Here is a 144179-nt window from a genome sequence, read left to right as displayed (position 1 = left end):
CTCAAAACACATTTTACCCTCCACACTCTCCTTCAAATCATGGCCTCTAATTCATGTATAAACATATATATAATAAATATAATATATATATATAATATATATAAGGCTAAGTTCATATAATATTACTTGTAAGTATGTTTTCAGAGATGACTGTTTGATACTGGACAACAAATTGGTGTGCTCTTCATGGAGCTTACCTCCTCCAGGAAGGATATTTCTTCTTTGGATCATTTATATGGAAGGCTTGCCATAATAATGGATCATATGAGATCAAAAGGCCCACTCTAAATCTGAGTCACACCTCCCTGTGGAAGCCTGTGTAAAAAGATCCTGGAAGAAGGAAGTCCTGCCTTTTGCCTGATACCTTCCCCCTCTCTCTGGTAAGTTCATCTATCCTGCTATTGAGGCATTCTTCCACTGCTATTACAGGCAGGGTCTTTGGAATTCCAAAATATCCTGAAGACCACGATAGACATCCAGACCTATGGACTGGACAACTATTGGATTCTTGAACTTTCCAGTGGGAAACAGCCATTGTTGTAATAGTCAGACCACAGCCTATAAGTCAACTCATAAATCCCCTTTTCATATTTATTCAGTCATCAGTTCTGTTCCTTTAGAAATATATCATATATATTTCTGTTTGTAATGTGATGGTAGGGGTTAAACCTTAGGCTTTGTGTATGCGCAGTAATACTCTGTAATTTCTGAAATGCATCCTCCATTCTCATATCCTTTATGTTTTAGGAGGCAGGGACTTTTGTATCCAAGTGTGTCTGTAAATGTCCTGTGCTGCTTAGGATGACTTTGAACTTTTGATTCTCCTGCCTCTACCTCCAGAGTGCTAGAATTGGAGACACGTACTATCACACACAGTTGTGTGTAGTGCTGGGAATCAAAGCCAGGTGTTCTTAAATGCCAGGGCAAGCACTCCACAAACTGAGATAGACTCCCCACCCTCCACCCATCCATACTGACTTTTTGAGAGAGTCTCATTGTATAGAACAAAATGCCCAAGAAATGCAAATCCTCCTGTGTCCACTTTTCAAGTGCTAGGATCGCAGGCATGTAGCGCCACACACAGCCTTCTTAACTACATTTTATGGGGATGATATGTTACACTGAAAACTGAAGAGCAAAAGAAATGACAAGGGCTCTGAGATGTTCAATATCAGTTTAGCTGAGGTACCTTCACGTGAAGACTCAGAGAGCAGCAACTAAGCTGCAGTAGAAAGTGCTCTGGGTGTGGGGACAGAGGTTTGTGCTGCATCACTTCTCTGTCACTTCTTTGACCTCCTGCTTTGAATGCACACAGTCCAATCCATAGACTGCCCAAACCCTACACCATTCAACCTGTTTGCATACACACATACACACACACACACACACACACACACACACACACACACACACACACACACAGCTAGAGAAAGAAAGAACAGAGGGTGACATAGCACAGAATTCTGTTTCTAGAGTATGGAGTGCTTTGGGAAGGCAGCTGTGATGGCTATTCTTGGTTGTTAACTTGACTGCATCTGGAATTACCCAAAACCCAGAAATGGAGAGGCATACCTGTAAGGGATTTTTGCTTGATTTGAAGAAGGAAGATCTACTTCTAAACCAGGTCTTTGAGGTGGGAAAACGCACCTGTAATCTGGGCCATGTCTTCTGTTGGAAGCCTATATATTCTGTAGTATACAAGGACATGGAAGAAGGAACACTGCACTTTGCATGCTCTTCTTGTCACCACAGCAAATCCATTCCTTCACTCGCATTACAGCTGACTCCTTGGAATTTTGGCATATACAGAAGACCAGCTGAGACATCTAGTCCTGTGGACTGAACAACTATTGGTTTCTTGTACCATCCTTTCATAGACAGTCATTGTTGGACTATATAGTCTACAGCCTGTAAGCCATTCTAATAAACCTTTTATCAAAATATATACTTTCTGTTATTCTAAAGAACCCTGACTAATATAGTAGCCTAGGGGATCCTGGTTCAATCAGAGGCAGAGACAGAGGTCAAAGCCTGACCTGGCAGGAGAACATTTCCTATGAGGTACCAGGGGACATCAGACACCCACAGTCTCCTTCACTGGGGAGCCCTCTTCAAATTTATTTATTTATTTATTTATTTATTTATTTATTTATTTATTTATTTTGGTTTTTCAAGACAGGGTTTCTCTGTGTAGCTTTGCGCCTTTCCTGGAACTCACTTGGTAGCCCAGGCTGGCCTCGAACTCACAGAGGTCCGCCTGGCTCTGCCTCCCGAGTGCTGGGATTAAAGGCGTGCGCCACCACCACCCGGCCAAAGATTTATTTATTTATTGTGTATACAGTGTTCTGACTGCACATATTCCTGCAGGCCAGAAGAGAGCGCCAGATCTCATTACAGATGGTTGTGAGCCACCATGTGGTTGCTGGGAATTGAACTCAGGACCTTTGGAAGAGCAGCCAGTGCTCTTAACCCCTGAGCCATCTCTCCAGCCCTCAAGTTTATTTAGTGTTGCTGGTTTGTGTAGTGGAGCAGCACTGAGCCACAGTAAGCAGTCTTCAGGAAGATAGATGTATTTCCCCCAAAAGAGCATAGCTAGAAGTTGTAGAATAGTGTTCCAGAGGAGTTTAGGCAAACAAAGCAAGCAATGGTGAATGGGGTGTGCATTGGGGCCACCAATAAAGCTCTTTGGCCAAAATTGTCCTATAATGGTATCTACAGTCCTTTCATGGGACAGTCTCTTTGAGCAGGGCCTAGCCAAATTTGGAAGGAAATTGAGACTGTGTGTGTGAATATGGGTGTGCACCCTGAGCAGAAGCGATTATGATTATACAGCAGTGTGTGTGTGTGTGTGTGTGTGTGTGTGTGTGTGTGTGTGTGTTTCTATAGATTTGCAAGCAAATGTCAAAAGATGACATCAGGTGTTTCCCTTAATTGTCTCCACCTGCTTACCTCAAGTCAAGCATGCCATTTTGGCTAGGCTCACTGTGCAGCCAGCTCTTCAGATGCACCTGTCTCTCTCCAATATGTGTATTATGTTCATGTTCAGCCATGCCTGACTTTTTACATGGTTGCTGGGGAATCAAACTCACATCCTCAAACTTACAGAACAAGTTTTCTTGACTACTGAGCCAGCCTTCAAGACCTCATATTATTGTTAGTTTCTTTCCCAAAACAAGAGCAACAAAGAAGGATGAGCACAGGGCAGCAGAAAGATCTGAGTTGTGAAGTGCTTCCATTGCAAGCACAAGGACCCCATTCTGTGCCCCAACACCATCATAAAAATCAAAGAGAATAATACAAAGAATCAATGAAACAAAGAGTTGCTTCTTAGAGAAAGTCAACAAGACAGATAAACCCTTATGCAAACTATAAAAGGTAGAGAGAGACTATCCAAATGATCAAAATCAGAAACTAAGAGAGAGACATAATAACAGACTCTGAGGAAATCTAGAGAATCATTAGGTTGTATTTCAAAAACCTGTACTCCACAAAATGGGAAATCCTAAAAGAAACTGACAAATTTGTTGATAGATACCGCTTACCAAGGTTAGATAAACATCAGATAAACAATTTAAACAGACCTATAACCACTAAGGAAGTAGAAGCAGCCATTAAAAATTCCCAATCAAAAAGGAGCCCAGGGTGAAACAGTTTTAATGCAGAATTATACCGGACTTTCAAAGAAGAGCTAATTCTAATACTCCTCAAATGATTGCACAAAGCAGAAACAGAAGGAACATTGCCAAATTTTTTTCTACGAGACTACAGTCACCCTGATAAACAAACCACACAAAGACTCAACATAAGGAAGAAATTACATACCAATTTCTCTCATGAACATTGATGCAAGAATACTCAATAAAATCCTAGCACATCGAATCTAAGAATAAATCAAAAAGATCATCCACTATAATCAAGTAGGCTTCATCCCCAGAGATGCAGGGATGGTTTAACATTTGAAAATCTGTCAATGTAATCTACCATATAAACAAACTTAAAGAAAAAAATCCAATATGATCATCTCATTAAATGCTGAAAAATCTTTTGAATGAAATCCAACACCTATTCATGATAAAAGTCTTGAAGAGGACAAAGAAGCTAAAAGTGAACAATGGAAAAAAGAAAGCATCTTCAACAAATGGTGCTGGCATAACTAGATGTTGGCATGTAGAAGATTGCAAATACATCCATATCTGTCACCATGCACAAAATTCAAGTTCAAGTGGATCAAAAACCTCAACATAAGTCCAGTTACTCTGAACTTGATAGAAGAAAAGTAGGAAGTACTCTTGAGCGCATTGGCACCGGAGACCACCTCCTAAATATAACACCAGTAGCACAGACACTGAGAGCAACAATTAATAAATGGGACCTCTTGAAACTCAGAAGCATTTGTAGGGCAAAGGACATGGCCAATAAGACAAAATGACAGCCTATAGAATGGGAAAAGATCTCACCAACCCCACATCTGACAGAGGGCTGATATCAGAATATATAAAGAACTCAAGAAACTAGACATCAAAATACCTAACAGTCCAATTAAAAAATGGGCTACAGAGCTAAGCAGAGAATTCTCAACAGAAGAATCTCAAATGGCTGAAAGATGTTTAAGGAATTGCTCAATATCCTTAGTCATCAGGGAAACGCAAATCAAAATGACTCTGAGATACCATCTTACACTTGTCAGAAGGGCTAAGATCAAAAACACTGAAGACAGCTTATGTTGGAGAGGATGTTGAGCAAGGGGAACACCCCTCCACTGTTGGTGGGAATGCAAACTTGTACAGCCAATTTGGAAATCAGTATGGTGGTTTCTCAGAAAATTGGGAATCAATCTTCCTCAAGACCCAGCTATACTACTCTTGGGCATATACCCAAAGAATACTCAATCATACCACAAAGACACATACTCAACTATGTTCATAGAAGCATTATTTGTAATAGCCAGAACCTGGAAACAACCTAGATGCCCCTCAATTGAAGAATGGATAAAGAAAATGTGGTACATATACACAATGGAGTACTACTCAGCAGAGAAAAACAATGACATCATGAAGTTTGCAGGCAAATGGATGGAACTAGAAATATCATCCTGAGTGAGGTAAACCCAAACTCAGAAGGACAAACATGGTATGTACTCACTCATAAGCAGATACTAGATATAAAGCAAAGAATAACCAGAGTGCAACCTACAGCTCCAGGGAGGCTAGCTAGTAAGGAGGACCCGAGGAAGGATGCATGGATTGCCCAGCAATGGAGAAATGGATGAGATCTACATGAGCAAACTGGGGGTGAAGGGGGTAATGGAGGGCAAGGGATGGGGGATGAGAGCTTAGGGGAGTGGGAGGTTCAAACTGGAATAGGAACAGAGTGGGAGAGCAAGGAAAGAGATACCATGATAAATGAAGACACCATGTAATAGGGAGAAGCAGAGTGCTAGGGAGGTTCCCATGAATCCACAAGGATGACTCCACCATAGACTACTGGCAATACTTGAAAGGGTGCCTGAGCTGGCCTCCTCTGGTGATCAGATGACTGAATACCCTAACTATTATCATAGAACCCTCATCCAGTGACTAATGGAAGCAGATGCAGAGCTCCATGGCCGGGTCCCAGATAGAGCTCCAGGAGTCCAATCAATGAGAGAGAGGAGGGATTCTATGAGCAAGGGATATCGAGACCATGACTGGAAAAAGTACAGAGATAACTAGCCAAACTAGTGGAAATGCATGAACTGTGGACCAATAGCTGTGGAGCCCCCATGGTATTGGACTAGGCCCTCTGAATAAGCAAGAAAGTTGTTTAGCTTGAACTGTATAGGGGGCCCCCAGGCAGTGGGATCGGGACCTGTCCCTAGTGCATGAGCTGGCTTTTTGGAACCTAGTGCCTATGGTGAGACACTTTGTGCAGCCTTGGTGCAGGAAGGGGGGGCTTGGACCTGCCTCAACTGAATGTACCAGGCTCTGCTGACTCCCCATGGGAGATCTTGCCTTGGAGGAGGTGGGAATGGGGGTGTGTTGGGGTAGAAGGCTGGGGGCAGGAGGAGGGAGGACAGGGGAATCTGTGGTTGGTATGTAAAATGAATCTCTTAATAAAAAATATTTATTTTTTAAATAAAAAAAATTATTTAAAAAAGTCTTGAAGGAATCAGGGAAACAAAGGACATCCCTAAACATAATTAAAAGCAATGTATCACAAGTCTGTTGCCAACATCAAATTAAAAGGATAGAAACACAAAGCAGTTCCACCAAAATCAGGAACAAGACAAGGTTATCCAATTTGCCATAACCAATATAGAACTTGAAGCTCTAGCTAGAGCAATAAGACAACTGAAGGAGATCAAGGCGATACAAATCTGAAAGGAAGACGTTAAAATATTGCTATTTGCAGATAATATGAGGTTATACATAAGCAACTCAAAAATTCTACTAGGGAACTCCTACACCTGATAAACACCTTTAGTGAAGTAACTGGATACAAGATTTAAAAAAAAAACTCAAAAGCCATCTTACATACAAATGATAAATTGGCTGAGAATGAAATCAGGGAACCACCACCTTTCATGATATTGTCAAATTATATAAAATGTCTTGGTGTAACTCTAACAAAGCAAGTGAAAGACCTGTACAACAATAAATTCAAGTCTTTGAGGAAAGAAATTATTAGAGAAGATATTAGAAGATGGAAAGATCTCCCATGCTCATGGATTGGTAGAATTGACATAGTAAAAAATGGCCATCTTACCAAAATCAATCTACAGATTCAATGCAATCCCCATTAGAAGCCCAACAAATTTATTTCCAGACCTTAAACAATACTCAACCTCATGTGGAAAAACAAAAAACCCAGGATAGCTAAAAAAAAAAACTTGACAATAAAAGAACTTCCAGAGGTATCACCACCCCTGATTTCAAGCTCGATGACAGACCTATAGTAAAAACCACATGGAATTGGCATAAAAACAGGACCAATGAAATCAAATCGAACAGACCCAGATGTAAATCCACACACCCATGGTTACCTGATTTTCAACAAAGAAGCAAAAATTATGCAATGGAAAAAAGAAAGCATCTTCAACAAATGATGTTGGTATAACTGGATGTGAGATGTCAGCATGTAGAAGAATATGAATAGATGCATATCTATCATCTTGCACAAAATTCAAGTCCAATTGGATAAAAGATCTCAACATAACACCAGATACACTGAACCTTGTAGAAGAGAAAATAGGAGATAGCCTTGAATGCATTGGCACAGGACACAACTTCCTAAAAAGGATGTAAATAGTGCAGACACTAAGAGCAACAATTAATAAATGGGACCTCATGAACCTGAAAGTTTCTATAAGGCAAAGGACACTGTCAATAGGACAAAATGGCAGCCTATAGAATGGGAAATGGGCTTGACCAATCCCATATCTGACAGAGAGCCTATTTCCCAAATACATAAAGAACTCAAGAAACTAGACATCAACAATTAAAAAATAAGGTACACATCTAAACAGAGACTTCCCAACAGAGAAATCTCAAATGGCTAAGAAACCCTTTCAGAAATGTTCAACATCCTTAGCCATCAGGAAAACGCAAATCAAAACAATTCTGAGATTCCATCTTACACCTGTCAAAATGGCTAAGGTCAAAACCACAAGTGACAGCTCATGCTAGAGAAGATGTGGAGCAAGGGTAACAAACACTTCTCCATTGCTGATGGGAGTGTAAACTTGTACAACCACTCTGGAACTCAATATGGCAGGTTCTCAGAAAACTGGGAATCAATCTACCATAAGGCCCAGATTTACCACTCTTGGGCATATACCCAAAGGACACTCTACCATACCACAAGGACATTTACTCAACTATATTCATAGCAGTTTTATTTGTAATAACCAGAACCTGGAAACAACCTAGATGTCCTTCAACCAAAAACCAGATAAAGAAAATATGATACATTTACACAATGGAGTGTTATTCAGCTATTAAAAACAGTGACATCAGGAAAGTTTCAGGCAAATGAATAGAACTAGAAAAAAAAATCATCCCAAGTGAGGTAACTGAGACCCAGAAAGACAAGCATGTTATATATTCATTCATAAGTGGATATTAGCTGCAAAATAAAGTATAACCATGCTACAACCCACAGATCCAGGGAAACTAGGTTTTAAGAATGGTTTGGGGAGGGGGGAATGTGCTCGGATCTCCCTAGAAAAGAGAAATAGAAGAGATTTCTTGAGTAGACTTAGGACAGGTCATGATGTGAACATGAGGGATCAGGTTGCCAGTCAGGGTGGGACATAGGGAGAGACTATTGAAAGAGACTACTGGAAAATGGTGAGGGGGCATTTCAGGGTCAAGTAAAAACCTGGTGCAAGAGAATCTCCCAGGAATCTACAATAATACCTCAGCTAAGACTCCTAGCAATAGTGGATGTGTTGCCTGAATTGACCACCTCCTGTGACCAGGAAGACTTCAAGTGGAGGGAGTGGGACACAAATCCAGCCACATAACCTTCCACCTACAGTCTGTCCTGCCTATAGGATGTGCTAGGGTATGGGTGGCCTAAAGACTGGGGGAGTGGCTTACCAAAGACTTACTGGCCTAGCCTAAAACCCATGCAAAGAGAGTAAGCCCACCCCTAATACCGCCTGGAGCACCAGGACACACAGGCTGGTTGGCCCAGAAACCTAGGATAGAACCAAACATGACTGAAGGAAAAATGTCAATGTAATGATGTCTAACAATATTCTGCTATACTCATAGATTGGTTCCTAAATCAACTGTCATCAGAGAGGTTTCATCCAGCAATTGGTAGAAACAGATACAGACCCACAGTCAAATATTTCATGGATCTCAGGAAATCCTGCAGAAGAGGGGAAGAAAGGATTGTGTAATGGACCAGCTGCCACTTTTATGACCCAGGGTACTCTTGAGTAGGGAGAAGTGAGAAATATTAGCTAGAAAGAGATACTTAGATGATGAGAGGAAAGACAGAATCACAGGATCACTTTGGGAGGGCCTGGGTCTGAACCCACCAGCCCTGAACTTTATTCCAAAGGGCTTTTTATGACAATGCCAAGGGGAGAAGCAAAAGACCTCCCCCTTGATATATACAGCAAAGTGTAGACTCTTCCAAACACACAGTACTCAGGCCCATGGTCCAGTCATCCTCTTTATGCAGACGTGCTGGATAAAGCCCCTAGGAAACCCAAATGGGCTCCAACAGGTCCCCTCTTCTTAATATTTTTTAAAAAAAAAAACTCCTCATTAAGATCTCACAACAAATTCCATAGCTGTCACACTTCCCAGTAAAGGAGTAGAAGATGATATAGATGGAATGCCCTTTTTGGAACTGGTCTAAGATGACTGGAACAGTCTTAGCTGCATCAAGCACTTTTTAAATAAAAAACTCGTGATGCAGCAACATCAAACAAATCAATTAAACTCTTGATGCAACTGCATCAAACTTAAAGACTCTCTTAACTTCATCATTAACACTAATAGGTTAACATAATTCTAACATAAATAGTGCAATACATAATTACAATTCTCTCAAACTTATATCCAAAAGCAAACTCTTAATAAAACCATTAACACTTTAAAAACTTTAACAAAAATACAAAAGCAACTTCTTAATAAAATTCTTTACACTCTAAAGCAATCTCTTAATATAACCATTTTCATTTTTTACTAACACAACATAGGATAAACTTCTAATGCATCTGCATCAAACTTAAATATTCCCTTAATTTCACCAAAACATGGTATATCAATATCAATAGGTTAACATAATAGCTCTTTCATAAATATTACCATACACAATTACACTCCCTACAAACCTTCATTCAAAAGCAGTTTCTTAACAGAACTATGTAAACAGAACATTAATCTACTCAAGTAACAAGAAAATATTTTTAAATTAAATAGACTGAGGAATATTAACTACCCCTTTACTTTATAACTTTTTAAACTAAATCTCGAACCTAGTTAGAAGAAAACTCAGACTTCTCCATTTAGGATAACATAATAACTAACATAAATATTATTATATACAATTATAATTCCTACAAACCTACATTCAAAAGCAATAGTCTTGATTATAACTATTAACACTTTAAAAACTTTAGAAAAACATACAAAAGCAATTTCTTAATAAAACTCTTTACACTTTAAAGTAATCTCTTATTATAACCATTTGCATTTCTTACTAACAAAACATAACATTAATCTACTCAAATAACAAGAAAATATTTTTAAATTAAATAGACTAAGAAATATTAACTATCCCATTTCTTTATAATTTTTTAACTAAACCTTGAGACTAGTTAAAAAATAATCCCAAACTTCTCTATTTAAACAGTCCATTTGTAATACAAAACCAATTCCATAAGCAGTTCCATTTTTATATAAAGAGTTCCATAAAACAGTTCTATTTTTTAACCCAAATCAATTCATGAATCACCACAGTTAATAAAGCATCTTGAGCCTAGGTAGAAAAAGTAAATTTCTCCATTTAAACAGTTCCATTTTTAACACAAACAATTCTGTACAACAGTTCCTAAGTGATCAGTGTTGATAAAGTCTATATGCATAAGTAAATTAAAAATTGTCCCATTGCAATGAAATCACTCCTGTCAAATTCATTTCTTAAGTCCCAAAATTAAAATAATAAATTCTGGTACCAGCCTTCCAAATATGGAGAATCCCATAACCAAAACCTTTTTGTAGTTTCTTCTCATTTTTTTTTTAGTTCAAAAAGTTCAAGAAAAGAATAAATCCTGGTACTAGACTTACATTTCCAAATATGAAGAACTGTTTCTCACAACCAAAAACTTTTTGTAATTAACAATTTTAGTTCAAAAAAGCATCTCTGCAACTTTCATTCTCAGACAGGGGTAGTTTCAATTACAATCAGCATTTTATGGCAGTTTTCCCCTTAGGGCAAAAGCTATTATCTCCACAAGAGTTGGTTGATGCAAAGCCTCTCAAAAGAGACTTTCTTTTAACCAGCAAACAGAAACTGCAACCTTGCTGCTGGGAGCTCAGGCTGCATCTCAGCAGTTCCAGTCTGGCTGTCAGCCTGGAACACAATTCTCACCTCCACAGCTCGTTGGGCTCCAGCTCTCCAGCTGCACGCTTTGCTCTTGGCCTCTCCCATGGCACCGCTGCTGAGCCATCTGCTTGACTCTCTGCCTTTCCCATGGCATCTTGGACTCTGGCTGCCAGAGACAGGTCTGTGCCAGCAGCTGGGGTCTGAAGTCTTTGCTGCACTCCAAGTCCCTGCCTGCTATCTCTGGATGGCTGACTTACATTCTACTACCATGGCTCTTTCTTGGCAGAAAGCACACAGAACCTTGCTGCTAGTGCTGGCTCTGCTTTTGCTGGCCCTTGGCATCTCCACTCCACTCGTCACTGCAGCTTCCTTTTGACAGAAAGCTTGCAGGCCCTCGGGTATCTGCAACTTGAGAAGTCATGACACCCCATGGGTCTCAGCTGCCCAACACTTGGCTGCTACCACAATCTTGTGGTGGCTCTGGAGTTCGTTGTTCTTAGCAGCTTCTGGATCTTCCAAAACTGCTAAGATTGTCAGCTTGTAGTCTGCTAGGGACACTACCTTCTGCTACCCAGGTTGGGAAAACCTACTCTACTACTTTTTTGTTAAACCTTCACCATATAATCCCTCTATTAAACCTTCACTGTATCCCTATACCTAAAGCTTATTCTACCTTAGTATCTCAAACTAAACTTAGGACTTACTTTACTAGAAAGAGAGAAACATAAACAGAGTAACATATACACAAACATTTGCTGCAGCATTTAGGCAACCTTTCAGCCCCTTTCACTCCCAAGAATAGAATAGAATACCCCCACATACACAACATAATTGGGCATGTCCTAACTTCCTGCAGGGTCCTCTACCCTACCAAATCCCTGGAGTCCCTATTCAGGCAACATCTGTGGCAGACCAGACACCAGTTTAGGGAACCAGGGTACTCTTGAGTAAGGAGAAGTAAGAAATATTAGACATAAAGAGATACCTAAATGATGAGAGGAAAGACAGGAACAAGGATAGCCTCAGGAGGGCCTGGGTCCTTATACACCAGTCCAGAACTTTATTCCAAAGGGCTTTTTATGACAACAACAAGAGGAGAAGCAAAGACCTCTCCATTCCTAGATACAGACAATTGTAGACTCTTCCAAACACCTGGTACTCAGGCCTGTGGCTCAATCAACCTCTTTATGCAGACCAGCTGGATAAAGTCACTAGGAAACCTCAATGGGCTCCAACAGGATTGTAGGAGCCAGAGGGGTCAAGGACACTACAAGAAAACTCACAGAATCAACTAACCTGGGCTAATAGGGGCTCACAGAGACTGAACTGACATCCAGGGAGCCTGCCTGGGACTGACCTAGGCCCTCTGCATATATGTTACAGTTGTGTAGCTTGGTCCTCTAATGGGACTCCTCACAGTGGTAACAGGGGCTATCTCCAACTCATCTACTGGGTTTTGGGACTCTGCTCTTCATACTGGGTCACCTTGCCTAGCCTTCAAACATGGACAAATGCTTAGTCCTACTGCAACTTGATATGCCATGTTTTGTTAATATTCATGGGAGACCTCCCCTTTCCTGAACAAAAAATGAAAAGGAGTGGACTGAGGAAAGGGGTTTGGGGAAAGGGACTGGGAAGAGAGGAGGGAGGAGAAAGTATGGATAGGATGTTAAATTAATTAATTAATTATTTTTAAAAAGAAAGAAAAAAGGTGGAAACTTTCTGAGGCACAACACCTGAGGGTTCTCAAGCCTGTACATAAACAAAAATATTTGCATGCACACTCATGAATAGGCATGCACACACACACAAACATGTAAAGAGTGACCCTTGGTGTCATTTATACTGACATATAACAGTGTACTATGGATATAATATGGATATGGATATAACTATGTACTAGGATCTCCACAAACTTCACTTCCTGAATCCTTACCACAGTCCTCAGAGTTCAATGCTATCATCACACCCATATAAAATGTAGATAGAGAGGTACAAAGGATGACAAGCCTTTTCTACAAACGCATGGCTACTAAGGAACAAAACCAGATTTAGTACCAGAGCCCAAATCTAATCAGTACCTACTGTATGGACAGTTATATATTTCTGGGTATGGAATGGAATGGACAACCGTGTACTAATGTTTTGAGAAGTTAGTTCCAGTCCCCTTTTATTTTTAATAAATTATATTTAGGGCTGGTGAGACAGTTCATATATAAAGGTGCTTGCCACCTGCCACCAAGCCTACAGAACTTCTATCCCCAGGACCTACATTTGGAAGAAGAGAAGTGTCTTCCCCAAACTTCCATCTAAAAACCACAGCTCTAAATGAATGCTGTGTAACATACACACATGTGTGCAAAAAAATGTAATGCAATTTTAAAAAGAAATTGTATTTGACAGTTTTTGAATGTTTCTATGGAAAAGTTGAAGGGAAGTGGCCTTTTCCTTCAGTGCTATCAAATCAAGGAATTGGGGACTGATAGAGTAGCATAGTGGCAAAAAGAGAGAGAAAGGAGAGTGAGGATGGAGAGAATTTGGTTGTGATTAGATGTGACTATTAACGTCAGTCTTCTCTGAAGAGAGCATAGCATGAGTCATAAGATCTCCCTTCTCAAACCTCAAAGTTTTCCCTTTTCAAATGAATGGCCCCTGTAATTACCATAGCCCAGGGACAATTATAGGACAGGCCCTCTCCCATCTGCTCCCAGAGACTCCACAGGTGGAGTCAGTCCTCAGCATTTCTGGACCATTCTGGATAGGCAGAGGGCAAGAGCAGATCACATAGTAGACTCTGTTCTTGGAACATTTGCTATAGGATGCAAGTCAAAGCTGAAACATTTTGTCTAGTGTGCCCTTGGGGGATTACATTACTCTATGATTGTAAAGAGAAAAAAAAAGCAACCTCAAACTGTCCCCATTTTCATATGTCATGTGGTGCCATGAACAGGAGAGATGTCCCCTCACCCATCAAGACCTGAGGCAGGTGGGAGAGCAGGCCCTAAGGTCATAAGAACAGGAGAGCTGGCCCTGCCCCTCATCTGCTGCAGCACTCTGGAGAGTGACCCCTACACCTCTCCTGGACAACATAGTAGAGCTGACCCTGGGGGTGTGGGTGTGGGAGATAAGACCCTGAGGACAGGAAAGCAGGAGAACTGGCCCTGCCCCTTGCTCATCACTGGAAGGGGTGAACTTGCCAGGACAAAGCAGGAGAGCTCCCCCTGGTGGTGAGGGCAAGGGAGAGGTGGCAGGATGAAAAACCCTCCAACTACCCAGGCCCAGAACCAGGGTTGTGTTGGCCCACCTCAACATCTACCCCATCTAGGATCTGTCATAACACAGTAAAGGACCCTGCAGGATTACAACACAAGGCAACACAGGATAACCAAGAGGAGTGTAACAGATACCAGAGGCCTGAAACCAAACCAATGACTCTCTACAATGAACACTTGCAGATAAAGATATGTGGATAAAAGGGTTTGTTCCATGACTCACTGTGTCACACCAAGCTTCCATGATGAGATTGATTTTTTCCTTCTCTTTTTTTAAATTTGTTTTTTCTCTTAAATTTTACATTATTTTATTTTGTGGGGGAGGTTGCAAAGGCAGAAGGTGGATATGAAGGGACAGGGAAATTAATGGGATGAACATGCATGTTATGAAAGACACAAAGAATAAATAAAAAGAAGGAGGGAGAAAAAGAACTTGCTCTCTTGATGGTTATTGATCTGATGTTTACTGACAGGATTAAGTTGGATGTTCTGGTTGAGAAAAACCTATGGAGCATTAATCTCTTTCTGTTTCATCCTGGACTAATGAATAACAACAGGACAAGCAGGATATGGCCTTCCACTTACCTAGGAGATTAGTGGCCAATTGTCTTTCTCCTCTGGGTAACTGCTGTTTATTTTAATCATTTTTTTCAATTGATTTTATTATCAGTTTGACACCATGAGAATTCCAAGTACTGTTAGTCAAGCCACTCCTGATATTGCCTATTTGTGAATGGCCTTTCCCCCTTCTCTCTTGTGAATTCCTCTCAGTGTGGGCTTGCCTGTGTGTGTGTGTGTGTGTGTGTGTGTGTGTGCATGCGCACATACATTGGCATGAACATGTGAGTGTATATGTAAGTGAATGACATTCTCTTCAGTAGCTTTTGTTCTTCAACCACTAGGGTGTAAATTCTTTGTTCTGTGTATATAAGGAAGGCACTGTATCACTAAGTCACACCCCAGTACTAAAGTTGGACACACTCTTGAGAGTTAATGATCCTAGAGATTGAATATGACATTTGCATGTAAAACACACACTATCATTAAAGTAGAACTCCTGCCTATCTAGATTTTATTTTTAGTACATTTTGAAATGTTCTTTAATATCACATTTCCAATATGGAGTTGTCCCAAGATCATTTATTAATTTTTAAAAACTGGTCTCCAAATTACAGAATCCAGAAAGAATGATTTAAAAATGCATTGCTTCCTAAAGATTTGCAATATCTCTGTGTCACTTAAGATTTCATATATTATACCTTTTCTCAGATTTTTCCCGAGGAAGAGGAAGGGGGAGTATGGTGACTCTGCATTGGCCCTTAAATTCTGCCTAGATGAACTTACACTGCCTGAGCCAGATTTTTGCCAAAATAAACCAAAGTTAGATCCATCTATAGGGAGAAATGAACCTAATTCTCTGTCCAGCAGAAGGGAAAGGAGATGTGTTTAAATGGTGCCAAGGATCTAACACTCTCTCTTCTAGAATTTGCATTTCAGAATAATGTAGTAAATCTACTGTTTTTCCCAATAGTATCTCATTTCCTGAAGACAAAAGCTACACTTGCACCCCCTTGAGTTCTAACTGACTTTGGGTTTGCTTCAAACTTTTGAACAGGCACAGTCCAATAGGAATTTAAGGGATGGAAGTAAGAATTAAGATCATTAACCTGGATGTTGGTGGGTGGGGAGTCCACTCACTATGGAATGTTGTCATGAAGCATCAAACTGCTTACAACTGGCTCTAGAACCTGGAAGCTCATATCCAGGGCAAGAGTGAGGCAGACACAGAGTTGCCTCCAAAGCATTGATGGTGCTGCCAAGGTCTCGAGTCTTGGGGCAACTGGCTATGAAGGTCAGTGTGATTACCTCAATTTCAGGGTCTACAGAGGCCTATTGCCCTCTGGAGCCCCACTTCTCCCACAGCACAGAGGCAGTGCCTGAATCCCACACTGATTTCTAGAGTGGGACTGATGAACTGCCTCCTAACAACAAGAATTGAATGAGGGGTTCACACCGAGTTCAAAGTACACTGTGATCCTGTCACATCTATCTGGCTTCAATTTTCTCTTGACCCCATCACCAAAGGCAACCTCCACTGCTAAACAGGACAACTGAGATCTTTACACTGTGGTTTCTGAACTTGAGCAATATGCCTAGCATCCATAAGACATCTGCTATTGGACTGACTGATATTGCAGACATGAATAGAACAATAACCCAGAAGGATCCACCAACAGTCAGGCCAAACTGCACTTCAACATGGAAATCAGAAGGCTGTACAGAAAGTCTGCTCCTGACCAAAGGTAAGCCAAGAATAACTTGTACGTGGCTATCTGACCAACAGCTTGATACCGTGGTTCCTGCACGTCCAAGGAAATGTAGAAAGAGAAAAGGCCAGATGGAGGCAGGAACTGATGTGCAGTTTGAGGAGCCAGCTGAGTCTCCAAAGAGGATAAAACAAGAAAAGGATATATAGAGCTTGGTTTTCAAGAGCCCGGAAAAGATAAGATATCACCCTGGAAAAGGGTCCATTAGAGCAAAAGACACAAGACTGGGCCAAAGGCCCTCAAGAAGAGGATGTGATTGAAGTGAAATTTGTGGGTGGTGGTAAGGCTCGAAAGCGCACTTCCAGTAACATGCAGAACCAACCCAATGTAAAGTACAGAAAGTTGTTGGAACATCATCAACCCACTGATCACGTGGAATCTGGCCCTCCCAGCACCCACACAAGCCCTGCACACACCTTGAAGATCAAAGGCTGCATGGAAGGCGATATCCATGGATGTGAAACAACTCAGCTCCAGCCAAATCGAGCTACCTCTCCTGTCAAAAGGCATCATTTACTGGGCTACAATGAAAAGAGGTATTCACCAGAGACACATATTGGAACACAGAAGGAAGCTGGAATGAACCTCAAAATGAGAGAAAGGGACAATGCCCCCAGCCTGACATTCTGGGAGCAGCTCAGGCCCAAATCTCTAGAGATGGAGTCACCAATGTCATCCTGAACAACAGCATGTTAATGCCTGAGGCTGAGGAGGAGTCTTTTGAGAATCAAAAAGATGGTAGAGGCCAAGACCAGGGCCCTGAATGAACAGCTGACATGGAGGAAGAAATCAGGAGGGCACTAGGCTGAGGGCCAAAGGAGGAGCTCCTGAGTTGTAAATTCAAACTCAACATTACTGGAGGAGACATGCAGACTCTATAGGAGAGCCATGAGCTGAATGATGAAATCATTAATTTTCACATGAATCATCTGATGGAAAGAAATAAATCCCCAGGCTATCCAGCACTTCACACCTTTAAACTTTATTTTTTACCAAATTAAATTGTGGAGGCTATAGGTCTGTTAAGAGATGGACCCATACAATCAACATCTTTATGAAGGAAATAGTCATTGTGCCAGTACATCTGGATGTACACTGGACCCTGGTGGCCATAGACCTACGAAAGAGGACCATTGTCTACTGGGATTCAATGGGACTGAAACGACCAGATACCCTGGGGATGATTTTCCAGTACCTGCAGGATGAGAGCAAAACAAGAAGGAACATAGATCTGAATCCTTTGGAGTGGAAGCAGCACAGCCTCACAGCAGAGGAGATTCCTCTGCAGCTGAATGGGAGCGACTGTGGAATGTTTACCTGTAAATATGCAGATTATATTTTGAGAGGCCAACCCATAACCTTCTCTCAGCACCATATGCCTCTGTTTAGGGAGAAGATGGTATGGGAAATCCTGCATAAGTGCTTACTGTAGCAGCACCCACTGGCTGCCCAGGCTGCTCTGCAAACTTTCATGGATGCTGCCAAGGACTTCAGGCAGGGTGGGTTGAAGAGCCTTGGAATAGGTTCTAGACTGTAAAAAGTGGGTGATGCCCCAACACTGTTCTATGTACTGCTAACTTGGAGCAAGGAAGAGCTGCACTTGAAGCAATCTATAAGATGGATGTGTCCACTATGTTAGAAACTGTTCCACCCACACAACATAACATGCTTGTAAGCATGTTGCTTTAAAGATTTTATTAGTGACTGATGCTACTGTTGAATTCTTCTATCAATTGTTTGCTTAATTTGTTTTTAAGTTTCCTGTTTTTGTTCATAAGTTTTTAATTGATTCCCACTGATTCCCCTTGCTATTTAATGTTTTATTCACAAAGGCTTATTTGAACCATTTATTTCTAAAGTGAATGCCAATCTAAGTGCCAGTCTCTATTGTAAATCAGGATAGTTGTCCTAATGTGGGGCACATTAGGGGTTTCACAGTATTGTTGATCTCTGTCCATGTGACCCGGGACTCAGCCCAGCTAGGAGTATTAGTAAAAGGGTCACACACACACACACACACACACACACACACACACATACTTCCTGTATACATCTCTTCCTCCTGGACCACTTCAAGGTCAAGAGTCAGGAATTGCACTCCCAGGCCAGGATGTCCTGAGCCCTAAGAAGTCTATGGGCCTAAATGAGTATTTCTTCCCTTAACTTGTAAGCTAATACTCTTGTTTGTTGTACAGTGTTCATTCGGGTTTGTCTTTTTCTTTCCTACCTAACACAGTTAGAGTCATCTGTGAAGAGGGAACCTCTTCCATTGAGGATTTACCTCCACCATATTAGCTGTAGTCAAGTCTGTGGGGTCATTTCCTTGATTGATGTGAGAAAGCTCAGCCCTGTTTGTAAGACCAATCCATGGTGGTTTGGTCCTGGGTTGTGGAAGAGGGCTAAATGAAAACCTTCTGGCAATTAAGGACTGCTTAGGAGAATTAGTTTTCCCTAGAAATGAACTTCTTAAATGGTTGTCCAGTATCCAATGGATAGAGTTATCTTTAAAAACATATAAAACAATCACTGCCTACAGCTTCAAAGGACTCTCAAACCTCCACCCTAAAAGGGAAACAAATCAAAGGCACCTGTTCCGTCATCTCTGGCGGTTAAGTCTGGTTAAGGCACCTTCTGTTTGGACATATAGGAGAGGTCAGATGCATCCACTAATCTGGTGTCTGGGGACTGTGAGATGTCACCATGTCTCTTCAGGTGTATAGATGTGTGGTGGCCACCCCTGGTTGTCTTTACTGTGTCTATGTCTCTGTGTGTATTTCTATGAGTTTCTGCCAGTTTTTTTTTTAACCTGTATTGAGACATGGCTTTCTCTGGTGTGAGAAACTAGCTTAAGACCTGGGCCCACTCCTGTTGGGGACCTAAATCCTTTAGGCTGTGACATACTGCCAAGAGAACCTCCCCCTCCCCCCAAAAAAACCCTCTGCCTGTCCCACTCCTGGAACACTGACTGTTTCCTTGTGAGACTCTGGCTCATAGTCCAGGTCATTCCCTGTGTGAAGGAGGGGCCAGGCTTCTCATCCAGGGCCTTCTGTCAAGTAAGTAGAATACACACAAGGAGGGAAAATAGTTCCCTGAGGTGCTCATTCATTGCTCCAGGCAGGTGCCAGGAAGAGTTCATCAAGTCATGTCCAGGAGGAGAGAAGTTTTATTCCCTCCTTTATGATTTATTTATTTTTTCCAAACAATTATCCCTATAATTGGAGCATTCAAAATCCATCATTCTCTGAACAAAGTAGAAAAACTGCTCCCAGGCTGGGTAAGGAGAGTACTGCTGGAGAATTGAAGCCTAGACAGAATGAATGTTCTTTCCTGTCCAAAACTGACCCAGAAGAGATTAAACAGTTTTTACTAGGTCCTTTTCAGTAGGATTAAAGGCAACAGCTAAATAGATTTCTGTTGTCACCCAGGCAGCCTCAGATAGTAGGAAAAAGTTAGAAGAGTTAGAAAAATTTAAAGGCATAAATAGATCCCAGTTCCTGGAGGTAAGCAAAAGGTGTTTGACAACAGAGAACTGACTAGGATAAGACCTTTTGCATAAACTGAAAGGCGTCACCACTGTCTCTGATGATAGACACAGATTTACAGATACCTGTGAAGATCTGGCATTATGCCATGAATCCACCACATGCAACGAAGAAAGCAAAAGCCCCAGACACTGCTGCCGAATGGACTGATACCCAGACTACAGACCCATGCTGGATAGTTTTATGTCAAATTGACACAGGCTACAGTCCTCAGAGAGGAGGGCTCAATCAAAACTTGCCTCCATAAGATCGGGCTGTAGGCTTTTTCTTAACTAGTGATTGATGGCAAAGAGCCAGCCCATTGTGCATGGTGCTATCCTTGAGCTGGTGGTCCTGGGTTCTATAAGAAATCAGTGTGAAGAAGCCATAATTAGCAAGCCAGTAAGCAGCTCCCCTCCATGGTCTCTGCATCAGCTCCTGCCTCCAGGTTCTTTCCCTGCTTGAATTCCTGCCCTGACTTTCTTGGATGACGAACTGTTAGGCAGAAGCATAAGCCAAATAAACCTTTTCCTCCCCAACTTGCTTTGGTTATGGTGTTTCATCACAGCAAAAGTAACTCTTACTAGGACATTACCCATTAAAATTAAGGTTTCATAGGGCATTTTTTTTAAAGAATAGTTCAACTGCATCAAGAAGTAGTCCATCCTGGGCCAGCTGACAGGGTACGTTCAAAGTAGGAGCAACTTCCTCATGGCTTATACAAACTAAAAGCAATTTTGTTTTTACAAGCCCAGCACAGTAACTTTACCCTCTGAACATAATGTTCGCCATCACATATATACACTGAGCTCTGTCATGTACTCTTGGGGAATCGACCTTCCCTTTGTTCTATATTACCCCTCCTCCCACCAATATTCATTGACCAAGTATTTATACAGCCACCAAAATGTCAGAGTGTCTGTGTGGGGTATCTTTTCGTTCTCTTTTAGCCTATCAATTTCCTTGTGTTTACGATTTGTTAAAAGCTCTAAGCAAAGATCCACAAGTGGCGTCAGGGAGCCAGCACAGGCGGGTAGGCTGATGTCCTCTGTGGTAGGAATGGCAACCTCATGAGGAGGTAAGAAGAGCAATAAAGCCAGAATTAGCTAGAATGAGCACAAAGACAGAGTCCACAGGCCTAAAGAGCTATGGCAAGTAGATGCAGTTCAGGAGCTTGAGGCCCCAGTGAAGACCAGTGCTTTAGAGAGTGCTTTATGTGTGTATCTGGTATTTCCATAAGCCTGAAAGGGGGAAGAAGTATCCAGAAGGTTCTGGGCATCCTATTGGTCCCTTATTAACCATCAGGATGATTTTACTTTAGGGGAATGAGCAATGGTCCTTGCCAAGCTTCCCAGAGGCCTCTTCAGTAGTTGAAGTTCCTCCACTGTAAGCTGAAGCCTAGATGAAGTTTGAATGTACACATGACTCAAAAACAAGCTGAAAACTCACCCTGAGGATAGTAGAAACTTTCTCATCTCATATACCCATTTTTGCTGGAGCTCAAAGGCATGGATGGCATGAGATAAAAAGCAATACAATGGACCAATGGGCAGGAAATCCACAGGTTGGCAATCTGAGCTGAAAAGGGGCCTGTGTGCTTCTTTTGGGGCCACCATTTTGTACAAGTGGCAGACCCCTTGCATACTGGAATAAATGCTTTTTGCTTTTACATACTCTTGGGGTCTGGGATATTTTTTCAGCAATTCTCTGACACTTACATTTTGGGAGCTCATCTGAGACTACTGATAGAGCCCCCCAACTCGATAGTGGGGCATTTTGGGGGGAGCAGTTGGTTCTTCACCAATCGGTGAGTTGAGGCAACCCTCCGTGTTGTCTGGGTCTGGTGTCTGTCATACTCTGTTTATTGTTTCCCTGGTAAATCTGGTGTTCCAAACACAACCTGGAGGCCTACAGAGGTAGGGTGAATGTGCCTTTGACTCCCTCCTGGTGGTGTGGTGTGGGTGTGGTCCGAGGACACTCCAGACTCCCTTCTGTTTGAGCCACAAAGCTCCAGTCTGACTTTGGTCTTTGGTTTTGGTGAATACAGAGAGGTCGCCCCCATGTGGTGGAACCCAACACGTTACAGGATAGGCTGCCATCTGCATCTCTTTCTCTCTCTCTCTCTCTCTCTCTCTCTCTCTCTCTCTCTCTCTCTCTCTTTCTTATTCAAACTCCAGAGGGTTTGTCTTTGTGTGTGTGCATTGTGTGCCTGTGTGTACTATTCATCCTCTTATGTTTTCTTGAAAGATATCACCATGGGGCAGGCAGCGAGTTCCACCCCACTGGACCTAGTCTGGTCACATTTCAAGGACTTCAAGCAACAGACAAAGAATCTGGGATTAACTGTATGCTTGGGGAAGCTCAATGTCTTTTGCAGAATGAGTGGCTGACTTTCAATATAGGATGACCAGCAGAGGGCACCTTCTGCCTCCCTACCATTTATCTAGTTAAAGATACCACGTATGGGAAACCTGGGCACCCTAACCAGATCCCATAAATGATCGCTTGTCTGGTAGAGAGCCCCGCTTCTTGGCTGAAGCTCTTCCTGCCACCGGTTCTGGAAATCTTGCAGGTGAAGAAGCAGAGCTGCAGAAAGACCATAAGCCAGAGGTCCTACTCCATTCTGTGCCAGAGGAGGAGCTTTACCTGCCTCCCTGTGTTCCAGCACGGATCTCCACATCAGTCCCTCCCCATCAGATAGATGGTGCTGAGCCTAGCCCAGGGAAGGGGGCAGAAATATGGCAAGCCCTCCCTCCTCACACCCAGGCCTAGACCACACAGCAGGCAGCTCAAGCAGCACAGGCGGATTCCACAACAGTCGCCCTGCCCCTACAGGTGGCCCCTCCCCCGCCCCTGCAACAAGGACAGCAGGCAATACATGACTCATATCACTTTTGCCACTAGTGACTTGTACAACTGGAAAATGCAAAACACCAAGTTTTCAGAGAAACCCTCTGCCCTGCTAGACTTATTAGACTCTGTAATGATCACTCACCAGCTCACTTGGGATGATCATAAACAGTTCTTACAGATACAAGAATGGATCCTAGCCACCTCTTGGAAATTATTCTAAGACCGAGTGACCAGCCCATGGCTATTCAAGCTGATATTAATGATGCATTTCCCTTAGCCCGCCTGGAATGGGGACACAGTGACCCTGTAGGTAGGGAGCAGCTGAAAGTCTACTGCCAGATTCTAATGCTCTCCCTGAGGCTGCAAGAAGGCCCACAAATTTATCCAAGGTAGTTCAAGGTAAGGATGATACAGAACTTTCACTCCTTTTGATCCAGAAGCAAGAGAAAAATCACTCAGTTGTTAATGTGTCTTTTGTGAACCAAGCAGCACCAGATATCTGACAAAAGTTACAATGGCTGGATGGGTTTGTGGGTTAGCAACTGGCTGAGCTTGTGGCAATAGCAGAAAAGTTTGTAACAATAGAGAAACTCCTGAAGAGAAACAGACTGAGGGGCTTGCCAGAGTATTGCTGGCAGCCACAGGGAAAGAAAGGCCAAATACAAAACATAGCATACAGGAAGAGGGAATAGAGACAGGACCCTCCCCAAGAGGAGACGTGGCCATGCCCCCTCCTCCAGAAAGACCAATGTGCCTATTGCAAGGAAATGGGGCACTAGATAAACAAGTGCCTAGATAAACAAGGAGAAAAGGGACCAAAGGTCTTGGAGACAGAGGAGCTCAGTGACTGAGGATGTCAGGGCTCACATCCCCTCCACAAGCCCTGAGTAACCTGAAAGGTGGAGGGGAAGCCAGTAGACTTTCTAGTGGACACAGGGGCATGGCACTCCACTTTAAAACAGCCCATGGGATCCTTGTCTAAAAGACCTGAGTGCAAGGGGCCACAGGGACTGACTGATACTCATGGGCTACCCAAAGAAAAGTGGAGTTGGGAGTGGGATGAGTAACCCACTCATTTATTGTCATCCCCAGATGCCCATACCCACTCTTGGGCCATGATCTCCCGACAAAAGTTGGAGCACAGATCCACTTTGGCCCTGAGGGAGTGCAGGTCCTAAGTAAAGACAGCCCCATACATGTGTTAACTGTGGCACTAGAGGAAGAATATAAGCTCTATGTCATATCCCCTCTGGACACTGACAAAGATCCATTTCTAGAGAGGCTATGGGATGAGATTCCAGGGGTATGAGCAAAGAAAAACCAGATGGGACTGGCTAAACACTGGTCTCCAATTATGGTACAGTTAAAGGCCAATGCCAGTCCAGCCAGAGTCTGTCAATACCCCATGCACCATGAGGTCAAAATGGGAATAACACCACACAAAAGTTGACTCTGGGGACAAGGGATACTGGTCTCCTGCCACTCGGTCTGGAACACTCCCCTCCTTCCAGTGAGAAAGCCCCATTCCAATGACTGTAGACCTGTGCAGGACCTGTGAGAAGCTAACAAAAGAGCGGAGGATTTATATCCCACAATGCTCATCCATACACCTCATTAAGTGGCCTTCCACCTGAATGGGTCATTTATACTGTGCTGGATCTCAAAGATACCTTCTTTAGTCTGCCACTGGCCCCAGCCAGCCAGCCCATGTTTGCTTTTGAATGGAGCTACAACCCAGACTGTGGCTTTAATGGACAGCTGATGTGAAACAGACTGCCACAAGGATTTAAGAATTCACCCATTTTTGATGAGGCCTTCCACGGGCATTTGGGTGAGTACAGATGATCTCACCTCCAAATAAATGTCTTGTAATATGTAGATGACCTCGTTATAATGGCTCCAGATGAGGAAACTTGTCGTGCAATGACCACTGACCTGCTCCAGGAAGTAGACCAGAGCAGATACCATGTGTCAGTCAAGAAAGCACAGATTTGCAAGAGAGAGGTGATGTATCTTCATACATACTCAGGGGCAACCAACATCTGTTATCCCAAGATTGGGAAGAGACAATTCTTAGCATTGCGACTTCCAAGACTCGGAGACAGATTCAGGAATTCTTGGGGTTGGTGGGATTCTGTAGGCTCTGGGTGCCAGGATTTACAGAAATTGCTAAGCCCTTCTATGAGGCCACAAGGGGGCAAGAAAATTCCTTGAACTGGACTCCTAAAATGGATGAGGTCTTCCATAAGCTAAAGGAGGCCCCCCTGAAGGCCCCGGCCACCTTGGGAGGACATTCCCACCTCTTCATATATTCTATGTTCTTTGCCTACTACTCTGCTTGAGGAAGTGTTTATAATTCTATTTTCTCTGCATCAGCTTATTTTGCCAATGTTTTTTAAGATACTCAGGACACAAGGTCAACAGCCAAATTTAGCTTTCCTATATATCAATAGTGAACTCTAAGAAAGAAGTGAGAGAAGCAACACCATTCACAATAACCTCACAAAATAAAATAAAATATCTAGCAATAAGTCTAAGGAGGTAGAAGGCCTTTAACAACTGAAATTATGAAGCATGGGGAAAGAAGTTAAAGAAAATGCTAGAAGATCCAAAGACCTCCCATGCTCACGGAAGAAGAGAGCTGGGAGTGTTAAAATGGCCATTCCACAGAAAGGGAGCTCCAGTTGCAATGTCATCCCCATCAAAATGCTGTTGTCTTTCTTCATACAACTGGGGAAATATCCGAAAATTCACATGATTCAAAAGAGTCGCTGAATAACCAATTGGAACAGATAAAATTTCCTGAGGAGTAGCACTCATAGCAAAAGTAAAACCATTCTGGACTACCCTACAGACGGGGAAAACCTTTGTCAGTCATTCATCAGGCAGGGGACTGCTACCCAGGCCTGTGACAGTTACTGCTGATAGTCAGCGTGGTTGGCTGAAGAAGAGCTAGGGGATGGTAAAGCCCACCTCTGTGTGTCTTTAAGAACATCCCAGAGAGACTCACCTAGGATGGAAGGTCTATCCTGAGTCTATCCCATAGACTGGAAGCCCAGAAGGAATAAAGGGAAAAAAGCAGAGAATCGCCTGGCACAGGCATCTTCTCCCCCTGCCCTGCTCCACCATGGTATCGATGTTCAGCTCCACCATGCTTTTCCCATCATGATGAAATGACACGGAGACAAAACAAATCCTTCACCCTTCTCATTCTTTCTCTGGGATGCTTGTCATAGTGACAGGAAGTCTGACTAAAACAGGTCCTGGGCTCTGGGGCTGTTGCTGTGACTATTCTTAACTATGGGGTCCAGAAATCTCTGGAACCAGTTTGCAGCAAGAATTTGGAAAAGATGTAGCTATAGGCTTTGTTTTGAGACTAAGTTTAAAGATGATAGAATAGTTAACTTAGCAGAAGCAGGTTCAAGGCAGTAGAGTATTTGGACACTGTTGTTGCCAGCTGTTTTTAGACAGGTTTGCGATGAAAACTGGGAGCAAAGAGTTTTTCAGAAGGTCAGAAAAGCCTATGTGATATTGGGACCAATGAAGTGTTCCTGCTGAAGAAATTAAAGGCCATTAAAAGAAGCCAAGCAGGCTGAACAGATGGCTCAGGAGTTAAGAGCACTTGCTGCTCTTCCAGAAGATTGCAGCTGTTTCCAGTACCCACAACTGGCAGCTCATAAACACCTGTAACTCCACCTCCAGGGGATCTGATGCCCTCTTCTGGCCTCCACAGACATCAACACTCCTACACACGGAAATAAGAATAAATCTTCTAAAATAAAACAGACCAAGTAATTTGCATGGGGACAATAAGAAAGATGACCTTGGTGTATCTAAGGCAATGTCTGGATACCACCCAGCATAGGCTTAAGGTTGTGAAGGGTGGAAACATTTTAACGAATTTGAAACACTTTATTTTGAGAAGAGAACTGAGTGGTACCCTGTTCACACAGGGTCACCTATGGATTCGTTTTTCCACATTCATCCAGCAAGGCACACAGAGGAACCTGTGGCCAAGGGGACCCATTAGTGATCAAGCTGGCAAAAAACTCAGTCATTATCAATAATATGCTCATTTTCTAGATGTGTCTTAAGCAAGAGTTATGACTTGCACATTTTCCTACTTATATAGGAGAGAAAATCTTTACTGGTCGCTCTGAGTATATCATATCCAGCTTTGATCTTATTATCTCTTCAAATAATGTAGTAGCATCCATTACCTATTATTTTTTTTAAAAATTTCAAAAAGTATAAAGTATTAGCTCTTATCTTTGATGATATCTCTGTCCTTTATTTTGCCAGCTGTTTTCACCCCTCCAGAGTGAGTTGTTCCCCTGCTTTCCCTACCCAGCCAGTTTCTAGTACTTGACAGTTCATGTCTACTGATTCAGTAGTAGCACCCAGAAGTGATTTCTCTAGTTCTGGTCTGGTCTTAATTTTAGGGGGACCCCGTGTCCCTCAGTCTTAGAGATGGAGCCTTCTCAATGATCCTGTGTCTATTCATCTGCTCTGGTTGGTTTTGTTTTGTTTTATTCTTTTTTGTTTGTTTGTCAGCTTGACACAAACTAGACATACCTGGGAAGAGGGAATCTTACCTGAGAAAATGCCTTCATAAGATTGGCCCGTAGACAGGTCTGTTGAATATTGGTTAATTAGTAATTGGTGTGGGAGGACTCATGCCATGTAGTTGGTGCCACCCCTAGGAAGGTGGTCCTGGGGTATATAAGAAAGCAGGCTGAGCAAGCCATGAGGAGCAAGCCAGTAAGCAGCACTCCTCCATGGACTCTGCATCAGCTCCTGCATCCAAATTCCCACCCCTTTTGAGTTCCTGTCCTGACTGCCATCAGTGATGGACTGTGATGTGGAACTATAAGATAAAATAAGCCCTTTCCTTCCCAAGTTGCTTTTGATCATGGTGTTTAATCACAGCAGTAGAAGCCCTAAGATACCAACACTAAAAGATCTATAGTGATCTTGATTCATGACAGTTTCCTGTTCCCCACTAAGAGTGTTAATTGTCATGATTTTCCTTTTTGTGTCCTTAATAGGTCTTCACCAGGACCAAAAGGGAGATCAGCTTGCTTTTTTCCCTCCAATTACTATGGGATTTTGTTCCTATGTGGTCTGCAGTGTTTGGGTGTTTCCTTGTTGTATGTGTTTGAGAGTTTGGCCTACATGTATGTCTGTGTACCGTGCACATGCCTGGTGTTCACAGGGGTCAGGAGAAGGCATTGGATCACTGAAACTGAAATTATAGATGGTTGTGAACTACTATATGGGTTCTGGAAATTGAACCCAGGTCCTCTGGAAGAGCAACAAGTGCTTCTAACTGCTGGGCCATCTCTCCAATCCCTTTGAACCTGAACCCCTAGGGACAAGCTTTATCCAGTCATTCTACTGTCCCCAATCTTGATCATGGACACCTGTTAGTCACTCGTGGAGAAGAGTCTGTGATGGATGTAATTTCCTCCCTGGGTCTGTGGTTCCTAGGAATTTTGTACCCTTGATGTAGTCCATGTCCAGCTTTTAGCACTTTTATAAACTCTAGTCATTCTCCTAACGTGCAATAAAACATTTTCATCTGGAAAGGGAAGGTGAGCTAGTTAATATTCACACCTCCTTCCTCCAAAGTGCCTATTCACCTTTATACATTTCAGGGCTACTATTCCTCCAGCCACCCTTGTGGTGTTGCCTTCCTGTGGTGGTTTACATCCTTTTCCCATTTTACTCTGTTCATTCTCCTCTGCCAGAGAAGGGTGTGTTCATTTGGAGCCAAAGACATAACACAGACACTGGTGTGGTCTCTAAAAGAACTCAAGTTTTCTGCAAATTAGGCCATGAGGTAAACATCCCATCTTTCTTACCTTCCCACACCCCATCACACACAGTTCTGAAGTCCCCACGGTAAGAAGCCTTTTCATCTACAAACACTGCCTTTGCTGCATTGTCCCCCAAAAGCTAGCTGGGCTTCCCACTCAGAGTTCAGTTTTTTTTTTTTTTCCTGGAGGAGCTTCTCTGCTGCCTCCTTGGTCCAGACTTTAGTCCAAAATGCCACTTCCTTATCTTTCAGGCCTTGGGCTGCCTGAGTGGTTGCACCAATCTTCAGGTATCCCTCCTTCTGATTGTATTCCGGCCATGCAGGCAATGTCTTCCCATTAGGGTTCCTAGAATCAAAATCAGAGTTTCTCAGATCTGCTATGTGGTTCCCATGTTTCTCTGAAAATTGGATGAATCCTGGGTATACTGTTGCCATGGGCCATATGGCTCTGGAGAGCAGGAGCACTCCGTCTATTTGGACAGCCTGACCACTGTTAGAGAGTTCTCATTGTCAAAGTACTGTGGTCGTATGCTTAAGCCTTCGTCCATTAAAACTGTAAAGTCCACCGCTTCCCCATGGGTATCCCTGTCACATCCTACCTCTCCCGTGAACCCTGCCCAGCATCGCCACCAGTCTCACCCATTCCAAGCAAAATTGCCCCAGAACTTCATCACCATCTTGCTGATGTTGATCTCTTCACCTGAGGCACCCCCTGTGAGGGAGAGGACAAAGCCCTCGGTTGCTCATACTGGTCCAAAAGTCAGCTGCACTGCTTCCAGACCAGCCTTTGACACTGTGGATTCTCTACCCTCATTCCACATCAACTGAGTCAAAATCTGCATTTGAATAAACTACTGACCGATTTCACACTTTCAGCAACATGCAGGTAGCCCATCAGTAAGCGAGTAACTTTTGTTTTCCATACCACATCTCCAGCTTTTCCCATAGGATTGCTATTGGCACATGGGTCTTCCTTTAACTCTCTCTCTCTCTCTCTCTCTCTCTCTCTCTCTCTCTCTCTCTCTCTCTCTCACACACACACACACACACACACACACACACACACACACACACACACACCAAAAAAAAAAAAACCTTTTATAGTCTGAAATATACTAGAAATGTGAACATCCTAATGAATAATCCAGCTTAGAGATACTGGTATGCCATGAGAGAGGTCATGAATCACATGCAACTGAAGACATTTGTGAAAATATTCAAATAGTGCATTTTAGCTATGTCATAGCTAAAATATGTGAGTTTCAAATATATATAGACATATTGATAAATACTTTATACTCAATTCAAGGTTAATGCCAATTCCAACCTTCTCCAACCCCTGTGAGTGAGAAACTACTGGCCCTCTCATCCTCAGACAATGCCCTGCACGTGAGGTTACACATCTGGACTCTAAGAGACTATGGTGGGGACACAAACACTGTCCTCTTTCATGCCCATTAGAGCAGGAAAGGCTAGCGACTGCTCAAGCTAGCTTGGCTCTATTTTGATGAACCATGAACCTAAGAGCAAAGAGGAGAAACTCTCTCAAGGACACCCAAAGAAGACCAGAGTCCAAGCCTCCTATCTTAAGGCACAAAACTAACAAGGAGCCATTACCTTTTGTAAATGGGGCACCAAATACTGAGAAGAGCTCATCCCCATGGTCTCCCATCACCATCCCAGGTTTCAGGTCTGATGAGAAGCTGGGATGATACTGAAATTCATACATGTAGACGGGGGCTCCAGCATCTGAGAAGACACAGATGTACACACATGTACAATTCATGTTGAGGAACAAATCTGGATGGTATCAAGGTCCCCAGCATCAAAAGGAACTCATGACTGTTCTCTCAAACTCTCCAGCTTCCACCATCTATGTTAAACATGTGTTTAGCAGTGAGTCAACATGAGCTTCCTCAATCTTCCTGTGTCACTGTCTCATCTCCTTACTGCTGCTTTCTAGAACCACCTCCTAAATTAACTGCACGCAGTTGGGTCCTTTCCTTAGCATGGTCTACTTACTAGCAGATAATACAACAGGACAATACCCACCCCCGACCATGCAGAACCAAGACTTAGGGCCTAACTCTCAACAGTGTCCGTGTCTGTCCATGCTAGGAGATAAATGGGTCAGAAACTAATACTGATGTCAGTGACCCTCTGCAATCCAACCCCTGGGTCTCACCTCTGTGATGACAAGCCACAATCACAGATGGCACAGCAAATAGCACATCTCCAATCAGGTCTACAAAGAGGTCTTTGTTTTTGACGGGGTCTTCTGCCCCTCCTAAGTACTCCTTAATGGCTGCTGGAACCACATCCGCAGGAACGTTCTGAAATGGATCAAGGAAGGAACCCCGGCCTTAAATGGTGAGTAATGTGGCTTCTTTGGCCAGTTTAGAAGTCTTTGTTGATCATGAACCTTTTTAACCCTTTTTAAAGGCATGAAAATGAGACAGAACCCCAAGTCTACATATATTTGTGATATTGGATTTTCTGTGCCATTGGATGAGCCCTCAGCCCCTCTGTGCTTCTCAATCAATTCTCATCATCCCCATAAGCCTCTTACTAGATAGGGGCTAGACTTCCTCAGAAGAGATGTGGCTGTTGTCTGGTCCAGTTTGCCTGCAGAGAGTGGATATCCCATAATCTGTTGAAAAAAAATTATCAAGTTCTTGTGAGTCTTCAAGAATTAACAGAAAGAACACAATAGGAAAACCAATCAAATCAATTAAAAGCATGAAATTTCTTCGTTGGGTCTCAATGAGCATAGATCTCCCAAGGATTAGAAAAATATCAATGAAACAAAAGATCTTACATCTAGAAATTCAAGAAATACTAAGGTAGGTAGGTAGGTGTGTGTGTGTGTGTGTGTGTGTGTGCGTGTGTGTGTGTGTGTGTGTGTGTGTGTGTGTGTGTGTGTGTGTGTGTTTTGACATGTCAGTCTATGGGGTGTACTTGTCCTCCAGTCAATTAAAGAAAATTTAAACAATGGTAGTGTATGCAGAAGCAAAGAACTCAGGGACAGAGGACAGAGAACACACACCCTTCAGACTCAGGCTGAAAGCAGAAACCAGTATCAATCATAATGCTTATGTTCTTGGTGACTCTAAAATCTTCCTGCAGTGAGAACTGCAGAACTCTCAGCATGTGCTGGTCGTATCCAAACCTCTGCACTCAGAGACAGGACTGTAACATGGATAAGTAGCACAGCAGCCTAAGGTGTACCCTAGGATAAGCAGGACCCGCTACAATGCCTGCCTAAGACAGCTTGATGCTCTCGGGTGCAGTTCCTCTAGAAAGCTTCAATTACCAACTGTTTCCCTGCTTGGGATATGAATCTCCTACTCAAAATCATTTCCTCAAAGACCTGAGAGCAATCTCTAAAAGCTAAAAACAATTCAAAATGTCTTTGAATAGCAATATTTGGGGAGATAAGTCTTGGCTAAGATACCAGTCTCTGCAGAAAGATGTTTGAATTCCATGAGCACCTTCCTTCCCAACTCTGATTTCTATCATGAAGAGGGGTTTGACAGTTCTCCTGAGGGTAATCATTGATTAACAAAGCCTGAATGTAGCCACTTGGACTCACAACTGCAGTGTCTTCTTTGCACTCAGCCCATTCTGGAGTCATCTGTATCTTTTAGTGTCAGAGCTTTGGGTTCCAGTCATGCTGAATTGTTTAACATACTACAGTCATATTACTGCATAAAGCCTATCCTATTGCGTTAACTAGCATCTGGCTTAACTGTCCACTGAGGCACCTGAGACCATGTGTGGAGATCCACAGGATCTGGATCTCTATATGCAAACCAGAAGCAGTTATGCCAGGCCCAGCTCTCCCAAACCTCCAGCTCCTTCTCTTTGTCTGGACATCCTTCTGAGAAAGACACAGTTATTATCTCTACAGGTCCATCCAGGATTCTTTAATAGGAAGCAGAGTAATTATGAGATACATGACAAGGGCTCCTAGGGCTGAACCCTCCAGGAGACACTGAGACCTCCTGGAGAAGATTTTAGTGGCAATGTCTCCTCACGACAATGAATTCAGCTCTTCTGGACTCAGAAGCCTTGAATGACTTAGGGTGGGGTGTGTCTGTGTGATGTCTGTACTTTCTTACCAGTGGAAGAAGCCAGCCAAACTCTTGCTTGTTGATCCCCACCATGTAGGGGACAGTGTTGAAATTCTTCTCGGCCAGAATCTCTTCTGGGGCCTTGGGCAGCAGCATTCCATCAATTGCCGTAGGCAGGAAAGGGCAGTTCTAGGGGAGAGAACAATGCAATGTCTGTGATTACTTCTTCCCAGAGAATGCTTATGTCGCACCCTGCTTATGTCGCACTGGTTTTGTGAATGCAAAACCAGTTCCCAGACTCCAGTGGCTATGAGCAATAGCCACAGTGACTTCGAGTCCTAACAAGGGGACTGAGATATGAGGGCAGAACTCCAACCAGGGCGCTAGCACTGATGATGCAGAGGAGTGCACAGGACATCTTGACTTAAAATATACTTGATATGTGAATAATTGAGGTTTATTTACACATAAATACGTATGTATCCGTATAGATACTACACACAGGTGGAGTTCTTGCTCTTTGTAGAAGCGATGTCTTTGAAGTTGCAGTAAATATAAAATTAGCAAATATTGAGTCACTGCTCCAAGGAGAATTCCAGAATTAGAATGCTAGAACCCTAGGAGCCTCTGATCACAAAGTTTTCATCAGCCCTTATTTGTGTGGGGGTTCCTGTTTATAAACACATTATGCTGTTTAGGTTGATTATTACATGTAAATTTTATAAAATATGATGGCTAGAAATGGCTTAACATTTTCCTGACCTGAGTAACTTAACTGTAAATTCCTTTGGGCTTCAGTCTCACAAGCATGTTTTCCATTATGCTTTTGTAAAAAATTCATCATCACGAGCAGGGCATAGTGGCCCATGCCTGAAATTCTAACACTCGGGAGCCTGGTTTGGAGTGAGCCTGAGCTACATGCTGAATTCCAGGTTAGCCTGGTCTGGAGACTGAGACCTTATCTCCAAAAAGAAGTAAAGAAGTAAGGGAGGGGGAAAGAAAGAAAAGCCAAGCATTTAAAACAAAAGAAAATGGCAATTGGTTCCACGTTTGCAGACTTAGCCGACTTCCTATCCTGCTACAGCTTTATCCCACACTGCAGATGAGCAGTTCTTTCCTGCAGCAAGACAAGCAGATACACCTCCTTCCTCAATCTTTTGGATGTTCTGTGCTGTTAATTAATGCTCTCATCATCTGCCAATTTCATTTTTATCTTAAATCTGAACACACAACATCTTTTTTTTCCTGCACACACATCCCAACACTGATATGGAAGGTGCCATAGACAGTGGAAGGCTCTAATGTAGACTCCCTCCCCCCACCAACAGGGCCATTTTGGAAGAAGAAAATGTAAATGAGAATGGGGATTCTAGCAGGGGATGTAGAGTTATTGACAGAGAGCACTGGAGTAGGAGCCAGGCAGGGCTTAACTCTGGTCCTCATGTCTTGTTACCCTGACAAATGAGTTTCCCTCTTAGGGCATCAGCAGTATACACACAAGGAATCCACAGAGGAAAATTTTCCATTCGTAGTTCAACATAGAATAACACTAAAAATTGATAATTCAGAGGACAAAGGTCCTTACCTCTCTGAGGTCTTCAAGTAAATTGATCTTAAAAAGTTTCTGTGAAGACAGAAGCAGAGATTTTGGTGAGAAGGTCTCCACATGTAAAAGCTGATTCTTTAACCGTCATCCCTAAGGTATCAGGTCCTCCCTCCTGGCTCCTGCTTATGTAGGCCCAGGGTAAGAGGACCCGACATAGAACTCTCTGAATATTGGCATGGGCTAGGATGAGAGAAGGTAGCATCAAGGGGGTAGATTCTCAGACTCAGAGCCAGGATTGCTGGAGCTCTGGGGAAGACACCCACTACCTATGCCGAGGCTATTCTTATCTTTTCTGTCTACCCGTTTCCCCTTGTAACAACACCTCAATTCTCCTTTAAGAAAAAAAAGGAAGAATAAAATGACTTTGGTAGCACGGATATAATGGCTTCAAGGTGAGATAGAGCAGGAGGTAGAATGGTAGATTCTCAAAAGAGAATCATTTTGTCCCTCCCTCACCCTTTCCTACTCTCACTTTGTAAGTTCAGACATCTGTGTGTGAGTTGAGTCACCATGTCCCTGAACCTAGAGACTAGTCCAAAGATGGATTCATACCACTGTCAATGCAACAGAATTCAAATCAAATGCTGGACTAGACAGTTTCTAAGGACAAAAGATAGAAGTGTAGAGTACTCTGTCTTTAACCTCCCAAGAAGATAAATGTGCTTCAGAAAGATGCCAATAAAGAACTATGGAAAGCCGTGGTGTAGGTTCTCAATAACATCCCAGGACATGAGTCACTTGAAGATTCTGCTGCTCTTTCCTTTCTCTGTGTAAGGCCTCTTGTCCTGAGTGTTCTCTTACAATAATAAACCCTGACCCTAATATTTATGAAATAATTATTAGTGAAAAAAAGAGGCCACAAATTTGAAGGAGAGTGGGGAAGGTTTTATGAGAGCATTTGGAAGGAGGAAAAAGAAAGGAGAGATTTTGTAGTTATATTATAACCTTCAAAATAAAATAAAATAGCTATGGATGGATGGATGGATGGATGGATGGATGGATGGATGGATGGATAACAGATAAAGAAATAGTAGGGGGAAGCCTAGCATGGTGACACATACATTTAATCCCAGACTTGGGAGGCAGAGGCAGGCAGGCAGATCTCTGTGAGTTCAAGGCCAGCCTGGTCTACAGAGTGAGTTCTGGGACAGCCAGGACTACACAGAGTAACCCTGTCCAGAAAAACCAAAAAAGGAAAGAAAGGAAGAAAATAAGGAAGGAAGGAAGGAAGGAAGGAAGGAAGAAAGGGAGGGAGGGAGGGAGGGAGGAAGGAAGGAAGGAAGGAAGAAAAGGGGGTCTATTCCCAAAATTGGGACAGAATCTCATAAAATCTAAATAATTGAAACACTATTAGATTATGACTTAGAAAACATTTTAAGCAACAAAGATAAATTGTGACACCATTCTTTAAAAAATTGTGCTTAATAACCTCGTTCTAAAATCCATAATAGTAATTATTTGTGGAATGAGGCAATTTAAATATCTTAAAATAGATATGAAACATTAATAGGATGACTAGTATTGCTTTAGGTTAGATTATAGATTGTTATATAGTTAGAGTATTTTGTTTTGTTGAAGAGCTGAGGTCTTTGCCCTTGTTGTTCCAGTGCTGTGACATGGGTCCCATCCCCAGCCCTATCACACAATCTTCATCCTGCTGCTTTTGGACTTCCTTATATTCGTGATATTTCATAATAACATAGAATAGTGGAATTCCGAGTTTGAATCAAAAGGCTTCTAATAGGTGAGAACTTTCCTATCCAGACCACCCAAAGCAAGGTACAGCTAAATAGAGACAATAAGTATGGTGATATTTTATTTGTACTGAAATGTGATTTTATTTGTGTGTTAATAAATAAAGTTGCCTGGGGGTCAGAGCTAATAGCAAGCCATAGCAGAAGCTGGGCAGTGGTGGTGCACACCTTTAATCCCAGCTCTTGGGAGGCAGACCTAGGTGGACCTCTGTGTGTTCAAGGATATAGCCAGCATGGAGACACACGCCTGTAATCTCAATACCAACCATAGAAGACCTGGAGGTCTGTACAGACAGGCAGTGACGAGGCGGTCATGTGGTTGGGTTTACAACCAATGAGAAGGCAGAACAGAAACACTATAAAAAGACAGACACACAGGAAGTAGGTCTCTTTTTGGAGAGGTAGGACAACAGCGACCGTGAAGGGTAAGGTTTTTAGCTCTTAGCTATTGCTCTGACCTCTTGGCTTTCATCTCTGTATTGGCTCTGTGTTTCTTATTGAATAAGACAGTTACTTCTACAGATAAGACCTGAGACAAGGACACAAGGTGGGGCTACTCAGATGAGCATACCTACCAACTTCCGAGTGGTCTCCAAAAGCTCATCCTCCGTCTTCTGGCGAAGGCAGTGAACCATGACAGCTGAGGTGGTGGTTTTGCACCCAGCTGCAATAGCAACTTGCTATGCGAAATCAAAAGTAACAGCAAAGGTAAAGACCAACGTCCCTTCCTTCCATCAGTATAAACGGAAATGTTTGATACCATCCTCGATTTCTGAAGAAGGCAGAGAGTACTCGAAAATTCTCTAGACCAACAGGCATGTGACAGAGGTTTGCTTCTGTTTTTAATTGAAATGATGGCATTATATCTCTATCTATGTTACCTGAACTTTAAAAATGGGCACATTGTCAAAGCGGCAGACTTAAGGCAAGCTGTGTTCCGGGCAATGAAGAGCAAAGAATCTTAAATTTTACTGTCGGCTTCACAACAGCCTCCTCCCCTCTGGCCATTCGCTTTCAATTTTTCTACCAATAGATGAAGGTGATTATTGCACCTGTCACATAAGGAGAGCTAGTGCCTGCGATATAGTAAAGGGAGATTTCGTATCTCTATACATCATAACTTAAAGGAAGCTTAGACAGCACAAATTACAGGAAGATACATCTAAAGTTAGAGAATATGTTTAGGTCCAGTCCCACAGGCTTTCCTGCTCAGATGTTCTCACTTCTGGGATTCCTTGAGTACTTTTTTTTTCATACAATGTATTTGATTCCAATTCTGATTTCCCCTCCCCCAACTCCTCCCAGATCCTCCTACCTCCGCACCCATCCAAATCCACACTCTTTCTTGCTTTCTCTCATTATAATATATAACAACATATCTCATAGTAATAAAAATAATTAATAATAATAATTATAACAAATAGGAAAAAAACTCAAAGAAAAAGCACAAGAAACAGACATACAGATACAAGGACACACATATTCACAAACAGAAATCCCATAGAAACACAAAACGGGAAACCAGACACCCAGACCAAGCATTATAAGACACACACACAAATAAACAAACAAACAAACAAATAAACAAATAAATAAATAAATAAAAATAAACCTCCAAAAATGTCACTGGTTCATTTCCTGTTGGCCATCTATGGGGCCTGCCCTCAATAGTAGTTTGCATATTCAGTGAGATTCCATCAGAGAACACTGTTTTTCCTTTGTGAGCAGTGCCTTTTGGGGCTTGTGTCCACTTCCTCTGTCTGCACTGGGACCCCATCTGGTTTAGACCTGACTCTCTAGGCAAGAAAGACTTCAAGGACTCCAGAAGAGCAGAAGAAAGGACATGAGAGCTGTCCAAGGTAGGTCTTACCTCAGCCACAGGTTTGACATCTTTCTGGACCAAACCCGGGGTGAGGGCCACACCACTCTCAGAAATGGCCCTGTGGAAGAGGTTCTTGGCCAGAGGAGACAACACCTGACAGGAAGAAATAGAGATTATATTCACAGGAGTGGTCAGTGGCTCACTTGCCCTTTAAGTCTCTCTCTATCTGCATCTTGGCCCTGGCTGTTCAGCTAGGGACCTTGGTACTCTATAGACACAATCATGTATCCCAGCATGCATCTCAGGCTCCCTGCAGAGCCAAATTTCCTAAGAGAGGCTCACTGGTGTAGAACCAGAGTTTGGAGTAAGAAACGGAATAGGAAGTATGTGTTAAGTACTCGATCATAACACCAAAACTATTGGAAAGAGAGTTAGCAATCCCTGACCTCAAATTCCATTTCAGCACTTCTATTACTTGGAATTAACTCTATGAAAAGGTATTTTGAACCAAAAAAATCAGAACTAAAGTTGTAGCTCATACACCTTAAGTTCTGGGTTTGAACCAAAGTAGAGAAAGGGAAAAAAAAGAAAAAAAATATGATAATGAAGCAGCAAAAGAAACATCTAAGACTCCTTGTGATATCTACAACATGAAATTTGCTTTTTTGGTTCTTTAAGAATTTCATACAATGAGTTTTGATCATATTCACTTCCCCTCCCCCAATTCCTCACTAGCCCACCCCTTTTCCCCACCTGCCCAACTTTGTTTCCTTGTTTTTTTTAAACCCATAAAGTCTATATAATCTTAAGGGTTTAGCCATCCACTGGAGCTTATTCTGCCTACCAGAAAATAGCCCCTTAAAGCAGTGGTTTAATGCTGCAGCCCTTTAATACAGTTCCTCGTGTTGTAGTGATCCCCAACCATAAAATTATTTTAGTTGCTACTTCATAACTGTCATCCTGTTACTGTTATGAAACACAATGCAAATATCTGTGTTTTCTGATGGTCTTAGGCAATCCCTATGAAAGGATCATTCAACCCTCAAAGGGGTCACAACCCACAGGTTGAGAACTGCTACCTTAAGGAAACCCTTAACCCTTCTCGTCACCACAACTGACAGCTGTCACCATCAATTGCCAGTAGCTCCTCGGATAGGGGTGAAACTCCATGCTATCCTCCCCTCTGCATGCTGAGCTTTGTCTGCCTCGAGCTTTCACAGGCCTGGCGCACGTTGTCACAGCTACTGTGAGTTAATGTGTGCAACTGCCCTGGTGTGCCAGCCCTGTTACAGCCACCCCTGTGTTGTGGTCATCCGCCACCTCTGGCTCATACAATCCTCCCACCTCTTCTTCTGCAATGATCAGTGAGTCTCGGGAGGAGGATGTGATATAGACCGCCCATTTAGGGCAGCTGCGCATTCTGCAGTCTCTTATTCTCTGCACCTTGACAAGTTGCAAGTCCCTGCATTAACCACCATCTACTGAAAAAAAAAAGATGCTTCTCTGATGAGGTTTGAGAGATACACTAACCTCTAGATATAATAATAAGTTCTTACAGGTTGCTTAAGTATTATGTTCATTTAGTAAGATAACAGTAGTACACTCACCCCTAAGACCTATGACTTATCCAGCTGAAGATTCTTGCTACAAAATGGTGCCAGGATAACTCAGTATTTCAACAATAGGGATTGGGTATGTAGAATAATTTCATCCCAACCATGGAATACCATTCAATTATAAAAGGTGAGAAATATTTACACTGTATTATAATATTAAAAGGAAGTGGTTAAAATTATAGATAGATGACAAAGAAAGCCTACATGGGGAGGTAAAGATAGACACAGGTAGAGCTAGACATGATGGCACTCACTGTTAATCCCAGCATGCAGGAAGCAGAGGCAGGAAGCTCTCTGTGAGTTCGGGACCAGCCTGACCTACATAGCAAGTTCCAGGCCAGCTGGGACTATATAGTGAGGATTTGTCTCAAAAGATACAAGGTAAGAGAGAGATAGGTGGAGACAGAGAGGAGGTAAGAGGCATAAAATTTGGAAAAACTAAAAATTATTTGTCAGAACTTCCACACTGACAATGCATGGGTGATGAGACACTGGATGACTTTACTTTTTTAGGCTTATCTGAAATTTAACATTTACTATACTTTAAAAAACACATTAAAGCCGGGCGGTGGTGGCGCACGCCTTTAATCCCAGCACTCGGGAGGCAGAGCCAGGCGGATCTCTGTGAGTTCGAGGCCAGCCTGGGCTACCAAGTGAGTCCCAGGAAAGGCGCAAAGCTACACAGAGAAACCCTGTCTCGAAAAACCAAAAAAAAAAAAAAAAAAAAAAAAACACATTAAAATATTTTTGTAATTGTCAAACCATGGGAAAAAATATGTGTTTGAATGATGAGGTAGTAGGAATAATCCTCTGCTCGTCCCTGGGGCAGCCGAAGAGTTCCTTGCAGCTCCAAACACCTTCTGTGTCCTCAGTGTCCACAACAGCACATCACTGTCTCCCTGGACTGTGTCTGTGTCCCACATTCTCTGCTCTGCTCTCCACTTCTCACTTCTCTCATTCTTCCTCTCTTTGGCCTTTTTCAACCCCTCATTCCTCTCCTTCAGCTGTTCTTCCTCTTAAGGATAGAAAATCCTTCACACAACCGCAGAAGAAACCTGTGCCTGTTACCAAGTCCCCCAACATGTAGATCTGTCTTGTAGCCATTGAATAACATCTTTCTATCTCATGTTTTTGCTTCTTCATCTTTGTAGTCTATCTACCCTTAGTTCCCAAGAATGGTAAAGTGAGTCCTAATGCTAAGTTATTAGCAAGGAAGAAAAGACTTTATATGAAAAGATATGTATGTCACTAGCACAGACAGAATTGGATATTACTGTGGCTCCAGTACATAAAGCTGAGTTCTGAGCTTTCTGAGAGCAAAGAAAATCTGATCCTTTGTTCAACACTATCTGATATTGTACAATAAGCAAATTGAACTCTGAGGGCAAAGTGCTGTGGCGGAACTGACTAGCCTCCAAGAGATCCTATTAGTGGCCACATAAAGCCTGGGCATGAGGCCTGGTGCTGGGGACACTTACAAGAACAGAGACACTTTCACCTCCTGCTGACTGTCCAAAGATGGTCACAGAGCCTGGATCGCCTCCAAAGTTAACAATATTGTCCTGGACCCAGCGTAGTGCAGCCACCTGGTCCAAATGACCCCAGTTCCCCGGACTGTGTTCATCTCCTGTGCTGCAAGATAATAGGGTACAAGTATGGACAGATATGACACAGCAGGTTCTAAGGACCACAGACTGACTGATGTGAGCTTTCTGGAAAAGGCTGGCTCTGCATCCCTGATACAGGGACCTTCATCAGCCCCTCATCCTTCATAGCATTGTTCTAGGCGAGGCTTTCTTCTCTCAGGAAGTGTGTGCTGAGACATCATCATGTATGCAAGAGTAGCCTAAGACCTAGAGCACAACTGAGACCTAAACAAAAATTCTCAGCCAGTCAGCTCACTCTGAAAATCAGAATCAGATGAAAAGGGAGCATAATGCCATCTAGTGGGAACATGAAAATGAGCAGAGAAGGAGCTAGAAGGAGGCCTAGAGGGCAGAATTTAAGATTTCATGACCGTGGAGGGATCCTTTGAGGCACTGGCATTTAATAGAGACTTGAATAGAATGAACATACCTATCTCGGAAATTATCAAAGGAAGGAAATAGAGCTAAGTGCAAGGCCTCAGGGCCATGGAAACAAAGCTGTGTATGAAGCTAGTGTGTAATGTGGGAAGAGTGTCAACTGTGAGCCTTGGCTAGGACTTGTATGTCCTTGTACACCTAGACCAAGTGGGGGCCTTCTCCAGTGACGAGACATAACTCACTCTGACACATGTGTAATCTAAGCATGATATTATCAATGTCATAATAAATAATTGTTAAGATAATTATCCAGGTCAAAGACATAGGGCAGAGTTGAGCAAAGGGCTCCATGAGAGATTATATCACTAGAGCTCGGCCCTAAAATCTTTGAATTGGCAGCTATTATGGCTTAGATGTGGTTTGTGTCACCAAGGCTTACTGCTCCCCAATGTGGCAAGAATATACAGTGACAGATCCTGTAAAATACTAGGCCCAATGGAAGGTGATTAGGTCATCAGGTGCCACACTTGGAAGGTATCTGTGAGAAAGCTCTTATAGTAAGAACAAGGCTCCTCTTTTTGGTTTCCTATATCACCATGAGATGTAGCTAGGTGTGTAGGCTGAAGACTCCATGTTGATGTATTGGCAATGTGGCAGTGCTGATAAAGGGTCTCACCAGATGTCACCATGAGTCCACTTGATCTTGGACTTCAACTCTCCAGAAAAAGAGCTAAATTCACTTTTTGTTATTTTGTACAATCAATACACAACTGACTATTATGGGAGCTAATGTGCACTCTCCGGTGACCTACCTGAAGAATCCCCAGATGCCCAGGCGGTACTGAATGGCCACCACTATCACGTTTCCATGGGCAGAGAGGGCCAGTCCATTGTAAGTTGATGCCCCACCCACCACCAGAGAACCTCCATGGATCCACACCATCACCTGCAGGACACAGCAGTAAGGGCCATAAGAAGCAGAACTGTGAAGAACATTAGAAACTACAGGTTTGGGTTGTCTTTTCCTCACCCTGACTCAAGCAGACCAATGCCCAAAGTCTATCAGTACCCAGCAAGGGTACAAAAGGCATCTTCTTCCATCTCCCCTCACCAGTCCTCAGCCCACCATCCAACTTTGTGTCTCCTGGAAGAACATGCCTTTCATTCTCACCCTGAGATGCTCTTTACATTGATAACTTAGCTGCAGGCACAGGAAGGACCAATGATGTGCTGTTTTCCCCAATACTCATTCCTGGACTCTTCATCTACCTGAATTTATGTTCCATATCAGTTAACTCTGTAGTGATGGGTTAAACTTTCTTTTGTATGGTGACTACCTCAAGACCTATGCATTCCCTCTAGGACAGCTTGAATGAGGATGGTTCCCATAGGCTCATATATTTGAATGTTTGGTCCCTGGTTGGTGGAACTGCTTTGGAAGGATTAGGAGGTGTGGCCTTGTTGGAGTGCATGGGCTTTGAGGTTTCAAAGATCCATACCAGGCCCAGTAGCTCACTCTTACTCCCTGCTGCCATGAGAGTGTTTAAATAATATTATAAAATTTCCAATAAAGAATGACTTACAATTTGTGCCATATACCAAGAACTGGCCTCCAAGCATTAGAAATAACTTTTTTATACATTCTCAGTGTCATTCACTCCCAGGACTCTTCAACCTGAGAACATTGTAACCCTACTTTATGTTATAATTGTCTTGATTATTCTTTTCTTTTAATATTGTTGTTGGCATTCAATGGTAATAAACTCACACTATCTTCCTTTTAATACATTCAACCTTTAGTTTATATTTCAAAATGTTCTTTTGTGTCCTGTCATATTCTCAATATATAACCATCAAGACATTTGTTCCTCTTGTTTCAACAATGCTCTAAAGAGTAAACTACATAACAGAAATCACATCAATAACTCAGGGCAGTTGTGCCGTGGTTTCAATGGCTCTTACCCTTTCTGGGACCGCTTGTTGGTGTAATCATGTTACTTGTATAGGCTTGGTATTTTTAACCATGCAAAATTTGTGTCTTCTAGGATATGACAATTTTAAATTATATCCCTAATGATTCAGGGATTCTAGCCAACTTCTACTACAGGAAATTCAAAGTCTCCACTCCAATGGGTAAAGTAGAGAAAGAGCTTGTGATCTGTCTTAGGTGGGAACTATACCTCTCAAAGGCATGGGAAAGGTTTTACAAGCCAGATCATCATCTTTAAGTCCTCCCAAAAAGTGTTTTAGGGGCCACAGCTGTCAGGGAGAATTGAAATGGGAGAATAGGATAGAGAGGGGAACTCCAGAGGCATCAAGATTGATAAATGAGAGAGATCAATGACAAAGAAAAACTGGAAACCTCTTTGATCACAAGCTACATAGAACAAACCAGCACGTATGGAAGACAAGCCCAGTGATCTAGTGATCTTCAAATGCTGACAAAGCCAGGCTGTGAATAACTGTGTAAGTGACTTATGAAAGAGAGACTCTGGTGACCCCTTCCAGCTCTCCAACTCACTTCATTCTCAGCAGCACTTTTCTTTCTTAATAAACTGTCTCTATTTCCATCACAATTCATGTGTCCCTGATCCATTCCTTTCTTCCAGAAAATAAGAACCTACATGTCTTGGTAAGAGCACTCTGGACTCTAATCCACACCTATAATACTAGAAGGCAAGGCTGTATGAGAATGACCCATGATCTTCCTCTTTGTGACCCCAAATCTGGCGTGTATGGGTACCCTGGGTGCACAATAGAAGATGAACGCATGGATGAGTGAGCTTTGTCCTCATTTGCTTGTGGTTTCAACGCACATGCAGATCAAAACAGGAATTCTAAGATCACAACCTCTCCCTTCACTTCTCAGCTAAAAGCCAGGGCAACTCAAGGAGGTCATGATACCCCGACCTCTTCCACCCATGAGTCATTTTCTGTTCTAGCAGCCTCTTCACCTTCAGCCTCCAACTAATAGCCAGCCCCATTTCTGGCCCTTCATTTATTTGGAAAATTCTAACTCACTGGGTCACCAGCCTGTGATGAGATGAGGAGGGAAATGAGCTACAATTAAGACCCAAATGCTTGGCCACTGTACTGCTAACACTGCCTCACTCTGCATCCTCCACACCGCCATAGGACAGTAAAAGGTTTTAGATGTGATAGCTGTGTGTTGTGGAACAGCCTCATGTAATTTGTAGCTCATGACCAAGACACTGGTTTGAAGATCAGAAAACCCAATCCTTTATCACTAATGGTTGACATCCTTTTCCTCAGTCACTGCCCCAGTTTCTCTGTAAAATAAAAAGTTCATCGTGTTTCTCTAAGATTCTTTGCAGCTTTAATTTGCTGCAAATTGTACCTTGACTGTGCTGGGGATCATATTCTCTCTCTAGTACTAAGACCAGACACTGTTCTTCTGTTTGCATGAGAACTTGGAAGAGCAAGGTGTGCACCCCAGATGCACTGCAATCTCTACCACAGTCTGGCTGACATCACTGGGATAGCATGAGGGAAGGAATGCTTGCATCCCCAGTAGTTACAGAATGCTCCGAATCTCCAAACTAGTCCTGGCCCATGGAGCCCCCATCCCTCGTTTCCTTCATCCTCCTCCAGTTGCACAGAAAAGCCAAATGCTGGAAATCACAGGTCCAGACCAGTGGTGCCCATGCTTACCGGCAGCCTCGAACTCTTTGTCAAGTCGGCAGGGGTGTAAATGTTCAGGTAGAGGCAGTCTTCAGAAAACGTGAGGGGAATGCTCTCCTTTCTGTTGGTGAAGAGGTCAGAGAGCATTTTCCCTAGCATAGCATCTTGGGAGCACCTGAGAGGGAGAGAGAACATCTGAGGTTCCACCAGACAGGTACTAGGCATATCACCTGGAGCTCAGCTTTGCCCCGTGAAGCTTGAGCCTGGAAATGAGATTGATATGAAAGAGTAAGAGGGTCTTTGTGGCTCCTGAGGAACCACTGGTTCTGTAGAGTCTCCTAAATCTGCAGAGGGTGAAGACCTGGCACCATTACTCCTCCCGGAGTGTTTGGGCTGCCTTAGTCAACGAAAAGAGATGCTCATGTACTGACTTGTCCTGGGAGATGGCACTCCCTGCCCTATCCAACAGCTTTTCTTCTGCTAGGTTTTTTATAGGCTAGAGGGTGGCCTACTTCTCTACCACACAAGCATGATCTAGTTCTTGAGAGACTTCATCAACCAGGAGGACTACCTCCAATGACTGACATCCCATGGTAGGTCAGGGGTCCTATCTCTGTTAGATAAAGAGTTGCATTCTAGTCCTGCCTCAGAGACTAATGTGCTAGGTGACAATGGGTGAATTTCTTTCCTGATCTGGTCCCTAATCTTCCAGGTGCAGGTGAGAAGAGTGTTGTCTCTAGGGGTCTTGCAGCCCTGTCCTGCTAAGGTTCTTATTATCCACCTGCCCCAGTCATCACTGGTGACTTCCCTGATGAGAGGTCTTGGCGATTATTCCCAGATGTAACTATTAATGAGAACTGAGTTCTCCTAGTGGGATTAAATTGGTATTGGTTTAAATTCCCTTATGCCGTAACTCATTTAAGCCCCAGATTAGCCACAAGTGTGTTCTTTTATATCCTCAGTTTATAAATGAGAAAAGTAGGGCATAGGTTGATTAGAGAAACTGCCCAAGGTACCGTGAGCAGGAGGACAACGTATCGTTTACATCTCAGGTGCAGTATAATCAACGTCCCCTGATCCCAGTGGATGCTAAGGGAAGCATGCGCTCCTTAGTATAAAAGGAGAAACTGAGGCTCTCTGACACCAGAATCAAGTGTTTATCTCTGATACACAGATGTCAAGTGGCAGAATCTGAGATACTAGAGAGGAATTTCTGGTTTCCATCTTAGAGAATGTGCCCTATGTCAACAATAGCAAGGGGAATAATATTCATAACAGATTTTAATTTTCAAATATCAAAGAGGAAAGGAGTTAAACATCACCAATAATTTAAACAAACATAACCCAAAGATCTGATGCTATAAATTATTACTGTGATTTTATACTAGTATTTTCCTTATTCAGTAAACCACAAAACAAGCATTCCTTGATTAAGTCCAAGCATTGACAAGCATCTGCTAAATAAGGACTTTTTCATATACCAATGAAAGAAGTATGTATATTTAGAATATTTATGAAGGGAAATTAAGCCAAACACGTATATTATTTGACTCAGTAATGTCATTTCTGGGACTAAAATATTCATGAAAGTGTGTAATTATGTAGCTAAAACATACCCACAATATTCTTATTCATTTTGTCAAGAATATAAAAAACAACTCAATGACACCCAAAAAGGAATTGAGTAAATAAACTGTATTTCAATAGCAAAATTAAGGCAGCTTCTTAACATCAGGCTGTGATAATTATGGGATGGAATGATGAGGATACTGATGATAATCTTATAAATGAGTGAAGATTCAGGCACAGTGCCTCTGTCTATGATCAGGGAGAAAGTACACACAGATACAGGACGAGAAAGCACAGCTGAAAAGTTCCCGCAGTTCTGTCTGGGTGACGACAGGGTGTGGGATTTGAGTTTTCCTGTCTCCACTTCCTGGCTTGCCCAACAATGTTTTGCAAACTGTTTGCTTTATACTTACAATCAGGAAATGAAAAGAATAAGTGTTGCTTTAAAAGGAAAGAAAGGTTAGAAGACCAAAAGAAGTGGGGTTCTGGAAACCTTCAAAGGACCTGAGAAGATGGATGGTGTCTGATCTGACTTTGGCAGGTGCCCAGGCTTCCTGGGATATCCAGCTTTCTTCACTCAAGGGCCACAGTGACTAAGAAACACCAAGCACCAGTCAGCTTGTGACTAAGTAGCGAGACTGAATTTACAGTGACCCCCCATTATCCCTCGCCCACATATATTCTAACCAACCCACACCCCCACCAACATTTAAGACACAACAGGTGGAATCTTGCTTTTCAACTTCTTTATCTCCTCAAAGCACTTAGCATTTTCTCTAACTCATTTCTTAGTTTACTCATTGTCTCTTGGGAGAGCAAGCATCTTGAAGATCATTGTTTACTTTGCTCATGGATTCATACTCCCAGGGCATGCCCGACTCACAAGACAGGCTGAACAAATGCATGGTGAACAAGGCTCTAAAAAGCTGTGACAATTCTGGACTGTTTTAATTTCTGCAGTGTTCTTAAGGACTCCAGACAAGACCTAGTTGACCACAGAACTGCCTGCCTCCTTTCTGCATCACTAGACAGATGTCCCTGTGGAACGAGACCCAGGCCCACCCCAGCGACTTACATAGGAGGATAGGAGGTGGTGTTCTTCACGAAGCTCCAGGGCTCTGCAGGCTGTGGAGGAGCAAACCTCAGGGATCCAAGAGGAGGCTTGGCAAAGGGGACTCCCAGGAAGACGGCCACAGGCTGTGCGAATCCTTCTAAGCTGACATACTTCCCCAGGACTTTGCCATGAACAGTGTTCACCACGGGTGGTGAGGATGGGTGCCCTGGCAGACATGGAGAAGAAAAAGAACACATCAGAATGGCAAGACCAGACCTGGGTTCCAGAAGTTATCCCATTATCTATGCACGTGACCTTGAACAAGTCACCTCAACTCTCTAGGCCATGGTTTCTTCTCACATAAAAAATGAAGAAAATAATTCTTCATAACTCATAAGAATGATGGAATGAATAAATTGGAGTTGGAGGTGTAAAAGTATCCAAGCGAAGAGGTTGTAAACAGAGAACTTCTAATGAACGTGACCTTCAGTTTCTCTCTCAAAAGCCACTGGAAGCATTTACCTGTCATGGTCCCGGTGGGGGCTGGGTGAGAGGGTGAACAGGAAGTATGTCCCCTTGTCTCGAATGGAGGAATGGCCCAGTAGAAGGAGGGCCACAGACACACTTGACCTGACTCTGGAGTGAAAGAGGTTTCGTCCTGGGAGAGGACAGGAAGGGCTATAGGAGTCTGACGGAGTGAGACTTTCTAACTGGTGTGATCATGGAAGAACTGGATTTACAGATGGGGAGGGGGGAATAAGGCAAGATGGGAAGAGAGTATATGAAACAGAGAAAAGAGACTGTGAGAAGACCCAGGGAGGCCAGAGCACAAGGCCCAGCTGGGAATAGCAAGTGACAACCAAGTGGAGTCCATGAGGAGAGGAAGATGGCCCTGGGTAAGCGGGTAGAATCTAACATGAGGATTGAGGTTATTTTGTGGACAATAAACTGTAGTAAGTGTGCTGGAGGACAAAATAGATAATCCTGGAACTTTACTCTGCTGGCTCTGAGCTGGGCCATGCAGAGAGTAGAGGCTGGCTTCTGTGTACTCATCAACTAGATTCTCTAAGAGAAAACAATGTTTCTCCACTACCATGCTTCTACCTGCAGGGACATTGACTCAACCCGTCCTCTTTCAAGACTCCATTATGGTCACTCCCGACTGGTCCTTGTCTGGCTTCAGTAATCTGTGTATCAGGGTATCCTTCACAGGGAGTGATACCCTGAGTCCTGCCCTCCCAGTTGCTGTAGAGACAGGTAGATTGTCAACATCTCTCCCGAAATGTGTAGCCAGAGATGAAAACAACAATGTAGATTTGACCAAAGAGAATAGCCCAAGTATTAGAAATGCTTTATGGGAAAAGTTTTAAAAATAACATCTGAACTTCAAATTCTCTTGTTCACTCTGGGCTTTTCTTGAGTAATTACTTTATAATTAGTAATAATTTATAGTAATGAACTACATTCTTGATGAAGAAAGTATTATGTAATGTATGAACTGGTGGCAGATGTTGAATAAATGGTTTGCTATAAATTGAGAGTGAAAAAATAAATAAAATAAATATAAATAAAACAAAATAAAAACAGTATCCAAGTCTCATTGTGCCAATGTCCAGTTTCATGCTGTGGACACTCAGGTTGTCTTTTATGGTGGCTGCTAATTATTACAAATATCACTGTTATGAACTTTCAGGAAGACATGTCCAGATATTCCCCAATTTATGGTGTTCTGACTTACAATGTTTTTAATCGAAGACAGAGAACATAGCCCCACCATAAGTCTAAGAACATAATCATTAATACTAGAAACTCTAAAAGTGAAGTGACAGACCCATACGCCTGCTCCCTGGTTGTCACCCACAGCACTGGATGTCTATGGTCAGCAGCCTTGCAGGTTGCCTTTGCTCCTGGTGAATTCCATGGGGAATAAATTCCATGAGGAGGGGCAAAGAAAAGGGCATGACAGTTGCCACTTATATAATAAGGAATGTACACAGGTTCACATTTCAGGAACTTTCTGGGTGCCCGATGTGTATTCCAGCCCCTTAGATAGTTCCTCACATAGGATGTGTACAGATGCCTTGCTGGGTGCCCGCTAATATGCCCACTTAGCTGTTAAACCAGTGGGATTTGAAAGCAGCCTGTAGGGAGGCTCCTAAAGATGAAAACAGGTTGGCATTGCCAGAGTAACATCCCATTCCGAATTTGGGTCCTTCCTAGCTGTGCCTTGCACTCAACTTGCAGCCTCTCATGGTGCCATGTGTCCAGAAAGAAGATAAAATCCAGAAGAGGCTTGAGCTGCCGAGCCTCCGATAACTCACCACTGGGCTGAAGTCTGGAATCAGAGATGTGCCTGAATGTGATTTTCAGGTGACCTTAGGCAAGTGCACGTCCCCAGGAGCCTTGGCTTCTCCCTCTATGTAAGGGCATGGCCCCTCATCACACACCTCTGCTGACCATGGATTCTGTTTTCCTCTCTCCTGCTGTAGCTTGAAGGAACCGCATTCCCTGTGTTCAGCAGTTACAGAGTCCATACTCCAGACAACAGCTTTATTTGGGTCTCATAGCCTGGACCATCCCTAAGCTGTCTTGATCACCCAAAATTTGACACCAGAAAATTGGGGAAAGCCCATGTGCCCCCAAAGTCTTCTGAGATAACTTCACATAGCCCTCCCAACACACCAGTTTCCTCTGCCTTTCCCCTTCCTTTCAGGAGGAAAACAATAAAGGCCATTGTCCAGAGTCGCATCACCCCATACCTCCTGGATGACCTGATACCGACATGTCCTGTGTGCATATCCTCCTCCAGCCTGTCCTAAGTGTTCCTAATAAGCACGAGCTTTCTCCTCACGATAGCCTGATAAGTATTATCACTATCCCTATTTTAGAGACAGGGTCTCCCAGACACAGAAAAATAAATGCCTGACTAAAGGATACACAGCTAAAAGCCTGAGCTGGATATAGACTCACATTCCAGCTACTGGTTGATACTTTAATATCTTGCTAAAAAATTTGATATCTATTTTAGATAGTTCATGATCCACCTAGAAATAGTCTAAGAATCAAGGGGGAAATAATCTGATCTCTTTTAATCCCCCTGTGTGAAGCCTGCTGTCAGCACACTGGCTTCCTGAATCTGATGCCTGCTGCAGGGTCTCAGGGACTTTATGATCTTCTGTATTATCTTTCATGGCCAAGGCTCGTTGGACACGACTGCCCCAAATTCAAGTCCAAGTTTGGAGGATAAACAGTGCTACAGAACCAACCCATCATCCCTTGCAGTTCTGCATACCTCTTCCCTGCAACAGGGCTTCTGCGTATTCGTATTTCAGGGCACTCACCATAAGCCATGCAAAGAGGAAAAAAGGCCAAGACCAGAGCGTAGAACCACATCGTGGAATGGCAACAGTTCTTCCGGCTCTGACTTCTTTACGCTCCTCTTAAAGGATGCGCTGTCCCCGCCCCAAACCTCAATCTCCACCCTGCACAGGCAGAACAGCTACATCATCTAATGGAGCAGAAACACCTCCCTCTGCCAAAGAGTTTCCCAGAAGTCCTTTAGGACCACCCAGCCATGTCTACCATCTTTCATTTGAGCAGTCTGACAAGTAGCAGATGAACATAAACATATCTAACTTTTTATATAAGACTTTCCCCATTGTAGAACTCCAGCCTCAGAGCCAGATAGCATCAGGTAAACTGGGTTCTAAAAAGAAGGTGCCACATTGTGGAGCAACTTGAAGCCCCAAAGTTGCTCAACTAGGGTATTAGGACACCCTTAGCTTCTGTGGTCTGGTATTTCCGACGGTTCTAAGCTTTCAAGTTTGAATGCGATCAGACACTTTCCTCAGGCCTCTGCTGTTAGGATTTCACCATGACCTGTCTACCTAAATCTTTTCGTGTATTGAATCCTTGGCCCCAGGTCATGGGGCTACTGATGTGAGTGAATCATGAGGGCACTAAGTTCTGCAATTTAATGATCCTTTGATGAGTCCACAGCCGAATGACTGAGCTGTCAGGAGGAGGAACTTAGGGAGAGGAAGTGACTTGCCAGGGCATGCTTTTCAGGGGGGTAGTTTTTCCCTGGACTCAAGCCTCTCCTCCACTCCCTCCCTTTTCTGTTTTATATTTGGAGGTTTACATCATATTAGCACACCATCTATGTCATTGGAATTTCTTTAAATGCATTAGTTATTTTTTTACTTTCAGACATTCATTATTATAAATGGAAGACCAGTATTACACATGATAAATTAAAGGTAAGGGTGGAAGACATAGCAATTTACTTAAAAATTAAATGATGATAAGATAAAAAAATAGTAAATGAGGAAATACAAACAACAACATAACATATTTATAAAACAATCTATACCTGAAAGCAAGTTACTTAATGCAAAAAATGAACCATTGATAGTTACTTAGTTACATACAGATGATAGCTGTCTTGACCACCATCACCAGCTAGGTGACAGGCGTTAGATTGGTCAAGGGTCATAGTCTTTGGTCATCTGGAGCTTCAGGGAATGTCTGCCGCCAGAGCCATGGACAGATGCTATATTCTTTGTACACCTTCCATGTTCTAGAGTCCACGCTGTTCACTATGGAGCATCTCTTGCTTCGATAAACACCATGACCAAAAGCAACTTGGGGAGGCAAGGGTTTCTTTTGGCTTATAGCCCCCATGTCACAGTCTATCGCTGAGAGAAGTCAGGTCAGGAACTCAAGGCACAAATCTGGAGGCCGAAACTGGAGCAGAGGACATGGAGGAACACTGCTCAGAATAACCATCAAGAATAGATTATCACAGCTTGCACAAAGCAAAGCAAGGCCCCTCTCTGGAACTCCTTCCCCTTAGGGACGGCATATTGGACAAGGGTGTTCTACTCTCCAGTTCTTTCAGCAGCGGTGTTTGCCAGATGTTGAGGGACAGACCGATTACTGCTGTTGTTTGTGGGTGAGCCCAGCTCCTCCAGGTGCTCTCTTCTGAACAAGCCCCACTATTACGGTGTCATCTGTCCTGAAGTCCTCACCAAAGCCAAGCAAATGCCAGCACTATGCTTTTGAACCCCAGGACTGTGGATTCAATAAGTTTTTTTTTTTTTTTAATCTTTGTGAGCCTTTCAACCTCTAGAGTGTTGATAGAGCAATGAAGATGGACTCTTATGACTCTCTGGTTTGGGGGTTGTTGTTTTTAGTGTTTGTTTGTTTGTTTGTTTTTTATTTCCTGCAGATCAGGCCATGAAAGCTCTCCCCATAGGTCCTCACATGAGCTGCGCAACTTTCCCACCCTAAGCACACTCTCTCCCTCTCTCCCGGTAAGCCCCTTCACCAGCCTGCACATTTGCTGCCATGCTTCCACAACGCCTTTCCTGGCAGGTCCCTTCACACTTGAGCTCCAACCCATTCAAGCCAGCACTCATTAGTAGGTGTGCCCTGTATTTTAACACACTCAAATAGCAAAGTAGGTTGATTTTCCTGGTTTTTGTTTGTTTGCTTGTTGTTTTTCCTGCCCTTTCCTTCCCAGGGAACAAATGAGGCACACTAACTAGCTAAGGCCAAAGTTTATAAGCAACTGGCCTCCCCCTCGGCCGTGGGAAAGATGTCCGTGGAAGTACCAGGTCAGGTGTCTTCCCTGTGTAAGGCTGAGCACAGTCCCTACTCTCCCCCCACCTCTGAGAAAGGTGAAAGGTGACATGGGTCTCAGACCAGAGGCCAAAAGAGGAGAATTTGGTTTCTGACTTGAGCAAACAATCCACAGCCTGAAAGCCTTTCGGAGAACAGAAGAAAAGGTCGGCCTGGAAGAAAGGTCTGCCTCACTTGAGCCTCTGTCTTTAAGAACTTTGCGGGAAAGTACAAAAACAGAGAGACTTTAGACCTTGTTCAACCTCTCTTCGGCCTGAGAGTCTAGCCTTTCCGGTCATAGATTACACCGCTTCCCATACTAAACGTTACAGAGAAAACGAAAGGCATTAATGTTGCTCTTTCTAGTTATCCGTTCAGTATACTTGTGTTCCATCCCAGGTCTGCAGACTTGCAGCCACTGCCAGGACCCGCCCCGGGGAGAAGCACCTTTTCCTTGTTGTCATGCTGCCATCTGCTGGACATGACGAAACTCACAGGCAAAGACGGGTGTTTCCTTCCTAAATGGGATGTTGGTTTGATTCAGTGAAAGGGGTCCAAGATGGGGCGTGAAGGAGGTAAAAACACTTCCTAGTAGAAAGAAAACAAATCACTTATTTTAAAATAAGAAAGTTAGGACATATTTGGGATTTTTACGATAACGGAAAAACATAGATAACGGATATATGCTACATACTTGTATTGCAGATGACAAGGAAGTGATGTGGCTCTTGAGGACAATGATTTTATAAGACCAACCTGCTGCCTACTGCGCTAAGAAGGCACTAGGACAGTGGTTTTATATATCTCATGAATAGTAAGCTTAAAGAGTCTGGCCTTACACCAGCCCATGTTCTTAAGAATCTTGATTCCATAAATAATATTTCAAAATACAAATACTCATTCCCAAAATAGCTCAAGAAGTTACGTCTCTAAAGTTATTAGAGGCCTGTATCTATAATCCCAGCACTTGGTAAGTAGAGGCAGGAGGATTAGGAATCCAAGGTCATTCTCAGTTACGTACTGTGTTCAAGGCCAGACTAGGCTACACAAAACGTGTCTCAAAAAAACAAAAAAATTAAAATGGAACTATATTCATTCATGTTCAGGATATTAAAACAGACTTCTAGAGAGATGTTAGCAACTGAGAAAGCTATACATAGACTGAGCATAGACTCGGCTGTTCTTAATCAAAGTGAGCATCAGATATCTGTGAACTGAAAATGCAGACATCGGCTCATGTAAGAAGCTTTTACTTCGTGTGACTGAAGACTGGTTGGCCATTGGAGACTGATTGGAATATTCATCCAAATGATTCCTCTACATTCCCGAGAGGGGAGCCACAGTCAAATAGGAAAGAAAGAGAGATCAACTCTCACTTGTATGTCAGCTTTCACTCCATAACATGTAAGACTGCATATGAACATGAAGGGATAGGGCTCTGTATCTGGGTGACTTGAAAATGTCACTAGCAAGACCCCCTGTAGCTAGAGTTTTCCTGCCTAGCCCACAGTCAGGACAAATCTCTGTCACCCGCCAGTCCCACAGCCGCTCAGACCCAACTAAGTAAACACAGAGACTTATATTGCTTACAAACTGTATGGCGTGACAGGCTTCTTGCTAACTGTTCTTATATCTTAAATTAATCCATTTCTATAAATCTATACCTTGCCACTTGGCTCGTGGCTTACCGGCGTCTTCACATGCTGCTTGTCATGGCAGTGGCTGGCAGTGTCTCCCCTCCACTTCCCAGAATTCTCCTCTCTCCTTGTCCTGCCTACTTCCTGCCTGGCCACTGGCCAATCAGTGTTTTATTTATACAGAACGATATCCACAGCAACCCCCTACCAAAATTAGATCCCTATTTGAGGATGTCAGACATGGGCCATGTAAATGAGGCATGCATATCATCTAATGCAATAGTTTAATGCATGTGTGTTGCACATGCGCGTTCACATGTGTACAGGGCACATGTGTACAAAACAAAGAACGGTGTCAGGTGTCATCCTCAGGAATGGAGCCCACCTCCTTTAAGACAGGGTCTCTCACTGGCCTGAAGCTCACCAATGAGGCTGGATCGGTTGGCCCGTGAGCCAGGGATTCACCGGTCTCCAGCTCCTCAGCACTGGGATAGGGGTACTTACCACCACATCCAGCACTTGTATGCAGGCTTTGTTGCTAATACTTGGAAGCCAGGCACTCAATGGTCTTAACCACTCCCCCAAACTTGTAACATTTTTGTTTTAAGTAAGTGCTTTCAAACTGATAGTTTTCCCCCAAATATCAACACAGAAAGAGCTCTCTACAGCTTCAGAGGCCACGGAATTTTCCAACTCCCTTGCAAAGGGTGTGACCTCTAGAACCAGAAAGTGACCCAGGTGTATCTTTTCCAAAACCATCTGAGCTAGAGATAGCCCACAATGTTGGATGTTATGTTCAGAGAATATGCACCTCAGCAGAAAGGGCCTTGCTGTGGAGAAGACTGGTAGTCTCCTGGAAGACGTCTCCAGACAGTCTTGAGGAAGGCATACCTTTCAGCATTCACCAAAGGGGTCCATAAATTCCCAGCATATGAGAACAGAACTCTGCTGATCTCTGAGTTTGTTTTTATTTTCTAGGGAAGTTGGGAATATGACTTTTGATATGAAGTTCCTCTAATGAAATTCACCCACTACTAATTGCAAACTATTTCTTTTTTGTGTGGGCTGAAGAAGACATTTCTGGGTCATCAGAGTCAGTCTGTCAGTTGGAGATGTCTGAGCCAGGTAAACTCGGAGTTACTGGCATCTCAGAAACCCACTCACTCTTTGTGCCTCGTGTGTGACCTTGAAACAGTCACAACAACAACTTCAGCAAATTATACAGGTACAGTGTGGATATAAAAAGTAAGACTGTCACCTCAGTTTTGTCAGTATTGGTAAGTAGAACACACCCACCCAACCTATCAGGTGGCTAAGTCGATTCCATCCTTTCTAGTGTAAATATGAGTTCTCCAGAGAAGGCCTACAGCTTCAATCTAAATCAAGATCCCCCTCTGCTAAATCTTAAAACAGCTTGCCCCTCCTGAGTAGCACTCAGCAAACTTACACCATAGGGTATCAGAGGTGTAGATCTTTCCCAGTACCTGCTTACATACCATTTGCTTACTACGCTACCCCTTGGGGACATGTCTGCTATATACAATACACTCAGCGTAGTTTTGTAAATTGTGGAATCATCATTACCCCATCAGAAAAGCCTCGTTTCTCCTCATTCCTAGCCTGACCTTTGCTCTCTGGTTTTAGACCTTTACTTCCCTGGACCTTAGATGACATCAGAGAACACTTTCCAGCATGTCCCCTTCCCCACATGTCTCACTAAGACTCAGCTCAAACCAAGAGGTTCCCAGGACTTGGCTCCCACTAAAAGCTCTACTGCTCTGAGGTTATGGGACTTGCATTTTATTCAATATCTGAACTCAATACATGATCAGGGGGAAGGTATCTGTGCTGGTGTGTGTGTGGGGAGGGGATTTATCAACACAAATTAAATTCTGTTATATATTTTGCATATATTTTGCATTCTGATTTTATTTCATATGAGTAACAGGATCATTACATGACAAGTAATGGGCCAGCCCTCCTCCAGACTCATTGAGAAAATCTCATTACCTTCCAAGACAAATTGAATTTTTTGATGTTGAAAAGAATTTCATAAGGTTCATCCCTAAGCCCATAAAACACCAGCTAAAGCAGATTAGTGGACAGAAATCCCCACAGAAAGCAGCTCAATGGAGAAAGAGGGTAATGGTTGAGGGAGAAACTTAAAAGCAGGAAATTCAGAACCACACAATGATGACTTCTAAAGGGCAACAGAGAAAAGGAAAGGCAGAGGTAGAGAAAAGAGGATTAAGGAGGAAGCAGGTCTGAGCAGTGCTTCTGAAGCAGACATGATCAGGGGGAGAGTATCTGTCCAAAATTCCACTCTCTGATCTTTCAGTCTCTGTCCGACACTAATGTTCAAATCCAGCATCAGGTACTGCTCATTCTGATCGTAGACTGGCCACAGAGGCAGGCCATCCCCATTAGGATCCCTGAAAGTGAAAGCAGACTCTGGTGAGGTAGTCATCCTCAAACACCCCACTGCGAGCAGGCCAGTTGATTCACTCACCCGGTCCTGGCAAAGTTAGCCCAGTACTTCATCATCTTCCTGCTTAGTAACTTCTCTTCCTCAGTGGCTTCCTCTGCAGATGAACAGAAATCCAGCTGCTTACCTGCTTCACCCGGGCCTGAGGCTCCTCCCACTCACTGAGGCTGTCATACCTTGGCCCCTCACTGAATCCTTACAGATAAGTCCTAGCTCCCACATGTAGCGTATGCACCACCCAAGGAATCCTGGCTTCCAAAACAATGCAAGCTGAACATACCTTCCTCATTGGCCCTCTCTCTAGCCATTCTCATTTGACTACAGGATTCTTGGGATTCTCTCTCTCTCTCTCTCTCTCTCTCTCTCTCTCTCTCTCTCTCTCTCTCTCTCTCATTAACTACAGCCAACCACTGCTATCTGCTAAAGATTGATTCCAAGATGCCCCTAACAACAACCAATCCCAAAGATGCTATGGTCCATCTATGAAACAATGCCATTTGCTTATAGCCTCTGCAAACCCCCAAATCACTTCTGCCTCACTTGCAATACCTAGCACAGGACAGGACAGGTAAATCTCATCACTTCCCTGTAGGTACTTAACTGCCAGCTCAAAAGCAAGCATTGTTTCTAAGGTCTTGGATATGTTCAGGAAATAGGCTCCACCTGCGCCGTGTGCAGGCCAACCCCTCTCCACACATTTGCTCATGCGTGGGCACGTGTTCTGCATCCTAATCTTTCTATAGAGGTTGTGTCTGGAAATCGTATCTATAAGTTCTACATGCTCAGCTGTAAATATGCCAACTGTTGTTCTATAAAATCATAATATATGTATTCAAACATATGTACATGCAATTGCATTTAAGTTGTGTTTAGCATAGTATGAGTATCCAATATTCTAGTGATGGATATTTACACAAAATAGTTTTTTTTGAAAAGGCAATGTTTTCATGCACACAGTTTTTGCACATGTGGATATAATTACTCAAAACTGCACACAGAAGAGTCAGACTAAGGACTGTACACACTGTAAATACTTATGGCCTTCTTCTAATATATGAAATTGTCTGTTTCCCACACCTGCTGTTATACACCAGTTAAAATGTGCTGTTCTTCCAAACATGCATTGATTTAAGAAAGAATGATTCACCAGCCAGGGATAGTCTGTTGTTCTCCTACTTTAGCTGAAACTGAGAGTTAAAATCACATGCATTAAAAGCCACCTACCCGTCTACTTTTCTATAAGTTGTTCAAGTGTTTATTAGCTTGCTCTTTTCCTATAGAATTCAAAGATTCTAGATTTCAAGGCATTTACCTCCCTAACACTAAGGCTGTTCACTGCTTCCAGTTTGGAGAGGCCTTTCTTCACCCAGAGTGTGAGCTCTCTGCTGAGTAAAAGCATGTCTTAAGCACTCATGGTTTGCTTTATGGCAACTGTTTAGTTTCATCCTCATAAAAACCTTAGCAGCATCTACCTCATTATCTCTATGACAAGGATGGATAGATAAATAAAACGGCTAAACCACAGTCCACAAACACTCTCAATAACAGCTCTAGCTTCTGTCAAAGGCCATGCTGAATTAGTTAAGAACCTCCATTTCATAGTATTTTAAACCAAATGTTTTAGTTGTATTTCCTATGTGTGATTTGCTTGTAACTTTTCAGTGTGTGTGTGTGTGTGTGTGTGTGTGTGTGTGTGTGTGTGTGTGTGCTTGTAAACTACTTCAGGTGATTAAATCTCTTGTATAGTGATGGGCTGAGCAGAGCCTTTATGTAAGCAGTGGGGAACTGACTCTTCTCACCCCATCCCACATTCCATGTTCCTGCAGAAGGAGCCCACAGCTAGCTACTTACGAAACATGGCAACATCACCCTTTAAAAAAGGGCCTCCAAAGACAAAGCGGATTTCATCCGTGTGGTCAGCCTTCACAAAGGCTGGCCTCGTGTTTTCAAAGCACTGGGGTCGGTGCTGAAACTCATAAAAATAGACAGGTACACCAGCATCTAAGAAAAAAAAAAAAAACAGAAAACATGTATGCACATAAGGTGTGGCCCTGCATCCCTACCTTGCAAGTTAAAATTTACAGACCCTGAGGTGTATACTCAGAGGCCACATAAACCAGCCTGACTGCCTGCCTTTCCTCCTTCCCTTCCTTCCTTCCTTCCTTCCTTCCTTCCTTCCTTCCTTCCTCCCTCCCTCCCTCCCTCCCTCCCTTCCTTCCTTCCTTCCTTCCTTCCTTCCTTCCTTCCTTGAGGCTGGAATTCCTCTCTATGGCAGTCTTCTTATCCCTAGTGACAAAGATGTTACAACCCTGTGCACACCCTGAGAAGGAAAGAATTCTACTGACTAAAAGAAAAGCCCTTTCATGCTGAGCCCAGATACACTTGTAACTTCCTCCCATTGATCCTGGTTCAGATGTCTGGAGGCACACAGAGTAATTCCCCACTTCCAAAAGAATCCACACACATGCAACCAAAACCTTCTTCTCTTCTACACAGGTCCTTTCTCTGTAACAATGCACACACATACATAGCACACACACAAACACACATATTCTTGGTCTCAGTTTTTCCTTCAATTATTGGCTCATTTCTCAGCATTTCTTGCAACAAGACACCACAATATATCTGCTTTCTGCTTATTCCATTCCTTCTCTTTCTATTATCTTTCTATAGATAATAAAAAGTACCTTTTCAAGTGTAGAATTTGAAGAGCTTTTGCAAATCTATGCACAATCATGAACTCTCCACACAGAGCATGTCCATCAACCCAACACACACACTTTAAAAACAACAAAAATAAACCTTTTTTCCCCCACTGTATTTGTTTGGAAATGGTATCTAAGGTACAACACAAAACACACAATTAACAAAGATAATGTAAGTGAAACAATATGCATGAAGACTTAGAATTGGCATTCAATTGTTGAACGTTATCAACAGAGCAAGACACCAACCCACAGAATGCTTTGCAAATACTTGCAAATTATGTCCAAAAAATGAATTAATTTGTGTAATATATGAAGAATCCTTGAGACAAAATAAGTAACTCTCAGTTTAAAGAAAAAAGAGCAAAGGGTTTGTACAGACATTTTTGCTACGAGATGTGAAAATGTTTGGAAAGTATTTCACATTTTCTCTTACATGTGGTATTTATACGTATTTATATATACATGTATGTGTATACATATATACACATATATATGTGGAGGGAGACCAAAAGAGAGAAAGGAAAAGGAGATAGAGAGGGCAGAAGAAAAGTTGCTTAAGGGAAGGAAGGGGACAAGCAACAGATGGGGTAGGGATGGGAGATGGGTATGTGGGAGGGAGAATCGATGATATATATGTATGAAATCTCATCATATGATCCATTATTTTATATTAGTTTTAAAGTTAATTTTGAAATGTCTGAAAAGAACCTGGAAACACTCCTAACTTGTCTAATCATTAGAGAAACACAAATCAACACCATCATTGGATGACACTTCACCCATTTATACAAGTATGTGATAGTTATCCCTTCTGCAACTGCAGGAAGCACGTGCTGATGCAGCAGGGGACTGCAGTTCTTGTGTGTCAGGGAGAGAAGGAAAAATGGCATGGCTGCTATAGAAAGCAATATGCAGGTCTTCAAAAATTAGAATGATTGTGTGGTCCAGGAACCCAGCCTCGGATATACATCTAAAAGAAGGGCTATCCATATACTCACATTCAAACAGCATTATTCACCACAGTAATAAATAAACATGGTATAGACAGGCAAAGAATATTCCTCATCCTGAGAAAGAAATTCTGATATATAGTAGTAAATAGATGAACCTTCAGGCATTACGCTAATAAGCTAGACCAGAAAAGGACAAATACTATATTATTTTATTTACAGAAGATACATAAAAATGGTTAAAGTACTAAATGTTTTGTCATACACATTTTGCCGTAATATTATAAGTGTAAAAATTATGTTGTTTAATTTTTACATTGTTGAGTTTTCCTATTTCCTCTTGTTGACTTCTGATTGACTCCTCTGGGGTCATACTCCACTCTTTTAGATACATTAAGGTTTGCTCTGTGGGCAACTATGTGGTTTATTCTGGAGGATATTAAATGTACAAAAGAAAAATGAGGACTCTGGTGGTTGTTGGATGTAATGTTCTTCATGCATTGTTAGGTCTGTTTGATTTATAGTATTGTTCTCATCTTCTATTTCCCTCTTCATATTTTGCATAATTGTTCTGTCATTGAAAATGCATGTTAAGGTCTCAAACTCTTATAATAAAACCACCCCTTCAAGCTTTCTCTGTTACCTTTATTTCATACATTTTGTGGCTCTATTGTAAGGTGCATATGGGTTTTCAATTCTGATGCTTTTCTGGTGCAGATGCCCTTTTATAATGTCCTTCCTTGTGTCTTGTCATGCTTTCTGTCTCCAGATTTATTTTGTCTGACTTATGCAGCAGGCCCAGGTCTCTTCTGCTGGTTGCTTGCACTGACTATCTTTTCCACTATTTCCCTTTCAGCCAATGTCCATCCTTGGTTCTCCAGTGAATCTCTTCTAAACAGCATGTGTCATAGTTTCTTTAATCCCTCTACGTCTGCCTACTGAGAGATTAGTCCATTTACATTTAATACAATGACTGAGCACGAAGGACTGACTTCCACCATTCTGCTGCTTGTTTTCTATGTCTCTTTCATCAGTTTTGTGTCTTCTCAAAGCTCCACCACTGCCTTCTTTTGTATTGGAATGTTCTAGTGTATCATTTTGATCCACCTCTTACTCCTTTTACCACATATTTTTAGTTATTTTCTAAGCTAATGTTTAATATTTGGAATTCACATCTTAACTTACAATAAAGTTCAGATTAATTTTAATTTACTTGCTTTTTACAGCATAAAACTTTATGCTGTTAAGACTAAAATTTATATCTCCATACATTGTATCTTACTAACAGATTTACAATTGTCTTTAAAAACCATTTAGGAAAGGGGGTGTTATAAACAAAAATGAATTAATAATGACTTCCATATTGACTTACACGATTAGTTTTACTATGTTGTTTACCTGTTCATGTAGATTTGAAATGCTTTCTGTATCCTTTTGTTTCAGCCTAAAATCTTTAAAGGACTCTTTTTCCTTCTCTGGCAAGTTTGTTAGCTATGGGCTGAAGTCCTGTGTACTAGAAAATGTCATAATTTCTCCTTCTTTTATGAAGGACAGTTTTACCAGATACCTAATTCTTGGTTAGCAGACTTGGCTACTTCATCTTATGGCACTCTGAATATGTCATCTCCATGCTTTCTGATCACCATTATTTTTTTAGGCAGATCCTATGATAATCTCATTTCTAGACAACAAGTCTCAGCTCTCTTACAGAGTCCATGAAGCTCTTTTCTTTCTCTTTGGCTTTAGATATGATGTGTCTTGTTGTGAAATCTGAGTTTTTCCTATATGGGGACTGTTGAAATTCTTAGATGCCCGACTTTCAACAGCTTCGGGACATTTTGTCCATTTCTTATTCTTCCTTCCTCTTTTTTCTCTCCTGTCTTTCTTGGGATCCTATTATACATAAGTTTGGTTGATCAAACTGTCCCACAAGATTCCTATGCTCTGTTCATCTTCCGTTATTCTTTTCTCTTTCAGACTGAGTGTCTCAAATGGTATAACTAAGTTCTTTGCTCTGTCTTTCATGTGCTCAGATCTGTAATGGATCCCTTGAGTAATTCGTTCATTTCACATGTCTTTCCACTCTGCTCAATTTTTTTTCACATTTTTTTAAATAAATCCTCTCTTTACAGCCACTACTTAGTGATAATTTATTCTCATGGCTTCCTTTCAACATTTGAACATATTTAAAACAGTAGATTTTCACTGAGGCAGTGGTGATACAGTTGCTGGCATTCCTGCCATTCCATATTTAAAAGAATTGATTTCAAATTTTTGCTCAGTAGTCCCAATGTTTAGAGTTCCTCAAAATCAGTTTCTGTTCATTTCTTTTTCCTGTATGTGAGCAACACATTCTTGTTTCTTTGTCTAACATAATTTTTTAAAAAACACAAAACAGAAACAACAACAACAACAACAGAAGTCCTGGTGTGGAAGTGACGGACTCTAATCCTACCAGTGCCTAGGTTTTGTGTCTCACTGATTCTTTGGGTGCTGTTGATCTTTCTTAACTGGTGTTCTATACTACCTTTATAAAGTTTATATTATTTGTCCTAAGTTACCATTGAAGCCTGTTTTCTGGTACCTTAGTGATCAGTTTGTGATGTAATAAGTTATTGATATTTCCATAAACCTTTGGAACCACCAATCACACAAACAAAGCAAAAAAAAGAAAAACAAAGGAATTCACAGTCTTTCAGTTCAACTCTGTGTGTATTTGAGAGCTCACATGTGGGGTGTGTGTGTGTGCTCACACACCTGCATGCCAGAGCACTTGTGTGCAAATCAGAAGACAATTTATCAGTACTTTTTTTTCTCTCCTTTCACTCTGTGGACTCTGAGAATTGAACTCAGGTCCTCAGGCTTGGCAGCAAGCACCTTAACCCACTGAGTCATCTCATTGGCCTCCAGCTCCACTTCTTAGTAGTAGAAGAGTGGATCTACATATTCTGGACTCTCTACTATGCTCTGCTATTCAGCTTGTCTACCCTCCAGCCAACACACAGCTTTATTTATTTATTTACTTACTTACTTACTATCTATCTATCTATCTATCTATCTATCTATCTATCTACTTATTTATTCATTCATTTTGTGTGCTTGTCTTTCAGACAGTGTTTCTCTGTGCAGCCCTGACTGTCCTGGGACTGTCTCTGTAGACCAGACTAGCCTCAAACTCAGAGATCTACCTGCCTCTCCCTCTGGAGTGCTAGAATTAAAGGAGTATGCTTTCCTTTATAAGTTTTTCTTTATTTTGTGGAATTTTATAGATATATATAATGAAATATGACTGTATCTACCCCACTTCTCCTCTTCCCTTCCCCAACTTCATGTCTTTTAATTTTCTAACCTCCTAAAACCACTTAGTGCTACACACGTGTGCATGGGTGAGGTGACCCCTTAAAACACTGGCAACATCCACAAAAAGCGATTCTCTACCCCTGTGATCATCCCCTGCCAGTAGCTCCTCAGTGAGTGGCCTGCTCAGTTATCACAGCTCAATGATAAGTCTTAAAACCAAGTGAATTTTATCTCCTCTAATTTTGTTATACTTTCTCAAGATTGATTTGGCCATCCTTGTACGTTCATGTCAATTTCAGAATTAGTTTGTTAATTTCCACAAAACTGTTACAAAAGATTTGAAGTTGTTCTGTGTTGAGTCTACAGATCAATTTCCTCCATTTTCTTTGAACCATTTAAATTAAGCTTCCACTATCTTATCATTCCATTAAAATCGCTGTCAAGGTCACCAGTGACCTCTGTGTTGCCAATTTCAAGAGTCTCATCTTGCCTGTCATTAACAGAACTAATGTCGCGATAATCTCCCACGGCAACCTGGCCCATAGCCTCTGTCCTTCTTTTATGCCGCTGCACTTATCCCCATCAAACACAGTCTGTATTAATTCATTTGCTTCTTTTTTCTAGTCTTTCTCACCAGAACAATGGCAGGGTGTCTCTTCTACTCGCTGCCAAATTTCCAGGAAATAGAAGAGAGTCGAGCATAAAGGAGCACATTGCTAAGTATTTGTTGCAAGAAAAGCAAAGGAAGGGGAAATGAGAGGAGGGGGAGGGGAGGGGATAGAGGAAGGGAGGGAGGGAGGGGAGAGAGGGAAGGAAAGAGGGAGGGAGAGAGGGAGGGGAGGAGGGAGAGAAGGAGGGAAGGAGGGAGGGAGGGAGAGAGGGAGGGGAGGAGGGAGGGAGGGAGGGATGAAAGGAGTAGATTAGCTTTCCATCCCTTCCTCCTCGATGTTTTCTTCTCTCCCATTCCCCCCTTACTCCTACAGCTAAGATGTTTTGAAAACCAACCAACTCCAGAGAAAAAAATGAAGAAAGTGAAGGAATAAAAAAAGTAGTCCAGGGCTGGAGGGATGACTCAGTGGTTAAGAGCACCGGCTGCTTTTCCCAGAGGACCTGGGTTCAATTCTCAGCACCCACATGACAACTCACAGCTGTCTGTAACTCCAGTTCCAGAGGCTCTGATACCCTCACATAGACATGCATGCAGGCAAAAATACCAATGCACATAAATAAAAATAAATAAATCGTTTTTTTTTTTTAAAAAAAAGTAGTCCGTGTTCTGGAACTGCAAAGACAGATATAGCATTCTTCCATTGTGGACACACCTGAAAGAGTCTCACAGTGAAGGAACCCAGGGGTGGCTCCCCCGTGCACAACATGAACCCCCATGGCCTCCTACCTCACTGTCTATAACCTTGAAAGGAGTTCATGAGAGACTCACCTCTGTGATATCGAGCTGTCACCAGCCCAGGAACCACAAAGAACACATCTCCAAACAAGTCCAGTAAAGTGTCTCGAATGTCAGTCAGGGAGTGCTTGCCATGGAAGTATTCTTTAGCTACAACGTGTAAATACTGGGTGGGAATATGCTGTGAAAAGAAAAAAAAGGGGGGCAGGAAGAGAAAGAGAGAGGGAGGGAGAAAGGGAGGGATGGAGGAAGGGAGGGAAGAGGGAGAGAGGAAGGGAAGAGGGAGGGAGGAAAGAGGGAGGGAGGGAGGGAAGAGGGAGGGAGGGAGGAAAAGACAATATCGTGGTCATAGGAAACCCAAGTCAACAACAATGGCCAACCTATTAATTAAGCATTAGCCTGTGCCAGTAAATTTGTAAATACTGTCTATGTGTTACCTCATTTCACACACACAGCAATCCTAGAATGCATTAAAAATAACTCCACAGATTTGGAAACTAAGGCATGGAGAGAGTACATGGTTGGTCCTAACATATGGAACTATGATTCTTTCACAAGTCTGAATTCAAACCCCATGCTCTGGGCCACACACAGTACACACATTGGTGGTGCTCAGTGCAAGTGAAAATCTGGTGTCCTATGTTCCGAAATTATTAGGAATTTCCAGATGGTGACAGCAGACATCAAGCTAAAGGGAGGGCCTTTCAGGTTAGGAAGTGTTGTGTGACACACTGGCCACACATCCACAAAACTATCCCTGCTCCTGGGACAAGCTCTGTCTCTAAGCCACTGGGTGTCTTGCAGCCTCAGTTTCCTCATCTATAATCTTTAAAATAGGACAACAAGAAGAGCATGCTTCCTGGCAGAGAGCGGGCCTTGGATGGGCTGGTTGCTGAGCACTGTTGCTGAGTGCCTCCATCGGGCATTTGATGCCTTCTTTGACCCAACTCCAGATGCCTCCAACTCTTCTCACTTTGACTTTGCCCTGAGTACCAGTAGCAGACTGTGGAAGGTCAACCACTCGAGGATCCAAGGACCTGTCACCATGGTGACTGCTTAAAAGGGCCCAATGGCCTAGATGACACTGGGAAATTTGTTATACCATAAGTCTTCGTTTTGGTAGCACAACCATGGGCACACTTCTGTGGAATTTGGCAGCAAAGCCGCATAAGCCTCCTCTGGGAGTGCCGCTGAGACGCACTCTTCCAGAGCTCAGAAGACTGAGAGTGTTTTCATCAGGCCCAGAGTAAGAGATGGCTACAGCGGTGCAGGCTTTGGTACAAGAGCCTGTCCACATGGACCATGAGATGACAGACCTTATAGGCCTGGAAGTGTCCGGAGGGGTGGAGAGGCTTTTGGTCACTGGCAAGTCACCAGAAAACAGTCACAAGGCAGACTCTGGGGCTTCTGGGTCAAGGCCAGAGAACTAGTCGCCATTTGTGAGGCAGGTCCTACATGTCATCAGGTCTTTCTTAGAGACACTGCAGCTCATCCCTCACTCTTGTGCCGTCCTGGAAAACCTACTTACCCTTGAGATTGCACTCAAGACACATTCAGCATTTGAAATGCCCTTCTTCTCTAGTTTCCCTTCCCCTATGACCCAGAACAACGGAAATCACCTCCCAGGAACATCTACTGAACAGCCAGAGAGATCCCACTGCTCTATTTTTATCTTGAATATCCCTCCATCTTCAGACTCAATTCACTTCATTGGGTAGTCAAGACTCACCAAACATCCCTCTTCCAAACCCCAGGGACTAACCCCTGGCTGACCCAGTCAGGCCAATCTTTAGCTAGAAAAAAAACCCTTCAATTGGAAGTCCAGTCACTTCCCCCTTCTCTGTTCCTCAGGGCTTCCATAATTTCGTACTCCTTCTCTGGCTTGTAACTGTTTCACGGATCCTCTTTTTCAGTACTCCTTCAGCTGATTTCTTCCCATTCCCCAGCTCCCAGCTGGTCTCCATAGTTCTTCCTATGCTCCCCTCGCTCCTGACTCCCTGAAATTCTTCCTCCCTGCAAGGAGCTACCTAGATCCTCCTGTGGACAACACAGGCCATGGGCTCTCATCTGTTCTGCTTCATGGGACAGTCATGATCATGACTGTCCGCCCCACACTGTATCTCATTGCCCGAGGAAGTTTTAGAGTATTTGGTCTCAGTAAACAGATGCTCTATGAGTCAATAAAAGCAGTGAACATGGCCTTGAGACTGTGCTATGTAAATGTTTATGAGGAGGAAGAAGATAAAAGAAAGGAGCAGGAAGGAAAGAAATAAATTTATTTTCACATCTTAGTGTCTAGGGTAAGACCTGGTGCCGCTGTTTGTTTCTAAAATGTTTGAAATGCTTCACAAATGAATAGATGAGCACATGACTGTTAATGCTGGAACTTAACCCAAAGCCTGATGGCCACATAGTAAATATAGAATTCTAGCCCCCTGTGTATTTCATAACTCATAACTTTTCAAGGTATACTTAGATAATTCAGTATATGTGCTGATTTGAAACATTCTAGAAGAGGAGGAAACACCCAAAAATCTACATTAGTATGTCCCAGAAACATATTAATAATGGCATAAATAAAGAAAATTAATGCATAGAAGTGAAAAGGCCTAGTGGCCACAGATCACATTTGGCAAATATGAGAGTTACAAAAAGAGTTCTTTGGATTTAAGATTGTGACTAAAGGTTTGTGAACCAATAAAAAGCCTACTGAGTTAATTAGTTGTTTAATTAATCAGTGCAAGATGACTTTAACCTCTATCCATGTGTACAGAGCAGGGATTTTTGCCAAGTGAAGGATTCTCTGGAGAGCCACACCACCCACAGTCGCTTACCAGGAAAATATGTATCAAGTTCAGAGCAACAGATTCGTTGGAGCCGTGGAGGATCTCAGGGGTGTCCTTCTGTAGAAAGAAGCAGGGTATTTTCTGTGAGCCATCTGGGCTCGTTGCTTGAAAAGCAGAGGCTAAATGCACAGAAGTTACACACCACTGTCTCCTTGTTGGCTAGGAGACAGGAGCAGCACTCTCAACTCTGAAAGTTAGTTTCTTTAACTATAAAGTAGAAGAGATGATGCCTGTTGGCAAGTTCCCATTTCGGTGGTATGTGCCTGGTATGTGAAAAGTACTCTGGGGACCGATCACAACGGTTATGGTCACTGACTTCTTTATTTACTGTCCCTTTCCCTGACAGTTTAAAACAAAGAGGTTGGTCTAGACAAATGAGTCCTGCCATCATAATGAATTTGACCTCTCCTCCAAACTTCTAAAGCAGATGAAAAACTTCTTAAATCCCAGAGTTCAGAAAACCTCCTTCCATGCTCACCCAGGCTTTTGTTCAATCATCCCTCCTCAGAGGGGCTCATCCTCACCATACTCTGACATCCCTGAAGAAGATTTCTTCCTACTGCGTTCTACATTGCTCTGAGCATGCTCTGAAAAGCATCTTTTAATTATGCATACTTGCTGTATGCCCCTGGAGAGTGTGGCCTGACAGGAAACAGGAACCTGTGAGTGTCCCCTACAGAAAATGTGTACAATTTCTCTGCATTCCATAACTCCACAGTAGACATGAACTGTTCTCAGAAGTCAGAATGCCAGGGCCAAGACCGAGTATAAAAAAAATTGAAGTTTCCAAAACCTATCTGAAATAGTAACTGTATTTACTTGAAATAATCACGTGTAGATTTTTCTCTGCTCTTGTTTGTTTTTTAGTAAATACAAATGGATCCAACTCTCTCCTCTTCATACAGTTACTTCTTTTGCCATAAATCTTTATGAGGAGCAAGACAGACATACTGTTGATCCTCCAGACCCCAGTTCTTCTTGCCTATAGTTTAGATGTGTTTGAGTATGTCCAGCCAAAGTTCTGTGTGCTGGAAGTTTCAACCCAATTATAAATGTATTGTGTGATGGTAGATCTCTAAGAGGTAGGACCTAGGCGAAAGTGATGGGTCAAAAGAGCACCATGCTTTGAAGAGATCAATGTAGCTCTCCTAAGGTGTGGCTAGATTTCAAGAGGGTGAGTTGTTGTGAAGTAGTGCCACCTCTTTATGCTGGACCCTGTTGTGGATATCGCTCTGTATAAATAAAATGTTGATTGGCCAATAGCCAGGTAGGAAGTATAAGCAGGACAAGCAGAGAAGAGAATTCTGGGAACAGGAAGCCTGAGTCAGGAGACACTGCCAGCCGCTGCCATGAGTACCAACATGTAAAATACTGGTTAGCCACGAGCCATGTGGCAAGGTATAGACTTATAGAAATGGGTTAATTTAAGATAGAAGAACTAGATAACAAGAAGCCTACAACGGCCATACAGTTTGTAAACAATATAAGTCTCTGTGTGTTTACTCGGTTGGGTCTGAGTGGCTGGGTCTAAGCAGCTGCGGGACTGGCGGGTGAGAGAGCTTTGTCCTGACTGTGGGCCAAGCAGGACTGGAGAGAACTTCAGCTACAGGACCCCTTCTGCATGTAGCCCTTTCTCTGTCTTCTTCTCCACCATGTTGTGACATAGCTGTGAAGTCATCTACAAATGCTGCCACCATACTGTTTTTACTTTCTATTGGCCAGAATCACAAGCCAAATGAACCCCTCTAATTTAAAATGCACAGCACCAAGTGTTACGTTTTAATGGCATCGAATGGGCTAAGACACCCTCTTCTAGTCAGTGGGAAGATTATTGCTGCATGAAAAGCAAGAGGTCCCAACTCTTATCACTGGGGAATCATCTGTGGAAGCAAACAGTTGCCTTGCTGTTGAGGGAGAGGCAGGGAGGAAAGAGAATTCTTACCATGGGCAGTATGTAACCACACTCTTGGTTATTGACTCCAATCATGGATGGAACTGCTTTAAATGTCTTTTGAGAAAATAGTTCTAGTGGTTCATCAGGCAAGAAAAGACCATCGATCACTCTAGTGAATGACTTTGTTTTCTGCAATAAAGATAGAAAAAATAATCGTTGTTTCTGTTTATGAAATCTGTCCCCAGAAGTCCAAATGCATCCAGAAAGAGGAAAAACAAAACACTAGTGGCCCAGCCAAATGCATTAGTTTCTGACCTGTCCTGCCATTTGCTTAAGGCACAAAGAAAATCTAAACTTTTCTATGCCATAGTTTCTCATCTGCCAAATAATAAAACAACAATAATAATATCAACTAAAGAAAAAATAATAGCCTAGCACAGTATTTCTCAAAGGAGTTCATAGACCAGCAGCATCAATGTCATTTGAAAATGTATTAGATATACAAATTCTCAGGTCTGATGAATAAGAACACTGAGAGCAACCTTATTGGGGTCACCTCCAGGTGATACTGATGCCTGCTCAAGTTGGAGAATGTCTGGGAATAAAGGGGGGTGGGGAGTAGCCAGGAGAGAGGAAGTAGGTACGAACCTTTTCCTATGCCTTTTTATTAATCGTGTGTGTGTGTGTGTGTGTGTGTGTGTGTGTGTGTGTGTGTGTGTGTGTATCTGTATGTGGGTGTGTGATGAGGGAAGGTATGGCATATGGCATGCACACACCACACACAGTGTCTGTGTGGAGGCCAGAGGACACTTGTGTTGAGTCTTTCTCTCATTTCACCCGTAGGTGGGTTCTGGGTATTGAACTGGGGTCATCAGGCTTATGCAGCAAACGCTTGCTATCTTGCCAGCCCTGATTATGTTTTCTCTTCTTAGGTTCCTGTTTAGGGAATTGGGCAGAAGGGGCCGTGCAAAAGCTTACAATGGCGGGTCACTATTACCCACTTTATAGACTCTAGCATGCAGATATTCTACACATGCCAAGTAGCCACAAACATTTGAGTCTGATTAAATAATAATCTTAATCATTCAAGGACTAGCAAAGAGCCTCACACTGGAAGATCCGTTAAAATCCATCCAGTTCAATTAGTCATCTAATGGTGGAAATTCTCTAGTACCAGCCAGACTTCGATTGAATACCTACAGCAGTGGGCATCTCTGCCCATTCCTTTACAGGCAACTGAGATTTTAGAATATTCTGCTACAACAAGGAAAAATTACTTCCAATTAGAACTCCCAGCTCTTGATCTTGACTTAAGCTTCTGGGGTCATGTGGCACAAGCATGACCCTCTTCCCAGGGTGATGCCTTCAATGTCTAAACAACAACCCAGGCTGAGCAATGTCCCTGTCCCACCGTAAGCCACTTGTAAGAGTCCTAAACTCCACATCGCTCAGATGTTGCCATGAATCGCCAACCCCTCTCTTGTCGAAGTCTCCAATCGACACAAATAAAAGAGATAGAATGTTTGGCCACTCCATCTTCTGAGTTACCCACCTCCAGCTTTTCCCATCCCTCCTCACCTTGCCAAGGCTCAGCAACTCCAAGGAAGACTTTTCCCTCAGGCACTTCAGCAAAGCCTGGGAGTCTGATGCATTGCAATGGCAGACATCGGCAACCACCTGCAACTGTTTATAGAGAAGGCAGGCAGACAGTGGTACTGAATGCATCCAGGGGAATAAAAGCCTGAAAAGTGGCCTATGCAGCCACAAGTGGGACTTCTTTGTGAAATCCAATATGCTACCTGCCTCTCTATAGGTCCATGCTGCTACACTGAGGTTAGATTGGCGTTATCCTGACTCTTGTGGCTACAAGAGCTGGGGGTAATGGGTTGTCAGTCTATGGTCATGGATTAGAATCAAAGTTCCTTCCTAGTCACAGATATACCAGTCCTGTAGACTTAGCTAAATGTCACAAGGTTCCGATATTGGAGTGCTAAGTGGAGCTGGAACCTCAAGAGTGAGGAATAGCTTTGCAAGCTCCAGTCATCAGCTGAGGCAGGCCTTGAGATCAGCACTGAGTTTATCTGTACTGATCAAACTTCAGACCCACACATGGCCAGGAATCTCTTGGGATCTTTTCTCTATCTTTAAAGATACTAATCTTACTTTTTTATTTCATAATTACAATTTTGTCTTTGCCTCTACTCACTTCTTTTCTCTAATTTAAGGCCCAAGTCCTGCCTTCTCTAGGACATATTTCTTGACCACTGCAATCCCATAAGGTCCTTCTTCCCCTGATCTCATATCCCTCCAGTGTTCCACACCTTTGCCACCCAGGCCAATGCTAGGCAACTTTTTGCCCTATCATCAAGCTTTCCATATTTGTAGAACTTGTCCATTTACAATTGCCCTTAAGCTTCCAGGAGTCATGGGTGTTTTGAAGATTCAACATAGGCTGCATACATAGTCAACATATAGAGTCTACATGTGACAGTCAGTCATTCAAGGACCACCTTCCACATCAATCCTCAGACTCCAGCTAAAGTCCTCCATAACAAAATCATGTCTTCTCTAGATGAGGATATGCTTTCTCCACTGATAAAGCTGTGAGTCCTAACACAACACTGGGAAACTAAGAACACTCAATAAATGCTTTGGGGTGAATAAATCAATGCACAGGCTGAAAGTAGTTTTGTATTAAGCATTACCAAAATCAGTATTCATTTATACTGAAGCTAGTTCACAATTTTATGACCCTGTTTAGACTTTGGAAGGGTGCTATTTTCTACATTGTGTTTAAGAAAATAGACCATATACGCTTAATGACATAGTACACGAGTGTAGTTCCATATACTCTAGAGACTGAGATAGGAGGGTCTCTTCAGGCCAGAGCTTTGAGACCAGCCTGGGCAACATAGTAAGATATCCACCTCAAGAAAAGAAAGAGAGGGAGTGAGGAAAGGAGGGAGGGGCGGAGGGAGGGACGGAGGGACAGAGGGACGGAGGGAGGGAGAGTGGGGGAGGAGGGAGGGAAAGAAATAAAAAGGATAATGCAACCACTAGAATGAATAATTCCCAGGGGATGACAAGTATCTGGGATATGCACCCTACTTCATCCCACAAACCCCATTAGTCACTCCATCTGCCCCAAAGAGCTGGAAACAGCCCCAGGGTCTTTCTTAACATTTTACTCTAGGATAGCATAAAATATGGCAGGCACAGAAGACTAACTACACAGAATACTGAGAATAACTGGGACTGATTTGTGTCCCCACAAAAATTATTTAAGAACTATATCACATATGTGCACACCCAGGCACAACATCAATGTTGCATTGTGTAGGTGGACTCCTTCCCTCTATGACAGTGATTCTCAACCTTCCTAATGTTGTGACCCTTTAATACAATTCCTCATGTTGTGGTGACCCACAACCATAAAATGATTTTCCTTGCTACTTCAGAACTATAATTTTGCTACTGTTATAATGTAAATATCTCTGTTGTCTGATGGTCTCAGGTGACTCCCGTGAATGGTCATTCAACCCCCAGGCATCATGACCCACAGGTTAAGAACCACTGCTCTGTGACTGACATGCATACACACACCCATAATGTTGTGCTGTGTGTTTAAACCTTTTCCTGTTGAACAGACCTTTCATACAGGCCCAAGACTGCCACTGGACTAGCATAAGATTCTTCGGACATAGTCAGTGGGAAAATCTAAGAATGTAATGAGAAGCTGGGCTTCAGGGAACTGAGGAGGGTGTGAGCAATGTACCTACATCAGTTTTCAGCTCGTCATCAAGGCTCTTCAGGCTAGGAATGATGGCCACTCCGCTCTGCATGATGGCTCTGTGGAATAAGCCCTTTCTCAAAGGAGACAGAACCTAAGAAGAAAATGTAACCAGCAGCAGTTTTCCCAGAATCACACCCATTATACATGCCACCGATTCCTTCCTTCAAGACACCGTCCCAGGAAGCCCCCTTCAGGATCCTACTTTGGCCTGGAGAGCCCTGCTTGGGAGTTCAAGGACTAGATACAGAGGCTTAGACGAGTTATTTCACTTCTGTAATGTGGTGGACCAGCTGCCACTTTTACAACCCTGGGTTCTCTTGAGTAGGGAGAAGTGAGAAAAATTAGCTAGAAAGAGAGACCTAGATGACGAGGGGAAATACAGAAACACAGGATAGCCTTGGGAGGGCCTGGGTCTCAACCCACCAGCTCTGAACTTTATTCCAGGGGGCTTTTTATCACAATGCCTAGGGGAGAAGCAAAAGACCTCCCCCTTGCTCAATACAGCCAAGTGTAGACCCTTCCAAACACCTGATACTCAGGCCCGTGGTCCAATCATCTGCTTTATGCAGACTTGCTGGGCAAAGCCACCAGGAAACCCAGATAGGCTCCAACACTGTAAGTCCCCATTTCTTTATTAATTTTTTTTCTGCTTTTAAAACAGGATCTTCCTCTATAGCCCAGGCTCCCTCCATCCTTCTGCCTCAGCCTCCAAGTACCAGGATTACAGGCATGGACCTCCATGATTGGCTTTGGGAACATTTAACTAGTCTGACATGGTTTCTGGTGTCTCTACTCACTTGCTTCTAGCAAGTCACTTAATATTCCCAAGCATCAATTTATTCCTCTGCAGCAAAACACTGTAGCAACTGTTTTGCTACAAAACACTGTAACAAAAATTTCATCAGGTCATAAATATTTTTATTTATAGTAGGAGAAACAATGAATATGAATGTTCACTCAGTGCCTGTCCAATTTCAATCATGAAGGGTGACCCTTGTCATATATATAAAATGTGTTAACATGGTCCTTCTTAGAGACAAAGACTGAAAACAAAATTACTCTGAGTAGTGTTGGGCCCTGTACAGCAGAAACCCTTTTAACCCACTACCATGTGACTGATCTCTTATTAACATGCTAATTTATGCCATGGAATTCTACCATTTGGGGACAGTCATTCTCTAGCATATTCAAGCATTTCTGTTCCTACCAGTCTTATGCCAAGAGTATGTTATTCCCAAAGTTGTACTATCAGCTGCACTTGTTACTGTGATAATACAATCAAGGGAATATAGTGTGAAACAGTGGACTTCCCATGTGAAAAGAAAGCATTGTGTCTAGGGAAAAATTGATAAAGATGGGTGGCTAAAAAATATTGCTGTCAAATTTGGTGTGGAGAAGAGTGAAATCTTGGAGGGAAAACCAAAAACCTGCTATCCTGTTATAATAGTGTAAGGGTGGTTTTCTACAAGGTACTTGCAGACTACAAGCTACTTTGTAATGTATAAATGGGTACTAACTATAAAAAAAAATCTCAAAAACTGTACTCAAAGGAAGTGATTTCTACAGCTGATCTATACAAAAGGATGCATGTCCAAACTCTGGGCAGCAGACCAGATCTAAAAGGACAATGTCTGTATCCAGCTCTCAGTGAGGCATGAGCACTCTGTGTGCATCTACACATCTTTCATTATTCATGCTTTAGCTGGGTTTTTCTAGTGAACAATGGTATGGTTTATGTGACACCTCCCTGCCCCCGCCACACACACACAGAAGGTCCAAATGCTAGATTTTTTTGGTCTCTAGGATGGCAGTATTAGGAAACAGTGTGAAACCTACAAGAGGCAGAGCCAAAGAGGGACCGTAGCCTTGGGAAGGACTGAAGTAGTTCTCAGGAGAGAGTGGTAACACAGTGAGCAGTTCCAAGTGCATGTTCTCTCTGCTTGTTCACAAGATATGATGCCACCTACTACCGTGCGTGTGTGTGTGTGTGTGTGTGTGTGTGTGTGTGTGTGTGTGTGAGTGTGTGTGACTACTACAAACAAGTGCTTAGCAGTCCTGATGATTAGAGTGTAGAGATTCAACTCTACAAACACAGGGATTTTACCCCCTCAAATTATCACTCATTATGTGACCTTGGGAATTCATCTAAACTCTCCTGGTGACTGCTATCTTGTTCATGAAATGAGACTGTGCCCGAGACTTACAACTTACCTATGAAGCCATATGTGTTTGTAAATGTGTTTTCTACTCCCATAGACTCCTCCACACCCGTGTGGATATGAGAAGCAGAAACGGAACTCAGTGGGTTATTAAAAATCAAAAAGGACATGAAGCAGGAAGAGGTAGATTTTAGAGGAATTCAGAGGAAGAGGAAGGGGATGAATATGATCAAAACACATTGTATGCATGTATGAAATACTCAAAGAACTGATAAAAGTTTCATTTTCAAACCCCAAGAAAATAAAATTGTATGTATTCAACACAACAACAGCAACCAAATGTGGGTGATGTCTTGTCTCTATGCTTATAACCACCCTAGCTAAGAGTCATCCAAGTCAAAGCAGAAAACTCACCAGGCTAGAAATGCTTATGGCTCCCGCTGAGCCACCAAAGACGGTCACGGAATCAGGGTTTCCACCGAAGAACCTGATGTTCTTCTTGACCCATAGCAGGGCAGCCAGCTGGTCATGGAAGGCCCAGTTCCCGAGAGCATACTGGTCCCGTGTGCTAGGGATAAGAGGCAAAGTGGGAGTTCTTAGCTAGCTCCTATGTGTCCTGTAGTCCCACAGTTCTCAGTAAGGTGTGAGCTGGCAGGACACTGAGAACCAGAGCCCTACAGGAGCTGAGGACAACAGGCTTAGTTCTCACGTCCTGGGATTTCCTCAAGAATGGTGGAAGTTCTGTACTCCAGAGAAGTACATATGCAATACTGTATGTCCAATGTTAGGGTGTTCTTGGCTCCCCTTAACCCATGGATCCCGAAAAATCCTGCTGGTGGGAGTTATCTCTGCCACTTGAGCCAGTGAATGACAAAATCCTAAATTGCCTAGTTTATTAACATCAAAAGCAATGCCCATAGCAGTAGGTGTACTCAGCGTGGCCCCAAGAAGTGTACAGCTAATAACCTTCACAGCCTTCAAGAGGGGTGGTTCTCAACATTGCCCTCTTTGCCTCTCTGGGTTTTTTTCTGCCCTGCTGCTACCAAAAGGCTGATCTCTAGAAGTTGCGTCACTTAGGCCATTGGCATGAGGTACTGAGAGTTGAGAGGGGAGAAAGACTGGACTATGTATCCCACCACCCCATTCTCCTTCCATGCTGGACAGAGAGAACAGGGTAGGGGCAAACTACCCCCATGGCCACAGCTTGTGTCAGCTCTTTTCAGTTAATTCTGTGAACACGCCATCAAGATGTGCATCTTGTTTAAACAGACTAAGAAATTCAAGCACAGAGATCTCTTTACCAGAAAGATCTAGAAAGAATTGGGATTCAATGATTCTAGCCTCAGAATCCACGCTCCTAATTATACCCCATTCACTGCCTCAAAAAGCTGGATGTTTCCCACAATTATTGAGCAATTCATAAAAAACACATGAAAATAACATAGAACAACAACAGAAAAAAAGCCACTGGGACCCAGAATTGGCATGTGGTACACATTCTGAGTGAGAAATCTCAGGATCCTATCCCCTACCATCCTCTAGTTCCCCAACCTGTTCCTCCTTCTACACCCCTTTGTCAGTTTGTTACCATGCTGGCTTAGACTAACGTCTCATTCCCAGCCTTCTCCAAGCCCGGCCAATTTAGCCTTCATTACATGGTGGGTCTCACAATGTTCCCATTCCTCCCTCAGGGTGCATAAGCACCTCACCACAATCATTAAGATCTCAAGCTGTTGCACAGAATTCATTGCCTGGCCATCCATTGTCTGGGTGAGCTTGGGCCAGTCACTTAACCAACTGGGCCTCCAGTTCCTCATGTGGACGCTAAGGATAACAATAATGCTTGTTCCGTGGGACTGCTAGAAAGGTAGATACCAGCACACTGTGTTACATTTGCTACCTCTTCTTTTCATGACTCAACCTTGCATAGATTCAACAAGACAGCAGTAGCCTCCTTACTGGCCTCCCATTTGTTAATGGACAGCCATCAAGCACGGTCTAGCCTCCAGTCTCTTCCAGAGTACACTTCCTGGTACATATCTCCGAGCAGGATAATTGTAGGACTCTCAGTCTTTAAAAGATAAAGTTCCAAATTCCATGAACACCATGGTATTCAGATCCCTGCCCAGTCAGGCCTTTCAGATTCACACAATTCCAGGTCACACCACTGGGCTACACTTCCTGTCTCTGTCTTCTTTGCAGCCCAGTGTGCCATGTGAATGCCTTCTTCCCTGTAGTATGTGAACAGAAGTGACAAATGCCATCTTCAGGCTTATCCAGGAACATGTCCTCTGTGAGACCCTCTATGATTTCTCCATTGCTGGAGATTCAGATCTAGACAATTTGACATCAGAGCCACAAGATGGAAGAGTCCTGGAGTACTGGTTAACCATGTGTAAGGCTATCTGTCCATTGGGGGCACAAACCTGGACTGTCCTTGATGAGAAAGAGGTCCTTTTAACTGCTAGGATTTGAGGGGTTTTATGTTAATGTGCTAAGTTGCCTAACTAATTAGGACCTAATTTATTACACAATGCCACTGAAGGTTCTTTCCTCCTAAGGTAGCTGCCCACAGCTACTGTTCCAACTTCCCTTTGTGGTCTGGTGTGTCATTCACCAGAAGAGACTCACGTGAAGAAGCCAAATATCCCTAGGCGGTACTGGATGGTCACAATCAACACGTCCTCATAGGCAGCCAGGGCAGACCCATCAAAGATGGAGGCTGAGCCAGTCTCAAAGCCACCCCCTGGTATCCACACCATGACCTGAGGAGACAGAATCACTCTCGTCAATCTCTTCCCATGCTTGTTGGGTTATTTTTTATTGAGGAAAATATAAATGCCTCACTCTTCTTTATAAGTAGGCTCTAAGATCGTATTTTTTAAATACGATCCAGGGTTAAGCATATAGACGCTGTCCTCAGAGTAAGTAGATGATTTGATTAGCTGAGCGAACACAGACAGGCTACTCAACTTCTCTGGGGATTGTTGTTTTCATTTTCCCTTGCGTAAGAGTTGTGAAGAGCATAAATATCTCACTTCAGAGGTTTTTGTGAGGTCCAAATAAGCATTTGCAGTTAAAGCTTTTACAAGAGTGTTTGCTCAGTTCAAGTGCTCAGAGACTGATACCTGAAGCCCGTTGAGCCTGTGGCCCACAGGAAGACAGAAACCATCGTAAGGCTCACATAAGGCCAGGAGCTGTGTTGTTAAAACTGTCAACTTCACAGACTCTAGAGTAGTCTTTCTCAACCTGTGGGTCTCAACCATCTGGGGGTCGAATGATCCTTTCACAGGGGTCACCTAAGACCCTCAGAAAACACAGATATTTACATTACGATCCACAACAGTAGCAAAATTATAGTTATGAAGTAGCAACGAAATAACTTTAGGGTTGGGGGTCACCACAACATGAGGAACTGTAGTAAAGGATCGCAGCATTAGGAAGGCTGAGAACCACTGCTCTAGAGTCACCTAGGAGATATGCTTCCAGGAGAGCGTGTGATCCTTGTCTAGACAGGCTACCCTCTGGGCCTAGTTGTGAAAGACTATCTACATTAGGAGAACTGAATGGAAAGACCCATCCCAATGTGGGCCTGGAGTCCTGGGCTGAGCTAAGAGAAACAAGAGAAGTGAGCATCAGCATTCCCGTCCCCAGTTTGGCTGAACCCTGGAACTGTGAGCCAAACCCTTTCTCCCTGAAGTTGCTTTTGTCTGGGTATTCTATCACATTGGTAAGACAAATTACTAAGACCTCAGCTGAAGAGGTTTCTTTTTTTTTTTAACCTTCGATGTAAAAGGGGGCAAAAGTGGGGTACAGAAACTTTGCTTTGTTTAGGAAAAATTAGGACCAGTGAACACAAAATACTATTCAAATGGTATTGTCACTACTTTCATAGATCATAGTAAATCTCTTCCGTTCTTCTAACTCCGTATTTGGGACTATAGCCCTTGGGTCAGGAAAAGAGAAGAGAGCCGTGGAGGGAAAGCGCTGGCCCTGTACAACATAGAGTGAGCACATGTGCACTCCTTGTGTCTCAATTTCCTTATCTGCAAAGTGAGCTCAACCATCCTTACACACTGTGTTGAATGATACAATGTCCAATGCCTGGCACACAGTAGGTACTTGGCAAATGTTGCTGCCTGATACCCCCAGAAAGGCTCTCCCAGTTACAGGCATGGGGAGAGAGGATGCTGAGAGAGAGGGTGTGGCCAAAATGCAGGTCATAGAAAACCTTCCTTCATTCATCTGCAGGGTTCCTTATGTTCTTAAATGAAATACTTGGCATCAGTACTTGACTGTCTTAATTAGATAAGAAAAGTTGAATTACTCAATTATACTCTTTTAAAAAGAGGGGTTCTCAAACTCAAAAAGCAATCAGAAGCCTTTTAAACTGTATCTTTCCTAAATTGCCCATACAATTTTAATACTTACCTGGGTGGGGAGCAAAGTGAAACAAAAATTGAAAGTTAAATCATAACCATTGATATATCCAACAGAGACAATGATAGGGGTCAGCTACCGTTACAACTTTTCAAAAAACAAGTTACTTGTGTGATGAAACTTCCCTTACCCAATAGGAGGATAGGTCTGATTCTAGATGCCCCCATGCCCAGATGGTACCCAGACCTGCCAGCAGATGTCCAGTGCAGCAGGCAGCCTTACCGGGAGACTGGAGCCATCGTCGGCATGGGCTGGTGCATGAATGTTGAGATACAGACAGTCTTCTGAGACTCCAAATTTAGGGTAATGTACTTTGAGCATTATTTGATATGTGGTGAGCCACTCTAGGTTCTGAAGGCACCTGAGGGGGGAGGGAGAGAGAGAGAGAGAGAGAGAGAGAGAGAGAGAGAGAGAGAGAGAGAGAGAGAGAGAGAGAGAGACAGCATGACTTTCTGGGAGGGGCCGGTTCTTGGGGCAGAGGCAAGGCCCAGCCATCCCTTGTGAGCCCTGAGGCATGTCAGAACTATTGGTAAAGAATCTGATTGTGCCCCCAGGCCTCTCCTTTCAGAAACAAGCAAACTAACTAACAAATGATGATTTCCTTTTATCCAGTTCCTGGATAGGAAAGCTCATTTTCAAAAATAATTGTGTCATTAACCCCAAGGACACTCCCTGTCTATACCCACCACTGAGTCGCACAGCAAAGGCTCTCTCCCGCCAGTCTTTCCCCTACAGCCAGAGGAGCAAAGGAACCTTCCTGCAGTCTCCATACCAGGAACCCAGATAGACACAGAAGACTCCTGGACCCAGGCTTTGCTCAAGCTCCCTTCACCTCAATTGCTTCTCCTGATGTGTTCTGGCTCACAATCATCCTTTTCTTTCAGATTCAATCCAAATACCCCTCTTCCAAGAAGCCTTCTGAGATTTTTCTGAGTGGCCATAGCTGTTCTTTAGAAACACTCACAGAATGCATGGTGTGCCCTAGAACTTAGCCCAGGCTTGCTCATAACATCATCATCTTCTCCAACTCAACTATGAGCAGCTAAAAAGCCTGTGAGTCTGGATTAATCAGTTCTGTACCCCCACAGTTCTTAGCACAGAGCCTGACACACACTAAAAATGAGGATGTACTACATTTGATCTTAGCCAAAAGGCTAAGGGGTGACTTAAGTGAAATTGTGTGTGTGGACGTTTCTGCCAGACATAAGTGCTCTGTCATTATTAGTTGTTTTCTTGATAGACGAGTGGACACTAGTGAACAGTAAGAAACCACCACTGGAATATATTCCTTCTTAGGTGGTTGTGCTCCTGGCTCCTTTGTATGTGGTCATTCATAAATTCAGGCCTCATTGCTTTCACAAAGGCATGCCTGACCTTTCTTTCCTTAAAGCTAGGCTGGGTGGTTCTCTGCTCTATCAGTTGCCTTCTCTGACCCCTGGTGGTTGCCTCAGCTCCTTACATTTTAATTATCAATTCTTTTTCTCTGTCCTTCCTCATTACTGGTCTACATGCTCCTTGAGGAAAGAACAGTCCCCAACACACGATGATCTGATGTTTTTTCTTAACTTTAATATGTGAAAAATCAATATGTAGTCCACAGAAACCAGGCTTCAAATGCTGAGTTTTGATCTTTAGCTGGGTGAGCTTCATGTGGGCCAGTACTCAAGATGTTCAGTTGTGTAGGTAAATGGCCACAGTGTCACAGGGGCACATACCCATGTATTATATGATTGGGGGTTGATGTAGAGTAGTGTATGTAAGGTAGGTGAAGTAAACATATTTTCAATTTATAACGTCTTAGGACATAATCCCATTGTAAACTGAAGAACCTCATTAGTCCACTGTGGAAACCCCCAAGTCCTAATGATATCCAATTCTGGAGTTGGTTCTGAATGAGTTGAATAAATCAGTGAATGAATAGATAAACAAAAAATAACCAACTAATGAGTTTTTTCATATTATTTTCAGTCCACATGTGAACTACATGAAGTCATCTTCTGGGGCATAGGGAATGTTCTGATACCAAGATACTCCTTTTACCCCATGTAACCCAACCTAAGGCCTTCACAAAACCAGAATTGGAGGTCCCTGGGGATTTTCAGGTCTTCTTGCCCCACACAGTATTCTAGCAATCTTCCACGACTAACATGGTAACTGGTTAACCACCTGCCTCTCTTCACTGGCTGGAAGCTACTTACCTCCCTTGTGTCACAGAGGCATCTGTGATGGTTAATCTTCATTGTCAGTGTGACTGGATTTGGAATCACCTAGAAGATGCTCCTCTGGGATCTACCCTAAATGTGACCCATGGACTGAGGTCTCACGGTGAAGGAAAAGGGAGAAAACAGCAGAAGAATAGCCTGCTCTCTGCTTCCTCATCTGCCCAGATGTGAGGAGGCCCAGCTGCAGTCTCCTGCCGCCACAGACTCTGCTACATTGATGGCACCTGCTCAAACTGTGGACCAAATCAGCCTGCCTTCCCTTCAATCATTTTCAGTCAGAATTTGGTCACAGAGACTAGAAAACTAATACAGCAGCCATGTTGTCATTACTCAGACATTTATGGAGTTCCCACTGTGGTCCAGGCCTTGCATTAAGCCCAACTGACACTGCGGGAGTCACACACACACACACACACACACACACACACACACACACACACACACACACACACTGTGGCTCTGCTCTCTGAATCCCTTATCCAGATTGACCATAAAGGCCAGTCCAGGGTAAAGGGCCACACAGAAACACCAGGAAAGTCCCTTTCATTGAAAGATTCAGTCAGCCCATCACAGCACTTCTTATACCTTCTCAGGACTCAGAACGCCACAGAGCTTTCAGATCATTCAGATTCCTGGGCCCAGCTTAGGGGGTTCTGATTCATGAAACTTAGAAGAGGCCAGGGAACATACACATTTCTAACAAGGCTCCAGCAGTTCTGCTGAGCAGCCAGTGTGGGCGTCCTGAGACACAGAAACACTCACCCAGGTCTGTGGCCCTTCCCACCTCCATGTCCATCTTCCCTCTCCTCTGCCCCTGGACTTCATGACCTATGTTCCCCCTCATCAATCTCTCCCAGTCCCCAGAACCACAGGCCACCCATGACTTACAAATTGGGATAGGTGGTGGCTTCTCGCAAGTCATGCCAGGGGCTCGCAGGCTGTGGAGTGGAAAATCTCAGGGCTCCAAGTGGGGGTGCAGCAAAAGGGATCCCAAGGAACACGTTGACAGGTGTGAGGCTTCCCAGCACAGTGACTTGCTTCCCCTTCACCCATCCCAGCCTGGTATACCTAAGTGGCTCTTCAGTCACAGACCCTGAGGAAACACAGGGGAGAACTGAGGAACAGGATGGAAAGAAGGAGACAACTGGCCACCCCGGGGCTCCCTTCAAGGGTGCTCTTTCTCCACCCAGAGGCCACAGGAGCTGGGACTTTCTCTTTGAGTCAAGGTCCTCTTCCTTCAGGATTGATTGAGAAGCCACCACCAAAGGGGCCTGCCTCAGTTGCTACTGAGCACCCACTACCACACCAAAGAACTCTAGGAGAAGCTTTTCTTCTGTACCAAAGTGGTCCCTTTCTTTGGAGCTCTGTAGATGCCTGGATCCTGCCAAGTTGATGGCTGGGTCTACCACACTCTTGTCATTTCCATACTCACCACAAAACCACCACATGTCAATCATTGCCTGAAGTTACAGGGTGGTGGATTTTTTTTTAACCTAAATAAATTACCTTTAAAATTTAGCCTAGAGGACTCCTGGGCAATGATAGCTATAGAGTTGCTTGGATAAGTTAGGTAGCTGCTTTGGTTGCATATGAAAATGAAAATATATCAGTGAAAATGCAAAAAACAAAAAAACCTCTCATGATAATGACAGCTGAAATCAGCTCTTGTACTTCCCAGAGTTTGAAGACGGTGCTTTGGATGAGTAGGCAAGCTAGCATCTTGGGTTTTGCACAGAATATGAAACCTCCGATTACTTACTTAGCAGGACCCAGGAGTTTGGGCACTAGCTGCTCTGGCACTTGTCCACAGGCCACGCCATAGAGCACAGGCTCCAGTCCACATGTCTCCCCAGGGCCCGGGATGGTGCCTTTCCTTACCAGGTATGAGTAACCTCAAGGACAGAGTCAATCCTTTCCAACTCTGTCTGCCTCTGAGAAGGAGGCTCCCACACTTCCAACAACACCGGATCCTGAAGCCCCAAGGGTCTACACAGCCCACAATGGGCCCCCAAAGACCTCTGGGAAATAAGTTAATTTCCCCTCGTAGAAAATCCTACCCTTCTCCCGCATCCTGAGAGCCCTCATCTCCCCCTGGCCATCTCACCCCTGATGATGGCTGCAAAGATCCAAATGACCCAGATTAGGGCCTGTCCTGGCTGCACCCAATCCCCACTCATCTGGTTGGCCTGCCTCAACTGTCTGGATATCCACAGCTGCTGCTGGCCTCAGAGAACTTCAGTCAGGGACCAGAAAGTGTTTCCTGTGAGTAGACAAGTGCTGAACAGGCAAGACACAGGACGCAGAAGAAATCATGATTAACATCAAAGCAAGATTTCAGAGAATTGGCCAAGCAAGACGTTCTCGCTCTGATTTACATACGGAGTAGGTAATGATTAACACTTGTGCTGAGAGAAAGCATATTACAGGCTTGGAACTCATAGGATGACAGACATGGAAAGGACTCCCGGGAACCACTAAGGCAGGGTTCTCAAACACAGGCGCTGTGTGGGTCAGACATTCTCTTTGCTATAATCAAACACCCAACTTAAAGAAATTAAGGAAAGGTTTGTTTGTGGTCTCAGAAGGGTCATGGCAGCTGACGTGTGTGGTGGTGGGGAAAAAAAAATATGCTAAGCAGAAATGAGAGAGACTTAGGAATAGGCCAGAAACAAGAGATCCTCAAGGACCTTCCCTAAATGAATCACTTCCCCCAGCTGTCCATCTCCAAAAGCTTCCATAGTTTCTCAAAGCAGAACCCCCAGCTGGAGACACCTGATCCATAGGAGGTACTTGATCTATTCAAACTATAACTGGTGCCTACAGAAGCCAGGAAGGCAGCAAACTAGCAAAGTATGGAGATGACTAGGAGTGAGGCAACAGGGCACAGCAAGGACTATGGCAAACTTGACAAAATGCATGTTTGCTTAAGTTATAGTGACTTCTCAGATGCAGTACACATTTGCATTATGGCTGTGTTGTGGGTCAATTTTTTAAAACATAGTTTCAATTTTTTAAAAAAAATTAATGCTGTGCACTCAAAATAGCACTTTTTCTGGTTTGAATTGTGTCTTGAGTCAGCATTCTACGATTATGATCTATTCCCATGTTTGTTAAGAGCACTTATTACTCTTCCAGAGGACCTGAGTTCAGTTTTCAGTACCTCATCAGGACACTCACAACTGCCTGTAACTCCATTTCCAAGAATTACACATCCTCTGACCTCCGCAGGTACCTGCACATATATGGTATACATAAACTCATGTAGGCATGCACACATACACGTAAATAAAAATACTAAATAATGATATGTATGTGTGTGCATGTAGTGTTGTGTGTGTGCTTGCACACGTGAGTGCGCATGCACACACATGGGGGAGAGGGTGTATAGGTGTATAGGGGGTGTAATTAGTGCCTTGCTTAGCCATCATCAGAGAAGCTTTCCCCTGCAGCAGATGGGAATAAATACGGAGACCCACAGTCAGACATTATGCAGAGAGTGAAAGACCTTGGAACACTCAGCCCTAAACATGATGTCTCCATGAAACCCCTCCTCTCGGGGCTCAGGGAGCCCCAGAGTATAACAGCCAGGGGTGATGAAGGACACTAAGGAAACAGAGCCCTCTAAATCAGCAAGATTGAAACACATATGAACTCATAGGGACTGAAGCAGAGTGCCCAGGGCCTGCTTGGGTCTACACTAAATGCAGTCCTGGAGCTGAAAGAAGCTGACACATGACCCACCCCTAAACCAGAAGCTATGTCTAATTGATAACCACTTCAAATAAAAATTGAGTTTCCTCCAAGGGAGTCTCACTGGATAATACTGCTGTTAAGGGTAGGCTGCATGCCTGCAGTAGACGGCCAAGAGAATGCAAACTCAACAGCATCTCGTGCAGTTTCTTGTCTCATAATGCCATGTCAGGACTCTTATTTTTTTAATTTTATCTTACTATTTTTAATTTTAATTTTATTTTATTTATATTTTTTCTTCTCTTTTTACCATACAAGTCCTTTGTGTATCTATTATGGCTTCCAATTTAGTGTTTTTATGAGATTTCTGAATGTGCAAACAAATAGGTCTCTGTTTCTTGTGCCTTCTCTTGGGATCTTTTCTTTCTGTTTGTTTGTTTTATCCAAATCCAATGTGCTAGTTTTTGTTTTTATCTTATATTTTATCTTCTTATATTATATTTTATTATTATCCCATAGAAGCCTGTCTGTTTTCTAATGAGAGACAGAAAGGGGCTGGATCTAGATGGGAAGGGAGATGAGGAGGAGCTGGGAGAAGTAGAGGGAGGGGAAAACTGTAATCAGGAGATATTACATGAGAAAAAAATCTATTTTTCAATAAAAGAAACATATATATGTACATATATATGTATATATATATATACACATATGTATATATAAAAACAAAATAAAAGTCTCTCCTCAAATTTCCTCTGGAACCCAGTGACCAATAGTGGACATAATTGATAGTTAAGAACCATAAACTGCAGCTAAGGAAGAAAAGAGATGTTTATATTAAAGCCTGGCTATTCAAACTGCCCATCTTTGAGGTGACCATAATCTCTGGGGATGTGTAGGTAGAAGAATGGGAATTCCTAAACCACCCCTAGCTTGCCTGGAGTGGGGTCAAGGGGCTCACTTGTTTAAACAACATGTGAACATTTAAACAGTCTAATGAATGCTTACACGCATATTTGCCGCTGACAGAATTCACAAAAAGTTGGCAAGGGTTTTATTTTTGATTAATGTGTGCTTCATTTTTCATCTGAGTGGGCTTCACTGGACATTTCAACACGTGTACACGGTGCACTGACTGCAGCCAGACTACCCTTAGAGCTTTGTAGACTTCAAAGGCTGATTCTACAGTAGGTGGACAATAGTGTTTATTCAGTTCGAATCTAAGTCTGAGTCCCACCCACATCCTGGTCTTCAAAAGACAATAAAGAAGACTGTGACTTTTACCCCTGCCTCTCCAAGCAGCTAGATGTTCCTGATCATGGCCTCACAACCCTTCATGGAGACTTGGATTCTACTTTGATTCCCCCTCAGAATGGAGGGTGTCCTTGAACAAATCCTTCCTCTCCTTTGGGCCTCAGTTTCCCAATATTGTAAATGACGACAGCTTTTGCAGACCTTTAGTGAGTATATGTTCCACAGGAACCTGACAGAGAAGGAGCAAAGTTTCCAAGAAGAGGATGAGAGGGGATGCCAGGCAGGTGACTGGTTCTGAAGGCACAAATTTTGCTACCTCAAAAGTCATGTGAGCCAAGATGGTGGTCAAAGAGGGTCTCCAATGTTTTTGTGCTCCTGGCCAGCTCCTTTAATCATCTTCTTTTCTGGTCCTCCTGAATGGCCACCAAGACTCTCCCTGGCTGGGGATCTGTACCCACCTCTCTCCAAATAGAGTCAATAGTTCACTCTTACAGTGTTTAAAGTGGCTCCACATGTACTATCTTATTACCACACAGGACACACCTTAGGTGCCCCTTACCATAAGTCAGAAAACAAGGACCCTACATCCACTTATAGGAAGCCCCCTAGGTACCAGGCCCCAGGTTAAAAGCTTCACATCTGTTATAAAATTCCCATCTTGTGTATGAGGAAATTGAGGATCTGTATGGCAGCATGATTTGTCCAATATCACACTACTGGGAAAAAAACACATCTCAGCCTTGAAACAAAACTTCCTTGCCTCTTAGCTGCAAATCTTACAACTCTGGGGAGAATGGAGTAAGAAATGAGGAACAGTAAAATCAGGAAGGACAGACTGGCTTCCTTTTTTACTTGGCCACACTCAGTTAACCTTTTCAGGTGACACCACCTCCTCAGTCCTAGGTGTTCTCATCAGTAGCACAGACCAGTGGCCCTGAGAGACACTGACCTTTGATCACGCCTCCCTAGTTCCAGATTGCTCCACTGAAACCCTGAGGGAGAAAACCCAGATGAGAACTAAGATCTCAATCAGACTCAGATTGAGGCATGCACAAATGTTTCTTTACTCAAGTGAGACTGTAATTATAAAACAGTTGAAGCCCCAGGAGTACCCCTGGAAGAAAGAGCCGCAGTGACAAGGAGGGCTCTGGAGGCATTCTATACACTGCCCAGCGGGCCGAGACCTGGAGAGTTGGGTTCTCATTGCCGGCAGTAACATTTCCTGTGTCTGCCTCCCGTTTGCTCCTTTCCCTTTCTTCTTTCTCCTTCCTACGATCATCTCCTACATAATGAGATAGATAGATAGATAGATAGATAGATAGATAGATAGATAGATAGATAGATATTTTAACCTGAAGCCTTGTCTTGGGTTCTGCTTCAGGAAACAAAATTAAGTCCATTGGTACAAAAAGGAATGGGAAGGAAGATCCCAGCAAAATTATGAAACTCGGTTATTTGATAGTCCAGCAGCAGTATATTACTAGGACTCGTGATGAGGAAGGCTCCCAGATGGAAGGGCAACATGAGAGAGGGCGGGAACTCCAACCCCGCTAGCTACAGAAGCGGTATAATTTGAAGTGTGCTGTTGGCTGGCTCTTAACTGCCTTGGAAACTTGAAGAAAATAGTGGGCTCAGGTGAAGCTGCTGTCTACACAGGGTGTGCCATGGAAGTCAGGGGGCCTGTGGGCAGCTTCTAAAGATCACCTTTATTCCAAGAACCATAGCTAGACCATGCTGGAAATTAGACACAGGGTTTAACCACAAGGACCGCAGAGCTGTCCAAGAGGTTCTCTATGTAGCCTTGGAAGATGTTCTGAGCCAAAGCCAGGCACTGAAGCACTCAGTGTGGGTGGGGCATGAGATGGTACATTTAGAAGCCATGAACACCCAGATACCCCTAAAGTTGGCACTGTACCCAGTGAAGTCCTCCCCTTCTTACTAAAGGAGAGAAGACACTCCTGCTCTGACAAGACCCAGACCGGGGACTCATGCCTCACAAAATAAAACCTTCCCTGCTGAAGATCGTCTACAGCAGAGGTTCTTAACCTTTCCAGTGCTGGGACCCTTTAACACAGTTCTTCACGTTGTGCTGACCCCCAACCATAAAATGATTTTCATTGGTACTTCATAACTGTAATGTGGCTACTGTTATGAATCATAATGTAAATATCTAATATGTAGATGGTCCTAGGTGACCCTGTGAGAGGATCATTCAACCCCTCCCCCCACAAAAAAAAGGGCTCCGACCCACAGGTTGAGAACCACTGGCCTACATGATCTAGGGGAATAAGATCTGGGAGACTTGTGCCTTTAGGTTTCAGTGTAGCCTACACACACACACACACACACACACACACACACACACACACACAAATTGTCAATCTGTAGAAGTAAATAGATTTGTCACCAAATGAATAGTATGATATGGCTCTCATGTGCTAACAAGAATGGAGTAGAAATGACTCTTGATGGTGGTCCTGAGGAGAGGGGCAGAAGATGAGGCAGGGTAGGAGAGGATTTAATAATTAAAAAAGCACATTCTCATGATGTATGGTTGATGGTCCTGAAAGAATGCCTGGTCTGCTGAGAGAGTGGCAGGGAAATCTCAGTGAAGCTGCATGGTAAGACCTCACCACGGACGTGGGAGCAGTGGGGTCAGGTGACCAGCACCCATGGGCAGGCAGGAGAGCCAGAGAAACTGGGTTCTCTGGGGCCACAGGGCCTTCCTACAGTAGAGTGGAAGATGGTGAAGCTTCATACACTAGGTGGTGACACTTCACTGCCAGAAGCCAGGAGGAAGACGCTAAGACCCACAGCATCCAAAGGACCACTCAAGGCCTTCACCTGTCAGAAACGATGAAGTTGCTTAACATGGCATTATATCTGAGAAGCAAAACAGACTACCAAAAGAGATGCTGCCTTATATTCACAATAAAGGGAGACCCAAGAATGAGCAAGGGCATGTGAGGGTGACTACCCCAATAAAGAATAAAGGGGCCTTCCTTACACTCTCACCAGGGTTCTGTTGTTCCCATGCGTAGCTATGATCTGTTTCTTAACAACTTTGTCTTCCATCATCCTCTGCGGCACAGAACTTAGTAACCCATCTGACTACTCTGTTGTCTGTGTAAACTTTGGTCTCTTATTTTCCCAATACTACATTCCATATCTCTTATAGTAGCTCCTACATTTGTTAGGTATAATCACCACCAGGGGGAAAAATAGCAACTGAGTTACCACTTTGTGCCAAGGACTCTCTGTGCACCTCCAATCAAACAAGGTGACATCTTCCATTCCTTCAAGGCCCAGTCCCAGGGCCCCGTCATACCACATGCCTTCTGAGACCAGTTGATAATGCTTGCATTGAGTTAACTAAGAAACATGTGCCAAAAGAGGGTTTCACGCAAGGATTTTATTGGGGGAGATATCTGGGGCTTAAAAATGGAGAGGGAGCCAGGCAAGTCCGGGGGACTGCCAAGCCATGATGGAATCTGAAAGGAGAGTCTAAGGGGATAAAATAGGACACATGGGTTGGGTAGGAGCATTCTAGGTGCCCATGAGGACTGAAGAAGGTCTAAAGCATGTTAGGGTGCCTAGCAACGTACTTGGATGTCTACCTTGAATAAGAATAAAAGTAAACCTGAGGTACAGACACACATAACTTCAGGATATTGGTGAATGAAGTGGGTTGCTCAGGACTTTGGAAAGAGGCAGATAGGAAAAAAAACATGACCCAGAGGTTTGAGGAAGAAACATGCAAATCCACTGTGGGAAATGAGTCCAACTATGGGGACCTGTGTCTCATGTTGAAAAAACATTGAGTACTGTGGTGGTCAGTTTTTACTATCAACTTGACAGGATCTGTAATCACCTGGGAGGACTTGTGTGAACTTCTCTGAGAGATTATCTTAATTTTCTTAATCAGTAGAAGAAGACCTACCCACTGAGGTCAGCACCATCCGCTAGACTTGGGATGGGTGTCTTGGGGATTCCGTATAAAAATACATTTGGACCCCTCTGATTTCAGTTGAAGTTTTGCAAACCCTTCCACAGAAGCACAGACCCACTTCTGTCTCAATCCTGTCTCAATCTTTGCCATGAAGTTTTTTCCAATGACAAGCCTTGCCTTGCTATATCTTCATAAAATGCTGTGAAATTGATTCTTTTGTTATTCTATTTATAGATAAGAAAGCCAAGCACTGTCAGGTTAAAAAAAGGTCACAAAGATCAGTGAGTAGTAAAGCTGATCTTCAGAGATGGATCTGTTTGGTTCTGGTTTCCATCATAATGATATTCAACCTCTCTCATTAGGTATTAACTACCTGTCTTGTTACTATGGCAAAATACCCCTGCAAAAGCAATGTAAAGAAAGAAAGGTTAACTTCAACTCATAGTTTGAGGGTAAACTTGGTCATGGCAAGGAAGGCGGTAGGAGTATGAGGTGGTTGGTCCATTGTCTTCACATCAAGTAAAGAGTCAGGAAACAGAGTGGGATGAATGTTGGTGCTCAACTGGCCTTCTCCTTTTTATAATATTTATTAAGATTTATTTTATGTGTATGAATGTTTCTCCTGCAGATATGTATGTGCACCACATGCATGCCTGATACCCATGGAGGTCAGAAGAAGGCATTGGATGCCCTAGAAGTGGAGTTATGGATCATTGTGAGCTACCATGTGGGTATTGGGAACTGAACCCAGGCCCCCAGCAAGAGTAACAAGTGTTCTTAAGCTCTGAGTCATCTCTCCAGCTCCAACTTTCTACTTCTTACCCAATCTTGGAGCCCAGTCCATGGAATCGTGCTGCCCACATTCAGGGTGAATCTTCCAATATTAGTTAAATTTTTCTATAAACATCCTCACAGATACACACAGAGGTTCATCCTCTAAGAGATTCTAAATGTCACCAAATTGGCAATCAAGATGAACCATCATGATGGATTATAGACCACACAAGGACTAGGATATGTTGGTTTCACTTAGTATTCTAATGATGATCCCTGTGTCTGATAGAGAAGGTCTTCAGTAAATGTTAAGTTTAAAATTATAAATTCAGCAGCTGAAGGGTACAGCTTATGCAAAGTGGTCAGGAATAACACAAACTCAGCAAAATATTTCAATCCTTATATCAGAACTCTAAAGGACATGAACTAGATCTTAGTGAGTCTAAGGAATAAGGAGAGAAAATTTTTGTTTGTTTCTAGTCTCATACATCCTTCAACACAACACTTCACCCAATGTGTAGGATATTTCTCCATAAATCAAATATTTCTCCAGTGAAAGTCACCTGGATGTCCTCTAATACAATTTAATTTGACTATCTAGAGCAACAGATACCATTGGTTTAGGGCTTGACCCCACCAGACTACAGACTATCTCAGATGTGTGGCCAAAGACTTTCTGGCCTAGGACCCTCTCCAGACCCTTCTCATAAACTTGTTTTTCTCAGTCAATCTAGAACTATCTTTATGGAAGGTGTCACATCTTTACAAAGAGTTTCCATCTAGTCACATCTGGTCTGTATTTAGTTTACTTTGTTCTTCAAAGGGATTTAGGTATGCTTTGTTGTGCACGAGAGACTGTCAGGGACATGAGATGGCTTTTACAGGGGAGGAAAGGGGAAGCAGAGGACAACATGAAGGAAGATGACTGAGTCATTTATCCAGACTCAGTAGCCATCACTGACTTCAGAGAACATTTTTTCCCCCATTCTAGTGAGACATCATTGCAACAAATCTGACTTTAAATCTTAGGCTAGCCCCTATCGTTCCTGTTAACAAACATTTTATTTCCCTTCCAGTTAAACACTAGTCTGTGTTTAATAATTATAGTAATAAGTTTAGCAGGCCCATAGCCCACATTTGATGTTGTCCGAAGACTATCAGATACCTAAATCTGATAAATCTAAAGGAAAACTCCTAACAGGTAGTTTATAATGTGTGTCTTTTTTAGTTCTCTTTCCCAGGAATAGCTAACCTTGTAGTTAATCTTTAAAATACAAAAAGTGAAAAATAAAAAAAATTATACCAGAGGATAAGGAGAGATAGCAAAAGATAACAGTTGTAATTTATTGGGCATCTTCAGTCAGAGGCGTCACCAACAGCCAAGTTGGTGGCAGGTAGATAATAATTCTTCAGCTGTGTGACCTCAAACATGGTGACTTTTAAAGTCAACTAGAAGCAAATGAAACTCAAGGATTTCCTTAGATTTCCCCTTGGTTACATTGACACACAAGGATGGTTTAATATTAGAAAAATCCATCAGTGTGGTTTTGACATTACAGGCTGCCCTGGTCTAATATCCAAACCTTGAGAAATCATCAGCTCAGCCTTTCAAAAACTTCATGAAATACAGATCTACTCATAAAGTCAGTCATGGGAATTTCCCTCCCTGTTAAAACACGGAAGATTATTACAGCTTCTGGTGCGGGAAGGAGTAAGTGCCGGACCTATTTTTAAAATTATGTATTTTTCTTCAAGTCATCCTTTGAGGATTTGATGGATGGTCACAGGGAAGTCTCATTAAACTAAGGTACACAAAGAGAACACACTGTCCTGATGCGTGCATATGAATACAGACGAGTGGAGCTGTGTCTCTGGAAGAGATTGCCGGGGGCGGGGTCACACACAGGTAGAAGGAAGAGCTACCAGACAGGAAGTCTCTCATAAATAGAAACCGATTATCCAAGCTTCCAGAACTAACTGTGGGTTAGCCCAGCAGACTGAAGTCTGGAAAAGAGTCCTAAAAGGGTGTCTGCTCCCGCTCTCTGCCTGCCACTTCTCCAGCGTAGTTTTGTAGAGTGAGCACGGCACGGAGGAGCCAAGAGAAATGCTGGGAAACAGAAGTGGTGTGCATTCACAGTGCTGCCTTGTCGGGGCCCCACAGACAGAAGAGACGAGATCCCCAGTGAAAACAGAGGTCAGCCATAGCTAAGCTGATCACAGCAACTGTATTTGCAATGTCTGCCATAAGATAGAAAACCGTGTAAATCATGGGGAAACAAGAAAACGTGACCTGTAATCAGAAGGTCAATAAAAACAGTCCTCATAAATGACCAAATGTTACTAATGGATAAAAACTTTAAGATGACTATTAAAAATAAGCACATGGAAGAGTTCTAAGACAGGTGAACAAAATGAGTGGAAAGATGGAAAATTTTGGGCAAAACTAAAAGAACTACGATATTGGTAATGACAATTCCAAAGTATTAAAATACAGCATATAAAATAAACATCGTATTGAATGGGTTTAGTGGTAAACTCGTGTAAGCTGGAGAATGGGTGGCGAACTTGCAAACAACAGTAGACAGTCTCCTAACAGAAGCACAGACTTCAAAAGGCAGGAAAGGAAAACCAAAGCATTCCGGGAACAAGGCACAGTGTCCAACCTTTGTGTGAGACTAGGGACTGGAAGAAGCTGGGGTGATGGGTACCATCTCAGCACTGACGAGGCAGAGGCAGGAGGACTGTGAGCTCGGCACTAGCCTGAGCTACACACTAAAATCTTATCTCAGAAAAATATTAGAGTCTGGAAGAGAAGAGAAAGAGAAAGAAACTGAAAATTATTTTTAAAAATATACTGACTGAAAAACTGATATAAAGAAAAAACATTAGTTCATGCACCTAAGAATCTCAACAAATTCTGAACAGAAATTAATTCAAAGAAAAAATATTGCTGCTTAATATTCCATGATCAACTTCTAAAAATCAAAGCTTTTTTTTTTAAGGAGTCTTAAGAGCAGACAGAAAATAAGGCACTCATCGGAGCCCAGGGAGAAAAGAAGAAAAGGATCTATTTTTAGTAGAGACAATGGGAGATGTTCAGAAAATGGAAAAAGATGAAAAGGAAGGAACTGGCTGGCCCGCGCCTCCATCATGAGGCTAGCCTTCAGGAATGAAGAAAAGGAAAGGCATGTTCAGGGAGAGGAAGCTGAGAGAATACATTTCTAGTGATCCATACTGGACGAGAGAATCGGGGAACTTCATCAGCAAGCTCCTTTAAGTTGTTTGTGCAAGGCAGTCTGTCACAGCCACCAGAAGCTGACTAACATATGACAAAGATTTAAAACACTCCTATGGAGTCCTGTGGCTATGTGCACTTCAAAGGTAGGGAACACACTCAACAAATACCTGTAAGCCACAAATCTCTCGTGTCTGGGTGACCTCCATGAAGTGAAGCAGTTAGTTATGTATTTCCCAGCTGAATGCTGAAGGCACCTCAGCACACACAGAGAATGTCTCCACACACTGGAAGGTCTTGTTTATGGCTTTTGTTGTTCCAGGCACTAAATATTTGTGTGACATTGTTTGTTTGTTTGTTTTTGTTTTATTATGGATACAGTGTTCTGCCTACATGTATCCCTGCAGGCCAGAAGAGGGCACCAGATCTCATTACAGATGGCTGTGAGCCACCATGTGGTTGCTGGGAATTGAACTCAGGGCCTCTGGAAGAGCAGTCAGTGCTCTTAACCTCTGAGCCATCTCTCCAGCCCATGTGACATTGTTAAATGAGGTATTAAACACTTACCTGAAGGTAATGATAGAGCTGAATGAGTTTTCGTAGTGGAAACAGGCTCTGTTCTGTGTTTGATAGCAGTTTCACCGACATGCTGACGTCTTTTTTGTTTTAGATTAGGCTTTAGAACTGTTTCAAAACTAGAATTTCACTTGAAGTGTAGAATACATAAATTACTGGCATCTAACACATATTAAAAGATATGAACATAGCATTTTTCTTTTCAAGAAGAACAATTTTTAAAATTATCGTAAGCCCACAATGCAATCTTTTTTCAAGTCTGTTTTTCTCAGAAGGTATGTTTTACTGTGCGCATTTGCCAGGGAAATGTAGATTCTTCACTAGCAGACTGCGTGCTTTTAGATTTGAAGGAGTCTGCCTAAAGCCACTGAGCAGCCCTTGAAGCACCCTGACTCTCGGACAGCTACAGAAGTGTTAGGTGATGGGACTGAATTAAAGCAATTTGGAATGCCTGCTCTTAGTGTCCTGGAGCTAACATTTTATCTTCTCTCGGTATCATTAGAACTCAGATCTTTTCCATTTGTTGCTTCATACCCGATACCTGTTCCATGAGGAATGTCTGGCATCACCCTCCAGTGAAGTCTGAACGTAACCATTCACCAAACACTGCTGCTGTGGCTTTTTAAGGAGCTTTCAATAATCCTGTGACACATTGTTGCCCCACTACTAAACAAACAGGTTGTAAGGAATTAGAACTTGTATGCTAACAGTACCTCTGTATAACAAGATGTAAAATTAAAAATGAGAAATGTGTAAATGGTTTGTGCTTTTTGTCTCGAGATTGTTCAGTACTGTATCTAAAGCCTCCATGGTACGTGCATTTAAATTTCCACTTCAAACTCCACAGAATAAACTAAAGTGAAATAAAAACAGGAAATCTCTGTCAAATCACTAACTGACCACTAAGCTAACCAAATAGAGACATCAGTTGCCATACAGGACAAAGAATATAAACTTTACACAATTAGTTTATAAATCGTTAAACAAACAAAACCAACAGGAAGTAGCCACCACAAACTCAATGAAGGACGTGTTTTGGTTTGGGTCTTAAATGTCTCCCAAAGGCCCATGTGCTCAAGTTGGGGTCGCCCTGCTGGTCGTATTGAGAGAGGCTGAAACCTCTAAAGGTGGGCTCCAATGGGAGGAGCGAGGGGGTCCTTGAAGAGGTATTGGAACCCCGGCCCTTCTCCCTGCCAGCGGCAATGAGGTGAGTAGTCTCCTCTGCCATGACGTCATGAGCTCCTACCAGGATGGTCTGCCTTGCCACAGGCCCAAAGCAATGGGCCTAAGTGACTGTGGACTGGAACCTCTGAAATCACCGATGAACTTATCCTCTGTTTAAGTTATTTTCAGGAATATCTTGTTACAGTGACAGAAAGCTGACCAAAACAGGGAGAAGGGGATCTGCAGATCTTCCATCTTACAATATTCAAAATCTCTGCTTTTCAACAAAAATGTCGAGAATATGTGGAAAAAATAGTTCACACAAAAGTAGAATGAAAGAAATTAATTAAAAAAAAACCTATTTCTAAAGTGTCTGCCACTTGGATCCCCAGCACCCACACAAAAGCTGGGTGCAGTGGCACACATTTGTGAGCCCACTGTTAGTGGCAGGCTTCAGTGACAGGGGAATCCCTGAAGCCTACTGGCATCAGCCTAGTCAACTGGTGAGCTGTGTGCTGCGTCATGCATCCTGGCTCAATAACCATCTCTGACATTCAGGGAATGTTTTTCCGTTTCCTTTTCTTATGAGACATCATTACAATAATATTGACTTTGTTTCTTAGGCAACACATGTGTGCTGTCACCCTCATACATGTACACCCACACATAATATGCAACCATACAAATACTCTCAAAAAGACATGGAGAAGGATATATGTAATTCTAAAGAGGCAATCAGCCCACCGGAAGTTATAAAAATTAAAAATATGTATACAACTAGCATCAGAGCTCTAAAATATACAAAGTAGAAATTCATGGGTTTTGAAAAGGTTTCTACAATGATAACTGAAGTTTTCAATATACTGATTTCAATAAGGGATAGACCATTTATATATAAAGTGCTCATAGCAATTAAAGATTTTAAAAATAGCACAAATCAACTAAACCTAAGTACTGTGTGTAACATATTCCAACAAACAACAGGAATGTTGACACATATCTACAAACCCACTAAATAAAGTGAGGACGTGATCACTCCAAGGTATGGTTGAGGAGAAGGTTTTTACTGTAGATATGAGGGAGTGTACAGCCAGAGGCATCTGGAAGAGTCCAGAGCAGGGGGAGAAAGGAGTCGACCAAATGTGACTAGAAGACTGAATCAGGCCATGGGAGAAGTCAGGGAGAGTGATAGAGGAGGACTGAGAGAGGGGACAAAGAAGAGGGGCAAAGAGAGGGGACTGAGAGCCAGAGAGAGAGAGAGAGAGTGGCTGACATGGCAGCATTATATAGGAATGATAAAATGAGAAGCTAGGGGAAAGGAAGCCCATGAGCTGAAGAAGTTTAGGGAAAGGGCGGGTGAGAAGAACTGAGAAGAGCCAGGATGCCAGCATAGGCTCTGTAACAGGTACTGGCATTGTTGAGAGAGCCTGGAGACTACCATGCGCTTTGGTATGCTAATAGGCACCACAGGTAGTCATTTGTCCTGAGTTTCTTTTGGCCCTGACACCCACCACTAGGCAAGCTGCGATGTGAAGATTGGGTGTTTATTACTACAATCAACATCATCTTGTCATTGTCATTAATTACCACTATGTGCATATTAAGGAGCAGGCACACATGTACCACAGCAGGCATGTGGAAGGCAGCTGAGAGCTTTCAGGAGTTGGTTGTCTCTTTCCAGTGTGGGTCCAGGGATCAAACCCGAGTCATCAAGTCAGCAGAGCAAGCACTTTTACCCACTGAGCCGTCTAAGGGCCTGAGATCAAGAGTTTGAGGATAATGAGAGCTACCTGTCAAGATCTTATTTCCAAAGGATTCCAACGAATACATACATGCATACATTTTTAGAACAGCAGATTCTACATTATTCTCAAGTGAACATGGGAAACTCCCCATGGTATACCACCTGTCAGGCCACGAAATAAATTTCAATAAATTTAGAAAGTTGGAAATCATACGAAATATCATCTACTACCACAATGAAATAACCTAGAAATAAATAACAAAAGAAATGCACAAATTTTCCAAGGATGTAAAATGCAACCAGAACATCAAATGACCAGTAGGTTAAAGAAAAAAAATTAATGGGAACTAACAAATATTTTGAGACAAATAAAAATAAAGATCCAACACATGGCAGCTTATGATGTGCGATGCAAAAACAGTGCTAGAGTGACATTTATAAATGTAAATGCCCATAATTAAAAACTTCCCACATCAGTACCTGGTCATGTATGTCAAGAAGCAGGAGAAGAATAGCAAGGATCCAAGGCAAAAGGAAGACGATAACAGAGTAGAGAGAAACTAGTAGAGAATAGAAAAGCAATGAGATGCTAATTACGATGGACAGAAAAATAGCAAAATGTTAATAGAGATGGAGCCAAAGCTGATTCTTTGAAGAAGAAATTGATAAACTTCTAATCAAGACAAAGACAGCCAACACAGATGATTAAAAGCAGTGATGAATGTGGGCAGGCTACTACCAGCTTGACAGAAAGTTCATTCTGAAAGTTTCTGATCTTATATAGGTAGTAAACTGAATAGCAGAACTCTCCAAAAATCATAAGAAATAATTAATTTAGAAGAGGAAAGGAGGAATAGAAAAGACAAGACATGAGAAAATACAGAACCAGTAACAACAAAAAAAAAGGAGGCCTGAGCCTCTCCGTATGTGTTCATATTGGTAAGCATGTTTAGTGAAAGTCATCTAAACAGTGGGACCTTCCAGTACTCTTGATTGGTAAGCATGTTTAGTGAAAGTCATCTAAACAGTGGGACCTTCCAGTACTCTTGATAGAATAGATTTTAAGACAAGGAATATTACCAAAATATAAAGTCTTTCCTTGGTGTCTGGAGGATTGGTTGAGAAAGGAAAGAGAGAGAGAGAGAGAGAGAGAGAGAGAGAGAGAGAGAGAGAGAGAGAGAATCTACAGATTCTCAAGTCCCTCAGAAAAAATAGTAGTGTTTGCACAGACTCTATTGACATTCTTCTATTTAAGTCGTCTCTAAGTTGTATATAATGCTCAATACAATGAAAATTTTATATAAGTAGCTGTGTTACTTTATTTTTTAGGGGACAATGACAATAAAAGAAAGTCTATGCAATTAAAAAATATGTATTGTCTGACCTTGTCTGAATCCATACATGCACACCCGTAGATATGAATAGGACCCTATAGCAATCCTAACAACACAATCTCCATATCATGGAGTGAACACTACTGACCTTAAGATAGAAAACAGTCACAGTTTAAACAAAACCATCCACATAATCAAATAAGCAAGGGAAGCCACTAGAGATAAAGATTTGAACAGAATGAATTAATTTAATCTAGTTAAATACATAAAATAATATTAGCAACTCTAGATTATACGTTTTTCAAGAGTACATGAAACACTTACCATGTTTCTACACTAGCACTGCCCTAGAGTAAGCTAGAGTTTTCTTAAACCATATTGCTTATTATTTATCAAGTACCTGTGTGAGGCTAAGTCCTCTAAATGTGCAGTATTGCTCACCTTTACAAGACCCTTGTGGGGTAGCTCTCTTACTATGATACTTTCCTTTTTAAAACTTATCTAATTGCTCTTTTGAATTCTTTGTCTGGAAGTTCATCTAATTTACTCTCATTAGAGGACATTATTACAGGTTTAAGTTTTTGGAAATGCCATGCTTCCTTGATCTTTCATGTATCTTTCGTTTTGCACTAGGACTTAAGCATCTTGGATTAGGTCATTAGTTTAATTTTTTAATACCTTATTTTTCAGTGGAGGTGTTTGCAGTGTTCAAGTTATAGTTGATATAACTTGATATAAGTTGATATAACAAGGATGAGTTGCCAGTTTCTTCTGAACTGGAATCAGAGCTATCAGGCATCATCTTTTCTACTCCCTTGAGAGTAAAATACTGTCTGCATAATCACCAGTAAAGGGTAGGCCCACTGTGAAAATATAATAAAAATGTAAAATGCCAATTGTTTTATGAAGTGAATATACACTGATAGTGCTGTGTATACTAATCGTATACAGTCACTTGTTGATACCGTATGCCGTGTACTGTTTACTATAGGTTTGATCTCTAACTCAATCTCTTTTACTCCCTTGAGAGTAAAATACTGTCTACATAAATAATCACCCTCAAAGGGTAGGCCCACTATAAAAATACAGTAAAATATATGGCGTCCAACGTGGTGGCAAGAGTTTCCACCTAAAAACTGAGAAAAAAGATTCTAAAACGGAGCTAAAAGCAGCTTCCTAATTGTCTCTCTCAAATGAGCAGCAGCTTGCCGGTTTGAGCTACTGGTGGGTTCCTAGTGTGCGCGCTCGACCTGCAGTATGGCGGGAATGAGGCCTCTGCAAGTGGCACATTAAGCTGCGTGGTAGATTTAGCCTTTGCTAGTACAAAACAAAAAAAGAGGTTTCTGGGCTACACGCTGCTTGGATAAAAGCATAGACCCACGATAGCTCCCAGAGCTGGCGGTAAACCACCACCATGTTGGGAAGCTGAGGTGGGCGGAGCCAGCAGTCACAGCTGCTGCAGTTTAAAGCAATAGATTTCACAATAAGACAGATTCAGATGTAATAGTTTAAAATGTGTGTAAAATATACGTAGGCTTGAAAGAGATAAAAAGGTGATATATACAGTTACATAAACAAATACATAGTTTTAAAAAATAAAGTCTTTAAAAAGACAGTAAAATTAATATAAAAAATAAGCCACGTAAAGATGAATATTACACAGAGAATCTGGATTGTGTTGTCTTTGGGATTTTTAACTGCAGAAAAACATTTGATTGTAAAAGCTGTTGAGTTATGCCAAAATGTATATTTTAAAGGTATCTTGACTTCAAAATTTGGATATAAGGATATGTTGTTTTGGAAAGGAGACTCTGCTTTTGTTCCCACAGAAAGCCAGAGGCTATGGATTTGTTCCAGATTAAGATACATCAGGTTTGACCAGCCAAGACCCCCTGAAAGGTGACACCAAGGCCCAGATGATCCAACATCCAGAATGATTTCAAGGCAACTGGCTCAGACAATACAGCCTCACAGACTACTCCATGATCCTAAAATTTTCTTTGTGTCCCCATAAGATACAGCGCCCCCTCTCCAGCAGGAAGTAGTGAAAGAAGCTATGCCCAAATTCCCAAATTATATGTAATTTTACTTTGTTAAGGTTAAAACCTTCCTTTTTGAAAAAAAAAGGTGGGGGGGAGTGCTGTGGGATGTTCTGTATGGCAAATGTGTTGCTGATTAGTCAATAAATAAAACACTGATTGGCCATTGGCTAGGCAGGAAGTGTAGGCGGGACAAGGAGGAGAATAAAGCTGGGAAGTGGAAGGCTGAGTCAGAGAGACACTGCCAGCCGCCATGATTAGAAACAGCATATGAAGATGCCGGTAAGCCATGAGCCATGTGGCAAGGTATAGATTAATGGAAATGGATTAATTTAAGCTGTAAGAACAGTTAGCAAGAAGCCTGCCATAGCCATACAGTTTGAAACCAATATAAGTCTCTGTGTTTACTTGGTCGGGTCTGAGCAGCTGTGGGACTAGCAGGTGAGAGAGATTTGTCCTGACTGTGGGCCAGGCAGGAAAACTCCATCTACAAATATATAAAATGCCAATCATTTTAAGAAGTAAAGGAGTACAGATAGAACTGCATATACTAACTGTGGGCACTCTTATTGGTACTATATACTGTGTACTGTATATTAAGGATTTGGTATCTGCCACACCCCTGAGCAGTCCTTTGTTAAGTCAGGACACAGATACTAGCCATACTTTTAGGAAGTCCTTGAAAAGTAGAGATGTGAGTGCTATTTTTACCTTTCAGCCGTCCTTTAGGAGGTCAGGTCACAAACACTGGTGTGTGATCCATTTGGAGTCTGGTTCCAAATGCTGGATTTGCTCTTGAGTGGTCTTGCCCAACTAATATTAGGTGTGCTGCTTGGACCTTAGCCTCAAAAGTTAACACATTTGTAAGTTACCCAGGAATCAACAACAACAAAATCATGAGGAAAATTAGACAAGGGTTCAGAGCAAGACCGATTTTAGCTAGCATAATGGATTGAGTTCCTCTGTAGATGTAAGCTTGCTCATGTTTACCTGCTAGTGATTTGCTGACACTCAGAGAGATCTTTATTGAAGTGAGTTTATCCTTGGTTGGTTGATTTTTAGAAGCAAAATGTTAACAGTAAATTCTTGATTTGAAAAGGTATATTCACTGAAACAAGCCATCATTGGTCAATTGAATAAACATAACTAGTTCTGGTGACTACTTATTACTATGGATGAAAAACAATCTTTACTAAATTTATGAGAACATTCTTTCAATTATAAAAAAAAATCAATTTTCTATTCACTATGAACAAAGAAGTTGAACACTTCAAAATGCAAAGTATGATAGAATCAAAACATCAAATACTCAGAATATATTAAATGGACAATTTGAACAATTTGTATCTTAAAGTTACATAATACTGCTAAGAGAAAATAAAGAAGATCTAAATAAATTCAGGGGTAAATGTGTTCATGGGTTCAAGGAGTCAATATTAGTAAGAAGCTTATATGTCATTCTAACCGAAGTACCTCGCAGAAACAACTTGAGGAAGGAACAATTCCTCGGGCTCCCAGCTTCAGGGAGCTCCATCCATTGTGGAGGGCAGATCACGGGAGAGCACAGTCGCTCACAACACAGCGGGCCAGGAAGCAGAGAGAAGAAGAGATGCCAGTGCACTGCTGGCGGTGTCCCTTTCCCCTTTTATGTCACCTGGGACTGTAGCCACCTGCATTCAGGACTGGTCGTCCCCTCAGTTACACATGTCTACAAACACCCTCACAGACAGTCCCAGAAGCATGCCTCTCCAATCTCCTAAATGACTAAATCCAGGCAAGGGAGCTATGAGGATGTCAATTTTCTCCAACTAAACTACAGCGTGAATTGAGTCCAAATGAAAGTACAGCTGGCTTGTTCCATTCTGTTTTATTGGAAAGTGAAATGGTAATTCTAATCTTACGTGGAAGAAGAATAGGGCTCTATGTGTGGGGTTCCTGAGTTTGTGGATTCCCACACACTCCTGTGCTAAGCCTGTAGTGTCTAAGATAACAATAGTTATCCCCTTTTAACTGTTTTTTCTCAGTGAAAATCGGAGAGGGTTCACCTGGACTGATGAAAGAGCTTGCGTCCAGCCGACAGTGTTTTCAGGACTTTGTCCTGAGTTGGGGTTTTGGCCGTTAGATGGGTACAAAGGGCTAACCAAACATATTAGTCAGTGTGGGAAAATGTCCAGACAGGCATATGTAGAGTAGAAGCTGGAGCACTGTTGATCTGTGATTGACAGTGAATGAGTGCAGACAGGGCCCTGACTTGCATCACTCTGGGTGTATGGCCAAGGAGTTGACTGTTTTTCATCTATACTAGTGAACAGTCACCAGAACTGGTTAGAAACAGGATTATTAACTCATCCTTCAGAATGAGGATGTTAAATGTTTAAAGTTAAAATGTTTGAAGACTTATGCTACTCGATGCCAAGACTTACTCACTGTAAAGAAACTTTCACCCTAACTCATCACACACAAAAATTAGTTTAAGATGAACTGTAGACTTAAATGTGAACTCTAGAGAGTGTATGTGTGGTATTAGAACAGGCAAAGATCTCTAAAAGATAATACAAAACATAACAACCAGGAAAGGAAAAAATAAATTATACTTAATAAAATTTTAAAGCTTATTTGGTGAGAAACTCCATTATAAAGTAAAATTATAAGACACTAATGGGGGAAAATCTCCCATATATATGCCCAAAAGAATCCTCTCTGCAACATATATGTACCTCCACACTTCAATTAAAAAGCAAGCAATCCATTCTAAAATGGAAGCCTTGAACAGACAATTTTACAAAAGGAAAAATATAATAAACACATAAAAATGTGCTCAAAGACATTCTTTGTCAGGTAACATGATTTAAAACACAGAATGCACCATTACACACCCACCAGAAGGACTATATATATACTAGCTATCCCAAGAACTGGCAATGCTTCAGAGTTAAAATAGTTTTTAGAAGACTTTGTAAATGTGTGTAGCAGTTTCTAATAAAATTAAATGTCCACCTACATAATTCACAATCTAGGTAAATATTCAAGAGAAATAAATGTGTGTGTCCACAAAAAGACTGTGCATAGAAGCTTTGTTCCTGGCAAACTCTTATAAAGGAAAAACATTTAGTGGGGTGGTTCTCTTACAGTTTCAGAGGTTTAGTTCATTATCATCATGGCAGGAGCATGGTAGCATGCAGACAGACATGATGCTGGAGAAGTAGATGAGAGAATATCTTGCAGGCAACAGGAAGTCGACTGAGATACTGGGCGATATACTGTGCATAGGAAACCTCAAAGCCCACCCCCACAGTGACAAACTTCCTCCAACAAGGCCATACCCACTCCAGCAAAGCCACACCTCTTAATAGTGCCACTCCCATGAGACTATTGGGGGAAAAAAAAAAACTTCTTAACGTACACAACAATATGAAAGAACCTCACTCAGAAATGCTGTGTAGACTAGAAGTCACCAAGATGCCATCAGACAACAATAATCTATAATTGTAGAAGACAAAACAGTCAAACAATAGCTCAGTGGTGGCGAGTGTTAAGAAGAGGAAGGAACACCAGAGACTGTTTGGGTTCCACTAGTGTTCTGTGTTGTGATCTGGTGAGCACAGGAGTGTGAAGACACACAGAGATATGTGAAGACGACCCTTGAGCTTGGTTTTTTTCACTCCCTGGAGTGAATTCTGTTTCAATAACTTTCTGAAGGATGAGTTAATAATCCTGTTTCTAACCAGTTCTGGTGACTGTTCATTAGTATAGATGAAAAACAGTCAACTCCTTGGCCATACACCCAGAGTGATGCAAGTCAGGGCCCTGTCTGCACTCACTCACTGTCAATCACAGATCAACAGTGCTCCAGCTTCTACTCTACAATGCCTGTCTGGACATTTTCCCACACTGACTAATATGTTTGGTTAGCCCTTTGTACCCATCTAACGGCCAAAACCCCAACTCAGGACAAAGTCCTGAAAACACTGTCGGCTGGACGCAAGCTCTTTCATCAGTCCAGGTGAACCCTCTCCGATTTTCACTGAGAAAAAACAGTTAAAAGGGGATAACTATTGTTATCTTAGACACTACAGGCTTAGCATAGGAGTGTGTGGAATCCTGGTCCAGAAACTAGGGAACCCCACAAACAGAGCCCTATTCTTCTCCAACTCAAAAACAATTTTCACATCAGGCACGTGACGGCACGCTGTGGAGCTGAGTTTCCTGACACTACCACTTGGTTTCAGATCCAAGTCTATGACCCCATCACTGCTGGCTGCTCTGTGCGTCTTTGTTTCTGGTCTTGAGTTTGGGCCCAGTCCTCTTAGTTCCCTCCATGTGCTGCTCACACTGCAACGGATTTGGTGCAAGCATCAAGACACACACAAAACTCACAGCCTTGGACAACCCAGAATCACAAACTTGCTAAAGTTCATCACTATAAGACTTCTCTACTCAGCCAGGTGGTGGTGGCACACGCCTTTAATCCCAGCACTCCAGAGGCAGAAGCAGGCAGACCTCTGTGAGTTCGAGGCCAGCCTGGTATACAGAGTGACTTCCAGAACAGCTAGGGCTGCACAGAGAAATTCTGCCTTGAAACTACCCTCCCCCCAAAAAACTTCTCTATTCTCCTGGAGTCTAATTTGGGAGCTCAGAAATTCTAGAACTGGATCTCATTTTTGCTGTTTTATGCGGAGCTATTCTTTACTGAAGCAATGACTACAATATGACACCTAGCTGAATGAGGAATGTCCAGTAGATAGGAGAAATGAAAGGCAATGTATTATCATTTTCAACACATTGTCTGTCCATTCTTGGAAAGGACTGACACCCCCTTAACTTCACCAAATGGCTCGTACGTGAAAACTCTGGAGGTAAGGAGAACACAGAGAAACCAAGACATAAAGATTACCTAATCTAAATTCAGGACACGAGGTCCATGCAAGCACAGGTAACTATAATAGAAGACAAGCTGTGATAAAGACAACTGAGATTTGGACAGGTTTGGGGCACACAGAGAAAATACAGTTAAGCTGAGGTAAATGAATGAATTGACTTTCTATTACTATAACAATATGTCTGAGACAAGTAACTTAAAAAGAGGGCAGGTTTATGTTGAGTTACATTTTTGGAGGTTTTTCAGCTCCCTATGAGTTGGCCTGGTTGTTTGGTGGCCTGTGGCAAGGGAATTCATCACAGTGGGAACATAAGGTAAAGCAAGCTGCCTGTGATATAGCCATGGAGTCTAGAAGAAAACGAGACTTTCAGATTCCAAAGGACCTCAGAACAAATGGCTAGCTGAGGTGCCTTTTAGCATACCCAAGCACATGGCCACCTCTAGCCTCTCTCAGCAAGTACCTCTTACAGAGTCATCCTTGCTGGCATACCCTGTCCCCGACCCTAAACCTCTCCAGCTCAGGGCCTTCCCTTCCCTTCCCCCAGCTTAGGATTCCTATAAACCCAGCTTGGCCGTGAGCTCTCTCTTTCCTCCTGCCCTCTCTTCTCTTTGCTCGCTTAGTGCTCAGCTCCTCTCTCGGTCCGTTTGCCCTCTCTCTCTTCTTCTCTCTTCCTCTCTCTCTCCCTCGCTCTCTATCTTCTCATAGCCCAGTTCAGTCTGCAGGCCATGTTCAGTCTACTTCTTTCTCCCCCTGCTCTGGACTCTTCCAGATGCCTCTGGCTGTTCTCTCCCTCAAATCTACAACAAAACCTTCTCCTCAACCACTCCTTGGTGTAGTCATGTCCTCATTTTCATGCAGAAACCATCATCCAACAGTCTCCTTGGAGGACACACCCCCAGTGGTTTAAAGATATCCTACTATGCCCCACTTCTTAAAGGTTCCACACCCACGGGCTGGAGGAAACCAAGCCTTGAAACGATGTTCCAGATCCAATCTAGAGCAGAAACCCAGGAAATCTGGGCTTACGTTTTACCTTCCTACTACAGCTATTGGATCAACAGCTTCAGGCCTCTTTAGTAGGAAGCTCCCAACCCCTAGACTCATCTTACCACAGTCTTGAGGACACTGATCATCTATTTGACCTCTTCAACTTCAAAACCCAGAGGTCTCAGGGCCACAGGAAACAAGAAAGTGTATTTAAATCCCCATCTAAAGGGAGGCGCTATGGCTTAGATATACTGTCTACTAAAGGCTTGTGTGTTGAAGGCTCAGTCTCCAAGGTTGCAATATTCAGAGGTGGAAGTATTAGGAATTTATTGAATCGTGGAGAATCTGGCTTCATCAATGCAGGGGATTCATAATTTGATGGGCTATTGGGTGGTAATGGACATTTGGAAGGTAGGACCTAGTTGAATGGAGTAAATATCTGAGAACATTCCCCCTGGGAGGAACCTCCATCTGTCTGTCTGTCTGTCTATCTGTCTATCTATCTCTCCCCCCTCCCCTCCCTCCTTTTCCTCTACCCTCCCTCTCTCCTCCCTTCTCCTCTCTCCTCTTCTTCCTTCTCCTCTCTTCCCTCCCCTCTCCTCTCATCTCTCTTCCTTCTAGCTCCCTTGCTTCACCACCATGGTGATGTCCTGCCTCATCACAGATCTGGAAACAGAAACAACAGAGCCAAATACCCATTAACTAACACCTTTGGCACAGGAGCCAAACCTTTCATCTTTAGGTCGACTTTTTCAAGCATTTTATTGCAGCAGCTGTGGGCTGACTAACAGTGCATAGGATCCAGGGTCCACAGGGAAGTTTTGAGCTGAGAAGTGTCAAAACTCTGAATGCGCTGATTATTAAACTCTGTTTTCTGAAACTTTGGTTCACCAGAAGGCCACAGAGAGTCGTCCAAGATAAATCCATCGCTCCTTGAACCCTCATCTTTTAACAGTTTGATTGGCTTAAAGGTGTAGTGTTCTGCAGAGGTGACATTGCCCATTCTGGGGTGTCTGTCAACATCTGAATATTTCTCAGGTGCCTGTCAGTCGTGGTCAGTGCTGTTCCCTATCCATAGTATATCCTCCCATAACCATCAAGATCAAAAGACCCACAGTGCTAAGGCTGAGAAACACTGAGTAACAAAACCAGCAATCACACTAATTTCAGTGAGGGCTCCAATATTTTTTGCTTTTGTTTTTAACTGCAAACCCTCAATCAAACTCAATCCCATCCTTGATGATGGCAATAATGTGGCCCAGAGAAGGTAGGGATTTCCCAAGATCACAAAGCAGAGACTGTGGATTCAAACTCAAATGCAGTCCCCTTCACCCTACTAAGCCTTCCTTGTTGGCAGTCTCATTCCCCAACCACAGGCAGTGGCTTCTCCCCTACCAGCAGCTCTCTAATGCCTTGCCCAGAAGTTTCAGAGAAGAAGATGTTTCTCCCTAAAAACTCCAGATGACGCTCATCCAGAACTCAAAAGAAAACGTTTACTTAAAAAGAAAAACAAGGAGACAAAAGAACCATATCCCCAAACAACCGTGCAGAGTGAGGCCAGCTGTAGGGAATTATGGGCAATTTAGACCCTCTCACGTTGACAGAGAGAAAAGGCAGCTGAGATGCTCATTGGGAAGCATACGACTCCTCTCTCCAGGAATAATAACTCTGCCCCAGATAGACAAGGAACCTTGCAGTCTGGAAGAATGAGCTTAGTGCCATGCCATAATGAAGCCAGGGAAGGAGCCCAATGGAGAAGAGGGGAACTCAAGTCTAGGAAAATTTAATACGTGATGCTATAGCTGCTTCCAAGGGCTGAAGACCACAGCCCAGGGCCAAGTCTGCTTCCCAGAGCTGGGAAGGACCTCGGTGACCACCCAGGGGAAACGAAGCAATCAGAATAGTAGGGCTAGAACGAGGTACAAGATACAAGCTCACCCTCCTTCAACCAAAAGCCATGAGGAGTTGTGTGGCTGTGTCACCCACCAGTTTGTTCTCAACCTGCATACCTATGCTGGCACCAGGATTGAGTCCCGAATACCAGTGTCTGTCCAAGAGCACACACTCTGTTCTTGGAAGTATACTTGGGAGGTACAACTAATTCTACACACTGTGAAACAAGGAAACCCAAGAAATAAGGAGGGAAAGGGGTTTGCCTGGGGCAAGGAAAAGCTGCCCGCCCCTCCCAGGTTGACCAAGGATCCTTTCCCAGACAGAGAGATAGTGTCAAGTAAATACTTTGTTGAGAACACTATTATAAGTTTACTTTGTGTGTGACTGTGCCTGTGCCTGTGTGCGCGCGCGTGCGTGCATGTGTGTGTGCGGTATATGAAGGTCTGAGGTCCACAGAAGGTATCATCTTTTGTCTCCTTCCACCTTACTTTTGGGACAGAACCTCTCCCCAAACCTGGAGCTCACCAATTGGCTAGGCTAACCACCAAGCTCCAAGGATTTCCCTGTCTCTGCCTGTTCCCGCTAGCTTTGATGTGGATACTGGGGATCCAAACTCTAGTCCTTATGTTTGGGCAGCAAGCACTTTATTGACAGAGACAGCACTTAAGCTCCTCATTTGGTTTTTAAAGCTTCATGGACAACTAAAATAAACCCCACGTGCCCAAAATATACTGAGCTGCCCGGCCTTCCAGCTTGGAGAACAGATTCCCCATCGTTGGTAAAAAAAGATGCTTTCTTATGCACCTGCTCCTGAGCTCTGGCTCCCCCAGACTTTTCAGTGATGTAGGTGTCACTCATTTCCCCCTGTGCACTGGGTGCCAGCGATACTATAGGCTAGAATCACCTGCCAAGTTCTAAATCCTCTCAGCTTCCCTCTGGCGGTTTCCATGGCAAACACCAGCATCTCTCATGATCTATCTGGGATACAACCCAAGAGATCCGAAAGCAGCGTGCTGACTCCACTGGAGTTGGTCCTCTTTCCATCTTCTGTATCGATGATTTTATTTTAATGCTGAAGCTGACGATTAGGTTCTAGCTGTTCTGGGACTATCTCTCTGCCAGCACACGGCAGCCAGCTGCAGCCAAAAGTCCTCATCCTGGTTCTGGCAAATGACAGAAGTGCTGTGATGATGACCTGAGAGTTGACTTCAAACCAAACGCCTTCCCTTTGATTCTGAGCCTTTTGACTCCGAATTTTGATGCCAAGCACAGCTCTGATCCTTCGCCTGCCACGAGCTACTAAAGGTGCCCTGTGCTTTATGTCCCACTTAGAACAGAGCAGAGAACCTCATTACCTAACAAGGCGAGGCAAGCTATGAAAACATGTGAACACCCACTCCTTAAAGGACTGTGCATTTGGGGGAGGATACAGTTGGGAGACCTGGGTTGAGCAATAGGGATTTTCTAACATGATTTTCTAACATGATAACAAAGGTAGACCCTTGCCTAGCATAATCTAGACCCTGAGTTTAATGCCCAGTGTTTAAATTAATTTTAAAATTTTTAAAGAAGGAAGGAAGGAAGGAATTGTTTAATTAGCAAATGAATTAACCAAAGGCAGGAAATAGGACTTGGCATCTGGCAAGTCCTAAAGATGGCTGTCCCCCATCTGCAGGTAGGAAGAAACGGCATGATGGTACCACTGCCTACCACTTTCCTCCCCATCGGGACCAACATCCTAAGGACCTGCCCATGGAAGACATGGAGAGTTTGAGAGAAGAGACCACTTTAATTTTTCCCCCAATCCTGATGCTATAGTTTAGATATTAAGCAGTGCATGTGTGGGCGTGCACACACACACACACACACACACACACACACACACACACACACACATCAAAGGTTGGGAGAAAGGTGGGGCTATTGGGAAATAGTTGAAATTTTCAGAGGTTGTGACCCAGTAGGAGGCCCTTGGGTCTTTGGAACTCACCCAGCTCCCTTTTACATTCTTCAAGAAGTCCCCAGAGACCTCAAATTATGGTCCCTATCAGGTACAATCTTACATCCTTTAATTTATAGGAAACATGAAAGGCGTTTCCCACCTATGTCCTGAAATGCCAACATTGGCAACTCCTTTTTTACAATACAAGCTCCCCAAAGAGGGATGTGGGTGGTGGAGTCCAAGGCAAGGGCATGAGTGTGTACCAGCACAGATCATCACAAAGTGCTGGGGTTGAGGGAAAGGTGCAAGTGTAGAGACAAAAGAATAGAAAAGAAATAGAGGCAACAGAGAGACCTTCCTCCATCGGGATTCTGACAGTCGACAGGCCTGGGGACAGGCTAGTCAACTTCTGTCTAGGGAGTTTGAACTGGGAATCCTGGGCCACAGGATCCTGGACCAGCGCTTGTTTTACAGGAAGGGGCGAAAGCAAAGATACAGCTACCAAACTCAAGGATAACTGCTTTGGGTGAGGAAGAAAAAAACAAGTTACTTCCTGGGATGCAAACTACTGGGAACTTGAGAGCAGAACTTGCGAGCCCCTCTGTTTGCAGGTGTCAACTAGCTTTGTACAAGTGCAGTCTTGGGGATATCTGCCCAGCTCAGAGCATGGATCAGAACAGGGGCTCAGTTGACATTTGTTTAAATAGGAGTGGCATAGAACTCAGGGGTAGACCCTTGCCTAGCATAATCTAGACCCTGAGTTTAATGCCCAGTGTTTAAATTAATTTTAAAATTTTTAAAGAAGGAAGGAAAGAAGGAAGGAAGGAAGGAAGGAAGGAATTGTTTAATTAGCAAATGAATTAACCAAAGGCAGGAAATAGAAGATGTACCAGGGATTTGGGGCTGGGAGAGTCTTGTTCCTTGTCCCGTCTCTGCTATTCTGAGCACCTTTGGGCTGAGAAAGCCATGCTAGTCACACCAGTCTCTCCGTCTTCACTTTATTCATTTGTAAAGAGGAGGGGTATAATTTTCATGACTTACTTGGAGACAAGGGCAGTCCATCTGCATTGTAATCTCTTGGGATTAGTGAGGAAGAAATTCAAGAGGAGGGGAAGGCAACCATGGTAAACATCTCAGCTATCTTGCTCTGGGCTTCCCAACTCTGCCCCTCCCACAAGACCTTTTACATCAGAAATTGTGTAGACGAGGTAATTTATTGACTTCAAGCAGAGCATCCACAGGCCATCCAAGAAATTGTGTGCACCAGAGAAACTTAAATCATGATTAGCTCTTCCCCGGGCTAGAAGGTCCTGCATTGCAAATAGGAAATCAGGGAATTGTTTACAAGTGAGTGAGGAGGAAGTGACAAGTTACTGTAACCATGAACTTGAAGGTTCTCAACATCATAGCTTGAAAACTCAGAAAACAAAAACCTGTCAGAAAAATGAGGAGGAACAGAATGGGCTACACTCACCATGAAACATAACAGTACAGCTCCTGGGCTATCCTTGACTTCCCAGGCTAAAACAAACAAAAAGAAATGAAGGGAAAGGAGCTTCAGAGCATGGAGTTCTCTGCAGACAAGGGTTGTCGTAGTCACAAACAGGACAGTCTAATTCAGTACCAGTCTTATTGGGCGTTAAGCTGACACCCAAGATTGTGGTGAGCTACGGTGAGGCTTGTGTTTCTCCGGCTTTCTGTCCTTCATGAAAGTGCATGCACCAAGATGGGGGCAGTGTAAGGAGGGCAGAGCCAGCTAGCATCTGGAGCTGGAGAAGAAAGGAAATGCCTGCGCTCTGTGGGGAGTCTGAGATGAGCAAAAGGAAGCCAACCCTAAGGCTATGGCTACCCTAAGAGTCTGTTCCTCCCTGCACCACGGGTGAAGGAAATGGTGACAAATATCACCATATCCCCTGGGTCACACAGGCATTGTGTATGTAACTCACACACCTGTTCTCCTCATCTTCAAAACAGATGTTCCCAGTGGGTATTTTATCTCTATTCCCATTATTTAGAAAAGAAAGTTGGGGTTCATAGAAACTTAGTGACTTGCCCCTGCTAACAGATTGTTGGTGACATACAAAAACACTTCTCCAGCACAGCATAATGGCAACACTCTCATCTTACAAGTCTCAGGTCAAAGCTCCCTTTCCTGCTCCCAGGCAGGAGTCAGTACCCTGTCTTTTCAGTCCATATCACCTATGCTGGCCAGTTTTTTGTCAATTTGACATAAACCTAGACACATCTGGGAAGAGGAAATCTCAACTGAAAATTGTCTTCCATCAGACTGGCCTGTGGCATGTCAGTGAGGCGTTTTCTTGATTACTGATAGATATGGGCGTGCCCAGCCCACTGCCGGTGGTGCCTCCTCTGAGAAGGTGGTCCCAGGATGTATAAGAAAGGCAGCTAAGAGGCTGGAGAGATTGCTCAGGAGCTAAAAAGACTGAAAATTCTTCCAAAGGATCTGGTTTTGATTCTTAGCACTCACGTGGCTACTCCCAAACTTCTGTAACACCAGTTCCAAGAGATGCAATGCCATCTTGTGGGCTCTGAGGACACTAGATACACATGTGGTACACAGGAACACATGCAGGCAAAACACCTATATACATAAAACAAAGTAAAAAAAAATCTCTAAAACAAAACAAAACAAAAAGGGTACTTGAATGTAAGCAAATTTACAAAATTGATTGCCAGCCCGTGCCCAAGCTCCATGCATACAAATAGAGATCCACCTGGTGCTGCCTCCTAAGTGCTGGCATTAAAGGTGTGCGACACCACCACCTGGCTTTATAAGCATTTTTATTAGTTACTTTGGAGTTAGTGTGGCCAAAGAGCTGACAGAAACAATTAAAGGGCGAAAGAATTCTTTGGGCTCATCATCTCAAGGGGTGTCGTTATGGAAGGGACAGCTTGGCATGGTGGTTCAGGCCACGGCAGTAGGAATGTGTAGTAGAGTGTGGAAGCTATTCCCATCATGCAGACAGGAAGCAGAAAAAGCCAGAAACTTCCCATAGAGACCTATCTAGCAGCTAGACCCATACCTTCCCAAATTAGCTCCACTGGCTAGGAACCAAAAGTTCAAACAGGAGGATATTTCAGATTCAGACCATAACAATGTCCTTTCCAACCAGGTCACCAGGGACCTATTCAAGAAATTCTTCTCCAGACTTCCACAGGAACAAAGTCCTTCCCTGGCCACCCACGATATTTCCCAAGGTAGTGTTACAAAGTTGGGGGGGGGGGGACTTCATGTTTGTGGGAGTCTTCCAATTCCCATTGCTCCCTTTTCCCCAGGACATCCCCCTCCCCCAACTCACCCCACCTCCTCTAGAGAAGAGTTACCAGTGCAGTGAAACTCTTCACTCCAGAGCAAGCTCCAGTTACTACAGGAAAGTCTCCCTGTACACGTTGCTTTGTGTTCCTAAGGCAGCCTAAAATGCAGATGAGCTTGGGCCTCAGCTGCTGATGCAAAGCCTTCGTGATTGGAGAGCCATGTCCCCAGTAGAGAACAAAGAGCCAATGATTAATTGATGAATGAGAGGAAAGGGAAGTCTGATTAACACATCACCATAGAACTTTTTTGATGCTTTAAACATGCTCGCTATCTCACTGAATCCCTGAAAGCCAAACATTACCCATCAGAACACGGAGATGTAAAGAAGTCAAGCCTAGGTGTAAGCTCACAGAGAGGAAGGGACATGTGGGATTTGAAGTGAGACCTGCCTAACTCCGGGGACCTGCAGTCGGACACCATAGAGGTTATATTCTATAGGCTAGGCTACAGATGATCAGTGTCTCTGGATGGCACACGTGGCCTGGTCACTAGAAAGATGCTTTGGCCAAACCAGACAGTGTCTTTCTGAGAGTGTCCCATTTCCTGATGAGAGCATTCGAGGAGAAGGCCACTGATTGACGTGGGTTGTAATAATAGTCATTTGAATGTAATTACTCCTTGAATTCCAGCCAAAACGGGCCACACTGAGATGCAGCTGTACACGGCGTCTGGATTCTCCCACACGGCACAGTTGGGAACAGGATGGTCAGCAATGAAGCCACGTGGGGGTTGAAAGAAGCCTGTCTGTTGCATCTTGATGTGCTCAAGACCCTGGAGGGAGGGAAAAGAAAGCTTGGGGTTGAAAATGTAGTTCCTTTGGGTCTACTGTTTATGTTAAAAGGGGTAAAAGTAAGAAAAACGTGATTTCCTCCTTAGAAGGAAGTCACAGGCACATGAATAAAGACCAGTCATGGGATGTGATAGTCACCCTGATCGGGCTGTGTTGTGGGAGCTGAAAAAACTCCCTCAGCCAGGTCTTACAAGGGTGGTGACATAAACTACTCATTGAGTAGACCAGCATTGGAGCAGTAGGGCAGATCTCAGCAGGGAGAGCAGCCTGATGAAGGTTGAGAGGCAGAGCCAGGATGGAAGCCAAGGGTTCTGTGTCACGTGTATCTATTGTTCTGACACAGGCTGGCAAGTGACCTCGGGCAAGTTAGCGTGTCTCTACCACTCCAGTTTATCACAGGTGAGCCCCCATGGCATGTGGAAAGGCCAAGAGCTCATCCCAGGGCTTCCTAGGAGAGGAAGTGGGAAGATGTTTGGATTCAAAACCAGCCAAAAATGGCAATTTTCACTCGCCTAGGTTTACACTAAAGCTACATTGTCCTCTCACCTATGAGAATCACTGCCCTTTGCCTCCATTCCATGCTGGGGATGACAAGGAACTGGGAAGCCTATCTGGACTGCCTGCACACTGTCCTATGCATCTCAACCTGCTGAGTGAAGTGGGCAAAGCTGGCAGTGGTGAATGACAAGAATCGTCCCTTCAAGCCTTTTCCTATGAAACAGGGCAGGACGTAAGGAGGGATGTCCCCTGACTAAGTCCAACGCTCCCTCCATATTCGTCATCACACCCAACCTGTGCCTGGAAATTAAACTAAATCAAACAAAAAGTAAAACAGTTCAATACCAGGATGAACTAGAAGACCACTGGGGTAGGACAGAGAGCAGCCATGGGTGTCTCAAGGAAAGGGAAAGGCATCATGGATGTCTATAACCATGACCCAAGGGTGTGCCACAGTTGAAGACACAGTTGAATCTATTGAGTTGCAGTTTAGTTATGAGCTTCCATGAGTAAACCAAAGGGGCCAAAAGGTGAAACTATGGCCCACAGGTCAATGACAGCAAACTTGAGGCATGTGGTCCCATTTCCCTCTATGTTGGCTGCACTGGTCACCTGGGAAGGTCAGGAAATATGGGTTCTGTTATGTCTTCTAGCATGTGAGCAAGCTGATTCTTTCTCTGTGTTCCCTGCCACCATACTAAAAATGAAAGGACTATGTATGACAGAAGATTGCCTTTGGGCTGCTGGCATTCTCTCTGCCCATAACACACAGAAGACTGGAGGTGCCAGGGAACTGATGCTCCCAGGAACTGATGAGTGTCAGGGTGACATCATCTCAGTTCCCTCACCCCTTGCCCAGCAATCAAAGTAATATCCTCCTCTATTCCCAGAGATTCCCTATAGAACACACTTCTGCCCATCCATTGTGGTGCCTACTTGATAACACACCTTCCCCACTTACCCACCAGTGCTCAGACCCCCTCAAACAAAACACTTCCACTCCATCCTCTTTCAGGTTGATGGAGCTACACTAAGCCCAGTACAGCCCAGGTATCTGCCATCCTCTTGCTCTGCCGTCTCATCCTCATCCCTAGTACTGCCTCCAACTCTGCTTTGTCAACAGGTGTTGTTACAGGCATAGCTGTGCCCTGGCTTACAAGGAACTCTCAGAGAAGCCATTTTCCTGCAAGTGCGTGAGGTAGCAGGAGTACCCATCCCATTTTTTCCAGGTGTCTTGGGTGAGACTTTGTCTGCGAGGGAAGCTGGAGTCACGCACGCCCAGATTCGAGTCTGTTAATAAGGAGGATAGGTGATTTCAGTAGGAGACTTACATTCTCTGCTTTGAAATTGATCAATATCTATCTATTTTCTGTGCTGCAATCTACACCTACACCAAGGTACTATTTCCTGAATTCTCGGAGAACAACGAGAGCAACTCTGTCTTTCACAGAAGAGACTATGGCTCTGAGATGCAAGACTTCCCTGAGTTCACAGACAAGCCATAAGAGGCACAGTGAGGATCTGATGCCAGGTCCTGGTCTGTGATTGTTTTGCCTTCCTTTATATGAATGCGTTTTACCTGGTTTAACATCCTAACTTTGAAGGAGCTAGGACTAGGATCCAGAGAAAGGCAGACAACACACAGAGAAAAAGAAGCCAAATTGGGTGAGAGCCCAGGAGCCCCGGCCATCTGCCTACTGCTTCCTGCCATGGCGCCTGCTCTGGACTGACCACTTGCCCAGCTCAGTCCCGTGCCTACGGTGTTAGGAGAGCTGTGGCTGCGCTACATTGGCTCAGTGAGTGTGGTGGCACCTGACCTTTCTAAATAAAAGCTCTACCCACCAAAGAGATAGCAGTTCCCATTGTTCTTGTTGCCTGGGCAGTCCCTTTTGTGCTCAGCTCACGAGCCTTGAATTGAATTGAATTGTACTCTCCCAGGATAGCAGTGTTTATTCTCCTGGACCTGGCCGTTGTCATGTAAGAACTAGACAGTGCAGAGGGACTGAGCCACCAGGGTCCCCAGATCCTCCATGAAGCCATCCCCTTGCTGTCGTCAGTGTCAGTTGCCTAGCAACTGCCTTTGGCAGATGGTGGTACAGGGAGCATGCCAATCTCTCACAGGGCTAAAAATACATTCCGACGACGACAACAGGTCTATTTTAAAAGATACAAGGCGCTCCCAACGTCTTCCCTTGTCTGCGAGGAACCATACTATGCCAGCCCGCTCTGGATTCGGAGTCCATCTGACAGTGTGGAAGGGAGCATTCAAGGAAAAAAACCAAAAAACAAACAAACAGAAAACCACAGGCCAAGCACAAAAGGGGTGCTCAGAACATTGTCATGGGATAAGAGGGATAGGAGGAAGAAAGGAGAGGAGAAATAGCAAAGTAGGAAGAAATATCTAGGAGCCAGCAGCAAGCCCCATTTAGCCCAATTTTTAACCTATTCAAGAGGGTGGGGTTAAGGAAGCAAGATCACAAATCGGAGAAACCTAGGTATGGAAGAAGCAAGCTCCCATTTCCCAGCTGGGAAAGCGGAGGCACAAAGCATGAAGATGAGGAGCATTGTTCATGCTCATAGGATACTACTGTCCCTGGAGACTGTGAGTCTCTGACCAGCTTAACATGTGCAGAAGCAAGTCCATCTGAGCATGTACACAGCATTTGCATATTAACTAATTTATACACGTATGCATGGAGCCTCACTTACGCACTCACTCATACACTCACGTTTATAGCCACCCATCGATATACTCACATAGACAATAACACATGTGGTTCCTCACATACTTAAGCACTCCTTTCTGGGGCCATTCATTTATACACACATGCCTGTAGACATTCATATATGCACACATGCATGTGATTATTTATACACTCATTTACACATTCACATCCATGGCCATTCATGTCTATGTTCCCTTGTATATGCACTCATGCACATCACCATTCATTTACGTGGCAGGTATTTATTAAGTCCCTGCTCCCGATTGTACCATACCCTGGAGACACAGTGAGGGACAGCTACACATGATCCTCATATCCTGCTACTTGTGGCCTCCTAGGTAAGACAGGCATTGGGCAGGCAAGCACAAGGGGACCCCAACTACAACCACCAGTGTCGCTTCTGAGTCTGGGCCTATCTACAGTCTCTGCAGCCACAGACCGTTACTGAATTGAGACTATAAGACAAAATATAGGAGGCTCAGCCACATTTGAATTTCCAGTGAATAAAAATATTAAACTATGAATGTATTCCAGTACTGCATTACCCGAAGTCCAGAATTAACCACGCCTCCTATGTTTTCTTTCCAAGGTCTGTTTTATAACGTGAAAAGGAACCTTGTTTCCTTGCAGGCTTATTCTGTGGATTAAAGAACAGCATGGAGATTCCTGTGCAGGCAGGCAGGTCCCAGTTGCTGCCCTCTCCATATAGGACTTGTGTGAGGTTTTTGCTCTGGCCAGCTATTGACCGGCCCAGTAGTGGAAAGGGGAGAAACGCATAAATCCAACTCCCTTCCCTCCAGATCTGACCAGGGTGATGGATGGAGGGAACACAGCTTTATTCTAAGGCTCAGCCAAGAGATGAGGGCCACCACACGGTGACAAGTGAGTTGGCAAAGGAACTAAGAACCAAGGGACTAAGGGGGAAGGGGGGGTCAGCAGCTCTCTGTTGGCTGCCCGTTAAAGGTAAAGATGCCAAGGCTGTAGCAGAGCCTTCCCGCATCGGAACATCTGCTGAAGGATGTGCCCTTTAAGCAAAATCCCTGCTCAGATTATGATGTTTGAGAGCCACTGGCTTGGGCCTTGGAGAGGAACTGTTCTCCCTGGGGAGCCAAGATCACAATGGGGCCGCTGTGGAATGTGAGGTCCTGGCCTGGATCCTGGAGCAGGAAAAAAGGACCTTAGTGAGAAACTGGGTGAAATCCCAAACACATCAGTAGCTTCGTTAATGGGATTGTGCCCATGTTAATTTCTTCACTTTGATCGTTGTTCCGTGGTTGCATAAGACATGAGCATCAGCGAAAGCTCAGTGAAGGATCTATGGGGACTTTCTGTGCTATGATTGTTATTCTTGTGTAAATCTCAAATTATTTCCAAATTAAAAGTCTGAAGGGAACAAGGCAAAAAAAAAAAAAAAAAAAAAAAAAAAGGTCTGCTTTGGCTCAAAGCCCATCAAGGGCCTTGCCCAGTCCCTTCACCCACCACAAACACAGTGTGGAAGTTGACTTTTCCAAGCTGGCATTAGCTAAGCCAGCACAGGTAGTCACGAGCCCCCCCTCAAAACACACACAAGGTACCCAGGCGTGTTGTTTCTCTTCCCCGCTACTCACACTGGGGCCTAAATGTCAAGCCCAATGAATTACATTTTCATCTGTCTGTGTTATCAACCTGGCCAAGGACTTAATTGGATGCCAGGCACACCCGCTGGAGGGTTTGCATAATTCATCAGGATGGAGGCTGGGGAGGCCTTTCATCATAGGCCAGGGAGGAGGGAGAGAGAGGAGGGAGGGGGAAGAAGAGAACAAGAGGTGAGGAGAGGATGGAGGGGGAGGGGAGACAGGCGTCGGTGAGGGAAAGGCCTCGGAGAAGAAGTAAGGAGTTAAGGAAGAGAGACGCTGGAGAAGGAGCCGGGTCAGAGAAGAGGAGGGTGGGAAGAACTGGAAGCAGAAGAGAACAGGTGGGGCTGGGAAATGGACCCAAACAACCGTCTCCTCAGGCAGCCCACCACTCTGCACTGGGGTCTTCTGGAAGACTCCATTCACTCTGCTAGGAAAACTTCCCAGGTTCTCCTACAGTATGTTGGGGCTGACTGTTAATGTCTTACTGACGATGTACATCAAAACATCTGCCCTGTGCAACCGTGAATCCTCTCCCTCTGAAGATAACGTCTACCTGGGAGGAGTCTCAGTTGAATGGCCAAAGGATGGGTTTCCAGCTCAGGCTGTATGAAGAACTGTCGCCATCAGCTAACCCAAACAGGGCTTGAACACCTTCCACTAGTGGTCTCTGCCATCAGACTTGCCCCAGCAGTGCCCGGTTCCCCATTGACCCTCCATGCTGTCCATCTTTCCTTGACGTGATGCCCATTTACACACCTATGTTTGTAGGAGGCATGGGAGGTCTTCGTGTTCACAGATATGCACTAGGGGAACTTGGAATGTTAAACACACACAGGCTGTTCCTTCAAGGGAAGGAATGAACAGCCTGTTATCCCCCAGAAGGCTGGCAGTGGATGTGATTAATAGCCTGCTGACCTTGGCGCTATCTGTGACCAAGACCACACTGGATCCTCCCTCAGACCTTACCTTGAGCTTGTTTTTCCTCAGTCAATCTATAGAACCATCTCTAAGGGAGGCTTCAAGTGTACTTCACAGAGTTTCAATATAGTCACATGCGATCTTTATTTAGCTTACTTTGTGATTTATTGTGTACCCAGGATTAATGATCACCAAGAAAGTTTTCACCAAATTGTGCTGTGCCTAAATATGCCTAAAAGAATCCCAGCTACTTAGTTGTATTGAACCAAACTATCCTCTTGCCTCCCGAGGATCTTTACTCTGTTGTCCATGGTGGTCTCAGAGACCCCCACATATATTAATTATTAGTTACAGAAAATTTCTCTGAAAATATAATAGTTTATAACAATAATTGTTTGTTGTATCACGTTTTCTGTAAGTAAGTCCAGAATCTGGATGCACCATCTGGGAGTCTCTGGTTCAAGTTGTTTCTCAAGACTGGAGACAAGCTGTTGGCTTGGGCTGTGGTCTCAACTGAAGGTACGCAGAGGGAAATTTTGCTTCCAAACATAGGCCATGCTCAGTTCCTGGATGGTCCTTGAACTACAGATCTCAGGTCCTCGCTCAGATCCACCTTGTCGTGTGGGCCCCTGAAGAATCAGCTAACAAATGGGGAGCTGAATGGCATCAGAGGAAGGAACTAATATGCAGGCAAGACTACTGAGGACAGAAGCCACAATCCTTTTAAAACCTGCTCTCAAAAGTGATAGAATGTCATATTTCTGTTTCCTGAAGCAAGTCCCTACACCAAGCCCACACTTGGAGGGAGAGGATTCCACAGGACATGAATGGCAGGACCCAGGGTCACAGGATGTCATCTTAAACAGGCATCTCAAGTGAAATAGAACACTCCTTGAGTTTTCTCTGCCCTGGGAAGTAAGGGACCAGCACTGTGATAATTGACATCTCACTTTTGATTAGCTGGAACTATAGTTCCCAGAATCCTCCTGTTGCATGGTTCTAAGATAGATGGGAACCTGTACAAGACAGGTAAGGTAGGAAGGGAGGACAATTGCCGGCCTTGAGCTGTCTTCACAGGGGGGAGGAGGGGGATACATGGACCAGCAGACACAGAGAGACCTGGGCCACCCAGCTTGCCTTCCATGTCTGCTCCCCAGCGTCCACCTCATGGCAACAGACCATCTCCCCAGCAACAGTCACCCAAAGCCTACAGCCCAGAAACATGCATAGTCCAAGAGAGATTGGAGTTGCCCAGAGACAAGGTGTCTGCCATCACCCTATCCAAAAGTTCCTTCACAGCCTCACCTTGGGGGCTGGATCTGCCTACCATTTCAGCCACAGTCAACTCTGCATTCCCTAAGAATTGTGGGGCTGTCTCTCTTTCCCCATAGTTGGAATGTCTCTTCCTCAGAGAGACCTTTTCTGAATTTGCCAACCCTCTGTGCTCTCACCCCCCCACACTCCACCAGATTCTGAAGGCAACAACCAGCCACCTTGCCAGCTTCCACTCTGCCCACACCCTGCACTCTGAGCTTTGGGCTGCTGGCAACTTAACCTCACACTAAAGGGTGTGCTTTTAGTGGGGAAATGAGGCTACCAAGGGGTGAAGAGATCCTCCAGAACCTTATTGACAGCAAGCAACTGAAGAGGTTGGGGCATGGGCACCCAGGTCTGCCGCCGTCTAGCCCGTTCTCTTCATCCCGTGGCACGGCCTCCTGGGGATGAAGTTGGACTTGGTGTTGCTCAACCACACTTCATTGCAGACCTCAGGCTGGTTAGAGACCGAGGGGGACTCAATGTACTGTATTCCTGTTCACAAATCTCAAACCCCTGTCTCAGGCTCTCGAGTAAGGTGGGTGCTGGAGTCGAGGGCTAAACAGAGCCCTTCTTCATGGCAGTTCTCGTTCTAGAACCCTGGCTGTGCCCCGAAGGCCCTTCCCACCAACCGGTACCTCACTGACAATCTCCAGTAGTCTGAGACCCAACCCTCAATCACACCCCAGAAACAATCCTAGAAGGCCCAAGCTGTGTCACCAGCCTCCTGCTTGACAGTGCTTCCCTACAGAGACTGGGTCACTCCTAGGGCACAGGGTTCTCCTCCTGCCGGCCCTGTGCTGTCTTCTTCTAAGTACTCCCTGTGCTCCCTACACTGAGGTGAGACTAGATCAGATCGTCCAGATGAAGTTCTCCTGAGGTCTGTACAATATGTCAAGATACGAGTGTGTGGGTGGGCGGGTGTGCGCGCATACACGCATGCGCGTGCGTGTATGCGTGCACACTTGTTTGTGTACATGTGTATGTGCATGTTTACATGTGTGTGGAGGCTGAAGGCCAACACCGGGTGTCTTCCTCAATTGCTTCTCTACCTTAATTTTTGAGACAGGGACTCTCACATTGAGACTGGAGCTGGCTAGACTGACTCGTCCACAAGTCCCAGGGATCTTCCTATTTCCATTTCCCCGGTGCTGGGATCACAGGCTTGAGCCACTGCATCTGGCTTTTTACGTAGATGCTAAGAATCAGAATTTGGGTCCTCAAGCTTGCATGATAAGCTTTACCCACTGAACCATCTCCCCAGCCCCTGAGCCGTTTCTTTTTCTTTCTTTCTTTTTTTTCTTTTTCTTTTTCTTTTTTTTTTTTTTTTTGCTTTTTTGAGACAGGGTTTCTCTGTGTAGTTTTGATGCCTTTTCTGGATCTCGATCTGTAGACCAGGCTGGCCTTGAACTCACAGAGATCCGACTGGCTCTGCCTCCCGAGTGCTGGAATTAAAGGCATGCACCACCACCAGTTGAGCCATTTCTTAAGACAGAAGCAGATTAGGAAACTGTGGGACAAAGAGCAACTGGCACACCCGTGTCACATGAGTGTCTCTGTGATTAGTTCTATCTCACTGCCTGCCAGGGGCCCCGCCCAAATGTCGTGATTCAGTCTCTCCCGGGAGATCCATGTCCTTTCCCCCACTTTACCCTACAACTCGGAGTTCTGTGCCCTCTTCAGGAGGTGACCTATCCTCGCCCCTTTACCCAGATCCTCCCCTGTCCAGAGGTTCATGTCAAAGCCAGCCGACAGCTAACCACACAGATGAAACTACTTTTATGAATGATCTTCTCTTAAGATTTAAAAACCACTCCATTTCAATCAATTTACACATTCCAAAAATGTTTCCCATCTGTTGTCTCATTTAATCTATCAAAAGTTATCGGGTGGGTTGAAGATAATGCAACCATTGCAGAGCTACAGGGGGAAAAAAAACCATTTCTGGCATATTCTGAGCTCTCTCTCTGCCTAAGCTTGACAGTGTGCCAAGCACTTTCTACCAGCAAAATGCCCTGAATTCTTCTTAAATATACAGTTACTACCTCTATTCTCCAGAGGAAAAAACTGACAAAGGTATTTTAAAATGAGTGTATCCGTTGTCCTTGAACCAATAAATAATCAAAGGTATGATTCAATCCCTGAACCCAAACTTCAATTGACCACAAAACTCCCAATCACAGAGGCCCTGGGACCTAAAGAAATTTGTTCTGGTCCTCCACAGAAATGATTCTTGTATTTTCTATAACAAAATCCCTGAGGCTGGGTACGTTTAAACAAAAAGAGGCTCTTGTAACTTGTAGTTTGAAGGCTGAATATTCAAGATAAAGAAACCCCATTGGTTCAGTCTCTGATGATGGCCTCATGGTAAATGCAGGATAATGGCTAGAATTTGTGCAAAACAATCACATAATAATAATACAGGAAGCCAGATCCAGGGCTCAGAAATCTAATTTTTTTCTGTTCTTGCAGGAACAAATCAAGGTCCTGCCTGCGATAACTGCATTAATCCCTTCCCAGAGCTACACCCCTATAACCTAATCACCTTCCACTTGGCCCCTCCTCTTAAAAGTTCTACCACCACACTGGAGACCAAGCTTCCAGAGCACTGATCTTCGGGGAACACATTCACACTATACCCAAACTGTAGTGTTCCATAGGTCTTAATGAGTACACAACCATTACCTGATCTCTGTTTTAAAATAAAGCAATAATATTTTAATTCTACAATCTGAGGAATGGCCTGAGATATCTAACAAGTTCCTAAATGATGTTAATGCTGCTAAGCCAATGAGTGCACACTGAGTCGTCAAGGCTACATTGCATTGGCTCCTCAAAGTACCCGCCCCCTTCTCCCATGTGGGGTCTTCATAGGTATCCAGACTCAGTTAAGCAAGACCCACACCTGTTACATCACTGGACAGAAAACTCAGATCAAGTTTTTGCTCAAGACAAAGAAAAAAAAAAAAGAAAGGAAAGGAAAGAGAGGGGGAAGGAAAAAAGGAAAGGGAAGGGAAGAAAAGAAAGGAAAGGAAAAGAAGAGAAAAGAAAAGAAAAGAAAAGGGCAGTTTTTACCAACTGATAGTGAAGTAGTCCTGAACCCAGATTCCCTTCCTCATAACTGCTCAGCTTGGTGTTTCACATTGGCTTCACTTCCAGGTCAACATAATAAGGCAAAATCTGCTAGAAGCATGAAGACACAGTGAGATGTCCTGAACATATTGGAGCTTGGACCAGTGAACCAAAGTCTTGGCAAGAAAAGATTATAATAAAGTCTGCTAGACGCGGCCCCTGAGAGCCTCCAAGTGCTTTCTCCAGCACGAGGACATTCCAGGTGCCTCCCTTTCCCTCACCTGACCAGGATGTCCTTGACGTCTGAGCTGAACAGCAATGTCAAGGCTGTGGGGCAGGTTGAAGACACTCAGCCAAGGAGTGGGAAGATAGGAAATCGGGTCTGCTAGGTTATTCCTAAACTGGAAGCAGAGATCCCCTGGGCCATAACTGGGGTGAGTGGATCAAAGCAGGTACTAAACAAAAGCAGGTGGGGTCCAACAAGACAATCAGAGATGCTTCTCACCCTTCCGAGAAAGTGTGTCCTCAACCTCACTGAGAAAGTAGGTGCTTGGCTCACAAGCCTGCTGGCAGGTACACTGTGCAAATGGAAGGCTGAGAGCATCCCCTACATCCAGCCCCCTCCTCAGAACCCTCAGAATGCAGAGCAAGCAGCAGGCCTACATGCGCATCCCTCTTGCCTAACGTGAGCACAATCTGGCTGCATCTCACATCTCAAGTGATCCTATAACTTGTGGTGTGTGTGTGTGTGTGTGTGTGTGTGTGTGTGTGTGTGTGTGTTGTATATACACGTGGGAGAATGAACACCTATGTTTGCATGTATGGCAGTCATAGGAGGATGTTGGGCACCCTGCTGTACCAATCTCTGCCTCATTCTCTTGAAATGGGGTCTCTCACTGATTGTGGAACTAAGATCAGGTGTCCAGCAAGCCCCAACCATCCTCTTATTTCTCCCACCTGACTATACCCCAAGTTATGAGTATACATGAGGTCACATCCAACTTTTATTTGAGTGCTGGGATTCAAACCCAGTTCCTTGTGCATGCATAACAAGCTCTCTTACTGAGGAGTCTCCACAGCCCCTTCCTTGTTTCGATGGGTCACGTCCAACCTCATCCTATGCCAGAATCTTCCTGACTCACCCTGCTCCAGCCACACTGGATTTCTCTGTCGCTTTCAGTGTGTTGATTCACCTGCCTGGCACTGCCCTGGTCCCAGACACCACCATCTCTTATTTGGATCACTGAAGAGTAGGAGCCAGGGGGACTTCTGCTCAAATAAGATCCATTTGGTCATCCCTCTGTAAGAAAGAGGCAAGGACGCCTGTGTAGGCTAGAGCCACGTCTTTTTCTTTTGTAACTTTCTTACTGGTATGTACCCTATGTTAAGCATCCCTCCCCCTCCATGCCCTCCCCATCCTATCTTTTCTCCCCTTCTCCCCTCCCACTATGTCCCTTCTTTTCCCTAGACAATCTCACACCTGCTTTATAGATACATACATGATTTTATGTATAGGAACCACGAATGAGAGGAAACATACTCGCCACTATGAGACTGGCTTCATTCCCTTCATATGACTGTCTCTAGACCTCTCCTATGTCTTGGCACTGACATAACTCCATTCTTCTTAAAGCTACAGGCTTCCCCATGGTCTACAAGGCTTGACAGGCTCTGACTTCTCTTGCTTTTATCTTGGCCTCCCTTCTCTTTTCTTGTTCACTCCCATCCAGCCACACTAGCCTTGTACATTCCCTTCCTCAAATGCATAGACCTTTGCATGTGATATTTCCTCTTCCAGGTCTGCTCCCTCCTTCACATGCTTCCTAATTCCTTGCTCACATTTCGTCTTCACAATGAGGGCTCCCTGAGCAACCTGTTTAAAGCTGCAACCCAACCCCAATGCTCAATGCCCTTTACTTAATATTTGTATAACTATAAATTACCTTCGAACATGCTGTGTGCTTAACGTGAATGCTATGTCTATTGTTTATTGTTCTACACTGCCTCAGCTACAAAGTGAACTTCAAGAGCACATGGATTCTTATCTTGTTCAATGATACATTCCAGACATTTAGTAGATACCTAATAACTGTTTATTGATTAAATAAATGAACATGTGAAATACACCATCACTGCAGACAAGACTAAATACACAATAAATATTTGTTATTTAAATATCAGTATAGTATCGATCCATAGGCTAGATGTAGAAACATGGTGCTCAGCCTGAACCTGAGGACTCATAAGGATGTGCAGGAAGCGCCAAGTCCTGTGCTCACTTCAACCATTATGTTCTCCATCTGATTAGTCAGGGTTCTGCAGAGAAATAGAATAGAAATCCATTAAATGTGTGTGTGTGTGTGTGTGTGTGTGTGTGTGTGTGTGTGTGTGTGTGTGAGAGAGAGAGAGAGAGAGAGAGAGAGAGAGAGAGAGAGAGAGAGAGAGAGAGAGAATAAGGAACTGAATCATCCCAGTACAATGGAAGCTGAGAAGTCCCAGGATCTGCTACAGGAGACCCAGAAGACATGATATGCAATTGGCATCATTCTGAAAGCCTGAGGAAGGGAAGAGTTGTCACAAAGTTCTGCCTGACACTGGCAGGCTAGAGACCCAAGAACTGATGTTTGAGCTTGTCCCAGCACAAAACAGTCCGGAGAGGAGCCCCTGCTGTTCATGCTCTATTTAGACTTTCAGCCAAATGGATGAGGGTCACCCACATGGGAGAGGACTAACTAGTTTCCAACTCTCATCTAAAAACACCTTCACAAACACATCCAGAATGGTATTTGATGGAATATCTGAGCACCCAGTTGCCCAAAGTTGATACATAAAAGTAATTGCACAGTCTTCTTTGGTTTCCACGTCTTCTCTTTTCACACACCAACATCCAGCTAAGCAACAAGGACCTGCCAAGAACCACGTCTCCATAGCTCATTAGTCTCAACTCCGAGCTCTGCACCATTTTAAAAATGGCAACCTCAGGTTCTCTCTGGACAAACGCCTTGTATGCATTTTCCCTGAGCTGTCCTGATAACCTGTTTTATTGATTGGTTTCTCTCCTCTCCCAGAACCCTGTCCTTCCCAGACACACTCCACCTACTCCTCCTGGGACTCTAAAAGCTGTGAGACAGCCATGTTGCCTGACAACCACTTCACCACCAAGTTATCAGGGACAGAATTCAGTAAACAGGAAGCCACACATAAAAACACTGAGTCAGAGATGACACACAAAAGCCGAGGTTGCCAGAGTTGTCTGAGTTCCAGTCTGCATGAAGGTCCTTCATAGTCACCGAGTACAAGAGCCCCGGTTCTCAGGCCCTACATCCCCCTGGCTTCGAACGGCATTTGCTACTGTGCACTTTAGCCCACCACCTGCTTTAGGCCTCTGTCACTTCTGTTCTTCCCAAGGCCATCCTCCAAAGCCCGACGGGATCCTTGCGGGTTGGAAAAAAGCGAGGAGAGTGTTTTGTTTGCTGTGCACGATGCTGTCACCACCCCTTTGCAGGCCAGACTCTTACCTTCCTTGGTGTGTTGCCTGCAGTACTCGCTGGAGTATGCATTTGAGAATCCTCTGGGTTAGTTATGCCAACAGATAACACCCCTCAAATAGCCTCCCGGTGATGATGCTCAAAGGCAAAACATCTGTGAGCCAGCAAGAGAGGCCATCCTGGTATCTCTTTATGATTGGATCCAATCACACACAGTGCCCCTAGCTGGCCCTGACGTCTTCTGCCAGCACTGACTCATCTTCTTGGATGCTTCTGAGTGTTAGCAGCAAGTGCTCCTTCAAGCCTCATTATTCTCTACGTGATGCCAGCATAGCTCATACACTCTAGCTCACTCGCATCTAAGTAGACGTGTGCTATGCTCTGGGTATTTGTTCCCTATAAATTTCACATTGCAACTTAATCCCTGAAGTATACATTAGTGGATCTGTAAGCAGGGCATTTGGAGTGTAATTAGGATTAGATGAGATCATAAGGATGGAGCCTTGATGATGACATCAGTGGCTTTATAAGCAGATTCAAGTTAGCTACTTGCTATCTCTCCAGGAGAAACCCTGCACCACCTGGGGACTCTGTGCCCACCAGTGTAAGCTCTTCCCTGAATGTGCTCTCTCCATCTTGGACCACCAGCCTCCAGAACCATGAGCCAAATAAACCTTTATTGCTTTATTAATTACTCAGTGTGTGGTATTCAGTTTTAGCAGTAGAAGAAGGACTGAGAGAGATGCTGTCTGAGAGTAGGGCATGAAGCTGCTAGAGGCTTCCAGCAGGCAGAATAAAGACTTTATTTTAGACAATAAATGTCACTTGAAGTTAAGGAACATTTTAATGAAGAGAAAGGGGTTTGAGCACCTGTTACATATTAATTATTGTAGTTTATTTATTGATTGCTCACTGTGCATAGGACATCATTCTGTATGCTTTTTGTGTATCTCTACATATTGAATAATTATCAAGAAGGAATGTTGTGATTACACTCTCTTGACAGATGAGAGAAATGAGGCACATGGATATTCCATACAGCCATAAAGGGACTTTGGGAGACCAGGCAGACCTACAGTGTTGACACAAAGGCCAGTATGAGATAAATGTCACAGGAGAAGCAAGGAGAGCATATGTTTCCCTCCGTTGGAACCTGCCCACATGCCTCACTAACACGGAGAACTCAGTGTGACCTTCAAGATGTAACTTCAGACCTTGCTCTTCTGGAGAAGTCTCCCTAACCAAGCCCTGTCCCTAGCAGGGCTGGGCACTCCCTCTTTTTGACTTGTCCTGACAGGAGTGTAACACTGGTCCAGCCACACCAGCCCTAAGTAGCATGCGCTTCTGTATCTCACTCTCACTGGGCTGGGAACTCCTAGAAGGTAGGGACCATTTGGGCTTCCTAGGTCTTCCCAACACTGTGTGGGGCACAAAGTGCTCAATAAACCCTCCTGATGATGCTGCTGCCTCCTTCACACCTCAGACCTTGCCTGACAAAACTCACTTATACCTCAGGGACTACCAGAGGGCTGAGTGACAAAGGATGGTGGCTAAACCCCGGGAATATTCCTGGCAGGAGAATCTACTGCAGGGTGGAGCTACACACTGCAGTTAATTCTCCATGTGACCTTGAGAAGAGTCCTTCCCCAAGGGCCCGCCTCTCCATCAGCAAGACTATCTCCATGGACCCTAGACTCCTAATATCTGTGCTGGGCACATGCTTCACCTAAACATGTCAAACATGTCACTTTCCCCATAATTCAGGATCTTGATATAACAGACATAGCAAAATACCATGGAGAAACAATATTCCTTTTCCCGTTCCTAAAAGGTCTGTCATTTTTCTCTGCTTCTAATCATTTTCCCTCATTTTGAATATTGAGTTCCAAGAGTGAATAAATTACATCATCTCCAAGTTGCCAACAACATAGATTTCATAGGGACCATCAAAAGAGGGAGCAGCAGTCCTTCCCATCTACCCCAGGAAACTGCCTTACCTTTCAAAGTAAGACAGGCTCTTGACCACTGAAAGTCACCCTGGAACACAGCCTGCCTTCACATCAACCTTGCCTGTTTCTCTGCTCAGAGTTCATGTTGGGATTCTCTGAGGACAGTCATTCCTGTTTGGAGAACCCTGAGAAAAGCTATTTGCCCTCTCAGCGGAGAGTGTGCTACTCTATGGCTTAATGGGGCAATGAGCCCCTGAATCCTGGCTGGGGAACTAATGGAGTTGAAAGGAAACTTAAACCATACAGACACAGTAAAGGCGATTGAGACTCCTTTATAGTAAAAGACAGAAACACCGACTTGTTCTGGCTAATGCTGAGAAAATTGTTTTGTTACTGGGTCCAGTTTGTTTTGCTTAAGAAGTCCAGAATGTAAGAGATGCCTACTGATGTCAGGAACGGCTGGATCTAGGTGCTTAAAGGAAACTCCCTAGGAGTTTGCCTCTGTCCTTTTCTGAACAGATCCTTTTCATCAGTATGTCAATTTGCTCTCAAGTAAACCTTTCCCAAGCTGTGAATTCACCCTGGCAGTTAATTCCAGAAGAAGATTCTGTTTCTCTGGGTCACACAAAAGTCTCAGCAATGATGCCTGCTGTGTAACTTGAGCCACATGTCCATTCTACAGCCATTCTTACAGCCTTGGAGTAGAATACATTAGCAGGCCAGGGTAGGCTATGAGGAACTGTGGCTGATGTTTCCCTCCATGCTTCCTCATTACCCGAGGATGAGGAGGTAGCTTCCCAGTGGAAATATTAACTCCGAAATCATTAACTCCAAAATCTGAGAGCAGCCAGGGGAGGCTGCAAAGTGAGCAGTGGCGGGCAGATAGAGGGCTGAGGCCAGGTGCAAAGTACTCCTGGATGGTCTGAGTCATCTGCATCCTTCCTGGCCTCTCCGGACCTGAACCTGGCAGAGCCAGAAACCAGGAGGTGGGTGTCTGATGGACTGAGAATGCTGGAATTGCTTTACAGTTCTGACTCAAGAAGGAAGAAAGGGCTGGAGGGAGCAATGGTGGGTGGGTAGAGAGGTGCAGAGGATTTGGAAGAAATTGGTAAAAGGAAATATGATTAAAATATATAGTATGAATTTTTTTTCAATAAATAAAATCAAAAGGCATTTCCAAATAAAAAAGTAGGACAGGAAAGTCTGGTTTTAGGTACGAAAAAATCAAAGATCTTCAACAAATAGATAGCTCTTCTGAGTAGCCATAGGAATACCCTCTCCAACAAGAGGGAACACACATTCTTTTTAAGGGCACATTAAGAACAAGCCGACGAAGTCAAAGCCATGGATCCTGGAACACACACAAACCAAATCAGAATAACAACTGCACAAAATTCATTCCAAACTGTAGTAGAGTTTAATTGAATATTAATAAGAAAAAAAGAAGAAAATTTCCAAACACTAACTAACATATCAAACAGTATACCTCTAGATATTTAAAACTAAAAAAAAAAAAAAAGACTTTCAAAAGAAATTAGGGAATACTTAAAGTAAATTTAAATCAGCATATAGCATTCCCAAATTAGTAGAATGCATCTAAAACCTAGAGGGAGTCTATCACGTTAGAGGTGTTTGTTAGGAAGAAGAAATGTCAGTGTTTTGAGAGTCTATGAGAAATTAGAAAAGAACAAAACTGACCCAAAGAAATCAGGAAGAGAGAACACGGTGTGGGGTTGAAGAAGCAGCTCAGCAGTTGTCTCTTCCAGAGGACCTGAGTTTGGTTCCCAGCACCTGGATCAAGTGCTCACAACCACCTGTAACTCCAGTACCAGGGAGCACTGGCCTTCATGGACACCCACACATGCGACAGACACAGACACATAAATGAAAATGAAGGTAAATCTCTTAAAAGAGCATAATAAAGCTAATGTAAAAAAAAAAAAACAAAATAAGTTTTAAAAGAAATACAATAGAAAAATCAGCCAGGCTAAGTGTTCTTTAGTTGATGCCTCACACTCCCTGATCTTAGGAGCTACTGTAGTGTTTAGTAATCTAGGTGGTGTGTGTCAGTCAGAGGACAGGCATGAGACAGTGTGGTGGAGGTTTGGGGATACCAGACTCTTTTGTTTCTGCTTATGACAGGGGCTGTACACAGGAGTTAGAACATGTGGGACTGTACAGCCCCTAAATACTCCATACCAGGTGATGTGTAGGACTTTGGTTTTCACTTATTTTGCACAAGCATTTTTTTAATAAACTTACTTTAAGAAGATTTTTATCTTAAAAACTAACTTCTAAAGTTTTAAGCCAGTTCAGTGGGAAAAGGAAAATGTTTTTGACCAATGGTGTTTGAAGGGTTCTCATCCACGTGGAACTAAGTGAATCTTGATTCCCTTTTCGCTACCCACAAAAATAACTACAGGCAGGATCACTGGCCTAAGCAGAAAACTGAAAACCATGAAACAGCTAAAAGAAAACACAGGGGGCAATATCTGCAGCCTCAGGATGGACAAAAATATTCTGAGAATATTAAAAGAACACTAAACATAAATCAAAATGGTAGACCACTAGATTTAATCTTTAAATCTCTGCTTTTAAGAAAACATTATCAAGAAAATTAAGTTGAAAATCTCAAATCAGGAGAACGAGTTGTAAAAATGTATAGTTGACAAACTTGTATCAAATATATAAAGAGCTCCAACAAATCAATAATAAAATGTTCAGACAACTTTTAAAAAATGGGTAAAATAGCATGAAAGCTGCTTCACAGAAAAAGATTTTCCATATGATTAATAAGCTGTGACTTAGGTCTATGACATTCATGCAATTTTTAACTATGAATATGATTGATTCCATGCCCACCAAAATGACTAAAATAGAAAAGATTGGCAACACAAATATGGAGTCTGTGGGCCAAAGGGCACTGTCACGCATTGCTTCTAGAATGTAAAATGACACAGCTGTTGAGGAGATCTGTTTGAGAATTTCTTCTAAATGTGTGCATCTAGATATCAGGTGCTCACAGCGAAGCTGGGGCTGGAAACTGAGTAGAAAGAAGGTCAGGATGCTGTCTCCAGTTGAGAATGCTTTAACTTACCTTTTGGGTTAAACCGAACCAAACTCACAGAATCGAACACTTAGGAGTCACAAGCGTCTGTTGAATATTAATTAAACTCAATTAACAAGCCGTTTATAAATAGAGTTCTTTATACAAATTATTTTTATACCTATTCCCCAATTGCCTCCATTGGTTCTTGCCAACAACCTAGGGATTGATTTACAAATACAGAAACTAGAAGATCCAAATGCCAGGGTGATTCCCAAGACCATACCCCAAGCTTTGGATCGAGGAAGACAAGAGTTCATACTCCACATCTGGAGTTCCTCACAAATCACCTTGGTTTCCAAGCTGAATCTCCTTGGCTCTCAGGTGCTACAAGCTTGCCCGAGGGCACAAAGTCATCCTCTGCAGTTTTCATTACTTGACCTCATCAAATTTGATATCAATGTCTGCTGTAGATACTGAAGTCTGAATATCCATGCCTCCCTCTTCATTTGCAAACTCCTCGGGGGTACCTTGCAAGGTTTTCACTTCCGCCAAGCAGTTAGATCTGCCTGACATACAGTTAGCTTTAGCTACTATAGCTGAGTGTGCAAAAGAGGAAGATAGGCTGGGAAAGGGCCGGCTAAAGCCGTGGTCAGCCATTGAGTGACGTCAGCTAGGAGCCCAGAGCAGAGGAGGGTCAGTATTCTGCTACAGCCTCTAACCAACATGAGCATTTCTCAGTCCAAAGCAAAAATCAAGTGCCATTAGGCCAAAAGAGATGCACTGCTATGCAGAGAAAATCCCAAGACCTGTGTGTGTGAGAGAGACAGAGAGGAGAGGGGAGAGAGAGAGAGAGAGAGAGAGAGAGAGAGAGAGAGAGAGAGAGAGAGAGGAGAGAGCAGGACCTAGTCCTAGTTCCACTGAGGACGGACAATATACATTTGGAACAAGGCCCCTCCCATCTGGGAACTTGGCTTGTCCATGAAGTGGACCTGCCTGGAGGAATAGAGACATCTCCCCAGATCTTACGCAGCTTTTCCCGTGCCCGTGCAGTGCAGTCCTTACCACTAGGTGGCAGTAGCTGTCACTTGACAATTCAGAAAAGGGTGTGGGAAGAGCCAGGGGACCTGCCTGCTTTGAGAAAACTAGGCCAAAGCCTGCTTGTTACATCACTTCTAATCGAAGCAGCCAGTTCAGTCTGGATTTTTCTTTATTACAGGCAACAATGCTAGGAAGCTTCCAGGCTCCTGTGCGTTTCAGCCCTAATTGTTCAACCTGAAATCAGACTTCAGTTTCCAGAACCTGGGCCTGGGAGGCCCTGCCTACCTTCTCTGTGTGCAGGCCTCCCTTCCCAAGGCTTCTTGCTGGCCATCCCAAGCCAGTATCTCACCCACGGTCACACTTAAAATGTGTTTCTTGCCTTACATTTAAACCTGTTTCCTTCACCAAGTATTTACTAGCTAATACCACTTAGAATGGGAGCCAGTACTTCCTAAGTACTAATTATCTATTCATTGAGCACTGGGATGATTTGAATATAAAATGTCTCCCCTGGGCTCACAGGTTACATGCTTGGTCCCCAGCTGGTGGCGCTATTTAGGGAGGTTTCAGCCCAGCCTGCCCCTTGCCCCCAGTAGTAGGTCACAGGAGAAATGCCTTTTAAGGTTATGCCTGGTCCCAGCCTCTTCCCTTCTGTCTGCTTCCTGTCCACCATGAGGTGTGCAGCCTCCTCTTCATATGCTCTTGCCATCATGGTGCTCAGTAAGAACACTTGGGACCACACAACCGTAGGCTGAACCTTCTAGAACTAGGGGCTAAAATAAATCCTTCCTCCCCAGCAAGTGTCCTCTCAAGTAGTTGGTCAGAGTGACATAAAACTATCTAATAAATGTTCCTACTAGGTGCAGAAGCATCCTGTGATCTAAAGCTCATATCAATGACTCTGAGATCAATAGTTTCCCTGTGGCCCCTAATTGAGTACAAAGCCAAAGCCAAGTGTTTGAGCCTGGCTCTGTCTCCAGAGGCCCCGCCTTCAGCTTTTCCTACAAAGAGAATGTGAGCCGCCAAAAGCAAGGGAGCAGCAAACGCACAGAGGACAGACAGCGTCAGTTCCAGTGTGGCCACAAACTGGCCGTCTCAAACCATGCCATTGCGGCCTCAGTGGCTTTGTCCTGGAGAGCCAGTGCTAACTGAGACCCTGTGATCTAAAGTAGGACCATCTCCTTGACCCTGAACCTCCTGCACCCCTAAAGCAAGGCAGCTTGATTGGTCAGTGTTTGCCGTGCCTGACTAGTTACCAAAATGAGCTTGGGTCTTCCCTAAAAGTGTGGGTCTTGGACCCCACTTCAGATCTGCTGAAACCACATCTGCTTGGGAAAACCTAGAGATCTATTTTTAGCAAGTGAGTCAGATGATTCTCAGGACCAGGGAAGTCAGGCAAACACTCTGAATGATCGTGATGGCTCCCAGCTCTGTCCTTGTTGCCCCCACCGCCACTCCACGGGCTCTTGGCCCACCTCTACAGACTCTTTCGGAGCACTGTGAACCTGACTTCTGCCCCAAATCGGGCCCCTCACGCCTCGCCAGCCCACATGGTTGTGAAAGCACCCTCCCTTCCTGCAGGGCACTTAGGTTCTCAGGGGAGCTGAAACTGTTTAAATAATGAATGGAATTTTCAGTAGCATTTGGAATTCTCTTAAGCAACGGAAACACGATTGCAGAAGTGCTCTTTAAAATCCATCCTTTCTCTGGGTGGGAAGGAAGACAGCGCAGCTTCTCCCGGCCTCACCTAACACACAGATCAGGACATTTGGGGAAGACTTGACTCCCAGCTTCCGCACTGTTCACCTGGAAGGTATCAGTTCCTCCATTGCTCTGGAGGAGAGTCCGAGGGTCCCTGAATTAGATGGTATTTCAGGAGCAGGGCAGGATGACTGGCCTCTGTCTTAGTGGGAAGCTTTATAGGAAAAAAAGAAAAAAGCTACCCAGCCCTAGTCTACTGTCTTCTGATCAAAATCTTTCTTTGCTCTTTGCTCTTCCTAAACACAGTCATAAGAGAGCACAATTGGCTGTCTGGTGTATTTGGGTTTGGGGGGGGGGTTGTGGAGGGGGAGTTGTGGGGGGGGTGCTTTGTCTCTTTCTGCTACAGCCCCCATCCAAGTCCCTGCAAGTAACTGACCTCACTCACCTGAAACAAACCTGACCTTCTTACTGCTAGGCGGTGCCTTTGGATCAACAAAGCGCTGTGTTAAGATTAGTATCCTAGTCAGGGATGGAAGACTGATGTATCAGTCAGCAATTGATGTAATGATGCCCCACAACAACCACCCCAATCCCTGGTGACTTAGAGGGTGACACAAACCAGCCCCAGTTCACTCCACTGTCTCCTACTCAACATCTTTCCAGTCCTTGTCCCTCTCGTTTGTAGACTCAAATGGTATAACTGAGAAATCTTGCCAGCCTGGTGATTCTCATTCTGTTTTCAAGCATGTGACAAAGAATTCTAAGACAAAATGGAACCATGTAAATGAGAAAGAGGCTGGAGAAAAAAAAATGTGAACTGAAATAATTTAAATTCATCTAGAGAAACCAAGGAAACGACCAGACTGAAATACACAGGAGGGGGTTGGAGGGAGGATAATGCTCTAAGATCTTAATTAGAATATAAAAAATTGTAAAATAAAAAAGCGTTAATATTTTCTAACTAAAGTCCTAAGGCATATCAGCATGTAAGTGCTCAGGTGGAGAAGAATGAGAAGCAGGAAGTAAAAGAAATAACAGTTTCAATGTTTTCACTGGAGAGGTGCGGGACATGAGTCAGCATAGGTGTTGATCCCTCAAAGCGCTGCGTGAACCTTCCACAATGAGCTGAAGGTACAAGAATACAACTCATTATAATTAAAATGTGCTCCATCAATAATCTCAGTGTGAATGAGTAAAAATCCCTATTGAATAACAGAGATTCTTAAATTAGAAGTCTAACATAAAATACAGCTACATGTGGCTTATTAGACATATGTAAAGCAAAATGGCACAAGGACACTAAAACAGAGAGTAGAAAATATATGTTATGCCAATTCCAATAAAAACAGCATACTCTGAGAAGTAATAATACAGGTTAAGGTAAATGATGAGAGGAGTAAGGGGAAAGCTGTTTCAACCTGAAGGAATACAGAGTCTAGTGGCTCAGTGGCAAAGTCCTTGCCCAGCGTGAACAAAGCCCCGGGTTCAATCCCCAGCACCGCACAAACAGAATGCAAAGGATATGTAACATCCATAAAGATGTCCCAACTTCTGTGCACCTGAAAACATGCTTTAATATATAAAGTAAAAACTCAAAGATGCACAAGGAGAAAGTGATGATGTCCCATCGTGGCTGTTGTTTTATTCTCTAGGTCTCAGAATTACCACATCAAACAGCTGTAGGTGTAGAAAGAGGAGACCAGAAGAGCATACAAATCATAACTTATAACTGTGACCAAGGGCCCGGGGTACAGCTCAGTGGCACAGCACCTGCCTGGCATGTGCAAGGTCCTGGGTTCGATTGCCAGCACTGCAGAAGAAAAAAAATCCCTCATATACTAAGTTACAAAGGAAATGTCATAAGATCCCATAAGGAAGCAGTCAGATGCTTTCTGTGATGGAAAGTAGAAAATATAACAAATAACTAGCCAACCTATGTACCTTAGATTGCTAAATATCTTTTAAAATAATTCTTAGTTAACAAAGGAAAAACAATGCTACTATCTAGACATGAATAACACGGAGAGGTCATGTACCAAAAAGCATGAAGTATACTAAGGCGAGAAAGCTTGGTCTTAAATTTCTTGGGGAAAAGAGACTTGAAAACAGTGAAAGTGAACTCTTTTTAATTCAAGAAGTTAGAGGAAAATAAATAATCCTAGTGAAACTGGGGGGAAAGAACAGCTATAAAACAAATCAATAACACAGATCAATAAAACTAAAAGCTGGTCCTTTGAAAATATCAATAACTCGGTATACAGCTTATGAAAGGCTGACAGTAGGAACAGGGAGCAGGATAAAGTAAACAACATTAAGCTCAAGTAAACTGGTAATGGACAATTTTTTAACTTTAGAAAGATTCATTTTTATTTAAAAATTCATATAGTGTACAACTTGCCCATTTACACAATTCAATGTGTAGTTTAGGATGGTATATATGTCTGTATGTGGCATATGCATGTTCACATGTGTGGGTTGCACATGTGTGTAGGTACACATGTATATATATATATGCGTGAGTACACATGAAGAGATCCAAGGTTGTGAGTGTTTTCCTCACTTACCACCCCATATGTTTAGATTCCGTCTCCTGATGGACCTGCAGCTGCTGTCTCTGCTAGTCTGACTAGCCAGATTGCCCTAGAGCAGCAGTTCTCAACCTGTAGTTCACAACCCCTTGGGGGTCAAACAATCCTTTTACAGGAGTTGCATATTTACATTACGATTTTGTGTTTTTTTATTTTTTTTTTATTTTTTATTTTTTTGTTGTTTCGAGACAGGGTTTCTTTGTGTACTTTGTGCCTTTCCTGGAACTCACTCTGTAGACCAGGCTGGCCTTGAACTCACCGAGATCCTCCTGCCTCTGCCTCCCAAGTGCTGGGATTAAAGGCGTGTGCTACCACCGCTCGACTACATTATGATTTTTTACATCTGATATTCACATTACAATTCATCACAGCAGCAAAATAACAGTTATGAAGCAGCAATGAAAATAATTTTATGGTTGGGCATCACCACAACATGAGGAACTGTGCTAAAGGGTCGAAGCATCAGGAAGGTTGAGAACCACAGTGGCCTGGGGGAGTCCCTGTCTCTGCCTTCCACATGCTAGGAACACAGGCAGGCCGTCAAGCTCCCTGGCTTTTCCATGCATTCCAGTAACCTAAATTCCAGCTGTCATACTTGGTAGGCAAGCACCTCACTTACACAGCGGTCTTCGCATGCCTCATTTCTTAAGCTATTGCCACTACCGATTTTAGAACTTTTTGACAATTGCATACATGTATACCATGAATCGTGATCATAGTGACCGTAACCCTGTCTCCTTACCCTCATATTCCTTCCCATACCTGCTGACTTCCTTCTCCTTCCCCATCAGTGCCCCTACCACCACCCACATGTGTAAGCATGTGTGCATATGTGCATGCGCGTGCGCGCGCGCGCGTGTGTGTGTGTGTGTGTGTGTGTGTGTGTGTGTGTGTGTGTGTGTGTGTTAGGTCATGGACTAGTAGCCACAGCGGCTGTGTATATGTTGATGGTTGCAGTGACCACATCATATTCAGGGGACAGTGTTCCACAATTCTCCTTCCCATCCTCCAGCTCTTGCAGTCTTCCTTTGGTGACATTCCCCGGTCCTTGGAGGATTTGATACAGATGCCCCACTTAGGACAGAGCACTCAACAGTCACTTAGTCTCAGCACTTTGTCCAGTTAAGTCTCTGTGTAAAGCATCTGGTGTCTTCAGCGATGGGACCACACCATTGTGTTATTGGCAACCAACAGCAATGGCAGCAGCCTATAGTATTCTAGGGACTCTGGGGCTCAAGATGTTTTAAAATTAAAGGGTAAGTATATACTAATTTACACAAAATTATTTCAAAGGAAGGTAAGTTGAAGTCTTTCTGGTAAACAGTACATCAAGAAAACTAGAAAAGAGAACCACTAACCAAAGAGATGGGAAAAATAAAGATCTACCCATCCTCAACCTGTGCTAAAGTGTACAGATGTGAAAAAAGTTAACGATCACATTTTACCAAACATTCAAGAAAGCTATAATTCCATACACTGCACTCCACCTGGGAGATAGAGGCTATTTGGTTCATTTTATAAGGCTAGCACAGCCCAGTACCAAAACTGGACAAGAAAAACACAGTGGAAATGGGATGGGAGAGACCATTTCTTTTAGGAGTAAACATACAAAACTCCTAGGTAAAACATCGGAAAATCAAAAACAGCACTTTACAGTTTACAGTAACGGAACTGTAAGGCTAGTTCAAATTAAAAAAAAAAAAATCCATGTGACTCAATAGACTGAAATCGTTTCCACAAAATGATTTTAACTTGCTGAAACTTGATAAAATTTTAATATCTTTTTTTATTAAAACAGACAACAAAGTTGATGTTTATTTGTCCTGGACTCAGAGCCCCCATCATAGATAGAGTCAGAATCAGAGCAGACCTCAGAAGCACTGCTACTGTTTAATGTACTCAAGGCTTGTCCTGGGACAGACAGAAGGACGGAAACTCAGCCCTGAACAGAAAGAGCTAGAACTGTTAATATTTGAAGCCAATACAATGGCCTACATCAAAAACACACGAGAACCAAAACACTCTTGTAATTAAGCAGGAATTCATTGAAAGAAGTGTGCATCAAATCAGCACACAGCATTAATAGTCTTCATGTCACACAGAAATAACTAATTAGAATGTGTGTTGTTATCATCTTTTAACGAAAAGAGAACCAAACTGCAAAATACCAGAGATGAATTTAATAAGAAATGTCAGCAGACTAATGTGGAGTACTTTAAGATGTGAAAGAAATACAGAGTAAAGACTGATCAGCTCTCTTTTTTTCCCAGTGCTAGGATTTGAACCCAGGACTTTGTGCATACTGCAAGCCCTCTACCACTGAGCTCTGTCCTCAGCTAAGACACAGACCTCCTAAGTTCTATTTCTGTTACAATGTACCTGTTTACATAACCAATACCAAAAACAAAAGCCCACCTTTGAGCCAATCCACTGTGTTTTACCAATGGTACTTCATTAGCAGATGAGAAAGTTGAGAAAATGTCTTTGCAGAAAGCAAGATGAGGAGCGTGGGGAGCAGAAAAGAGGCTGGGATAAGTAGAAGACACCGGGTACTTGCATACTTGGAAAAGTTTCTCAGTGTTGGCCCTGACCAAGGTGAGACCCAGAAGTGGGAGATAAGGCCTCTTCCCCCACGCATGCCCCACAAAACCTCCCTGGCCAAACAGATGGCGCAGCACATTTTTAAACTACTTTTAACACAGTAACTGTTTTTGCTGCTTGCTCTTTATGCCTTTAGTCAAAAGTCTCACCAGCTGTCACTATCTCAAAGAAAATGTCAGGGGCTGTGTCTGCCTATGTGCTCCAGCCAATGGGGGACGGGGACCTGGGAACCTCAGCTAGTGGTAGGCACAGCTGGTAAAGTGGTGAAGGACGTGGGCTCCTCACAAAATGAATGTAGAAAAGTTCACAGCCAATCCTTCCCCACCTTTCCAGGGTCTAAATGTATATCCTTTCCATCTCTGGAACATCTCGGTGAGGCCAATGTTAGCATTTCCACTTCATAGAAAGAACGGAGAAGCCTGACTTCAAGCCCCGCAATCGACCCCCATATGGTCCTTTTCTTATCCACACCTCAGTGTCACCGTGAAGCTGGCCAGACGTCCTCTGAAGGCCCTCCCAGCCGTGAGGCTCTGGACCCTTGCCTGGAGTCAGTAAGGTATTCCTGACTCCTCCCCACA

The 144179-nt window shown here is 43.4% G+C and overlaps 2 protein-coding genes and 1 pseudogene across 2 annotated transcripts; 1 reads left to right on the top strand and 2 right to left on the bottom strand.

Moving 5' to 3' along the window:
• The first annotated feature begins 17421 nt into the window (after positions 1–17421).
• Positions 17422–18077, top strand: LOC128104237 (sentrin-specific protease 2-like; annotated as a pseudogene).
• Positions 18078–28936: 10859 nt separating this feature from the next.
• LOC128104589 (liver carboxylesterase 1-like) lies at positions 28937–55333 on the bottom strand (the record flags this gene model as incomplete). Its single annotated transcript, XM_052729517.1, has 15 exons — positions 28937–29183; positions 29477–29549; positions 30455–30586; positions 31023–31170; positions 31407–31487; positions 32959–33099; positions 34496–34534; positions 36846–36950; positions 38141–38245; positions 41187–41340; positions 42545–42678; positions 45405–45549; positions 48019–48223; positions 54461–54471; positions 55320–55333. Coding segments are annotated over 15 exons (1734 nt in total), but the record flags the coding sequence as incomplete, so codon positions are not given.
• A 1911-nt stretch (positions 55334–57244) lies between these two features.
• Positions 57245–97005, bottom strand: Ces5a (carboxylesterase 5A). Its single transcript, XM_052729516.1, has 14 exons — positions 96925–97005; positions 91180–91243; positions 84347–84551; positions 81459–81597; positions 79428–79561; positions 77211–77364; positions 74624–74728; positions 72423–72527; positions 70893–71033; positions 68939–69007; positions 66138–66285; positions 59593–59742; positions 57766–57838; positions 57245–57688 (listed from the first exon to the last, which is right to left on the bottom strand). Exons 1-14 carry the CDS (start codon positions 97003–97005, stop codon positions 57457–57459), a joined length of 1800 nt encoding a protein of 599 aa, XP_052585476.1. The 3' UTR covers positions 57245–57456.
• Positions 97006–144179: the final 47174 nt, after the last annotated feature.

Source organism: Peromyscus californicus, unplaced genomic scaffold, assembly GCF_007827085.1.
Source record: "Peromyscus californicus insignis strain IS unplaced genomic scaffold, ASM782708v3 Scaffold_8__1_contigs__length_139910024, whole genome shotgun sequence".
NCBI lineage: Eukaryota > Metazoa > Chordata > Mammalia > Rodentia > Cricetidae > Peromyscus > Peromyscus californicus.
Note: the sequence above shows the minus strand (reverse complement) of the source record. Positions and strands in the feature narration are given on the sequence as shown.

What these genes read in the sequence shown, in the direction of transcription:
- Ces5a (XM_052729516.1), bottom strand. Translation starts at nt 97,005, where the DNA reads ATGTCGGTGAAACTGCTATCAAACACAGAACAGAGCCTGTTTCCACTA. An exon ending in ACGATGGCTCCAGTCTCCCG is followed by an intron (nt 79,562 to 81,458) that starts GTAAGGCTGCCT and finishes CTGTCTCCTCAG; the next exon opens with GTCATGGTGTGGATACCAGG. An exon ending in ACTTGATACATATTTTCCTG is followed by an intron (nt 66,286 to 68,938) that starts GTAAGCGACTGT and finishes TTCTTTTCACAG; the next exon opens with CATATTCCCACCCAGTATTT.